Source organism: Hypomesus transpacificus, chromosome 18, assembly GCF_021917145.1.
Source record: "Hypomesus transpacificus isolate Combined female chromosome 18, fHypTra1, whole genome shotgun sequence".
Classification (NCBI taxonomy): Eukaryota; Metazoa; Chordata; class Actinopteri; order Osmeriformes; family Osmeridae; genus Hypomesus; species Hypomesus transpacificus.
Genome location: NC_061077.1, coordinates 1,279,436 through 1,414,976, shown reverse-complemented (window position 1 = coordinate 1,414,976; position 135,541 = coordinate 1,279,436). Strand labels below are relative to the sequence as shown.

Below are 135,541 nucleotides of genomic sequence, written 5' to 3'. Positions count from 1 at the left end.
GTTACATTTTTTCATTTGCAGAAAAAAAACAACATGAAAGAATTTGCACAATCACAAGGCTGATAACTTTCCAAACGTTTCTCAAATCAATTGAAACCCCTTGAATTCGTGAAAGCTATTGCCCTCAGAGTTGCATGGAATTCTATAAAACTATTTGTGCTAACAACGTGTCTAAGATGTCAAGAGACCAGTTAAGAGTTATTGCATCTCAAGTTAGTGCATCCGTCTCAGGAGAATAACCCAAACCTTCCAAACAGTCCGTAATTGTAGGTCTCTCACTCTGAGAGCCAGTCCGACTTTTATTGACCTATACACAAAAAGGATTTATCTGCAACAGGATTTCTCCCTTCATTAGTTCATCCAGGACTCGGTGTAGCAGGGAGAAAGTAAATTCAAGATACTCCGACGTAATGGACCCCAAAGCCATGGAGCTGCAGTGTGCAATAAAAGACATGCTGAGATATTAGTCTCATGTTGAAACTAGTCTGGCTAATGAAGTAAAGCTATTGAGAGAGAAAAAAAGACCCCCCCCCCCCCCACACACACACACACACACACACACACACACACGCAACAAAGAGCTTTTCACATTTTCCACTCGCTTTTCACATTTAGAGTCTAATTGTGTAGAACTTCAAGGCTCGTCATTCCATTCAATTAAGAAGGACGAGAGAAACATAGTTGTGTGTGTGCATGTGCAAGTGTAATCTCCAATTCCTAAAATGATTTCACTGTCTGTAATGTGTCAGAAACCAAAAGTTGCATCTATTTAATGATAAAGAATGAAAAGCCTCACCGTACATACTCTTGAATCTCTAAATGATTGCAATCACACACAATCAACAACCTCTGAATTTTTTCTTTATTTCAGTGTTGACAGAAACTGCAGTGTTTCACTGCTCACAGACAGGGAGCAAATCAAACAAAGTTTTTCTCTCTCAGTGAAACTGGGTTAGACATGAATGTCGCTGCATTCTCCTGCATGATTAACAGCAATCTTGCAACCATTCGCACTTTTCTTTGTGCCTACCAAAATTAAACAAGATACAGGATAATTTACATTCATGCCTCTGAATGGTTGAGGAGTAGAGTCTAATGACTTTTACAGCTTAGCACATAAGAAATACACACACGCACACGCGGGTGTGCGCGAGTAGAGGGTAATACCTTCAGGGGTTGCTATTAAGATGGCTAATCCGTGGGCCTCGAGAGGCAGGATAAAATATTCCTGGAGGCAGCTTTTCACAACAAGCTCCTAGGATCAAGTGTGTGAATAAATTAGCGGGATAATTAAAGGAAATGTCAAATGGCTTCTGTATGCCACATTATTAACGAGGACCTGGCCGCGTGAGGAGATCCTGGGTTGGAGGGAGGAGAGATGATCAATGTATACTTAATGTGGATCTGCTGGGCAGCAGGACCACAGCACTGACGGTAATACAGAGTTTGTTTCATGGGTTTTGGCTCAGGTGTGTATGAGAGTTTGTACAATGTAACCAAGACCATATAAAAACACTGCCATGATATTTCTCAATGATTCACATGGTATTCATGGTGTTCCTCTTTATGAGCCGTTGGCCATCCCTTATTTACGTAAAACAGACAAGTGGGATGTGGTGATGACCTGTAGAACGCAGAGCACTGTCAGCACACTAAGTCTTGACGATGGGAAGTTGACCTTAGAATACAGGTTATAACCTGCACAATTTCACTGTTAGAGTGCCAGTTTCACCACCATTTTTGACAACCGGATCATTTTTACGCAGTGACCAGGGCCTTCTCAGTGCACAACCGTTATTTTCCCCCTCGCGACTCTCATGTCTGGCGAAGGGTGGCGCAATTCTCCAGCAGGTGCATCAGCCTCTTCACATCTTTTCTCTGTGCCTCCATCGTCTTCGATGCGCATAGCATACGTAAATCTCCGCACACAATGCTCTGTTTTTCAAATACAATTCCTCTAATTGTAGCGACTTGAGACACGAAGAAAAGCATTGGTGGCATAATTACCCGGGATTACAGATGCAACTCTTCGGGAAACTGCGTGGGGTTTGTTTTTGGAAAGGGGAAAGGGGTAAGATGTGAGATGCCGATATTGTGCCTTCATTGCCTGCAATTACAAACGATTGGCCAGCGGTTCAGTTTCACCTGTATGAACGAGCCCGTGTCGACTGGAATCGGCATAAAGAAGCTACATGGAGGGCCGCCTATTTGTTCCAGCTGAAAGGACTGAATTTGCTTACTGCTGGTCGGAAGAAAATTCAAGATAAGATAGGGTTTGGCGGCAGCAAGGTAAGGAGCAGTATTTATCCAGCGTGGCCATTCAGGCATTGCTAGAAGCACTAATAGGCAATAATGGTCTAATATGGCTATTAATGAAATAGGAAGCTATGGAACAACTACAGGTGTAGATTGGTAATTGACATGTGTGCTAGTTGTGCGAATGTTAATTCACAAATGAAGTGCAATTGCTCATGACTTGAATGGCATGCACGTTTTCTCCAGCTCAATTAGAATAATCGGTCAGATTGATAGGCTATTGCTTTGCAGAAGGCGACATTTGTTTGATTTGAGGGACGGTAGGACACGAGCAGCCAATTGTAATCCAGCCCACTACTCCCAACTGCAGATAATCGCCCCCACGCTGTATTTTATAGAGAGCCCGATTTTGACATCCTACACACCTGTTTTTTTCCTCCAGCGGGTGCCTATTTTTTGGATGTTGTCTTTAAGCTCCAGCATACAATATTGGTTTGACTTTAGGATAATTCTTTACATCTATTACAATTACTCACCAATCTCATTGTAAAATTTTCATTTGAACATTTAAATTAGGCGGTGTCTCTCACACCCAGCGTTAATACGCATTAGGAAGGGTGGACTGGCTTTAATGTCTTGCAGTGTTTTTCCTGTGTCTCTACAACCAGATAACCCTTTGTAACTTTAAGGTCGTTCTGTTTTGATTGGCAAGGTTATATCAGATATATGAAGTTAAAACAAACCATTACCTATTGCAAACGTTCTCCTCCGCGGGGACAAGGCCAGCACCGCCTAAACTGCCCACATACAGTGAAAGCTGTTGTTGCCACTTGAGTCAGCTGAGTGCATTTGCCCCACTCGTCGTTTCATTTTTGACTGAAATGCTGCTTCGTGGACACCGGCAGATCGCAAGTGGAGGCGGAAGTGAATAAATGGCTCTGGCACAGGATACATTACCTGAGATTCATTGTTGTGTGTCAACATGGCGCTTGGCGTTGGTGTGAATTTCCAACTACAAATGTAGCCTACAATTATTCAATTTGGCTCATCTCCAGTTTCCAAGTCAATATTTGCACCCACTGGAAACTTCAAATTGGAGTTGAGCTTTTATTCAGCGCTGTAATTCAGATTTAATTCTATAACAGACAAGTCCTTGAGACTCCTCGGTGTTGACAGTACCTGCTACCTTGACTAATTATCCCACTCCAAGACTGCGTGCAGTTACACATGCGTGTCGCATTTCACACCCGACTCCACCATCCATCCAGAGTGCCGGTATTGTGCAGGACTGTGAGTCTTACAGAGAGGTTAAGGATACCGTACTCGTTCTGAGAGAGCGTGTAAATCCAATTTAGGAGACTTCGATGAGAAAAAAGGGCCTTGCAAACATGAAAGACCAGCGAAAATCCTGCTTACCTCGCATGTCTTGTTGGACTGTCTTTCAACTGCCAAACAATTAGCCTCTCTAGCTATTCCCCTAAACCAGGGTAACGGCCAGGATTAGCTACTTATGAAGGCTATGTCATGGCTTACAGTATCGTCAACTCTTAAAAAAGAAAAGAAAAGTTTCATTGTATGTGTGCATGTGTGTATATGTGTGTCTGGTCAACGTAGTGCTACATCCTTGAACAGGTACTGTGCTGTCATACCCATTCTGCTAGGTGTTGTATTATGTCGTGTTGACGTTTCATTCAGCAGTGTCGTTACTCACACTGCGCTGAGATCTCTTGTGTTGCCACACATGGTATGATGAGGCACACACTCGCCCTTGATTATGGACCTCTGTGGAATGGATTTTTCATCAGGCTGTCTAGATCCACACAGCATGTGGAGAGACATGCTGGTGTGGGTGAAACTAATTGATTGGATGGCACCCAATTCCCAGGTCCAGGTTCCTTGGGCTGGGAGAGAGATATCCGTCTCAGTGAAGGATGGAGCTGGGTCAACAGTTGGTCCCCTAATAGATTGGCGTGGGCCTTGTCCCATATGCCACTTATACCCCCGCCATGTTTTGTGTTTCATCACATGCTGGCCCCAGAACACCCTGCAGGTGGCACAAGTGCAGCTTCGCCAACGCTTTTTGATCCGTTGAGATTGCAGATTGCCGAGATTGGAAACCCATGCATAAACATAACTGTTTCGTATTCCCGTTGGTGGTATCAGCCTGTTTCCATTTCCTGTTCGGTCCAAGTGATTTTTAAAGCATGAAACTGTGATGTGGTCAAAGATGCAGCAGGGTTTATTTGAAGATTTTTAAATGTCTCCATGGTTGCTGAGTTCAGTCCTTTCCTCCATAATGGTTGTCTCCTGCAGGTCAAGCTCCTCACTTCCAGAGAAGAGTGTCATTTCAGAGCTTATTGGATGAAAGTCTTATTCGCCCTTGGCTGCCAAAGATGACGTTACCATGGAAACAGATTCTACTTTTATCAATCATTGACTGTGTGGCAGGTAAAACGTCTTTTATATGTGCAATAATTCTTTTGTGTGTGGACATTTACGACCCAAGTGTGATATCTAAGGAAGCTGGAAATCATGTCACAATCTGAATTGATGACAAGTCATGACTTTTATCTAGAAGCTTAGTTGCGATCCGAAACACACTTATATCAACACTGGAGTGACTCAGTGCCGGTTATGTTTGCTAAGACAAACCTCTCTGTTTACAAATGCAAAAAACTAACGCATGTCTTCGAACAATCAGCAGATTTTCCAGCAAGTGAATTCTGTCTGTTGGCCAAAAAAAAAAAAAAAAAAAAGGATTTTGTCTGTGTATTTTTGGAAAAGTTGTCTGCTTAGAATTTCTGTAAGTTTCTAAATCGTTACTTTTCTCCATATTCTTGCTTGGAATCTCTGTCTAAGAGCCAAGATGGCTTCCTACATGTGAGTCTTTACTTGTGTCTCTTCCAGACTGCCTGGACAGTGGTTCCTTCCACGGCCCGAGGTGGAGGATGGAGCCTGGAGACTTGTTCATCCCCATCGACTCCCTCGAGGAGGAGGCTACCCTGACGTGCGACGCTAGAGGGGTCCCCCCTCCCCAGTACAGGTACCTTAGAAAGCAGCCGATGATTGAAACGCCTTTCGGACCATTGCTGTTCATAACATGTCTGGGGAGCTACTACGCTGTATTCAGGAACCCTCTATCATCTTTTGTACAGATTAATAACACTGATACTAACACTAATAATAATAATAAATTGAGGAACGTCTTTAAAAACACCCAAGGACATCTTACAGAAAATGAGCCTATATAGGTTATAAGCGGTGGAAAGTACAAAAATAAGTCTAAACTCAGGGGACAGATCAAACAAATGAACTGGGAAAGATAGGAAGGCTGAAAGTTATAGGCAGTACGGAATAAATGTGCAACTGGCTTCCATATCCAGGACAGAAAAAGCTTCAAAACGTTTCAAACTACTTTTTAAAATGTTTTATATGGATGTAGGTTATCAGAATAAGCTTGAAGAAAAATACTTTTGAGTTACATTGACTTTTAGCTTCCGGCACAGACTGACCCAGAGAATATTGGGCTATTTACTCCATCTAAAAGAGACAACTGGAGGACCTTGCTAATCAGTTACTTTTTACAGCCATTATGGTCGGCTTAGGATAAAAGATTCTGCTTGATGAATAAAAATTTAAGGTTATGTCTTTCTCTGTGTCATGATGTCAGGATGTTTACAACTCAGTAATAGTAGCTGCAAATGTAAATCTCTGATTGATGATACTCTTTTCTTCTGTAGATATGTTGGGTTGGATCCCGGTCTGCATGTAATTGCTAGGACGGTATGCGTTTGAGATTTTTGGAACTAACCCATCGTTTCCATTTTGAAGCACATCCAGGTTCTGTCATACACTGCTTAAGCATTTGGAAGCTGTTCAGATATAATTGGATGCGGTTCTGCATTACTGACTTGTAAAAGGGGCATTTCTACCTCACAACCAACCTCTGCAGCAGAATAAACGCTATAAGACTTGTAGCTCACTTGGGCATTGATTATAAGTACCTGAGGCATGTACTTGAAGTTTACTACTGCTACACGTCTCAGATAGCGTTGATGAGAGAGTGGCTTGCAGTGTGGAGAGCACGCCTTCATTACTGGTCGTGCTTGGTATCCCCCCACAGCTGAGGTGAGGTGTTTCCGCGTGCTGATTAAAGGCGAGTGTGTTTAGCGTCGGGTCTTTTTAGGCTCGCTGTGCACCACTCTGCATGCCCTCAGCCCCTCTTCAGTTCTTCTCTTGAAGTGTAAATAGGCTACAGCACTTCCTACGTTCTATGCTTTCACTCTTGGCCCTGCCACTCTCACTCACTCTCTGTCTCTCTCACGCTCTCCTTTTCTCTCTCTCTCTCTCTCTCTCTCTCTCTCTCTCTCTCTCTTTCTCTCTGTCTGAAAATGGCAGACCAAAACCTACAGTATGACATTTTATAAGATTCTTGTTGGAGCAGCATATTGGCTTTACCTTCTGTAGATTTCCTGGTTCTAGAATACTGTACTTGAGTTTGCTTTTGAAAAGAAAAAATGTTCATCAAGAGGTCCTTGTCCTTGTTTAATGCGAGTTTTCCAAGGTTTTTAAAGGTTTGTAGCCTGTTGCTTATTCAGTACATTGTTCAGTCAGAGCTAGAGATTGGAATATGTACTGGCCATAACCTCAAACCTGTCCAATGCTCCTCGATTTTAATAGCTTCTACACAGAGAATCGTAGATGGTATTTTTTTTATTTTATCTCTTTTTTTTCAAACTTGAAGGGAAAAATACCTTTTAATTTACAAGAGCTGTGTACTGGGTTTTCTTTTCAGCACCGGACCCCAATAGACCAGAACATGGCGAGTTTACTTGTTTTCAAATAGTCCATCGAGGTTGTGTGTGAAAGCATTATTAAGTATTCAATTCAGTGACTTGTTTTCTACGTGTCCTTCATTCTTGTAATAATATTGTAACAGTAATATTATTACTATTGTTATCATACGATTAGAACCAGTGTACATTGCAACCACTCTTCCTTGTCAGGGTGAAATGACATGTTCTGTGCGGAGGTGGAAACAAGTATGCACCACGACACACTATACCAGGAATAAGATTGTCTTGTTTCAGACTGGGATCTGTATACTTGAAATCGATTCTCTCGAGTGTTCCCTGTCCTGCCACTGCGGCAGTGCTGCTCTCACTTGAGCCTTTTCACCGCCCAACATTTGGGCCATTTCATCGTCTTCCGTTCGATATTGCCGTGAAATAATTACGATGCGGTCCAATTTGAACGACTAGTGTTCACCTAGCTACTTCACAAATCTGTGTTTGGACCCCCTTCTGTTCTTGAGGGGGACAGGAGAGTGATGCAGGATGTCTTCCGCCAGACACTGAGGTTGTGTTTGCCCTCACAGATGGTCGTTGAACGGGACCCTCATAAATCTGGGACTGGGCGGCCGGCGGCGTCTGTCTGGGGGCAACCTCATTATCCAGAGTCTGGATCGGTACCAGGATGCAGGGATGTATCAGTGTACAGCCTACAACACAGAGGGGTCCATACTCAGCCGGAGAGCCCGTCTGCAGTTTGCCTGTAAGTCATCCTGATGATAGGATTGTTATCTCACTTAAAATGCTTTTTGACACTTGCAACAACCATTCCTAGCCCTCAGTTGGAACAGAGAACAGAGGTTTTCTTTAAACGTCCGCAGTAGGATGATGTATTTGTTTTCTGCAAGGTTTTTATTAAATACATTTTGACCGTCTGGATCGCGGCTTGCTGAATTTGGACAGTTTAGTCAGCGGCTGACACAGACTAAATAAGTTATTGAAAGTAGCCAGTGAGGTCTTAAGGTTGAACAAGACACAGCTGTCTCTCCGAGAGGCAAGTGTTTAGGAAGGCCAAAGCCATCACTTCCTCCTCATAGGACCGTTTAAACTGCTGCCCCCTGGAAGCAGCTTCAGATCCTTACAGCTTCAAAATCACAGAGCTGGGAACTAATTTATCCCTGAAGCAATTAGGATGCTGAACTGCAATAAAAGAGCTAGCCCTTGATCACATGTTGCTTCACAACATGGCAGCTTATTGACGAACTGACACCAGTGACCTTTGTTCTTATTAATTGACTTTCTTCTAGTATAGTGAATACTGGAATGGCTTTTAATTTACATCTTCATTTATGGGTTATGCAGTATCTTTAAACCCTGTCCACAAATCTGTTTTAGGTGACTTAATTGATTGAAATTGGATTAGAATTTAATTAAACTGGCCATTGTTTTGAGAGCCTATACGAAAGGTTTCCCACTCAATCGATAGTGAATGGATTCTGTATTCTGACTTGTGTGTTTCAAGACTTGGATCATTTTAAACCCCACACGAGAAGCGCCGTGTCGGTTCGAGAAGGACAAGGAGTTGTGCTTCTGTGTGGAACGCCCACATCCTCTGGAGGTGAAAGGACACTTTATCACCATCCACAAGCTGTGAATCATTTCGTGGTTCTATTTTCCAAGTGCCAACCTCATTAGTATGTGGAAAATATAGATGTCACGTCTTTCGACTCGCAAACAGTTAAATAAATGTCCTTGAATGATGGCGCTGTCCAAATTATACTGTTTAAACATTTGCCTTTGACTCCCCATCTTCTCCGTTTTAGACCTTAGCTATGCCTGGGTCTTTAACGAGTACCCGTACTTCGTTCAACAAGACAGCCGACGTTTCGTGTCCCAGGAGACCGGGAACCTGTACATCGCGAAGGTGGAGACGTCGGACGTTGGCAACTACACGTGCGTGGTGATGAACAGCGTGACCAAGGGGAAGGTTCACAGCTCGCCCACCTCGCTGGTCCTCAGGACCGACGGTGAGTCACGCCAACTTCCTGTTTCAAGTCTTTAAACAGGCATCCTCCTTTACCCCACGTGTGTGGAAAAGTACATGATTTGATGCGACAGGAATGTTTGAAGTTGTTTGACTCCCCCCACCCCCACCCTCTCCAGTCATGTTTGGAGATTCTCTCAAGGATATTGAGGAAGCACTTAGACGGAACTCTTGTTCAGGCCTACTCATCCTAACACAGCTAAAATATGTATTTCTTCTTTGAGAACCTTTCTGTATTTGCTCTTTATATTAGTCCTCTGTAATCTGGGAGGGCTGTTTTATTGGAACTTTTTTATGTTTTCTCAGAAAGAAAAACATTGCCTTAGGGATGAATGAAACATTAGCCACAGAACTACAAGTCAGACAGACCCTCCAAAAAGTATAGTATATGGTTATCCACCCTGAAGAGCTTAAAATGATTTGTTCTTGTTTTATCATTCCACTCTTGCGACTGCATGTGGTAGTTGTGTCGACTTGCCTTTACCCTTGAGAGAATGGTTATGCGTGTGATTTTTTTTCTATGTTTGTTTTACTATGCTATTGTTTGTCCCATAACACAAAGTCATATGGCTTGTAAGTCATGAATAATGAAAATGTGAACAAGTACTTGTGCTTGCACTTCATAGGAGTGATGGGTGAATACGAGCCCAAAATAGAAGTTCATTTCCCTGACAACGTACCGGCGGCGAAGGGATCAGTGGTTACGCTGGAGTGTTTTGCTCTTGGGAAGTAAGCTGGATTTCTTGGATTCAATCTTGCCTGTCTTTCAATCAGTCAAATAACTACAGGATTTTTACAGAGCAGCAGGCGATCAGCAATTATGTTTGTTAGACTGTGGCAATGCATCGTTATTTTCTGAACGGTTTTTAAATGGGGCGTCTTGAAGTCTTCCGCATGCTTTCAAAAATAAAAACGTGTGATCTTCCGGTTCATTGGGGGAAAATGTGAATTTATATTGAACAAAGCTGTGATAACACGGTCTACTTTACACATTGTATTTTGGCTCTGAAAAGAGAATGCTAATAGCAACGTGAGCTTGGCTTTTAGACTGCTCTTAAATCTTGAGGCGTCTGTTTTCCCCACATCCACCTAGCTGCGTTCTCTCTGTCTTCCAGTCCGGTCCCTGAGATTACCTGGAAGAGAGCCAACGGTATCCCTTTCCCCAGCAAGGTGAAGATGAAGTACTTCAACGCGGTCTTGGAGATACCCAGCTTCCAGCAAGATGACACTGGTGGCTACGAGTGCGTAGCGGAAAACAAGATGGGCAAGAACATCGCTACAGGTCGTCTCGCCTTCCACGGTACTGCCGGACAGCTGAAACGCCTCACGCACACCTCACAAACGTAGACATTTAAGCGCAGGTAGGCTAGATGGGATACATGAATGTTAAAGTTTATGGGGTATTAACCAAAACCTTTATCATATCTACTGTATAAGACAGGCAATTAGGCCTGATGCGATTACATTGCTTTAGCACTGCTTGTTAGGCCTAGAATAGCTATTTTAACTGCAAAATCCGGTTCGTAGGGTTTGAAGATCATTAAACACATTTATTGGTGTGACCCACTGTTGCTATGCATGACGCATTGTAGCCTTGAAACTGTGCAGTTGATTAACAGATTTATATTCTGTCTTCAAACATCACTGGCTCTTGGTGCTCGATCAGCAAAGCTCCGCCATTCACAGACTGCAACGATTCAGAAGTTGCTTGTAATTTAACTGCAATTATTGCATATTTGATGCCTGGCTCACCACTTATTCCTGTTTTTGGCTGTTCCACACTCTTGTGGTTGAGGTAAACAACGCCTCTGTAATTGGAATTGACAGCATGGTGCTGAAAAGTGCACCATGCATGTTAACAAGTGTTAAACGACTCCCCAAGAAAAGCTTCTGTTTTCGGTGCTAGGTGTGTGAGGGGTGGGAATCTGGGGGTCGACGTGTGGTAGGCTGTGAAAACCACCGAGATAAGGATGAGGATAGTTACAAAACAGCAAAGTGACAGTTTCCTGCCTCTGGTACAACAGTGCTCCTGTTGTGCCTCAGGGGAAGATTGCCTTGAGGGAGAAGTTCAAGAGAAATCCGCACAAAAGATCCAACATAATCCTCCACAGCACCAGGAACACGGTGAACCTAGAAATGTCCTTTTAAGAAATGAAGCTTTATCAGCTTTATCCGTCATATAAAAGGAGGTCTTGAATGGATGCCTTGTTCGTTCCCTGCCTGTTACTATCACAGATCAACCACACTGTATACTGTAGGTGAAGGACAGAAGACCTCCCCTTTGAGGCCTGATAATAACACACCCGGTGTGCTGTCACTTGTATAGCAGTGATGTTATGTCTTGCATGTGTCTTCAGCCAAGCCCCAGTGGATCCAGACCATGAAGGACACAGCCATGGCCATTGAGGAGAGGTTGTACTGGGAGTGCAGAGCCAACGCCAAGCCCAAACCATCCTACAGCTGGCTGAAGAACAACAAGATTCTGGTCTCTGAGGTAAGTAAGGACACCCCTCGATGCAGAACTGTGGGCTGACTCTATGATAATATATACTGAACATAATAATATAAATGAATAACATATACAAATATATAAAATATATATATTTTTGGCCTTCTGATGGCTTTATTGGACAGAGACAGTTAGAGGTAGACAGGAAATGTATGGGAGAGAGAGAGAGAGAGAGAGAGGGAGAGAGGGGGGGGGGGGAAGACATGCATAAATGGCCGTCGCCGGAATTGAACCCAGCGCGTGGGCCACAGCCTGTGGGGTTAGGGTTAGGGTTAGGGGTTAGTAACTCACCTACCCAGTGAGTTACCATGGCGCCCTGGGCTGACAATGTTTTTGCCTGTTTTTGCCTTTTCATAAGAACCAATGCTCTGGTGTAGCTCCATAAAGGCCTTTTATACATTCCTATTGTATATAGATTATGGAGATAGATATCACCTATGTGAGATCTAACCTTCTGGAAACGCCGAGGATTTTACCTTTGGGAGCTGCTAACCTTATGTTTTTGACTGTATTTGAGAACACCATTGTTATGAGTTGTGAAACACTGCATATGTGTGTGTGTGCATGTGTGTGCATGTGTGTGTGTGTGTGGGTGCGTGTGTGTGTGTGTGTGTGTATGTGTGGGTGCATGTGTGTGTGTGTGTGTGTGTGTGTGTGTGTGTGTGCGTCCGTCATCTATGTGAACATGCTATGCGTGTGTAGGTGCACATGCTTGTGTACGTGCGTGTTTGTCTCTTGGGTAGATTCTGCATGCTGATTTGAGTGTATCAGTGTGTTCCTGTAGAGATTGCTCCATTTTATCCAAGGAGAGCTAGTATTCGTGTTTCATTATTCATGGCTCATGTTGAACCGTCTCTGCTTCGAGGGTAACCTACTGTGAGAAATACATGACGGCACAGTAAACGCTGGTAAAATACACCAGCTGTTCCCTCAGAATCCACTTTTTTTTTACTGTTTCAACATGAACTGTTGAAACCACACCGCCTGGTACTAATTCCATCAGTATTTTTTGGTGTGTTTTTTTGTTGTTGTTGTTGACTGTTAGATTTTGATTCCAACTGCCTGTTCAGTGTTTCCCACAGATTAGAAAGCTATATGTGGCGGGGGGGGGGGGGGGGGGGGGGGTTGTTTCATGTCAGACCGGGGGGGGGGGGTCGAAATAATTCACAAAATCAATCAACAACAACAAACAAATAATTTCTGCATATGCAGGTAGCGACGCTGCATACAGGGTGCTAAATAACTATTTAACTGGTCGGCTCCATGACGCCGGGTAAGTAGCTAGCTCTTGAAACTTCTCACCAAAACAACGAAGGGGAACCTTCGATTAAGACATGTCCGTCGGTACCTAGCGAAAAGTAGCCTCAACTTTCCTAGACCTTTAGCTACGGCACTAATGCTGAAGGCTCGCTGATGTAGCTGTCGGTCTCACTAGAACGGCGTATGCATCGTTGCTAACGTGTGCTGACGTAGTGACTGTGTGTGTATGTGAGAAAGACGCGTGCGTGAAAGAGACGGAGGGAGAGCAGGGAAAGGAAATGCAGCTGAACGAATACGCTGCGTGTTTTTACCTAAATAGCGATAAAAAAAAATGTTTACGAAACGCAATGTGTGGCGGCCGGTGTTGATTCTGTGGCGCACCGCCACAAATTAGTCTATGTGTGGGAAACACTGCTGTTGTCATGGCTGCTCTTTTCCCCAATGTTTTCTTTTTAAATATCAGTATAGAAGGTTCTAGGTCTTGTAGCTAGCTTGTTGTCTCTAGGAAATCAGATGGCTGAGCGGTTAGGGAATCGGGCTGGTAATCAGAAGGTCGCTGGTTCGATTCCTGGCTGTGCCAAATGACGTTGTGTCCTTGGGCAAGGCACTTCACCCTACTTTCCTCGGGGGGAATGTCCCTGTACTTACTGTAAGTCGCTCTGGATAAGAGCGTCTGCTAAATGACTAAATGTAAAATGTAAATGTCTCTGCTCGTTGTCTCTGCAGGACAGGATTCACGTTGACGATGGCATCTTGTCGGTGTCTGTCCTGACCGTGGCTGATGCTGGGATGTACCAGTGTATGGCGGAGAACAAATACGGTGTCATATATTTCAGCGCTGAGCTCATGGTTTTGGGTAAGGTATCTTTTAATCTATTCCTTCAATCTCCGTGTCAGTGGTTACAAAGAATATTAAAGGTCATATCAGAGGCATTTTAAAGGTTGTAAGGATTAGTGAGTAAGAGGGTCCAAAAGACTGGTGTGGTGGAGAGAACACACGTTCAACTGTCTCTACACTTTGCGTGATAATACTTTGAAGTGGTTGTTTGGAGAAGATGGCTGATGAATAGTGGGATTTGATCTTAACTTGATTGCCCTTACTGTCTTTTGAAGCCAAATCCAATGTTGATAATGATCATTATGTTGATTGCGATTGTCCAATTTACAAAAGGTGACACTTTGTTCATTCTCGTCCATAAAGAAATGTACTCTATTCCCCTCTTATCAAATAATGGCTTTGTATGCCTGTCAATGAATAAATTGGTCTTAAAAGTCTGAATAGTTTCACTAGCGTCTTCTCCATTTAGTTTCACAATTGTATCCCATAGCTGGTTTAAAATCCTGAGAGAATACCAGCAACTTCAAAACAGCCTGTTGACAACAATTTCAATACTTGATTCTAGAGATTCTAGAACTCCTCGTGTCAATGCACAATGCTCTAAACACACTCTAAACACGCCCCCTCCCACTCACCATCCCTCCCCTCCACCACCCCCCTTTCACCATCTACTCCCTTTACCTCCCTCCACTGCCCCTCCCCCCCCACCATCTACCCCCCCCCCCTCCACTGCACCCCCACCATCTATCCCCCCCCTATACTGCCCCCCCCCTCACCATCTATCCCCCCCTCCACTGCCCCCCCCTCACCATCTATCCTCCCCTCCACTGCCCCCCCCTCTACTGCCCCCCCTCACATCTATCCCCTCCCCCCTCAACTGTCCACCCTGTTTACTGCCCCCCCCCCCATCCCCCCCAGCCTCTCCTCCAGACTTCACAGGGAATCTCCTCAGAGCCCTGCTGAAGGCCAAGGCAGGCAGCACCGTGAGCCTGGAGTGTAAGCCCCAGGCCTACCCCACCGCCAGCATCGTGTGGAAGAAGGGAAACCTGCCCATCCACACCAGTGACAGGTAGAACTCAGACACACCGGATACAAAACACAGTTAGATTCTTTGAGCTGTTCCCATTTCGCTCTAAAGGTTAAACGCTCAATCTGCTCATCTCTATTGTAACAGCTCTATTGTCCCTCAAGACTGAGATCTGGAAAGATTGAGCCTGCTTTTAGACTCTTTTATGCGCTTTTATACTCCACTGATGTTGAGATCTTAATCCTTTTTCTTTATAGTGCTGAGGTCGTTGTGACATTCACATTCACAACCAAAAACCCACACTCTCTAATCGGATTAATTGCACAACATAATTCCTTAGGTTCAGTGAGCAGGGGGGAGTGTGACCTGTCCTGTGTTCCTCTCACCTTGTCACAGGGTCACTCTGTCTCCAGACGGAACCCTCAGACTCTCCAACGTCACCAAGTCGGACGCTGGGAGCTACACGTGCTTTGCCAGGAACCGATTTGGAACCTCCAGCACCACCGGCAGACTCCTGGTGACGGGTAAACGACTCGTACCTTGCTTTTACCCGTTTTCCCATCTTGACTTCTCCCTGTTTTCCTTCCCATCTTCCTGTCGTACTCTCTTTCCCTGGAACACAAAGGATTCCCTCCAGAATGAGCCTGTTCCTGTTGAGTCAACAGACTTAAGGACACAACACAAAAGTAGTCCTGGGATTTTTTGTTGTTGTTGTCAGAAACTCTCATTTACATTTACATTTAGTCATTTAGCAGACGCTCTTATCCAGAGCGACTTACAGTAAGTACAGGGACATTCCCCCGAGGCAAGTAGGGTGAAGTGCCTTGCCCAAGGACACAACGTCATTTGGCACGGCGGGGAATCGATCCTGCAACCTTCTGATTACTAGCCCGACTCCCTCACCGCTCAGCCATCTGACTCTCATTTCAACAAGCTGTCTTCCCTTGAGTTAGGAAGGTGCCTGAAGCCTTGTTAGTTTTGCTGAAGCAACCATTAGGCTGTGCCTTATGAAATTCCCCTTAGTTTAAATAATAAAGATGTATGTGATATGATATTATTGTGCTAGCGATGCAACAGCATCGTCACAGTTTCTGCGTTGAGAGATGAATAGCTGTGAAATGGATAGCTTCCAGGTCGTGTATTGAGCTATTTCAAGTGTTGATTCAACAACAGGGGTTTTCATTGTACTTGTTGAGTGGTTACATGTTCATTTTGTATCGGTCCACTCTCAAGAAGTATATCAACACTCCTGGTGCTAAAATAACACTTGCTGTGAAAGTTGCTGTTAATAAAGGGGTGGATGTTATTGTTCAGGGCTGTGATGGCCATCTCTGAGTTTCTTAAGACTTTGAAGTGTTTTTTCTCAGGATTAATGCAGTTAGTGTCCATGGTAGCTTGACCTTTGCATTGATTATCACTGGCTTAAGGCCTCAAAGGACACTATTTGCATGTCACTTCTCTCCTGCTTTGATGTCCACGTAAGGTAAATAAGCAGTCTTTTCCCCCATCTCGTCCACCCCCTCTCTTCTTGTCTTGTGATTTATCTAATTTATTTGATACGATTAATTATCTCAACTTTTGAAGCGCAGCATGCTCAACCAAACAGTGGCTGTATCCGTTTTGAATGAGTGCCCTCCTTTTTTGCTCAGCGTGTACAAACGTAACCCATCGCAATGTGAATTGCTACCTTGCCACCTCCTAAGAATCAATCACCTCCTTGCTTTTTATCTGATTGTGTATTGTAATTGGTCTCCGGATTAGAGGGGCTTACAGGACCTGTGGAGGCTGTGAGTATCAGTCCTTACTGGAACAGACCGTCACTGCTGTGCTCCTCAGCGCTCACGCTGAAAAAAAGAATGATCACATAACAACGTGTATCGATTTTATATTAAACTGACCTCCGTTTTTACAAGGTCCACTTACGAATGAGCAAACAATGTGCGATTGAACGAGAAGTAATTCAGTAAAAGATACAAACAAGTGAGCAGTTTAAATTTTATTTTTATAAAATAAAATAATAGTTAACTAAGTAAACGCTTCTGTTTGGCTGCATATTTCTGGCAATCACGACAGGGGTGTAGCCAGAATAATCTTTTTGGGTCGGCCTAGAAAAATATGGATAGGCATCTTTTTAGTTTTTTTACTTATTTACTTTGCGATGTGCACCCGGTGCAGAATTCTTCGGAGATATTTTAGTTTTAGGGTAGGCCTTACATCAAATTGTGTAGGCCTGTGCCTACCCAGGCCTACCTGTGGCTACGCCTCTGGCTCACGATAACCACAGTGTTTTAATGTGACTTGTCACAGCAATAGGGCCCAGTTGTAGATGTTGGACTACATTATTTACAGATATCACGTGTTCAGTCTCTCAGAATATCAGAACAACCTTGGAGGCTGTTATGTGGAATGGAGTCTGTACTGTACAACCTAGAAGACAGCGTTCTATAGAACCTATAGAACCATGCACACATTCCAGTGTACGGAGTGTTCCATGGGGTTGTGGTTAATGAGCTTGTGAGTTTAGTACCTTGTGACAATGGGGCACAATGAACTTGGATGAGGATAAGAAAAGACTGTAGGATAAAGATGATATTTACTGTAGCATGAAGAGATATGAGAAGACTTGACACTCTTCGGAGAAGGCTTAAGGGTGATTGTTTCTATGCTTTGAGTGTTTTCGCTAGTCAAACCATCAAACCTTCAACAGTGGTTGTATCCATCCATTTTTGATTACGGCACTCATTCACTCAACCCAGAGAACCACCCGACAGTGTCAGCTCCCCTCTTAATAATGTACAAATAATAATGTATTCATTTAGAAGATTTGTATCCATCTTTTATCCAAATGACATAGGGGGGATCAAATTCTATTCCACTGAGCTGTAACCATCTCTACCACTGAGCTGTAACCATCTCTACCACTGAGCTGTAACCATCTCTACCACTGAGCTGTAACCATCTCTACCACTGAGCTGTAACCATCTCTACCACTGAGCTGTAACCATCTCTACCACTGAGCTGTAACCATCTCTACCACTGGGCTGTAACCATCTCTACCACTGGGCTGTAACCATCTCAATCTGAGCCATAACCATCTGAGCCATACCCATCCTAACCCATCTCTACCCCTGAGCTGTACTCACCAGTAATGTGAGTGTGAAACTCCATGGTTAAAGACCAAGTGCGGTTTGTGTATTGGGATTTTATGTTTGTTATATTTGAACTTAATGCCTTTTTTTAAGGTTGTATAGCCTTTTTCACTCTGACAGGGGGACTGCCAACGGAAACTAGCCTTTTGGTTATAATTGGGTGCATTTACATTTTTATGTTCATTAATGTACACTGTCCCTCTTGATAAAATACATTGAATTGAAAGGACACCCCCATGTTGTGTCCAGACCCCACCCGGATCACCCAGGGTCCTGTGGACATGGAGATCATGGTGGGAGAGAGTCTGGTGCTTCCCTGCCAAGTCGCCAGCGACCCCGTCCTTGACGTCACCTTCTCCTGGGCCTTCAACGGGCAGCTGATCGCCAAGGGTGACCGCCACTTTGAGCCGGTGGGAGGGGTGAGTGACTCTCGGTCTGTCTGGGAGGAGAAGCAGGATGTGGTTTCCGGTTCAGAGCAGAGACCTCCCCCCCGTGGAGAGGAACAGTTGCCGTATGTCTCCATCCCACTCTCACCCTGAGCGTCTTTCTTCCTTTTTGACTGGAAAAGATATTCGCTCACGTTCATTACTAGACGAGCTGGAAGCCTGCTAAATTAGTCTGTTCCCAACCCCTTTGAATAATCCTTGTAAAATCAGCGATGGCCAGTGTCACTCATTAATTTCACGAAGTGAGGCAGTTTGTTTTTCATCGATTAGTCTTGTTTCCTGCTCTCCGCTTGCATGTGCAGTTTTTTCAAATGATGGTTTAAATGGATGTTCAGTAATAGGTTAGATGGATGAAACGCGTTCAATCCACATAATTTTGTTTCAAGGGAAAGTGAGCAGATGTTTCAATAAAGGCCAAATCACTCCATCAGTCAGGTAGTCTCCACCTTTTGTATGTTTCCTCCATAGTGAATCCATTAGTGCTCCTTTCAGACACTGCGTCTTTGCCATTTATATAGCTGCTGTTATCATTACTCTCCATCGTCCTTGAACAGGGGGTTTACGTTTTAGAGGTAAAAAATATTGTGTCTTCAACAAAATGACCCCCCCCCCCCAAAAAAAAGACTTGAGACTTGATTGTGAACACCCACAAACCCTGTCCCTCTCCAAGATTAGACATTCTGCTTGTGTTTGTGCGACTGACGATTTCCTTATCTGAAATGAGATTCACTCATCACAAATGCTGTAATGTCCCCAGTCCAAAGAGATTATCAACTTAACTTCACAGCTTCAAGGAATTAATTTCCATAATTAAACCAAATCGGCCTGACTGCTTTCCCTTGCCAATTGCCAAGAGAGAGATTTCACCACTAATTTACCATTTGCTCCTAGCAGTCGTCTTCAGAGATGAAAATCTACGGGGCCCATTTTCACTTTCTCCTTCTCAACATGGAGAAAAGTGGCTACAGAGACTTAAGAAGTGAATGGATTTTTGTCTCTCATATTCTTAAAGGGCTGCGTCCACAGTAATAAGCGAGCACAGACTATCAGGGGGGGAAAAAAACATCCAAATGTTATTAACGGTTCTACAGTGACCTTCGCCTGTCTCTGTACCAACTTTTCTTGATGTATACCCGATGACATCTTAATGAGGCTTCATCAAACCGCTTATAAGGAGGCTCTCTGGTTTCTCACCAGATAAGTGCGTGTACCATGTAGGCTGGGGCTCTGTTGCTGCTCATCTTCCCCACTCTCTCTCCCTGCCTTTCCTGTCGTCACACTACACATAAAACTGTCCAATAAAGCGTGAAAGCCCCCCCCCCAAACCCCCCCCCCCATAAAAACAACATTCAGGAACCTTGCTTAAACTTGTCGACAACCAGTAACCAGGAAGGCATGTTGCTTGAACTTTGTGTCTGCCTCATCAGAGACTGTCTGGAGATCTGATGGTGAGGAACATCCAGCTTATCCATGCTGGCAAGTACATCTGTGTGGTCGACACAGACGTCGAGAGCCTGTCAGCTGTGGCCATATTGATTGTGAAAGGTAAGGAAACCACTTCTCTCTCCACTCACTAAATCACCGCCCCAGTCACAAGCTGTCAGCACACGGGGGAGTGGAGTGGAACGTCATGTTCCGGAGAGCCCAATAGGGGTCAATACTCGTCTCACTGGGAGTGGCATTTAGAAGTAGACCTACTGGAGAGTTTGGCTAAGGACCTTCTGTCTGCAATATGCTTTGTGACTGCCTCAGGAAAGGGCAAAGAAAGCACCAAATGAAATGAACGAATAGATAATCTGATGATGTCTTAATTGTCATTATCTTCTAGCGTGCGTTGCCATAGCCTGCATGTGTTTCTATGGCGCTTGTGGTGAGTGACAGAGGATCTCTCATGTGCTGTGATATGATAGCAGCTTTGGAAGGTGTGAAGGTGTCTTGAAACTAAAATTAGCCAGATGTCCGCCATCCTATCATTTAGCCTTGTGCTGATCCTACGATAAATTCTGTTCCGGTCTGTCCGTGTTAATAATGGCCTGTTTTAACACCGCTGAAGATCTTGACAACATCCTCTTTGCTCTGCCAAGAATATATAATTAAGCAGATAAGGAATTGATCCTTTATTGTGTGTTCCATTAATATGTTTTAATGAGGGCAACGTATCAAAGCTTTTTTATCAAGGGCTTCTAATGAGTTTTATAGAGATCGATATCGTGAAACAAAGCTTGTGTTGACATGCTGATGTATTAAGCACATACCTATTGCATTTAGTGCCTCTGGGAACCAAAACCTCCATAGACATTGAATAATACCTAGCCTTCAAGCTGAATACTCAATCAATACACGTTCAAAATGTGAATGTATACCAAATAAAATGGTATTGACTGAACAACTGAGTTGCATTATCACTGCTTATCCATTGGAAGTGTTTTGTTCCCATGTAACGCTTTTATTTTTATGTTATTTGCTATAGTATTGATATTTTTTATTTTATTTTTTATTAGCCCTATTTGTCTTCAAGCCTAATTCTAATGAAGGCCTTCGTGAGGTATTTGCTGTGCTACGCTAGTGTCGTTGTGAGGTATTAGCGGTGCTACGTCGTTGTAAGGTGTTAGCGGTGCTACGTTAGTGTCATTGTGAGGAATTAGCGGTAAGACGCTAGTGTTGTTGTGAGGAATTAGCGGTGCTCGTAGGTGTTCTTCCTCATTTGTTCTCTGGTGGTCCATTATCTCTGGTGACCGGACAGCTTCAGTACAACAGGAAACAGCCGACGAGGCGGAGCAGAAAGATCCCTCTCTCTAATTGGCCGAATAATGAAAATAAATGGGAAAATCCTGGCCTATGAAAGCCTCTCATTTTTTACCTTATAATTTGCGCCGCATAACGAAGTACTTTCAGACTGTGTTTTATGGATCAATTAAGAAAAGGTTTGGTGAAAAAAGCTGGCTTAATTCCAGAGAATGAGTCTTAAATTGCCTTGTAGTCTTTATAATGGGTGTTATTGTGTGTGTGGGCTCTTGTTTGTGTATATTTGCATATACCTGTCTGCTTAGGCTGTTGAAACACACGCAAGGTAGATTTACATAAGAAAAAAAGGGTTAGCGTATTAAATTGCCTTCCAGACCCTGTAATGTGTGTCACTTTGTGTGTTTGTGTGTATATACGGTTGCTCGCTTGTGTGTATGTATGTATATGAGTTTGTGTGTGTGTGAGAGTGTGTGTACAGCTGCTTGTGTGTGTGTATGTATATATGTGTGTGTGTGTGTGTGTGTGTGGAGGAGGTACCTGACTGTGCTCCCTCCTGCTCCCCTCAGGCCCCCCAGGCCCCCCAGACACAGCGACTGTGGAGGAGGTGACAGACAGCACAGCTCAGCTCTCCTGGAGCCCTGGCCGAGACAATGGCAGCCCCATCACCACCTACCTCATCCAGGCGAGAACACCCTTCACTGTGGGCTGGCAAAGAGTCAACACAGGTAGCTCATTTACACTACTGGCTGTTGTGTTAAAGAAAGGCAGCCCCCTTTGGAATCTAAACCTGGAGATCCAGTATTGTAATAAGACAGAGAATTCGAAGAAAACACATCCAATTTGACACACCTCGAGTGAAAATTATTCCAGACGTTTTCACACACACACACACACACACACACAAGCGATGGTCCAGAGGAATGACGGATGTATCTGATGTGACGTGCACTCCCGCTGTCTCCCCAGTCCCTGAGGTGATAGAAGGGCGCACTCTGACAGCTACGGTGGTGGATCTCAACGCCTGGGTGGAGTATGAGTTTAGGGTGCTGGCCAGGAACAGTGTTGGGGTTGGAGAACCCAGCCCTTCATCTCTGAAGACAAGGACAGAGGATGCAGGTCTAATGCGAAAAAGCTGTTTTTATTTATTTTTTACATTTTATTGTACAGCAGATAACCAAGACTGCACAATTCTAACAGAATATGTGTATTTTAACCAAAAACCGTACAGCTATAACATCACATCAACTAAACAAATAGGCCTACAACCTTCTTAACCACTGGTCTCACTAATAATACCAAGTGTGACTTATATGTAGTTTTTCCCTTTAATATAATGTTTCCCTTCAACATGAGACCAGGTGGAAATTCCAGAAAGCAGGTTATGCCACATAACCGAGTAAGTTAACCCACCAACTGATTCACAATGTTGCAGCAACCTACTGGAAATGTTGCTACAACGCTGGGTGTCAGCTGGGGAGTTAACTTACTCGGGTATGTCACATAACCTGCTTTCTGGAATACCCCCCAGGTTCTTTACTAGGCAGCGTTGAGCACATACAGTGTTCAAGTAGTCCCAAACACACAACCTGACCTGAAAAACTTGAGTTACTTGCTCTTCATCGAAACAACCTTAAATATTCATCCGTGTCAAACTTGAGACACTGCATGCATGATCCAGGTGTTGTCTGCTGAGAAGAAAAACAAACATGACGTCTTGTTGTTGTTGTTGTCACCGACGTGTAGTTCCTGACTCCGCACCTGCCGACGTGGGGGGAGGGGGAGGCAGTAGATCAGAGCTGGTCGTCACCTGGGAGGTAAGTCATCAGTCTTGTGTTTCCAGTTTCCCATCGAAAGGGCAACTGTCGACATTAGTTGCATATCACTGAACTGAGGGCACTCTTTACGTCATCTTAAATCAGATACGGTTCGTTTTGGCCCAGCGGACGTCGTAAATCCCACGCCCGTCTGAAACGTGGCCCCTCTGCCGCAGTTGTAACTCCTTAGTTTAGGCTCTGCAGCGCGGCTCACAAGCAGGACATGACACCAGACAGATAAATTGGATTCCATGAATAAGGCGTGATAAAAAATGAAGGCCAGCGTTCAGTCAAATCCAATCTGCAGTCTATCTCACTCTACTGCAGGGCTTAGACAGCACTGAACTAAAACGTTGAAATCTCAACGGTAAAAAGAAATGCAAGTTTAATGACTTTGGCAAAAAACATTAAAAAAGTTATTATTCAAACAGTTTAATTTCACAAACTAATCGACTAATGTCCTAATAAAAAGCCCGAAGGACTATATATCATTTAGTTTAATCTTCCCAACTATCGCTCTTGGTCATTGTTGAATTCACTTAGTGAGGTGGCAAATGAAAAACAATTTGCAGGTCAGGAACCCATTTCTTCTGCATGTTGTTGTTGGTGGAGGGGGGGGGGGGACTTTTCAGCGCGACGGTTTAGCCGTACGTCAGTGGTTTGTATGTGTTTTAATATCACTATAGTTCTGTGTTTCCCTCCCAGCCTGTCCCCGAAGAATTTCAGAACGGTGAGAGCTTCGGTTACATCATCGCCTTCCGGGCCTTTGGCGAGGTCGTGTGGACGCACGTGGCGACCTCGGCGACGGGAGCATCGCGCTACGTTTACCGCAACGACAGCATCGTGCCGTTCTCCCCGTTCCACGTGAAGGTGGGGGCCTACAACAGCAAGGGCCAGGGACCCTTCAGTCCAGTGGTCACCATCTACTCTGCAGAGGAAGGTGAGGACTCACACACACACTCACACCTCCACACATACACCCCCACACACACACACCTCCACACGCACCCCCACACACACCCACACACACGTCAAAACCCGTTCTACTGTTGTCCAGATGGCTGTTCTCAGCTACCGTATGACATCATGTCGTCTGGCTGTTAATCCCACTGTGATGGGGCTGCTGGGAGTAGGATGGGAGGACTATAACACCAACGCCCTCAGGAACACTGTGATGGGGCTGCTGGGAGTAGGATGGGAGGACTATAACACCAACGCCCTCAGGAACACTGTGATGGGGCTGCTGGGAGTAGGATGGGAGGACTATAACACCAACGCCCTCAGGAACACTGTGATGGGGCTGCTGGGAGTAGGATGGGAGGACTATAACACCAACGCCCTCAGGAACAGCCACACAGATTCAGATAACACCCTATGAGCTTCACACACAATAACTCCCTGTTTGGTACTCCTCTCCCTTTCAGATTCACAAGTCAACTTATTTTATGTGGTCTTGCAATAGTACTGTATGGCCCCTGTTTCAGCTGAACAAGAACAAATGCATGTTAAGTCGATTCACTCTTAATCCATCACAGCATCACAGCCAGTGCCACACAAAGGGTGATGAGAACGAGAAAATGTTCGAATGCCAGACTGGAAATATGTTATTCCAAGTTGTCTTCGCCTGCAGCAACCGGAGCCAACCTCTGCCTCCCTGTTTCCTTTCAGAGCCCAGCGTGGTGCCGGGGGCGGTAGGGGCACAGAGTGTCTCTGCCTCCGAAATAGAAGTGACCTGGCAGAGTCTCTCCTTCACCCCGGAAAGAGTTCTGGGTTACGAGGTGCGTGTCTCTCCGTTTTGTAAACGCCTACCGAAGGCGTTTTGGTAAAAAAAAATTACAATGCTTGCTGTCATCCATGGTGTACCTCGGAATTTTCTTGGTTCCAAACTCTTCGTATCCATGGAAACGGCTGATTTGAATTGGACGACTTGTAACTGAAATTATACAGGCCCTCACTGTGCTACTGCACAAAAAAAAAGAAAAGCTATTTGGTCCTTTTTTTATGTTGTGTTTTAGAATACAAAAGCAATTTACCCATCCACCCGAGTTTTGCAGTTCCTGTCTCTTGTGTCTCGCCACATAAAACTGCTGTGTTATCATAGCCCAGAAGGAAGGTGAAGGGAGATAGTGTTGAAGAGCTGCAGACAAAATCTGAGAAAGTACATTAAAAACCTTTAAACCATGACCAGACAGTTTCACCTAGAGGGAATTACAGCTTTTAAAGTGTTAGTAATGTTTTGTTCTGAAATAAAAAATAATAATTTATAAACAGATTTTTGAACTGATATGGGCAGTATATAAACAGCATATGTATATATATGAGAAAGAAAGAGAGAACAGATGCAATCAAGGGAACGCACTGACTGTAAGCGAAATGGGGAGAAAGAAAGAGAAAAAGATGGATAACACTATAATTTTTCTGCATGTAACTAACACCATAGCCCACAGACGTATGTTCAGGACTGTGCCTTACATGTCCTCCTGCCTCCCAGGTAGTGTACTGGGAAGACGACACCAAACCAGAGACCATGGGCAAAGTGAGGGTGCCTAGCAACCAGACCACAGCGACTGTGAGCGGCCTGACAGGAAACAGTCAGTATTTTCTCACCGTCAGCGCGTTCAACACCGCTGGCACCGGCCCCTTCCTCCCTGCCATCAACGCCACCACAAAGAAACCACGTAAGTATCCTGAGGGCGGACAGTCACACTGCCCTCCATTTTGGGGATTAGGGAGTCGGTGGCACCCACAGTTTCAGTGCAGGGCTCCAATTAGATGTGATGGTTGGACTGTGCCTGGCGAGTGCTTCTGCCTGGCAGCGACAGCGGAGTTCCTGTGGGCTCTTCGCGATCTAATACCAGAGAGGCCATCAATTGTTACACTATTAGGTTTTCGGCGACATGCAGTTTTTTTGGCAACGTCGCCAGGAAACTGTAATAAATTCTGTTCAACAGCACCAGGGCAACCGCCGCTGAACGTGGAATGGACTCTGATTGGCTCTCTGCTCATTCTACACTGGGATGCTGTGGTGACAATGGAAACGGAGTCGGAAGCTACTGGCTACAAAGTGAGTTCATGCTAGGATGTTTCCCATTCACCAAGGCTAATGGCTAATTAGTTAGTTCGCTAATGTGTTGTAGGTTCTATTCATCTTGGCTGGGTGGTCGCTGATCCAACCGAGAGCCCTGGGCCTTCTTTGTTAACACATGTTCTACTTCCACGACATTGTCAAGCTGCTTGACTAATCTTAGAGTTGTCCAGGCACCTAACCTCTTGTCAAATGATGTAACTACGAAAAATATCGATATTGATCCTTTTTATTCGTATCAACTTTTCCACTTTGTTTTCACTATGTTCTCTCTGTCGATTCGAATGAATTGGAAGTCAATCCACGTGAAAATACTTTCATCTAGCCTTCTACAGTTGCTAGATGGGGGTCAGATGGCTTAGCGGTTAGGAAATCGGACTATTAATCAGAATGTTGCCGGTTTGATTCCCGGGCCGTGCTAAATGACGTTGTGTCCTTGGGCAAGGCTTTTCACCCTACTTGCGTCAAGGGAAATGTCCCTGTACTTACTTTAAGTCGTTCTGGATAAGACAGTCTGCTAAAAGGACAACGTTTAAATTTAAATGTAGATGGATGTGCTCAGAGCAGCCATACATGGAACAGAATGTGTGGCTTCAGCGCTAACATCAAATACGGGACCTTCTCCCTGTATGAAAGAACATCTCCCATCCCTCGTTGCCGTGGAGATGACAGCGTGTCTCCCCGTCCCGCCCAGGTTTCCTACAGGCGTCTGAAACACCGGGAGGTGAGCTCCCTCACCACCACCAACTCCACAGCGGAGCTGACCCTCCCAGCGGATGACGACTACATCGTCCACATCCGGGCGCTCAGCGAGGGAGGGCTGGGCCCTGCCACCGACGCCATCCAGATACACAAGCTGAGTAAGCTGGGTGCTCTATGTTGAATTACTTTTACACGAAGAACATTATGTGTGTATGTATATATATATATATACACTGTGTGTGTGTTTGTGTGTGTGTGTGTGTGTGTATGTATGTATATATATAGATCCTCTTATTGTATATAATAAGCATATATATTTATTTGGATATATATATATATATAAATGCCTAATTAACTTTAATGTGGGTTTCGATCCACTGAGACAATAACCGTAGTCAGGATCAATATTTTGTTAGCCTTGTCCTGTAAATGAAGTCATCTAAGAGGAACTTGAAGAAGGTGAGGCGCCTCGTCCAGCTGGAACTCTAAACCGTCCAGACCCTCAGACGACCTCTGGCTCGGACGGCTTATATCCTTCTGCATTATGCAGGGAAATTTGCCTCTGTCAGATAGGTTAACTTCCAACTCCACTCCGCGTTGGCGGGATATCATTTCAGTTCTATGAAACTTCAGTAGCTCTTCCAACTCTTTTGCCTCTTCTAAATGCTAATTTGCCATGTTGACATTCTGCGGTGAGCCGCTGAAAGGGATAGACAGGATGTAATTGTAGACCGGGCCTCTCAAATCAAACTTCTGATGCATTTCAGACATTTTCAATGTTGTCAAAGGTATTGAAAGGAAGGGAGAGAGCAGTCTCTTGGAGAGAGTTTCTATTGGCCACGTGCTGGGTGATGCACAGGATGCAAGTTTGAAAGTGGTCAGAACAGTATGGTAGAACTGCACTTTTTGGCTAAGTGTGGTAGAAAAATGAATTTGATTCGGTCACATTCCACAGCTTTTGTCAGCGAACCCCTCAAAAAAAAACTTTCTTCTAATGTTTTTCTTTTAAAATGAAAACGAAAAGCTCTGCTGAAAGAAAATACCACAGGTCAGACTGAGTCAAACATTGCTTCAGCTACTCACTGGGTTTTGCCTGTGTTGTTATGAAAGCTGATTTGATTGTGTTTGTCTCATCCAGGTATGAGCGCTCGAGGCTCACGAGGCTGGAGTCTGAACAGAGCCCCTCTCTCTCTGCTCCTCGCCATCGCATTGTCAACATGCAGGTCCACGTCATGACGGATTGACTACCGACTTTCTGTTCCTTCAGCTTAGAATGCACTGGCCATCTAATCCAAACCCGGGCCAAAACATCCATGTTTATTTTCCCTCTGCCGTTAGCGGTACAATCCCTCCCATTCTGGAGGCAACACAAGAAAAGCATTTATTTCATATGTCTTAGTGGACTAAGAACTTAGGTTGGGGCACACGGAGCGATACAGCACAAGTAAAACAAGTGTTGTGAAGGTTTATGACGAAACTAAATCTCAAGGCTGCGTCTAAACACTTTAGTATATGACTGTACCAGAAAGTCACAAATGCCTTACTTCCATTCATGTGCCAAACTAGTTTGAGCCCCCTTGTCATTATGTAAATGCTAAGCTAGCTCAACCATACTGTCATAATGCAATGACAGAAATTACATTATGTCACATGATGCCCATTTGTTATGTTATACAAATGATTTGTGCTTGTTTATTTTTAATTTTTTTCATTTCCTCAACTCAGTCAGCTATGGTTGTCCACCCAATGTCAATGTGCCTGTGCCTTTGGGGATGTATATGAGGTTGTTGTGAGGGAAATGACTCAACTGGATGAACAGTTAGAGGAAGGCTGCTTCTTGTAAATGCCGCCCATGCAGGTCATAATTGTTGTATATTTACGAACTGTCAAAAGATTCCAGTGGTGCCCTGTGTAAGAGCCTCACATGAGGCTGGACTTGACAAGAGTGCCAGCCATCTTCCTTTTTGTCATTCTGCTGTTGCGCTACAGAGCTTAATGTACCCCCAAGGCTACAAACCACCTTAGCGAGCCACGCAAATCAGAAAAAACTGGTCTGACACCAGATGGATGGATTTGATTCAGGCTGTATTGAGCATTTCACTACCTACTGTTGTATTCTGCTGTAAGGACACAAGCGAACCGGCTGATTGTTTTGTCTCCCACCAGTGTGTGTGAGGCGCCCATCTGTGTCACACAGGCGTTCTGTGCCAGAGCGCTCAGTGAACATCAACCAGAGCAGGGAGGACGAGAGGTGAAAAGCTTCCAGTCATACCAGTGTTACAACGGCATTTAGCCTGCCAGTTGGGTAGAAAAAATTATGTTTTTCTTATTTTCTTTTCTTCTTCAGCCAGGTCCCTCAACCCACAGTGTAAATTGGTCCCAGATTCAATCATCCTTTTTTACACTATTATTTTGCTTTTTTTCCTTCATCCCATGCCTCACTTGTGTGTTCCAACAAAGCCTCAATGCTCAGGTTTTCAAGTTCTCCTTCGATGATCTCACGATAGAGAGAAGATAAACTAGTCCACGACACAGTGGTCTTGTTCATGCCCCCGAATTGACAAATGGGAAATCTGAAATGTGCCATGATTTAGCAGTCATTACAACATCTTAATAAATGAGAGTGTAGCCTGAGGGAGTCTAGGGGTGAGATACGGTAGTTGTGGTTCTAATGACAGCGACCGAAGACAGATCTATCAGGGTCTAGGCGGAGCTAATTTAGGATATTTCCAAAAGGATGGTAAAAGGGAGATTTGTAGTTTGTGTGTGTGTGTTACTTCCTAATGGTGGCGTATTACCTTACCCTAGTGTGTCAGTTGAATGTCTCTTTGAGAACCATTCATCTATTTTGAAGAAAAAAAAGCAGAAAAACATTTATTGTACCCGTCATGGTTCAAGGCTTCGGATGCCAGAAGCGTTGGGGGTGTTATTGTATTTATTTTGAAATAGAATAATAACAACTTCAGGTCACCTCGCAAGGGCGGGGTCCTGCTCCAACTCAGGCATGGTTCAAAACAGCATTTATTTTCTTTCAAATTCAGTAGGTACACTTAATTTGTATGGCCCTGGGACTATTCATCAATGTGGGGGAAAACGCTTCAGTTGTATACATGAGTTCCAAAAACCCAGCAGTTGCAGAGAGCTTTGTTGGGATAAAGTTTAAGTTACTGCCCAAGTGATGACTGCAGTATTGGTAGAAATGCGCTTTTTGTTGATATGCTTGCTAACGTGGCTTTTTGTGTGATTTCATCTGTACCAATACATCCTCTTAACATAGAATGTCATTGAAAACCAACAAATGTTTACAAAGAGAAATCTCTAGAACTAAGTTTTAAAATTATCTGCTTCTAAAAATACGCAGACAATGGATTTTGTGTTGTTTTTTTATGCAGAAAGTTCATCTCCATCATTGTTTTGTAACGTATTAGTATCAGTACTGTGGAGATGTTCAGTTTTGGATTCTTTAATGTTTAATTATAAGTCATGTATTGGTTGGTTTTGACACTTCTGTACAAAGGCCAAGTGTTGCTTTGGATAAATTGGAGAACAAAAGTCATGTTTTATTCAAAAGATTATTTAAAATTGGTCACTGTTACCTGTGATTTATAATTTACTGGGACACGGACCCAGTGTTTTCAATGCGAGTCCAAACCATGACAGAAGCAGATTTGATTGGATCACAATATGTATTGTTAATGGAATCCTCAGTCAACCATTGAAATCAAAGGATACACTCACAGAATGACTCATAAGCTGCCAGTATGGCTGTCAAAGCAGCATATTTGATATACAGTATCTTTAAACATATATCACAAGTCAACCAATTTTGTTGAGAACTTGGCTAAGTGCATTATTAAACAAACGACTCAAAGGCCGACTGAGATAAAAGACATGCTGTAAATTTGATCCTTTTACAAAACAAGGTTTCAACTGTCAGAACACTTAATGTTTGACTTCAGTATTAAAACTGATCTCCATGAGATTGTATCAAGAGAGTTTTCACGTTGAAAAGACATTGGTGGATCTTGTATACTGAAGCTGTGCATGTACAATATTGTTTGGTGTATTTGTGTTTTCTAAATCTGAAAGGTAATAAAATTATTCACTGAGGATATTTTTTTCTCTTTGATGTTTGGATTTTGTCTTCTTCTTTGATCCTCTTCTCTGCAGCTCTGTTAACACATATCTTACAGCAGAGTGGCTGTCTGCTTTGACCCGATGAGTCACCATTAAAAGGGTATTGATGCCATTGTAAACTTTGAATGGGTTTCATACATTAGTACTGATGACTTTGAACACACAGAGCTCAAACTAACTATACATGCATGTTTACTAAAACATGACCGGAAATGTTACAGTAATAACAGAAACCAGATGAGATTGGTTAAATTAGTGATTGAATCCAAATGGACAAGTGCATTTGTAGTTTACTGCAACTACAACATAGTTTTACTGTTGGTTATAGAGGTGTGGCTTATTTTAGTTTAATGTATAGTCAGAAGCTGAAGGTAATTTATATTTAATAGTGTCATGAAATTGTGTGCATTCAGTAATTCCTTAAACTACCAGCACACATTCATATGCATTTGCTGTTAAATCTTGAACTCTGAGTCAGTTCTAAAAACGGCATAAATGAGAAACTCAATGTAACTTTGAAGCTGCAAATGGTGAAGGACGTATTGGCTTAGTTTGCACTACCTTAACCTAATGGTTGACTGCCTTGGATTATTATGGCCAAGGTCCACTCTTACAAATTCAGCTTCTTCTGCTTTGAAAGGATTTCTGGGTGCTCTATGTTGAAGTATTGATTAAGCCAATGTTGCGGAGACGCTTTTAAGATAATAAGGAGAGAGGACCCTGTGAAAAGATCAATAAGAAGAGGAAGAAACTGTCGAGAAAGAAAGGCTCTTCTTCCAACACCACACATCCACCTAAGGAGTAGTCTGTGTGTCGATACCAGACCAGACCTAAAAGCACTAGACCTAATATTGATCGGTGTATCTGAGGGCAGAGGTGTTGTAACATCCAAAACACTGGAAATTATGACAAATCTGTAGGAGTGGATGTGTGAACTGGCCAAGGGGTGCCAATACTTTATTGCATGTTTCCCCACAGTAGGCTAAATAGGCCTTGTTACGACAGTTGCCATTATACTGATGAAGACTCAAACTTGTATCTCATTATACTGCCTCCTTGAACAGAATATGTAATGAAACGGTGTGAATTTTTGTAAAATGTTAAGATTCTGCTGGTGAACACTGCTCTCTCCTGGTAAGATATTGAAACAATTCCCCCTAAAAAGGTTGCGTTGATTTCATTCCAGTCCAGTTGGTGGAGCTGTTGCTTATTCAGTGTATATTTGTCAAACCCCGGAAACCCTCAGTGCCACAGAAGAAGGGAGACAGGAAGAGGTCGATTGATTCGGCTGCTCACATGTACACAAATCTGGAATGGATTCTTCAGGTTCTGAGTTAAAGGGTAGAAAACAAGACGTCGATATGACATCTAGCGATGATCCACCCGCAGAAGAGGGCGAGTTTTATCCCGGCTTTAAGGATGTCGATGCATTCATGAAGGTAATTGCGCATGTAGCTTGCAGTGTAAAAGCAGCTAAGCTAGCTAGAATGTCTAGCTGCGAATACAACGTGGATCATTGCATCAACTCTGTACAGATTTTTGCTTCCATCGCCAGCCACATACTGTGACAGAATAACTACAATATAGATTGCATGTGGTAATATCCAAACGTGCAGCTAACGTTGTAGCATTTGGTTGTAGCAAGATTTGTCTGTACTTAGTTGCGATGTAGTGTAGACTATCTTTCCTACCAAGCTACAATTGTGGAATCATGACCGGTTATTCTCTACCTTTCACAGTACGGACTGGGCACAGTTGTAGCTGCTACCAAAGCAGCTGCCAGTCTCCCTCAAGTCGGTGATGAATTCGACTTGTACCGTAGCTTTCCGGGGTTCCAGGAGTTCTGTGCGACTCAGGGAGATGGGTTGTTGCACTGGTGAGTGTAAAGGGCAAAATAATTAGGTTTGCGGTCTGTCACGTGAGGACTATTTTATAATGCAGTCTCTCCATCTCGGTGGTAGCATGAGTCAGATTATGCAGCATCACGGCTGCAGAGCGCACATGAGAGACCGCAACAAACTGACCGGGTTGGAGGACAGATTTGACTTGGTGGTGGATTCCAACGACGTCATCTTGGAGAAAGTGGTATGTAGGACATTCATAATATATCACATTCATTTATTTAACCGTGTCCCCTAATGGCAATTAATTCTGCAGCAAGACCAGCATTTAAATAAAACAATCCATGGCACACATTACAAAAAAAACACCATAGAAAACAATGTAAAACAACCCCAGACAACATCACCACCACCTACAACGTCACGCAACCTTATGGAACTATTTGAAAGGGGAAACAAGTATGGTTTGTTTTTGTTTTGTTCAGGGTATTCTGTTGGACGAAGCTGCAGGAGTCAACAGGACTCAGCAACCTGTCATGCCCGCTGGCTATCAGCCCCCTAAGATTGTGGTGTCCAGCTGGAACAGGAAGGTGAGAAGGACATGTCTGTTTGTCGGTCTGAACAACAACACTCGTCCACCAGGTTTCAGGATTCCTTTTAGATGTGATGCTACACATGCTTTCAATTTCTCATCATCAAAATATTTTCTCAGTGCATTCAGGTGAATATTCGTGTCCTAGACTTCAGATAGGCTCTTGCGAATGCCCAGTACTGAAACATGGCTTGTGTTACGATCTCTCATGACTTATGACCGGGTTGTGTGTGTGTCTCTGACCTGGACTGGGTCCGGTGAGTGATGTCTCCCCTCCTCTCCCTGACAGGGAGGAAACTCCAGGGCTAGCGGTGGTTCAGAGACATTCCGACTCCTCCAGGCAAAAAACATTGCCAGGCCTCAGCTGAAATTCCGGGACAAAGTTGACAACAGCAACACCCCGCATGTGCCCAAGATCTTCATCAAGCCCAACGCAATCAAACCTCTCCCTACGTGTAAGTCAGTTTGCACAAGCAGGGCGAGTAGAAACCGTGGAATACATTTAGTCATTTAGCAGATGCTCTTATCCAGAGCGACTTACAGTAAGTACAGGGACATTCCCCCAAGGCAAGTAGGATGAAGTGCCTTGCCCAAGGATACAACATAATTTTGCATGGCCGGGAATCAAACCGGCAACCTTCTTAGCCAGATTCCCTAACCGCTCAGCCACCTGACTCCCTAAACATGCTGATGAGACTTGATGACCGAATGTTCTCTTTTCTCTCTCGATGGTAGATTTCACCAACCATCGCATGCGTGCACAGAGACCAGAGGATCTAGACGTGCCAGCTGCCCTGGCCGACCTCATCCACCAGCAGCGCACTCAGGAGAACGTAGAGGACATGTAAGAACTGCTCTGAGGAACAGAGCCATCATATTCACATTGCTGCATTTAGCAGACGCCTTTATCCAAAGCGACTTCCAAGAGAGAGATTTACAAAAGTGCATAGGTCACTGATCATAACAGCTACAACAGATAGCCCCAAACATTGCGGGTAGCCAAACATGAAGCATACATTGTGAAAACCAAATAAGTTCCAAAGGGAAGTACAATTAGAGCATGTAGTTAGACAAGTTACAATTAAACAGCAAGAGCCTCAAAAGTGCAAGCGTGTACCTGTGGAAAAAGCAAGCAACAATAATATATTTCACGGCGAGTAGACAGTATATGGGAGCTGTTCTCAGGAAAAGAGCAGAGAAGCCCATGAGATGTGTGTAGCTCAGTGGTAGAAGGTTTTGCTGCAGACCTAGAGGTGACTTCAAGAGTGAAATGGGGGATTTTATTCTTGATCCTGTACATCACTTAAATAAAAGCATTAGATAAAAGCGTACAGGATATTATTTTTAAAAGCAACACTTCTTTCTGAAGCAATATACCTCTCTCCAACCCCCTTCTCCTTTGGGGGTTGTGTTCCACAGTTGGAGATTCGCTGCTCTACTTAAGAGCTGGATGACTCATCGTCTCAAATCTCCATCTAAAATGTGTGTTCATGTTGTGGTCCCTGTAGGTTTGCTCACCCATACCAGTATGAGCTGGAGAATCTCACTCAGCCAGAAGCACTGCTGTCTAAATCCGAACCTCAGGTAAACCCCATTAGACCTAACCCTTCCCTCAGTCGCCGTTGTCTGAAACACCGGTCAATGTTGGTTTCAAACATTCCTGAATCCTAATTTTCCCTGATGGTCACAATGGACTAGCAGGGCTTGAAATTGCGTCCTCAAAATATAATTGGTAGGATTTTTGCCAGCACAGATAATCGTTACGGTGCGACCTGTTTTACAAATTCTTAACAAAATGCACTTTTCGGTGGGTACTGCTACATATGTTTTGTAAAAACGGTTAATTTCAAGCCCTGACTAGACTTGAAGATGATTTGTTTGTGTTTTGGTTGTTTCCAGATGTACAAACCTCTAGCAGAGACGAAGTGCTCGTTCATATACTCCCTGGAAGATCTGGCGACCTTGAATGAGAAACTCTGTCAGGAATCTGAGTTTGCTGTTGATCTGGAGGTATGTGCTGGATCACTATGGTTTTAACATGTAGGTTTTCCTGCAATTAAGTCTGTTTTTAGATAAATATGCATAAACGGCTTAGCAGCTAGCATATGAATGTACGGTAAAAAGACCGTAGATAAGGATTTCCACTTGTCCTTGAAATCAAGGCCTTGAAAGTTTATGAATATAGACATAAATAGACACTTGTCATTGAAAGTGCTTTCATTGATATATTCTGTGCAAGAATAGTAATTGAAGTGCCGTGCTAGAGAAGGCCACTGAGTCTGCACAATGAAGGAGTTCACACATTCAAGTCACTCTCTTTCATCTTTTTCATCCATGAGCGTATGTTATATCATTCAGTTAGTGTGATTCATCCTCATGATCTACGCTTTCTGTCTCCCAGCACCACTCCTATCGAAGCTTCCTGGGCATCACCTGCCTGATGCAGATCTCCACCAGAGAAGAAGACTTCATCATAGACACATTGGAGCTGCGCAGTGATCTGTACATTTTGAACGAGGCCTTCACAGACCCAACAATCGTCAAGGTTATCACATCACTTAAGTTTAATGGGCCCTAAAATAACAACCCCCCCCCCCCCCCTAGAATTCCTAGACTAGGAATTCTTTCAGTGTAGAATTCCAAGTCTATCATTGATGTGTTTGGACTCGGAATGTTGACGGCTCGTTCTGCTTTGATCAGGTGTTCCACGGTGCTGACTCAGACATAGAGTGGCTGCAGAAGGACTTTGGGCTGTACGTGGTCAACATGTTTGACACTCACCAGGCTTCCCGCGCCCTCAACCTCGGCCGGAACTCCCTGGACCACCTGCTGAAGCACTTCTGCAACGTGGACTCTGACAAACGCTACCAGCTGGTCGACTGGAGGATACGGTAACAAAGACGTCATGGGACACGTCATGTGACTGACTGAAAAAATACAACGAATAAATTAAATATTACAAATAGTATATACAACGACAACACATTACTCATATTATTGATGATGTTTCTGCCCAGACCCCTGCCTGAGGAGATGTTCCAGTACGCGCGGGCAGACACCCACTACCTGCTGTATGTGTTTGACCGGATGAGGGTGGACCTGTGTGAGCTGGGCCATGGACAACCAGCCCTGCTGAGGACTGTCTGGAACAAAAGCAGAGACATCTGTCTCAAGGTACTGGACCACACCCCGACCACACACATGTTCAATTTTTGTTGTATTTTTTCTTAGTTTCTTCTTAGTTTTTTTCCCCTGTTTGTACGTTTTTTCATTAAGTAGAGTTTTTCTTTTCTTTTTTTAATCCTTTTTTCCACATTGTTTTTCAGTTTTTTCTTTGCTGTTCTACTTAGGAAGTGACTTTTCTTCATAACCGTTTTTTTGTTCGTTTTTGGTGCAGCGATACCTCAAGCCCATCTTCACAGACGACTCCTACATGGACCTGCTGAAGAAACAGAAGAAGACATTCAACACACAGCAGCTCACTGCCTTCAGACTGCTGTACGGCTGGAGGGACAAGCTGTCCAGACAAGAGGACGAGAGTACTGGGTAAGCTAACCTGCTCTGACCTAAGTGCATCTTACCTGACAGGGGTCCTGCTCTCTATCAGGGGGTTTAGATTCTCATATTCCCGGTCTGAAATTGAAGTAGCTCGCTGGCGCTGCATGTTAATGTCGCTGAGCCCTCCTGCTCAGAAGCCCATGCCAGAGTCGTGCAAATGGGAAATTATAAATGAATAAAAGTTTTTAAACTTTTCCTTCAAACTGGGTTTAAGCATACTTCTCCCATTTATTTTATTCTTTTAGTTATGTGCTGCCCAATCACATGATGACCAAGATATCTGAGGAACTCCCAAAGTAAGTCAGACTGATTCCAACCCTCCTTTAACCTATTTGTAATAAGGTGAAACCAAAACCTGAAGTCGTAATCCTTCTTATTAATGTTTCTTTTCACCTAGAGAGCCTCAAGGCATCATTGCTTGCTGTAACCCTGTCCCCCCGATGGTCAGGCAGCAGGTCAATGAGCTTCACCTGCTAATGCAGCAGGCCAGGGAAATGCCCCTGCTCAAGGTGAGATCCCCCACTGGTCCTGTAACTCCTATCCCCATTTTGAACGGTTTCAGGAATGTGTGGAGTGTACCGATCTGAATCAGTTTTAACCTGAAAGATTATTTGTTCTCAGGCGGAAATCATCGCAGAGAAAAAGAAAGGACTCACGCCCCCAAAAAAGGTTTTTAGAACTTGATGGTGTTAGTATTGCAACACAATCTCTTGTTTTAAACGTTTACCAGTGGTCATTTATTAGCAGAAATGGTTGCAGCATTAGGTGATTGTGTGTTGTGTATTTCAGGCAGAGGTTACCATGTTTGGTCCTCATGATAACTCAAGAGTCTCAGAGAGTGATTTCCCCATCTTCTCTCCAAATGGTAAGCGGATGAACAGTACTGTGAAGATGTCTTAGGCATCCAAGATTTATACATGAATATTGTCATATTTCTTCTTTTGTTTTCTGTATTTGTGTGACAATGTAAATGTGCAATTTCTTTCATTATTTCTTAAAGCATTTTTGCTCAACTTTTTTTTTTAAATTGTACCCAAAACTTTTGCACAATCCTGTATATCAGAAGCATTCCCTTTCAGTACATGACTCTCTGTGAGTAATAAGACTTTCACTTCTTTGGCATGTCTTCCCAGAATTGCCAACTAAAAAGGGAACACTCTTCTCTGAAGAGGAACCAGTGGTGAAGATGGATTCGCCAAATATAAGTGGTCTCGTTGCCTCAGCTAAAATCACAGTTTTTGAGGTAAGTGCCAACACTCCCCTGTCATTGGTTTGTGCCCTTTTTGCTCAAAGGAGTTTTTGTTGTTGGTTTTATTAATAAAACCTGTACATTGCTGAACATGTGCCTTTGAGTCTAGCTAAGTGTTTGTTGTTGTGTCTTTGAAGGATGCTGACACAGTGAAAGAGCCTGGACAACTAACCGTAGCCGAACAGAAAGCCTCCAGGATTGTTGAATCTTTCCAAAACCCCTTCCGAATGGTAAAATACCCTGCTTACTGCTCATTGAGTATTTTTTATTGTAGTTGTTGGTACATATTTTTCCCATCCTTTTGATTGTAGTACCTACCTTCAAAGGACATCCACATCAACAAAAACGCCAAGTTTGATCCATCGACAAAAATATACGAGGTGTGTAAAATAATAATTGTAGCAGTAAAAAACATTTGACTTGGGTAACCTTGGCTACAGTGTGTCTGTGAAGCTTCCGAAAAGGTGGCAGACCAAAACTCTGAAACCAAATCTGCAAGTTTTTAGTTTCTGAATCTCCTTTGGTTTGATTGTTCTTGAATTGAATTCCTGTTCCACCGCCTCACAGATCAGTAACAGATGGAAGCTACAGAGTATTGAACAGCAGCAGAAAGAGGTGGAGGACAGACGGAAAGTCAAGGAAGAGGCCAGAAAGGTGTCAGGTATGGTGAATTAGTTGAGGAAAAATAAATAAAATAAAAAATAAACTGTATTTAACAAGACAGATTAATCTAGTTTAAATGTGACTTGTCTGCTTTTTTGATGTATTTATTTTTATGCCATCTATCCTACAATTACACGTCTTGTTCCACAGAGGAAAGGAAAAAGGCCAAACAAAGCTACCAAGAGTCTCTACAGGATGTTCCGACTGTGCGACAGCAAGCTGCAGTATGTCCCTTCTGTTTCCTACCACACTTCCTGTTCCTGCTCGGTCTTGTAAATCTGACTTTTACACCAACACTGTCCTTGACTTAGGGTTGATTGTCTGTAATTCCCTGATGTTACATTGCAGAGGCACAACACCTTAATATCATCCTTGAATGAATTGTCTTTATCCATATCAGGAATGTTCAAAACCTGGAGGAAAGAAGAGAGAGAGGATTGTCAGCGAAGGGGGGGAAGGGACACCGAAACCCAGTAAAAAACAAATGAAATCTGCAGAGAAGACAAAAGTGGTTGACTCCTCTCCAACGCCTGATTTTCAGCCTTTTGACTACAGTCAGTCTGACTTCAAAGTTTTTGCTGGTATGTTGCACTTTACATGACATGCAAATACATTTAAATGTTTCTGTGAATGATCTGTTGTATGCGTATCTAACTACATGTTCTACTAGGAGATAAATCAAAGGATGGTTCACAATTTGATCCGAACAGACAAGGCCACAATCCCAAGAAAAAGGTATACTAATTAGTCTTAGGCGTATATATGTCTAGATCTAGAGAGCCATCAATGTTTGTCTCCACAGATGTACTAAAACAGAGTTTGTTTTGTTTACGTAGAACAATGCCAAAGGGAAAAAGAACAACACATCTGCTGGAAACCGAAGTATGTCCTATATGGCTGGAAAATCTGACAGGTAAAATATTCATGTTTGTTCTGTAGTAGGGACCTGTGAAATACATCTCTACTGTTGGAATTTGACATTTTATGCGCCCGTTTGTTTACTTGATATTTTGGTTTAAAAATATTTATTATGTTTGAGCAACAAGTCTGAGACAGAAAATTGTCACATTTCTGACAAACTATGCTTTTGTGTGTAATGTCGTTATCTGCTAGATATGGTAGTTTTCACAGATTCACGATTTTGTTTTCTTTATTGCAGAGGATCTCGTCAAAACTGGCCCAAAAGATAGGAGTACTGATTTGTTTATTTCGCCCATTGAATGAAAGTTGAAAATGTTTTGTTTTGCTTTTGTGGATCTGGTGCATACCGTTTTTCTGTAACGGGAAGAATTGACGTAACCTGCTTATTAAAATTATTTTTAGAAAATGTGGCTTTTTTGTAATTATTATAAAAAATATATAATAAAAAAGCAAAATGATGACTGATACGTACACACGACCGTGCCACCCAAAAAAAATCAAAGACCGAAGTTGTCAATGAAAGTCGTGAGCACAGATTTCTTGCACACAACCAGAGAACTGACACTTTCACGTGGGCACCAGGACAGGTCTGGAGTCTAACAAACATCTTTTGGACCCACCTTCCATGCAATTACATTGGTCGATGTGGATCGTCTTTTGACGTCAGTGTTATTTCATTCGCTATAATGAGCAGTCGAGTTAGGTTGAAAGAAAGAAGACGCTCAACGTGTCTGTAGTCACCATCAAGCCCTCGCATCAGCTAGCCAGCTGTGTTGCTGCCAGTCAGCTAGCTAGCTAATGCAACTTCTGAAATTATCTGTGTTTTTAATGATATAATACTGTTACATACATTTGTCACTCCTCGGTAATGGACAGCATTAAAGATGGATGGTTCACTGAAACGTGCACGCTATGGCCGGGGCAAGCGATGAGTCTCGAAGTGGAAGAGGTGCTCTACCACAAAAAATCTCAATTTCAAGATGTCATGGTTTTCAAGAGGTCAGTAAACGAGCTAGAGTGCTCTTTAAGTGAGCGATCTGTCTGGCCGGACATAACTTAATCTGTTTCATTAGCTCGCTAATTTAGTTCTTAGAAAGGTGTTTACGTCACTTGGTAGATGGCTTCCTTGCTAACTAGCTTATTAGCTTTGTTGAATTCAGCTTCACTTTTGAAGGCTCCTAGCTAGCTCTAGTAACAGCTGCTTCGTGGCTTCTTACTAGATAACTAATTAGCTCAGTTATATAGTAAACTCAGTTGACTGTCACTACGGAGCTCTCAAGCTCACGCATTCCAGCCATTTCTCACGATCTCACACACCTTGTATTTGTCACGCATTTCAACTATTTCTCACACTGAGAAGTAAAGGGATACTGAGGGAAGATGTCTGCCGAGATGATAGTTATCTCGAGTTGTACAGAGTTAAATGCAAATCAGACCCCCCCTCCACACACACACAGTTTATGTATAACCCACCGCTAGCTTGCTGTATGTGTATGTAATTTTTTATCTTCCAGTAAATCAGTTCTTCAATTCATGTAATATCATAATTAATATATTCCTTAACGCCGCGTGTAATAACAAACTACTTGTTTATTTAATCTTGAAAGCTATGATTAGCTAGTCTACCATTTACAATCTGTCAATTGATTTAATATTGTGTATTTGCAGTAAGACCTATGGCAATGTCCTCGTACTTGATGGGATTATTCAATGTACAGAGAGAGACGAGTTTGCCTACCAGGAAATGATTGCCAACCTACCACTCTGTAGCCACCCATGTCCAAAGAAGGTATCTTCTTAAGTAATCTTATTGGCCGGGTTTCCTAGATTCGTTAAGAAGCTCTTAACGCTAAGAGCGTCTTAAGAACATTCTAAGGGCGCTCTAGAACGCTCTTAGAACGTTCTTAAGAAGATCTTAGCGTTAAGAGCTTCTTAACGAATCTGGGAAACCCGGCTATTATCGTTGATTCTCATGGAATCTAGTCAAAATCCCTTGGGAATGAGGCTTTTCCAGATAATGTGCTGTGTAATCCTAATGTTAAAAATGTTTTGTGTGCGTGTAGGTACTGATTATCGGTGGAGGTGATGGTGGAGTTCTGAGAGAAGTGGTTAAACACACCCAGGTGGAGTCAGTGATTCAATGTGAGATAGATGAGGTAGGTGCCAATATTTCTAAACTGTCAAAATCGTGATCACATTTCAAGAAGACTGGGTTTCTCATGCTCCAACATGTCGGTTGTCAACTGTGTCCTCTAGGATGTCATCAACGTTTCTAAGAAGTACCTTCCAGGCATGGCGAAGGGTTTCTTCAGTCCTAAACTCACGCTGAACGTCGGTGACGGCTTTGAGTTCATGAAGCAGAACCAGGATGCTTTTGATGTCATTATAACTGACTCTTCTGATCCTGTTGGTAAAGCCTTTTTGTTCATCAATTGAAGTCATCTCTGACAAGAAATACATGATTGGTGTCCTTGTCAAGAGGAATTATCTATATTTTCTTGTTGGAAAATACTGTTCTCCTTTACCACTCTGAAATGATCTGCTCACAGAGTTTTGTTTGTCACAGGGCCTGCAGAAAGTTTGTTCAAAGAGTCGTACTATCAACTGATGAAGACAGCCTTGCGGGACGGTGGAATTCTTTGCTGCCAAGGTGATGCAGATTGCATTACATAAACATAATGCGTTTAGACAAAGCTAATCCATACAGTTGTGGGGCATAAATCAATGTCAGAATTTCAATGTGAACTAGTGCTAGTGGGCTTGGAACACATTTTTTTTTTTTTGCATTAATTAGAGCGCAAAATACTGCTTTGTGAGCTTAATGTAATATAAACATTACGTTGGACTCATTGTTATTCTGTGCAGTTCAATATGGGACCAGATAGGGAGTCAGGTGGCTGAGCGGTTAGGGAATCGGGCTAGTAATCTGAAGGTCGCCAGTTCGATTCCCGGCCAAGCCAAATGACGTTGTGTCCTTGGGCAAGGCACTTCACCCTACTTGCCTCGGGGGAATGTCCCTGTACTTACTGTAAGTCGCTCTGGATAAGAGCGTCTGCCAAATGACTAAATGTAAATGCAATATACACAACTTTGTGAGTACAGAAAAATGATTTAATCCATAAATTGTCATCGTCGTCGTCGTCGTCGTCGTCGTCGTCATCTGCCGCTTGTCCGGGGATCGGGTCGCGGGGGCAGCGACCTAAGCAGGGAGGCCCAGACTTCCCTCCCCCCGGCCACTTCCGCCAGCTCTTCCTGGGGGACCCCAAGGCGTTCCCAGGCCAGCTGAGAGACATAGTCCCTCCAGCGTGTCCTGGGTCTTCCCCGGGGCCTCTTCCCAGTGGGACGTGCCCGGAACACCTCACCAGGGAGGCGTCCAGGAGGCATCCTAATCAGATGCCCGAGCCACCTCAGCTGGCTCCTCTCGACGCGGAGGAGCAGCGGTTCTACTCTGAGCCCCTCCCGGATGACCGAGCTTCTCACCCTATCTCTAAGGGAGAGCCCGGACACCCTACGGAGAAAGCTCATTTCGGCCGCTTGTATTCGCGATCTCGTTCTTTCGGTCACTACCCATAGTTCGTGACCATAGGTGAGGGTAGGAACGTAGATCGACTGGTAAATAGAGAGCTTCGCCTTTCGACTCAGCTCCTTCTTCACCACGACGGACCGATGCAGAGCCCGCATCACTGCGGACGCCGCACCGATCCGCCTGTCGACCTCGCGCTCCATTCTTCCCTCACTCGTGAACAAGACCCCGAGATACTTGAACTCCTCCGCTTGGTTCAGGATCTCCTCCCCGACCCGGAGATGGCACTCCACCCTTTTCCGGTCGATTACCATGGCCTCAGATTTGGAGGTGCTGATTCGCATCCCAGCCGCTTCACATTCGGTTGCGAACCGCTCCAGTGAGAGCTGAAGGTCACGGCCCGATGAAGCCAACAGGACCACATCATCCGCAAAAAGCAGCGACCCGATCCTGAGGTCACCAAACCGGACCCCCTCAACACCCTGGCTGCGCCTAGAAATTCTGTCCATATAGGTAATGAACAGAATCGGTGACATAGGGCAGCCCTGGCGGAGTCCAACCCTCACCGGAAACAAGTTCGACTTACTACCGGCAATGCGGACCAAACTCTGGCACCGGTCGTACAGGGACCGGACAGCCCCGATCAGGAAATCCGGTACCCCGTACTCTCGGAGCACCCCCCACATGAGCCCCCGAGGGACACGGTCGAACGCCTTTTCCAAATCCACAAAACATGTGTAGACTGGTTGGGCGAACTCCCATGTACCCTCCAGGACTCCGCGGAGGGTATAAAGCTGGTCCACTGTTCCACGGCCAGGACGAAAACCACATTGCTCCTCCTGAATCCGAGGTTCGACAATCCGACGGACCCTCCTCTCCAGGACCCCTGAATAGACTTTCCCAGGGAGGCTGAGGAGTGTGATCCCCCTAAAGTTGGAGCACACCCTCCGGTCCCCCTTTTTAAAGAGGGGAACCACCACCCCGGTCTGCCAGTCCAGAGGCACTGTCCCCGATGTCCACGCGATGTTGCAGAGTCGTGTCAACCAAGACAGCCCTACAACATCCAGAGCCTTAAGGAACTCCGGGCGGACCTCATCCACCCCAGGGGCCCTGCCACCGCGGAGCTTTTCAACCACCTCGGCGACCTCAGCCCCAGAGATAGAAGGGCCCCCCCCGATGTCCCCAGACTCTGCCTCCACGTCGGAAAGCGTGTTGGTGGAATTAAGGAGGTCTTCGAAGTATTCCTTCCACCGATCCAGGACGTCCCCCGTCGAGGTCAGCAGCGCACCATCCCCACCGTATACAGTGTTGACAGAGCACTGCTTCCCCCTCCTGAGCCGCCGGATGGTGGTCCAGAACCTTTTTGAAGCCGTTCGGAAGTCATTCTCCATGGCCTCGCCGAACTCCTCCCATGCCCGGGTTTTTGCCTCCGCGACCGCCAAAGCCGCGTTCCGCTTGGCCTGCCGGTACACATCAGCTGCCTCTGGAGTCCTACCAGCCAATAAAGTCCGATAGGCCTCCTTCTTCAGCTTGACGGCATCCCTCACCTCCGGAGTCCACCACCGGGTCCGAGGGTTACCGCCGCGACATGCACCGACCGCCCTGCGGCCGCAGCTCCGGTCAGCCGCTTCAACAATGGAGGCCCGGAACATGGCCCATTCGGACTCAATGTCCCCGGCCCCCCCCGAGACATGATCGAAGCTCTCCCGGAGGTGGGAGTTGCCCTAACCCTAACCCTAACCCTAATCCATAAATTGTATGCCCTATTATTATTTGAGAAATTCAACCTTGCTGCAAATCTCAATTCCGACCTTAATGAACCAAACAAAGTCTTGTTTCATTTGAAGCCATCTTGAATGACTAGGATCCCACATCTGTACCCAAGTGTGCATAGTTTGACTTGTCTGCACTTGAGACAACATTCCATGCTAGTATTTTGAAAGTAAAGCACTGGTGCAGTGCTTCTTAACCCTGCCCTGAGGGAACCTGTCCTGCATGTTTTAGATGTTTCTTGGCTCCAACACACCTGATTCAAATGCATGTTCGTTACCAGGCTTCTACAGAGCTAGACAACGACCCATGTATTTGAATCAGGTGTGTTGGAGCAGGCAAACATCTCAAACATTCAGGACAGGGATTTACATTTTACATTTATGCATTTAGCAGACGCTTTTATCCAAAGCGACTTCCAAGAGAGAGCTTTACAAAAGAGCATAGGTCACTGATCATAACAACGAGGTAGTCCCAAACATTGCAAGCAGCCAAAACATGAAGCATACATTGTGAAAAAACTAAACAAGTGCCAAAAGGGAAGACCCATAAGAGCATGCAGTTATACAAGTTACAAATTAAAACAACATGAACCACAAAAAAGTACAGGACTGTACCTGTAGAAGAACAATCAATAGTAAAATATTTCACAGTGAGTACAAGACTTAACTTCGCTATAACTAACCTACAAGAGCAACAAGTCACTCAATAAGAGTCATTGTGATCCTGGAGGAAACTAACAACAGGGGTTCCCTGAGGACAGGGTTAAGACCCACTGCACTGGTGTCTTCTTGACACAGAACGTTGTTTGGCTCTATGTTGCATTGTTTAGTGCTGTGACATTAGAGCATGACTGTACATGTCTACACACTGAGGAAAGGTGCATGAGAACTTTCTCTATTGACATTAAATGGTGTCAAAATGGTCTCAATCTTTTAAAACATTTAAAGCTTTAGAATCAAGGAAAGATGCTCTTCAACAGTAAGAAAATATCAAGATTGAAAGATTTTGACAGATATACTTCCCTACTGAATACTCAATGTTATTTCAGATACCTTTTTAAGATTTTAAAACTTCTTAAACCATGAAGCTATAAAAAAGTTTCAACAGCTTTCAGCAAACACACATTTTCTTCAGAAAAAGCACCTTTTTCTAGTTTTAACCTAAAAGATTCTGGGCTTTTGAGAAAACAATAGGGGCTCCAGGTCCAGAAGCCCTCCCCCCCCCCCCCCCCCCACTCCGCCCATGGGTTGTAATTAATGCTAGCTGGGAGCTAGCTAGTTTACTCATGATGGACAGCCACTGTTAAAGATATTTTTAAGATGACGTCTGACTGGGTTGAGATTAATCATGGCGATGACACGTCGGCATATTAATTCTGAGCTATGCGAGCACTGATGTGTGGAATGTTTTAATGGAGAAGGAAGGGGCCCACCCTTTCCTCTTCACTCTCCTCCTCCAACACTCCCTCCTCCTCCAACACTCCCTCCTCCAACACTCCCTCCTCCTCCTCCAACACTCCCTCCTCTACCACCCCCTCCTCCTCCTCCTCCTCCAACACTCCCTCCTCCTCCTCCACCACTCCCTCCTCCTCCAAAACTCCCTCCTCCTCCTCCACCACTCCCTCCTCCTCCAACACTCCCTCCTCCTCCTCCACCACTCCCTCCTCCAACACTCCCTCCTCCTCCACCACTCCCTCCTCCTCCTCCAACACTCCCTCCTCATCCTCCACCAACACTCCCTCCTCCACCAACACTCCCTCCTCCTCCTCCACCACCCCCTCCTCCTCCTCCTCCTTCACCACCCCCTCCTCCTCCACCAACACTCCCTCCTCCTCCTCCACCACTCCCTTCTCCTCCTCCACCACTCCTCCTCCTCCTCCAACACTCCCTCCTCCTCCTCCTCCACCACTCCCTCCTCCTCCTCCTCCACCACTCCCTCCTCCACCACTCCCTCCTCCTCCTCCTCCACCACTCCCCCCTCCTCCTCCAGCAATCCCTCCTCCTCCACCACTCCCTCCTCCTCCACTCCCTCCTCTCCTCCAGCAGCTCCACCAGCAGCTGACGTGCATTCCTCTTCTCTATCTCTCCTCTCTCGTTTCAAACAGGAGAGTGTCAATGGCTCCATTTGGAGCTGCTAAAAGAGATGAGGACCTTCTGCAGGACCCTATTCCCCATGGTGGACTATGCCTACTGCACCATTCCCACCTACCCCAGCGGGCAGATTGGCTTCATGCTGTGCAGTAAAAACGCTGTGCGTTAGATAGATGACAACTCATTATTTTGTGTTATACTGTTTGGTTTTACATTATCTCCACAGCTTTTAGCCAGTTAGCATACATGTAGAAATGTTCATAATTATATAATGTAGCATTTTTACAAAAATATACACGTTTTATGAGTATACGTTCTAAAAGGCGTGTTTAGAATGATCATGATGTGACAGTTAGTCAATCACTTGATGCCAGTCGTATCGAAGAATAATCTTGCAAGTTATTTATTTCTAAGGTTTTTTTACCTTTTATTAAAGGAAACTAATTTCCGAGAACCTGCCAGAACACTGCCACAGGACGAGGTAGAGAGCATGAGCCTTAGATACTACAACCCAGAGATCCACAAAGCATCCTTCATCCTCCCAGAGTTCGCTAGGAAGGTAATACAATAAATAAATAAAAATACAAATGTACAATAGTATTATAATTTAGATTGTCTTTGTATGTTGCTGTGTGTGCGGTCTGACCATCCTCCTGTTTCTTGTTTCAGGTACTGAGTGACGCGTGAGTCGACTGCGGAAGAACTGCTGCTTCTTGACCCGGCCCTCCCTCTGGCAACAGAAGCAACCAACACCTCACTCCACAGTGGCCTCTCCTGAACACTGACGACACCTTCTGGCTCCGTGGTGAGGGAGGAGGAGGAGGAGGGGACCGTGTGAAGACTAGGGGGTGGTGGGCCCTGGGTGGGGAACACTGGGCCTCCTTAGACACAGTATTATTCCTTCCAGCGCTTCCCTCCAGTCTTATTCACTTTGTGTATTTATTTGTTTTTTTGGGGGGGGTTGGGAGGGATTAACTGTTGTTTTATTACATGTTTCCTCCACTTATCTTGCATCTTGTGGATACCAGCAAGGTGTTGTGGGAGTGGAGGGCCAATCAAATATTATTACATTGGGATATAGGTTTTACTAACACATCATTATTATTAGTAATGATAATATGTTTATTATTAAGGGTAGGACCTGCTCATAATGGTACAAGATTACCTCAACCTAACATGTAAGAATCTTTGCTTTCTGATTAGTTTTCTCTACTCTTCATCCTGGCTCGAGGGGTGAGATCTCATCATCCGTCTCACACCTGTACATCAGAACGAAACATTTGAAAACAAACCCGATAGTGCCTCAGAAAAGGTTATTTTGTCCTTTTCTGAAACATGCGTGGAGGTGTATTCTAGCCTGGCTGGCTGGCAGACTCAAATGTTTTAAAATTGAAATGATTAAGTATTAAGTACAATAACATAAACCCAAAGAGCGCCTCCTTCTTCAACTTTTGGTTTGCTTCCTCTATGTCAGATTACTGACTTGGAATGATTGCGTTATGTAGATTAATGAATTATTAGATATACTGCACATTTAAACTGGTTGGACACGACACATTTATTTCACAATCCGGTAATAGTTTGGTATTGATCCTGTAAACAATTGCTGTTACTTTTTAGAAACGGTTGTAGTATGGGTGTTATGACAAAGGAATTGTCACCAAGTAATTGCTAATGAATTAATTATGCATTAATACTTGTAATAGTAGGGTTGGGAAATAAATGGGTAGGTTGGCACTTTTTTATTAATTTCTGAAAGGCCAACCTTGTATTCGAAAACGGTACTCCAGTTGTTGAGGTAGCATAGAGACCCCCTCCCCTTTCCCTGGTTTTATTATTTTTTAAACAATGCCTTTATTTTCAGGACATTTGTTAAAAATATAGCTGTTGTAAACTACTGCCTGTATGGATTTCCTTTGGGTATGTATCACTTCTTCATGCACATTTAATCTTGTCAAGAGAAATGGTGTTCAACATGGGCAATGAGATCATGTTTTTATAAGAATTATGAGGTATAATAAATCTGTTAACTGAACTGGTTACAAGACTCATTCGTCACTCTCCAAAGGGATGATGCAATACGCTTAATCCACACTTATGGTTTGTGTTGTGATGTGACTAGCTACCAATATGACTTCGCCTACACAACACTTATTCAAACAAATCTGCCTGATTGGAATGATAACAGCGCAACTTGACAGAACGTGATAATCTTACTGCCAACATCGGGAAATGAAATGTAATTGAAAGTCTTGGCACACTGTCAAACCACAGTGGTGGCTCTGTGCTGTTACAGCTCTGAGTCACAAGAGGGCATTCTCTGTTTACAAACACATACAGTTGAATCAAAACAGTGAAACAAGTTTCCTTAGTAGTGTTTACGATGGAACAGTCCAAGATTTGGCTCTTGAATGGGTGGATATGCAAAGTGCACTGAAACTTGAAAATCATCTAACAGGCATGGGTAATTCTAGAACAAATTTAATGTAGAATTTTTAACATAATACATTTGTCTATTTTCTTTCAAACATTCATATACATAATATTCCTCCATGTTCTAATCATAAAAAATAATTTGCACTTTTATATCACTTTTAATGCGCACTGGTGCTAATAAGTTTCACTATATTGACTCATTCTAAATCTATATATTCTTGTACTTTTCCCCAAAACAAGCTTCCCTAAGCCTATACTTTTAAATAAACTTACATAAAATAAAAATAAAACTGCCTGTCCAAGGGATTAGCACATTAAGCCTTTTACTTTGTCCCAATCGAGCCGATGAGAAAATAATTGTTGTGGCTATGAAGGTGTTTGTGGGTGTGTGCACATCTAGGTTCTAGAAAAGGCAGGCAAAGTGGTGCTGGAGGCAGAGCACGGATAAAAGACGTTATGAGGGCACCACGTTTCAACCAAATCTAGGGAGGAACTTCCCAGGGTGCCTTTTGAAGTCTCTTGCGGTGCTCACTGCTTACACTTGATGCAAAGGTCAGTTGATGTAAATTCTTCAAACACACCGCATCATGATTCTACCTCGGGGGACTCTCATTTTAACACAAGTTAATCTTTGGGTGGCTTTGGGCCTTGTGCGCCCCAAAAAGAACGGTCCAAATTCCAGACAGATTGAGCGCAAAGGGAATCCATTTAGGACCTGTTGGCATGCATATCAAAGATGCGCAGTGGAGCGAATGCGAGCCGATGTGTGTGTTTCCCCAGAGGTCCTCTATAGCAAAACGGGGGTATCAAGTCTCGCTTCCAACCTCACAAACTAATTCAATCTGAAAAAAAAACTTGGATAACTTACAATTTATGAGTTTGAGTGAAATCCTTGAAGAAATATCCTTGAAGGACGTGGGCCGTACATACTGGATTCTCCCTTGACAGGTTCCATACACCAATTCAGAGTTTGTGTGTGAACCCATGGTGCCATGAACAGTCAATGAGTCAGAACCACACACAGCTGAAGTGTAAAGATCAAAGAATTTCACAATGAATAATTAACATTGTCATGTTTCAAATAGTTTCACACTGCAACCATCTTTCTAACTTTCTCATTCTAATCCTACTTGTAGTTGTTACAAATGGCAAATTAACTTCAAAATGTACTTAAAACTGAAACTAAAATCGATTTAAAAACAAAAAACATTCAGTTAATAGGCCTCTGTGCTGTGTGTGGTTCCTTGCTGGTCATTTCAGACTGAATGGTCATTGTTTCCCAGTGTGCTAGTGTTGGTGTGAACATTAGATGCTTACCTAAGTGTCAGACAGTTCAATAGTAATCTGTAGCTGTCGGTCGGAGCTGAAGGAGAATGACTGGAGTTAAACTGACGGGTTAACAACTCTGGCCTTGGTTGCTAGGTGGCTAGGGTAGGGTTGCTTTGTTGCGGGGGAAAAAAAATACAAATATTTTGATTTATCCTTTTCGCAAAACGGTTATATTACGGTACGTGATTATAACTTGAATATATTCCAAAGCCATCCTAATGTCTACCTCACCACTGATGATGACAAACCCTGACATGGTGCTGTGAGGTCTCATACTGTGCTTTCTCTGCTTTCTGCAAGTGCTGACCCCAGAAAGAGACACCTTCATGTGGACGTGGGATGATTGGTTGGCAGCAGATGGTGCCCAGGTATGCCAGATGAGTGAAACCTCTCATCATTAGTCAAGGGGTTAACTGAAACCATTTGTTTTCCTCTGACCCTTCGCATCAATCCCCCTCCCCCCCCCCCCCCCCCTTCCACGCACACATACTTCCATCACTGCCCCCATACACCCACTGGTCCCTACGTCAGCGATGGGCAGGGGTGGGGGAAGGCTATATAGGAGGAGGGGACTTCAGGGGTAGAGCTTAAGAATCTACAGCCCTTTAAAATCCAGGAGACAGCAACCTAACCAAGGCAATCATCACCAGTACAGAAACTGTCCATCCACTCTACTCCACTCTCCACTCCTCAAAGGAACTCTGAACGCTCCTCCTGTCTCTCTCTCCGTCTCCTGCTCCAGTGCGTGAGTGCAGTCCGTATCCTGCTTCCTCTCAGCATGCAGCTCCTGGTCGTTTTAGTAGCTCTCATGGGGGTCCTGTACAGTGCGAGAGCAGCCGCCGTGCTTCCTGTAGAGGAGAGGAGCCCCATCCAGGCGAACCGGGTGAGTACAACACAAACACAAACACTAGTCTGACTTTATTCATCACTGTAGGGGAAAACTCCTCAAACTTGATGTGAGGATTTTAGTGTTGTTTTTTCGTTTCAGAGTTTTACTAAATATTGTATTAGAAAATTAAAAATCTTTTTTTGTGTTTGTTAGTTATTTGGATTTCTTAAATTATGTTTTTAAATTTAATTTAAATCAATTTGTTTGACATTGGTGATAACGTACCTTACTTGTGATTCTTGGTTAACATACCAAACATTTAAATTCAACATAAAATGTTGTTCATGTTTAATACAATTTCATTTTCAAGTTTTATTTATAGAAAATAACCTGCAAATAAAGCTTGAAAATGGGACACGTTTAAAATAGAAAAAAAACATGAACATTATTTCTTTCTAAATGGCTGAAGTGAATGTGTTCACATGCATGCTTTGTTATAACTGTCTGCTTGTTGCCCTCAGGAGTTGAGTACAGAGCGTAAGCAGCTGATTCTGAAGCTGGTATCAGGCTTGCTGGACGGTGCATCAGATTCCAACATGCTGCCAGGGGACGGGTCTCCCCTTGACCTGGAGGAGCCCCTGGAGTCTCGCCTGGAGGAGAGGGCTGTCTACAACCGGCTATCACAGCTCCCACAGAGAGACCGCAAAGCCCCTTGTAAAAACTTCTTCTGGAAAACCTTCACCTCTTGCTAACAGTGGCCGTGACGCTCAACTGTCCTACCTACCAACCTACCTACCCACCTACGTTGTCCTCCCAGGTTGATGCTCAGCTCCAAACCCAACTTGTGAAACCCAACGAGAATCCATGAACTGCGGCAGACCCCAACTGTACATATCATGCACTCTTGTCTGAGCGAGCAATCTCAATGGACCTCACTGACACAGTCTGTCTTGTTTGATTATTGACGATTTACCTATGTATCTATCTATTTATGTATGTATCTCTTTATTTAAAGTTCAATCCAAATAAAAGCATGATTATGGTATCTGGTTTGGGTGATGGTCTTTGTGCTGCATGTATGGAGCTGGTCTTTAGTCTCTTGTTTCCTCTGGGTACCAGGGTTTAACAGCCAGTAAGATTCTCAGCACTTTAAGCTGTGAGAGTCTGTTAAAGACCAATTATCTGCAATAATTAAACTTCTCATTATGAAACACTGAGTCTTTAACCACATAATACATTATAAAAATGGTCAACCGGGCCTGGTAAATCCAGTCATTAGCAAATAACTGTGTTTTGGGGGTGATTATTCAAGTCATTAATGACTTCACGTAAGTCAGCAGTTCATGTAAAATAATGTATTGAACCAGGTAACAAGGTTGGTGCATTTCTCACAACACTGGGAATTGTTCAGTTGGGTACACCTCAACAGGTACCTGATGGATACTCAGACGTCTATGGAACTGAAATGGTTGTTGGGGGGAATCAAATTAAATAAGATTAAATATCTCTCTCAGCTAAATGCTCTGTTTTATATGTCCCTTACGTTTACATTAAGTCATTTAGCAAACGCTCTTATCCAGAGCGACTTACAGTAAGTACAGGGACATTCCCCTGAGGCAAGTAGGGTGAAGTGCCTTGCCCAAGGACACAACGTCATGTGGCACAGCCGGGAATCGAACTGGCGACCTTCTGATTACTAGCCCGACTCCCTCACCTTTCAGCCACCTGACTCCCTTGGGGCATCAACACTCATTTATTCCTGGTCACAAGTTGAGACATATGGCTCAGTGAATAATAACAGGTCATAAAACGTCTACAAATATAGGGGCCAGTCACAATACAAGTATCTACCTGTTTTAAAAAGCTGGATTTTGGATCATCAGAATATATACTTCAGAATACCTATTTTCTTATTTATTTATTTATAGATGATTTCTTATTAGTTTGTTTCTACACATGGGTATAATAACGATTTATCGCAATATCGTCTTATATTGAGCCATGTAGGCCTACTGAACATGATGATCATTGGAGAAATGTGACACACTTCAGTTTCCATTGTAGCTTTGTTGATGAAAGTTAAATTTAGCAACATATCACACGGGGTTGTTTCATGCTCAGTTAGGCTATAAGGTGCAAAGGAGCCCTGAAGCTGGCATCAGTACATGTTGTAGATGTTACTTAAATTAGGTTTTCATTCACGTTTGATACAGTGAAAACATCCTGTAAAAAAAAAAAACAGGTTTGAGGTTCCATGGCATCGTGATACTATCGGTTTATTAGTGTTCATACTGCAGTGGTCTAGTCAAGGCGCGAAAATAAATGCAGGTGCAGTAGTCGCCTACCATTGATGCATGACGTAGGTAGGCTACTGCTGTTAGGCTATTTAATACAAATAGAAGTTAAATTAAAAAAAATGTTTCTCTCTGAGTGCTGAGGCATTGTAAGCAATTTTGAAATCTACTTGGACTGAATTTCAGAACATCTATATCTCAATCGCTATATTTACGTGAAGCACAATTGATTACTACGAAGCTTATTTGGAAGACAATACACAGTTTCTATGTATGAGCCTTCCAAACAGGCCCTGCATAGCCATCACTGCTAGCTGCTTCATCACACAACAATTACACTCGCTTTGACACACACTGGCTTTGATGACTGCTCAATTAACTCCAAAGATGGGGAGGGCTGGAATACTGAGCAGAAACATCTACTAGTTAGTTACCGTATACAAACGAAATATCGACCTTTCTCTTGAGCCCAGCGAGCGTGCTGCTACGGGCAAATTGCCGCGCTGGTTTTTCACGAGCCGAATGTTGTTGTAATTACAACCCTGTCATTGATGAATCTTTCCGAACTACTTCTGAAAAATAACTTTCATATACAGTTTTGAAATACTTTTTTGGGGGGTGGGGTGGCATTGTCGCTGGCATTGTCCAGTGGTCAGACAGAATATTGAGACAGTGTAGTTACCAGCTCTGTATAGGGGTTGCAGACATTCTACATTGCGTCCTAGGTCCTACCTCATCTTCCCCATCATCTGTAATTCAACATCAACATCATGTTGCCTGCTCAGGTAAGACTTGGCACTGAGTAATGGTTTGAATAAACCAGGATTGACAGACTAATGTGGAAGACTGAATATGTAGGCCTACCAGCAGATACTCAGGTGACTGGCCAGGAGACAAAAGTACCCACACCTGGTTCGATAACCACCTTTTACTTGGTCCTGCATGTGTGTAACACAGTTTTCGTTACTTATCTGATGGCTGACTGATTGAAATTGGTCAATGGTTGATTACTTGTAAATGCATCTCTCTCTCCCTTTCTCAATTTACTTACGTAGGTATGTTTTTTTTTGCTTGTTAAACAAATGTTGTGTTCTTTTCATCTCACAATTAGATCTGGAGAACAATGCAAAATCACCACAGTGCTCAAAGGTCATTTGAAGAAACTGCTTACAATGTAGAGATACAATCTGAAACCATATAATTATGTTTCAACAACTGTATTAACTGAAGTTAGCCTGTGGTAGACGGCTATAGACAGATGGTACATCCAATCATCTGCCACATATTTTTTTTCATATATTCACATATTTCTTCCTTTTCCAAACAGTTTCGAAGGACAACTTCCCAGATGGATATGTATAACAATCCATAAGGCTAGTCAAGTTACCCGGATACCTTTTGCAGAAGAGATAAGCTTTCTATAAATGATACGAGAGTTACTGACTACTCTGTGTAAAACTGATATTTCTGTCACTGTAGGAAGAAGGAAAATTGATTCTAATAAATGTCTGAGGAACCTGAATGGCAAAACAAAACAAATTCACGTCAAATGAGTCCACTCGCCTCCTTTACCCTTGAGCTGAAATGAAAACGCAGCGAAGTAACATCAAAGCTGATGCCTGCAACCAAAGCCTTTCTCCTGCTTTGCTTTTGATCTGAAAGGGGGGAGACGCCATGAGTTTCATCCTAACTGTGTAATTCAAATTAAATTGTGACTTCATGTTTGCATGTATTTAGAAATAACTAAGTAATTGCCTTTGTTGGTACCTTTTCCTACGTAGAAAGGGAAACAGCTTCAAAGAAATCAGTTCAAATTCTAGATAGTTGTCGTTTTTTCTTGAAAACAGTTTTTGAACCAGTTGAACTTGTTCCTGGACCTACTCAGTCCATTATGTACTATTACTCACGATTGACTCAGACGAAACTATGAAAGATATTTCATAAAAGGTATTTTATTTTCCATTCCAACTGACCTTCATCCTGAATCTAATTTCTTCAACATTTCCCGTGGTTGAGGAGTATTAACTTTTGTAAGTTGTGAGAGAGACACACAGAGAGTGGTACTTCCCTGAGCATCAAGGACTTCTCAGTAAGCAGCCAGCAGCCTGGAACCTACCCAGGATGACATTTGGCGTGTGGACAGAGGGCAATATGGAGGCACATGAGGAGGAAAAGGTGTTACAGCAAGGGATCAGGACATATTTTTAGCCTGGCTGATGTCAAAGTCATGAGGTTTACTAGTACTTTTCAAATGGTCACATTCATTTTTTTTTCGGCATCAAATTTGGGACAAGTTTAACTGTCATAAGTCAAACCAGGAATGATTTTAAACTCATTATCAAAATCTTGGGATTCTTTTGTATATCCGTTCACATCCTGCATGGACCCCCAAACTTTGAAATCACGACGTCCTGAACATCCATCTCAGTGTGCTGCATGTCTGACACATTCTATTTTCACTCAGCGGGATCTAAAAAGGCTATGACAGCAAACGCCAAATCGTTTCTCACTTTGGCCGAAATTAACACCTAATTATGTGGTCTTTGTTCTCCATGGGAAGGTGTGGGAAGACGAGTTCTATAAGGGCTCTTCCTTATCGTCATGGGTATTTCATCAATGCAGAACATGGTCAGAAAGCAAAATCAATCATCCTGTACAAAACTAATTGACAGTGCTGGTGATTGGAAAAAAACAATAAAACAATAGTTCACCCTAGATTGTTTGATGGTTTTGGGGGTAGGTCAATAGAATGACTTGCACAATTAAGGCATTGGTTCAAAGGAGAATACAGGGGTTCCGGTTAGATATTTTTGTCAATATTCAAACTGAAAAACAAAGACTTATCTCTCCTTAAAACTGTGTTTGATGTGTATATTTTGTTGGGCAAAATGCAAGGGTTTGTGTAACTATCATTCACGGGGGTTGAGTATGGGTAAAAACACAAATAAATAAGTCCCTTGGCCAGGACTCTCACTTGATTAACCTGCAGACCGTGGAAGCAACGCCTGCAGCAGTCTTATTCATCTTTGCCCGTCCTGCTCAATTTGTTTAGTTTTGACATTTGAGATGGGCAGACAGAATGGTTGGCTAGTTGAGACATTTCGAAAACAAGAAACCATTAAATGTCATCTAGTAAAGGAAATTATTATGTGTAATAGATATTTTCTGTAAATAATGTGGTAGAACTGAGTACATTTGGATTATGATGACCTCTGCGTAGGAGATTTCAACAAGTTTTCAGCATTGAAGATGCAATGAAGTAATTTCATTACTTAGTTAAATGTAATCCTTAAGCAGAACCTTTTATCCAAAGCAAACTTGTGCACAGAATCTGAAATCAAGTGTGTTCTTTCACTATGGCCTAACTGTCCACAGAGTCATCAGCAGAAAGATGCATTCTGGGAGAAAACTGGTTTCTCTGCTTTGGCAAACAATCCATTACTGGTTCAAAGGTCCTCAGAAACAGACAGTTAATTTTGTGCTCTAAACGTGAGAGGCAGAACAGTAATTGGGACTGTTATTACACACATTGCATCATACCATACATAGGTCAGGACTTATTTGTTGCTAAGCAAGTGCGCTACATACACTCATCATGTTTTGGTCTATCAGGGGGGATTGTGGATGTTTCAGTTGAGTCTCTCTGGCAGAGAGGTGTTGTGAAGCACGACCGTACCTCCAAGGATGAAGAGTCGGACCTTCCTGGTTGAACCAGGGCTTTGGCACAACTGATTGGACTGTAAGTCCATGAGCCCACAGTCTCTTCATTTAAAAGTACATTTAGACTAGCACCTAGCCATTGGTCACTAACTAAACATCAACACAATTGTTGTTCTGTAAATTGTTGTTCTGTAAATGTAGAAAACTGTGGAATTATATTAAAATGAAATGCAGACTAAGTTCTACATCTACATTATTTGTGCTCTTCGCTTCCAAAACTAAAGATTTGTAGTGGATTAATTACCTTAATATTCACATCTGCATGATATATTTTTTCAATGGTCATAGGAGATGAATATAAAATTGGTAGATTTATCCACTATCTACTACATGTTGTCTATCGCACATTATTATATCTTAAAATGTTCTTTGAAGGCATAAAAATCCTCGCTGACCAGCGATTCACATCCACAAGTATAGTTCCTTGACTCCTGGGGGAAATTGAATGCAACTGACCACAGCTGTTATATTGTACCCTGGTGGAATTGATACTGATGCAACTACCCACTTTCTCCCAGAGTGTTCGTCTCTGGTTAACCTGATGGAAAGGGGGGAGGGGGAGCTGCAGTGTGCTGTTATAATGGCTGATGGTGTGTGGTATGATTATTTGGATGGGTAAAAGTAGATCATTATGTCTCTCTCCATAACGCTCAAAGCTGATTCCACAGCTGAGAAAATTAGACGCCACATGCAGGAGGATGGGATGTGGGGGATACTGGTCACCATAGTGACTTCAGGACATTGAAAAGCGATTGATCAATGTTGTATTGTGAACAAAATGAGTTAGAGACCTATAGGACCTACTTCCTATGACCAGCTAGTTTAGATGTAATCTAAAATGAGGAGCATGTGACATTGGTTGACTCGGTTTACTTTTCCTTACTTTTCCTCCAGTTGTGCCCTAGTTCTCCCGAGTGACATCTCAGGAAATAGATACAAGTGAAGAAAAAGCCTCCCTCGGTAATGTGTCTGACCACCGTGTCTCAACACGTCGATGTCTTGTATGTGTGCAATAACAGTCCCAATCACAGTCCTGCCTTTCACGATTAGAGCACGAAATTAGCTCTGCCTCTGGAGACCTTTGAACCAAAAATTGATTTGTTGCCACAGCAGTGGACGAAAACCTCAAGTATTTCTCCCAGAATGCATCTCTCTTCTTACAACTCCATGTGGACAATTGGGCCCTTGTGGAATGACACTCCTGATTGCAGTCGCTCTAACAATGTGGAATCCTCTTGTGTCAAATAGTCTAGGTGCTAGTGTAGATAAGGAGACGCGCCTGGTGATGTAAAGCATTTAGACGTTAAATGTCAACACACTGGAGTGTGCGCTGACAGCATCAATACTTAGCCCCTGAACAACGTGTCAAATCTTCATTGTCTACAGGAGGCAACGGCAAGGGTCCTTTTTCGCAGAAATGTCACACTGTGCCACTCCGCGCATATCATTTTCCACCAGACTCATCTAAAACAATAGAAAACAATCTGTTTCTTCCAATATGAAAGGGGGGGGGGGGGCTGTTGAGGTCACAAGAGATACTTTGCCATTCCAATGAATTCATTGAGACCATTACCTGCAGCATTTCAGTGTCACTTAAACTTGCCTTGGCATGATCGGATAATCTGCCGTTTTCTTTTTTCCCCGTTTTGGTAATAATGAAGACTGGAATGCAGGAACTCGAGTCGCAGCTGTGTGCCATTTCTCATCATTATTTTCCGGCTCCCAATGTCATCTAACCGGCTCACCGCCTTATGGCGGCGTGTTAAATCGTTGATGCTGCGGCCTGGATAGAACAGCCAAGAAATGGACGCACCTCTTTCAAAGAGGGAGAGATGCATGGGAGCAAATTGAAAAACTAATGGCAGACTGATGGCAGACTGACGTCAGACGAGGCTTCGATGTTAAGGGTCTCAACATGTATTCATCAAAAGTCATTTCTTGATCGTTAGCTTCAAGGTTTAAACAGAAAAAGGTGCTGTGGTACAGGTGGAGGAAAGTCGACCTTATTTCCAGTTTGAGCTGACGGACTTCTGCTGTGTGTTTTTTCCTGGTGTCGTTTTCATCATTCTTAGATCCACCACCAGACAACTGTAGAAGATTGTTGAGGTTTTCAAGAGGGTTTACAAACTAGTTTTATGTATATTTAAAGTATGGTTACATTCCAATTTGAGACAAGGTTGGCAGAAGTTAAAAAAAATATCAGCTAACGTTATACTAGAATATCAGAACAAAATAGCCTACTGATCATAAGTTATGTAATATCAATTTAGAAATACTTTTCTTATAAAAAGTAAAAACATTTATTCTGAGGTATCTGTTCTAAACATTGGCATTAATAAATAGCACACCTGAAGTCAGATATTTTAAGAACATTACTGATATAGAAATTCAATAGGTGAAATCCAATCTACTTTTCTCAAGAGGGCCTAAGTTTGCAGTAAAACATCTCAACCACCTTCTTAAGTAATGACCTTCTGGTCCTTTCTACAGCGATGACACAAACCTCACCTTCCATATTCCAACAGAGAAACTGGAATAAGGAAGTGTGGGTGCTTGTCATTTGCCACTCTCCCACCAACCACAGGCTGACCTACAGCGGTAGCTACGGTAATGGAAACCATAAACAGAACATGATTGGCCCCTGAAGTACAAAGAAATGCTAATGTCCCCGGAATATTGAGGGCACCCAATCAATTGTGTTCCATGTGGTGAACATCTAACCCTCGGGCCACAGGCAAGGCAACTGTTCTGATTAAAGAACTGAAGGAGAACCTTTTGTTTAGTTTAGTTTGTTTTCTCTATTTGTTTCATTCTTTTTGTGAGGCTGGGGGGGGGGTCATTATTTCTTGGTTTATTTCTTCATGAGGTTGTCTGTCATACTCACACACATTAAGCATTGGTTTTTGTACATGTAATATATCATATGACAGTTTGAATAGCAATATATATATGCTACATCAAAGGCTTCAGTCCCTGAGACAATATACAGCATAGGCAATGTCTGTGACATCATACGTGTCAATAGTCCTCATAAAGCTGTTTCCTTGGTTTCCTTGGTCCTTACATAGTCACATAGTTATTGTCATTATACTTGCATATGTTATAGAGAGTTTTAATTGCAAAGTATGCAGGCTACCTTACCTCAGACTTCAGTCTCTGAGACAATATGCAGCATGGCCAACGTGTATTACAAATTTCACCAGTCTAATCCAGGCCTATACCCTATAATGTGGCCTAATGGTACACAAGGCCGATTGCCAGGTAGGAACAGCATTACACATTCATAAATACCTAAGTATAAATTATACTGTGAAATTGCAGTGGTGGCTTTTTACTTGTTCTCGGGTATTCAAATCTAGAACACATCCTCCTTATTCATGTCGTTAATTACAATACGCTACGTATGTGGGCGGCCAAGACACTGGCGTGATTACTTGTTTTGAGAGTTAGTAAGAGAGACAAACATTGTGCCACAGTAAGGTTGCTATACCCACTAAGGTATCCCTTGACAACTGTGAGACATTACCATTGTTGGGCGGGTATCATTTGCAGCCGGACGAAGATGTTCACGGAGGTGTCAGAGCGAGACTGTTAGGAGGTTTGTGATGTCGCGTGGGGGCCTGGGGAGCTCTTTCCGCTCGAGCGCGGATCAGAGAAGCAAAGCTTGCTGTATCTTCCTCCCTCCGCCACATCTGGGTTCCGCATTGATCCGATGCTCTCGCCCTGCTCCGCGGCTCCACCCTCCGACATCAGAACATGGCTACTGTCATTGTCGTGTTCTCCTTTCAATTGATCGCATGCGGCCTATTCCCAATTGAATGACTGGCTGACTTCTTATGAGGAAGCACTTCATTATCTATGGTACAGCGGGCTGGAGAAAGAACTCATGGAGAGCAGTGACTGGCGCATGCTGGAATAAAAAGAGCCTGTTTTGAGTATATGTGGAGAACTGTTTATCACTGGATGTGTGCGCATAAATTAAGCATTGAAGTTGCGTATGTTAAATTGGGTGGGTAATTCATGACGCACGTGCCCATCGTTTTCAGTTTTTTTTCTGGTGGCAATGGGTGCGTGCGCAGTGATATTGAATGTCGTCAGTGATGTCAGTGATGCCTTTCAGAGCACCGCCAAAACGTATGAGTGGCCCTGTTGGAAATAAGTCAGACAGTACTTTCACAAACACATGTGAAACGCATTCACATTCACACATGACAGCTGGACACATGAAAAGACAATAATGTTTTCATTAAGGAGACGCTTTTATGAAAAGCACGGTACAGGGAGGACCAACGAGTTGCTTGTCTACCACTGAGCTACAGCCATCCCCTATTAGGACTCTGAAACTTGGTAGCGCTGAACAACTTTCAGAATGTAATCCTTCCTCTGGGCTAATTAACCATTTCTGATTGGCTGGATGGACAATCAGAAACTGGAAAGATTTTGACAAACCTCTTGGTGTTAGATTAGCGAATGAGTCTGATGGTGAAGATTCCAACAATTAGGGAAGCAGGGATTCGTCACTTATTGGAACACAACAACACGATTACACCCCATGCTCAAAGGTCGTTACGATCAATAGATAAACCAGCGTAGGGTGAATGAGTGCGATTGCTCTACAACTGCAATACAAGTCAAAGGTATACTGTGTGCCTAAACAAAGCACTTGGTTTTTGTTTATCAAACTGGTGGAAGACGAATCAGACTGTCATTGACAAGTCGCTTTTTTTTCTTTTTCTGTAGCCTATATCCAATTCATTAAAATAAACAGTTTGACAGTCCCATGCCACAATTATATGAGTATTATCTGGTATCTTTCCATGTTACTGACAAGGCAATTTTGTTTTTGCAATTTGCCATTAAGCTCAGCCTGAAAATCTGTTTCTACTCATTAATCTCCTCTTAAACAGAATTAGTATTTTCCTCCTTGCCCAGACATCTTATTTTCCTATAAATAAGGAGATTAAATTCACAAATAGAGAGCTTAAAGAGTACAAAAAGATTGATAGGCCTACTGGCAGCATGTAATTGCAGTTTTCTTCCGATTTTCTTTCTCACAAAGATAGTAGCATGTAGGCCTAATTATTTCCAAAAACGTTAGCGGCAGGCAGTCATAACACATATCTAAGTGTCTTAAATGCGTCTCAACTACCAGAACGTTTGTTTTCTTTCTCTTCCTCTCTTCATCCGCACCTTCTTTGCATTGTCACCTCTTTTATCTCTCCATGTTCTTCATGAAGGACCGTTACTCTGTGACAGAGATACTGTACCGACGTCTGGTTTATAAAACGTCAGACTCATCAAGAAGGAGATGTATCCTTTTTCTTCACCAGACAGAAACACACACTTGACCATCAAAGGGTGCTTTGCAGCACACCATCGTTACCAGTTATGAGACACACAATATGTCCACCAAGCCCAATCAACCACAGAGGCTCCAGGGCTCCAGACCCAGAAGACAGAGAGAAGAGGAGGCAGAGGTTATGGTACGGTATGAAAAGGGGATAATGAGACGGGTCTTCAGCAAAGGGAAATTACCACTGACGTTTACATAGATAATTATTATAATCCAGCACCAACATAGTCCATTAGAGTTGTGGTGCAATGGAAATTGTGGAGGGGGGGGGGAGTGGGATGGGGGGGCTATTATAAGCTTACTTAGCAAGCATTTGTTACCAGTTGAAAGGCCCCATCACTTATAATAACTGCAAAAATGCGGTGTCGTTTAGACAAGCCATAGTGTGGGAATGAATAGCTTTTCTATCACAAAAACCTTTTGCATCTATTTTGCTCTCGACGTAATTGGAGCCGTACAGGTGCTACTCTTTATTCCCGTCAACGCTCTCCCCCCGCGCCCCAACCCCTCCAAACCGGATGTATTATATTGCCATTCATCGGTGAAACACACAGCTTTAGTTTTTTTCTCCCGTCGCTTTATCACTCCATCCACTGATGATTAGGTGTAAACAAGCATGTTAGAGGACGGTGTATTTATGTTTCCCACCTTTTTATTCAAACATCACGCAACCCAGCAATTATAATAGCGAGGTCAGAAATAATTAGCTGCCCCTATCCTGTCTGATTATCATCACTGTCTGTTGGGACAGGAAAAGCTTTCTCAGTTGTCTGAAGCATGTCCCAGTATTAGCCGTTTGTTTTGTTTTTTTGCATACGCAGTCATCGTCAGGGTAGATTGGCGACACGTCAACATTATTAGGCTATATAAACAAAACATGTCCATACATTGCATTCCAACTCAAAGCTCTTCAGCACTCAACTCAACACTTTATGCTAACTCGTGAATGAGACACGTAGCATGACTAAATACAATCACTCTATAGCTTTTAGCATGTGATCATTTTGACATCTCCCAAGTCTCTCAACTTTTTTGCAGTTAACTTTCCCTTTTGAAATAGGCTGCGACACAAATGTGGAGCAGTTACAACTGAATATCTGTAGGATCATCGCTAACACCATGAGAAATGCAGTGTTGGGAGCAAATAGTCAACACGGATGGAAGAATTGATTTGTCCATCATTCGTTGTTGATTCTAAGCTCTCTAGTACGGTCATTAACCTCAAGGACACAGGGTTCACAGGTAGTCAGTTAGACACACTAAAACAACACAAAAGGCAATCTGTTATACTGCACCTCCTGGCAACCTGCAGCGGCCAAGATGGATGAGTATGTTTTTGTTGTTGTTTATTCACTGACGATGAAGGAAGCTTGTGGAGTTTGTGTGGTGAAGTCTTGGCCTTATTTCCCCCAGTGTGTTTTGTGTGTTTGCCCTGGTCGCCCTGTTGCCCGTGTCCCAGACGGTGAAGATGACCGGCCTGTTTGGCAGTTTCACCTCCCCAGACTTCCCCCGCCCGTACCCTAACAACCATCACGCCGTGTGGAACATCAGCGTTCTGGAAGGCCACCGGGTCAAACTCTACTTCACCCACTTCAGCCTGGAGCCTTCAGAGAACTGCCAATATGACTACATCCAGGTATGCCAAGCTGACAATTACCTCCACCCAGGAACCAACTGTACTTTTTCTTTACTTTGTTGTCTATCCTTTGTATTTCAACTCAGCTTGACGTCTTTGTTGTGATCAAACAAGGTGCTGGCCGAGGCAAACGAGACTTTGCGTTTCTGTGGCGACGGAGAGAAAGGATATGAGGACGCTCCTAGGAACACGGTTGTCCTGTCGGCCGGGAACACTATGTCTGTGGTCTTCAGGAGTGACTACTCTAACGAGGGCCGTTTCACAGGCTTTCACGCATTTTACACCTCCGAAGGTGATGTGGGCGCTTGACACCTTTGCTGCTGTCATCCCGATCCAACAACATGCAGAAAAAAAGTTATTAGTGAAGTTTGTTAATATTGTGATTGTTAGGAGTTAAATTTGCCATTTTATATTATATTTAGGGAATACAGAGGGAACATTTTTGTTTGTTTGTTTCCGTGTCGACTAGGCTCTTGGTAGACTTTTGCTCTGTGAGGTAACCAGCTCTTCTCTCTGTCTTACTGGTTTCGTAGATGTCAACGAGTGTCTGAGCCCGGTGGAGGGAGATGCTGTGTGTGATCATTACTGTCACAATTATGTTGGTGGCTATTACTGCTCATGCAGGTTGGGATACCTTCTCCATGACAACAACAGATCCTGCACTGGTAAGACGATTGGGGGACTCATGATCACAAAATTATTCAACAATAATGACACATGAACCTTTTCACCATCTTTCATACATTGTCAGACAGAGTCAAACACTGATTGATGGTGTGTAGTCACGGAAGTATTTTATTGATTTGACAAATAACATGTTTGAACGCCCTTGTGATATATCCCTAGATAACATTCCAACTGCTCCTTTCTCCATCCAGTCCTGGTGACTGGGGTTGGGGGCGTGAGTCAGAGATCATCATTAGGTTGACTGAATTCCCAGAGTTCAACCGCTGTCCCTTATTCCAGTCCTACGTCAGCAACTCCATGGAATGCATGAATAAATACATCCATATCATCTTGAAGTTTATCACAGTTAGATTGTGGGTACAAAATAAAAAATACAAAAGACGTATAGAAGTAAAGGCGAGCAGCATTGTGCTAAACTGTCAAAGTTTAGCCTTCAATTTAAATACATTGGATTGGCAGTCCCTTCCCCCCCCCCCCCCCTTGTAGCTATTCTGAATAAAAAATAAACCAATGTTTTATTTAAAAGTAAATAGTTATTTTTAAAGGTAATATATTTTTATGTTTGTGGAGAATGTACTCCTCGTTAATATAAGAGGGGCATGCTGTGTATAAGACAGTAGCCCATTATCATGTTGCCTGAGTGATTGCCAACTAATTTGAGACTGGAGAAGCTGACTGATGTAAGAGCCAGTTGATCTGTGGCAGCCGGCACAGGGCCGGGTTAATTACTGTCGACTCCCAAGGGAGACCCACACTGAAAAAGGCTTTCGAAAATGGATACCTGTTTGCAGCCCTAATAGTGTACTGATGCCAGGTAATTAATCACAATTACCGACGGAGACGTGTCTTAAATTGTTATTCTTTGCCTGAGTAAAATGTGACACCAGATAGTGTGGGATGAGTGGGCAAAACTGATTACCCCCTTTAAGGTTTTTTTTATTATACAAAATTACAGCTAGTCAGCCTCCCTCGAAATGTCAGTTTGTTGTCATATTTTCCGGTACTTTCTGACTTTCTTTCAGCTCTTCACTTGGAAATGTGTGATGGTGCATTAGTTAACTCACATTAAATAACAAGGATAATGTTTTAAAATTAAAAGCTGTTTTCTCAGCAATACTTACTCTTTTCAAAATGGCAGACGCATTTTTTCACTCGACCATATCTAACAGAAAATCAAAGGCATCACTAGGGGGCTGGGTCAGAAATTAATGACTGTGCCTTCAATACAAAAATAAATAAATAAACACATAAACAAAACAAATCAACTCCAAAGTAGCAGGCTAAAGCAAACGAGTGTGGATCGATGAACAGTGTGATTGTTTCTGGGCCCGGGTGTGTGTTGTGACTAGTGCCTTGCCAGGTCCAGGTTCTGACAGAGCAGTCAGGGGAGCTGACTAGTCCAGGGTACCCATCTCCCTACCCCAGCATGTGCACGTGTGACTACACCATCCGGCTGCCACAGGGGTCCCGGATCATTCTGGACTTCTCCGAACCCTTTGACGTCGAGGGTCACCCCGATGTCCCTTGTCCCTACGACAACCTGAAGGTCAGTTCTTAGACGTCAACGGGAAAAACGTAATTTGTTTTTACCTCACCACACCCTTGATGACTCTCTTTAACACAACAGGTCGGGAAGTCTGGAGCCAATGAATAAGTAATCGTATTCCTTCTCATGCTTCTGAAGGAAACCTGTCTGAGCCGGCTGTTGCCGTGTGAGATGTATAGCCATGCTGTCCTTTCCTACGTCAGTTAGACATACATCAACAGTCAAACGCAACCACAAATCAAACCCCCTGCAAGCTAACTCGCTGATTTTCCCCAAATCTTCCTTCTGCTCCCCAATCTTAAGATATCGACCGAGGGCCAGGAGTACGGACCCTTCTGTGGATCTTCCTCGCCAGGACAGATCGACACAGGAAGTTACCAGGTCCACATCACGTTCAGGTCTGACGCCTCAGGGAAACACAAAGGGTGGAAGATCAAGTACTCAAGTATCACCACCACCCAGGAGCAAAGTGAGAAATAGATGTCACATATGTTAGTATGACCCAATATGTTATGGATTTTAAGATGCAAGCAGAATAAAGCCTATCATATCCAAATGTATTCAAATTACATATTTGGTTTAGCAAGTCCTGTTGCCATTATTTCCATTCACATTTTCCAATGTTTTTGTATTAGTGGTAAGTAATACATAATGTTGCTAAAGTGATGTTAATGCTGTCAGATGTCCTTGAAAGATTTGAACCAATTTGCCCGTTTCTATTCAAAATAAAGTAAAATGTTTTAGTTTAACTATTATCTGTCAGAAAGTTAACCATACAAAATATATAACAGTGACCCTTTCTTGGGAAACACCACTATTACAACGAAATATAATGATAACCTAAAATCACCCTATGCAAACTTGACTTCAGTCTGATGCAGACTTTACAAGGTTCAGTAATTCGCTTCCGAAAACATTGAATTAATGCAGTGAAGTACTTTGAAAGTCAAATCAACTGCTGGTGTCGTAGAAGCAGTTCATGGTGATTGTGTTAACCTGCATACATTATTCATGCACTTCTCGATCCTCTACAGGTCCTTCTCTATCAAAACAGCCATTAAAGGGTTCTTCACACAGATTAAATCGCCTCTTGTCGGACACTTTAGCATCCGCTCGCTAACATTTTCTCTGTTTCTCTCCCTTTGTTCGTGGAAATAGAGAAGAGATGAGTCCCCAGTAAGGGTTCACAGTAACAGGCAATAACATGTACCCTTTGTTTGAATTCAAATTATAAATTTATCATCAGATTAAAGTCTTCAAGATGTCTTGTGAGAACTCCATTCAGCTCTGTTCCAGACGAGCTACTGATGTAGTTGTTTCCAAGAACTTCCAATCTCTCCTCCAACGGAGGGTGGACTGTACGGGTTTAAGGCCACGGTACTGTCACGTCGGCCTGAATAAACGTGTTCAGTCATGGACACTGACCCATTAGATGACATTACCTTGACATTTAAAAGACAACAGAATCGAATCTGGAGGCATGATCGTTCAGCTCTCTCTCTAAAACAAAACTGAAGTGTATGCTTTGCAGGAACAACAACGATAGCTCACATTGACTTGGGCTGTTGGTGGTGCGCTCCCTTGTATAACAGTATTACCATAGGTACTTTGTCTTCTCTAAGGCTGCTGAGTTGTGTGTAACTGGTTCAGTCGAATCAAAGCCAAAGGCATTACACACACCATGAACTCCATTTACCAACCACTGAAAGATATTAAGTAGCTGTGCAAAACCAAAAGGCAACTCTGGCTCACACACACACACACGCACGCACACACTGTTCAGCTCAATATGCACCAACTCTAAAATTACAGCTGTGTGACACACGGTACTTAGCATCTGAATGGAGCTGCTTACAGGGAGACTGAATAACCATTGGCAGGCGCTGTGATTTCCTCCCAGGGTTTGTGGTCAGGAGCTGGACGCTGATGGAGACGAGCGACGAGTTCATTATGATGGAAGGCGTCACCAATGTTCCTCCAAACGAGTACCTTTTAACAAAGCCTCCACAACCGTCCTTTAGGACTTGTCTGGCGTGCGGCTCACCTACAGCATCCCTCGTTAAAATACCTCAATAAAACCCAAACACGTGCTGCATGTGAACGTACACCGTTTGAGCCATTTAGAGGCGCCTCGCATTTTCTCAACGTAAAAGGAACAATACCGTTGTCACGGTACAGGTCCAAGTTACAGTTTATTGTAGTCAGGAAGACATCATTCTGTGATTGGTCAAAGTAATACTGGAAGCAGTGTTCTGCCTCCTTTCAACAGCAAAGCAAACATGCAAAAACAAAGTGCCTCATTAGGACACTGACTTAAAAAACGTACACACAGAGCTCCCATAAAAACATGTTACTAATACATTACATGACAATAACACCATATATTTCATAGGAACAAAATTAGGTTGGAAAGGGATGAACTTATGCCAGCCTTTAAGGGAGCGTTCAGGTTGAGGACACCATTTTTTAATTGAATCCAAAATAACATAAGCCTGTTTTTAAGGTGAAATATTCTCCTGGTTCTGTCATGTCTGGTAACATGTTCTCAAACACCACCCTGTATTGTGTGATATGTGATAATGGGGCTAGAAGTGCTCATGGTATAGACCAGGGGGTATGATATCACAGAGCTGTCGTATCAACGCACAAACATGACTCACATGGGCGCACATGCATGGTTACATCACAATCACTCATCCCTTCTATAATTAGGGGGTACTGGTGTCCAAAACACAAGCGCAGAAAAAGTGGCTTCTATACGACACAGTTTAAGTACAATGTATAATATAAGCTAAGGAGTATCTGCATATCATAGCACATAGTTTGGTCATTATTTGAAAAGTGAACTTGATTTGTGAGTCAAAAAATAATAACTTCAAGTGTGAGGCTTTGTTGGGTCTAAAGAATGAACAAACAGAGGCAAATATGGACGCAACTTTTTAAGTCAGCGGCAGAGACAAATTGTTCTAAGCCATTACCGCCTTCTTTCCTCAACTTTCTGTCTCTCTCAGATAATTATGATTTATTAAGACTCCCGTCTGTTAAGGTAGAGGATCAATCACTTGCTTGGGGATAAGAGCCATGGCAAACCCTCTAGAACAGACGGTGCACATAACCCCAAATCTGGACATTTCAGGGTTCAATATCCACGTCTTGAGAACTCTATCAACACACACCACAAGTGGTCCTCTCCCAGCTTCTCTCATAAACACGAGTTAAGCAAAAAAAAAAATATATACATGCAAATGTATTTTGGCTCATGACAAATAGGCTTTGCCCCCCCCACCCCCACCCCTCCCTTCACCCCCCATACTCCCAGATGTGTTATCTTGGCTAATTTCATCCATCTGCCTCATCAGCATTCCCTGATGGAGGCATACATCAACATGAACGGCTAGCGCTAACAGCGAGGCTTATCATCCTTCCCCTTCGGCGCAGGCAACATGTGCTCTCATCAGCCCCAGTGTTCAGGGAGCACCGTGTTAGCCTACTTGCTACGCTTGACTGGCGTGTGCTGGTCCGGGCTGTCCGCTGAGGGCAGAGTGCCATCCTGCTGTGAGGGGGAGATGGAGGAGGCGGTGAGAGAGTGCATGGCCTGGACCTTCTGCAGTCTCCTGGTCAGCTCTCCTTCGCAGGCCTGCAGCAGAGCCGAGGTCCTCTCAGGGCCCCAGCCCAGCACCTGTTCCATGGAGGCTGCGCCCTTACTCACCACCATCTGCACATGGAGGAAAGCAGGACAGATTGGGAGCTTTGTTTTCTGCTAGGCTAGAAATAGACACAATCTGCGCCGCAAACCTCGCTAACTCCTTCAAAAAGCGGAAAGGATTTATTTACTCACTACCACTACTCCAAGCAGTGCTTTTTATGATGTTCATGGTTCAAGGTGGACAGATAAGTGGTAAAGAAATGATTCAATTCACTTGGTTAATCCCAAAGGAATTTCAAGATTCATATTCAAGGGGTTCTCTAAATTGAAGTGGTCTGGTATCAATATTACAACTATAATTTTACCTTGAGCTATTAAATAAGAAACATTTTGACAAATTGCTTTAGGAAACGACGAAGTTCTCCTCCCTGAAGCTCATGGGGATTTCAAAAGAGAGGTCTCTGCTCCCGTCACCATGACGCACACGAAATATGCATCGCCTCAGGTCGCAAGCAGTCTTCTTACTTGTTGACAGAGTTTACAGCTTGACCATGTAGCGAGCTTCTCATTGCTGCGTTTTGCCTAGGACCGCATGCAGTACGTGAGGTGAGTGAAGCACAGAGGGATAGTGCCACCTAGTGGAAATATGGGCTCAAGCACTTGACAGTCTGCAGAAGATGATCTGCTTCTGAATCTCCTATTGTATCGCTGGCTTGTTGTCCTTAAGGCTGGGCGATATATATATATAAAATTGATATCTCGATATTGTCAAAATTGTTACAATTCAATATCTATCTTGATATGTTTGCACTTGCATTTAAATAATAAAAAAACATGATTTCCTTTTGCCCCCATTGGAAAACAACAACTATTTAGATAGAACAGCTATTGTTACAAAATGTGTACGCAAATTTAAGCAGTTGCCATAACATGGTACTTGCAACTTGACAAAATGGACCTCACATGGAACAATTCATGCAGAGGTCCTTATGTGACAGGACAATAAGAGAGCAAAAGAGAGTGCCTGTGAAAGTGCAGTTTTCAGTTTGTGCACATGCTCTTTGTGAGGATGTGCACAAACGGTGTCTGTGAACACAGAGGAGCCAGACGGTGATCTTAAAACAAGCAACACAAGGACCAGCAAAAACGATATCGATATTCACGATATTTTCACATTTTACATTGTCGTAAAAATTATTGCGATATTATCGCTAATATTCGATTTATCTCCCAGCCCTAGTTCTCCTCATTCAGTCGTATCTTATTCTGGCTGAAGAGCTAAGTAACTGTGGGGTCATGGGGTCATACTGACTGGAAGCAGGTGTTCTCAGGTGTGGTGTTCACAGGAGAGGTGAGTACCTGGATCTCCTCGTTGGAGAGCCTGGTCTCAGGGCTGGTCTTGCCCTTCATGACCATCAGAGTCCTGGACATGAAACCTGACGATGAGTCTACCTCCATCCCATCTGGCACGTCCATGTCACCTGCCCCTGTCACCACAACAACAAGCGTGTCACAAACTTCTGATATCATCTGACAGTCAGAGAGAATCAGAACAAAATGAGTAAGGGAGTGCATGGTCAGAAACGCTCTTAGAACGTTCTTGAGATGCGTTAAGAGCTTCTTAACGAATCTGGGAAACCCGGCCAATGTGCTTATGATGGGATGGTTGTTCGTAGTCAGAGCAACGGCTCCCCCTAGAGACATGTGACAAGAATGTAACAGACGTGGTCTCGCAAGTTCCGTCAGAGTTTTTCCAGACCGTGTCCATCCTTCACCGAGGATCAAACACGCCCTCTCTGAGACGCTGACTTCCCAAGCGCCAACACTACCAGCTACGCCAAAGAAAAGCTGACTATTCAATGACGCGGATGGCCTATTACATACTTGATGATTAAGTTTCACCGATTCACACCGGCTACACACACTCAACACGTACAGAGACTGTAGGCGGGTGAGAAGTCACAGTACACGTGTGTCTTTCATCAGTGCTTGAAACAAAAATAAATATATTTTACACTCTCATGGCTATGGTGCTAGTCTGAGCAGGAGGCCACACCCTGAAGCAACACCCCACACCTGCTTAGTCAAACAATGTTCATATCTAAAAGGTACGCAAAAGGTGCAAGTGTCTTTCACACACTTTGTACGCTGGATCCCGCTTACACCCATCACTTCCTCTGAGATCCCACAGGATTCAGACCTAGTGGTCCTTCCTGGGCAGGGCTTTAGCTATCTGTACCAGATGTTTCTCATTCCTACCGGTCTGGCTGGGCAGGGCAGGCTGGCTGTCCTCCTTCTCCACAGCTCTGAGGTACAGCTGGAGCAGCTCCTTGGATTGCCTCTCCTCCTCCCTGCGGTCCAACACCCTCTGAAGGGTCTCCTGGAGGTTCTGAGCCTTGTTCTCCTGGAAGCCCAGGGCGGAGGCCAGCTCCAAGCCAGGGACGTCCACCAGGGACTGGGGAGGGAAACCAAAAAACGTGACCCAAAAACGTGGAGGCTCACCGCAGTGACCGTCTGACATGTTCAAAGCCTGCTCCTCCTGACCCAGCCTGAATCTAGTCGTTGATTGTCAGAACTCAACAATGCATCTCCTTTGTCCTTGACAGGGATCCAGTAGAATTAATCGTATTACATTTACATTTAGTCATTTAGCAGACGCTCTTATCCAGAGCGACTTACAGTAAGTACAGGGACATTCCCCCCGAGGCAAGTAGGGTGAAGTGCCTTGCCCAAGGACACAACATCATTTGGCACAGCGGGGAGTCGATCCGGCAACCTTCTGATTACTAGCCCGACTCCCTCACCGCTTAGCCATCTGACTCCCTATTATATACTCCCTATATTACTCCCTAGTATTAGTTTAAATGTAAGACCATGTATTAACTGAATGCAACTCTAGCGGGCGTCAGTGACAAAATCAGTTTGTTGCCTTGTTTTCTATTGGAACATCCAAGCTAGACCTGAGCGAAGCTGCGAGCCGTTTGTGAATAACTTTTTGTGGGTGTTAGCGTGAGGTTACCTGCAGGTCAGCCTCAGACATGAGGATAATGCTGGCCAGGTCCTGTCTCAGCTGCTGAGCCAGGGACTGCCAGGAGTGGGGTACAGCCAATGAGCTGTCCACTGAATCTGCCTCCACTGTCTCCAGGTCCATAGAGTCCCTGGTCAGCCATGCCGTCCCTCCGTCAACTGCAGGGGAAGAGAGACACTATGTCAGTCAGTCTCAGAGACAGGAGGACATAGTGGAGGCTGGGTGACATTCCCAGACTGGGTTAATCCCGAAGCTATAGTTGGTTTGTAGAACAACCCAACTTTTTGGTTTCTGGATTTGACTGAAACTTTGTATTCAAAAACGTTTTACATTTTATACTGTAACTGAATGTTGGCATTGAAGATATGAATTACATTACAATGGAACTTTGATCAACAACAAAAAACACCCACTTTTTTTAAGTGGGGCCCATATCTCTCTTTGGTGCAAAAGCATGAACTTTGTGTTGGGTGGTAAGCACAAGAAGTAGGCCTCGTCTTCTACTATTGTCCCGTCATCTTCTAAAACCACAGAGACGGCGTCTGGATCGAAGCCAAGAGACTCGCATCCTAAAGGAGGAATGGTACAAAAAACAACAACAAAGTATATCAAGACACGTTTCAAGACATTTCAGAAAAAAATTGTTGAACTTGAAAGGTTAATTAAATGAGGTACAGTGACATTTGGAGTCAGATTCAAGGTTATAATTTGAATGAGGGAACATGTTCCCCGACATGAAATGTTTCAGTCCGCGACAATGATGTCCCATACATGTAGCCTATACGTAGACATAGAATGTGGTCGGGCTAGGATGCATTCCGATAGCCAAGTGGAATGTTGCTTCCAGTGTGCCAAGCCGTGTTCTCGTTGAGCAATAAACTAAGGCGTCTTTACTTCTTTATTTAGCAAAACTGTGGTTGCAACTGCTGAGGTTTCTACTTACATTGAAACCACGAGTCCTGAAAGGAGCATTCTAACATTCACGTTTTGCTCAGAAGACGTGGGAGGTTTGCACCCCTCCTTGTGAATAGCACACTAGGAATGGAGCGATGCATAGTGTCAGGCAAGTCCGCGCAAGAAGGAAATGTGGGGCAAAGATCTAAGACAAGAGACTGCCCATGAGTAGGCTATCATATGAGTTGACGCTTTTTTTTGTTGCTAGAGGCTTTCAATAAACCCATGAATTATTGTGGTTGGTTCGTAAGACTTTGTGAAAAACATATTGGACATATTGGCTACACAGTTTTAAACTGATACCACTGACGGACCACTAAATACACAAAGTCGAGTAATTATTTTCTCATTAAGTTAGTGCTACTCCTTTGCAACGTGTGACTCGCTGCTACCAATACATTTGCTAAACTAAATAGCTTACAATACTGAAACAGTGAATGGCCAGCGCGCATCATACTTCACGCCTGTTTACTTGTTTACCTTTAATCTTCAGTTGTGTTAAAGAAGAAACCACCAAGCCGTATGATTTCTGCCGTGAGACATTGCACACCTTACAAGGTTTTAATTCTGTCATCACGTCGCTGTCGTAGACAAAGTGAAATTAAGCTAAAGCCGACAGTAAGTTATTTTACCGCCGATGAACTATACACACTACCGCCCACAAGGAACTACCTCCAGTAGTTACGATCATGTTTTCCTTTAGCGATTAATCGTCCTTATCTATTCAGTCAAGAGCAATCATTCACGAATGAATCGATATGTACCCTCGTTTCGTGTCAAAAGACAAAGCGACCCAATCCGTACGTGGGAAAGCAGTACACCATTCGGATATAGGCAGCATACACACCGCCGTTGGCCGGGACGGGCAAAGTAAACAAATGATCGTATAGTGACTAGCTAGCAAGCACGCTAGTAGAGCCAGGAGAGGGCTGGAAAGATGGCATCGGCTGATCAACCTGATCCCCAAACTCAGGTCTCATTTTTTTCTTTCAGCAACATTTGATTTGAACTGTGCAAACGCATTTATTACGCGAAAAACGCCCGTGACACGAGACTGCCGCTTCCTTTGTTCTTGTTTAGTTGTCCCTGCATCCCCTAGCAAGCTAGCAAGCTAGCGAGCAAGTAGTCGTATGTACTACCATATGCGTAAAGTTTGAACATTGGGTTTGAGTGATTCTCTCGTGGTTTGTTACAGGTGCAGGCCGAACTGTCAGTTTGTCAGATGGCATGCGCTAGCTAGCTATAGTATAAGCTAACATTAATTGTACCTGTCGTATAACTTGCCTGATGTCGATCTATCTTACGTAATAGTTCAATGCTCACGAGAAAAGGTCAATAATGATACTGCTAGCTAGCTAACTGGACTATAAATGCAGAGGAAGTCTAACGCTTTTTCAGCTTGCCTCCAACTTTTCAACTGTACAAATCCACTTAATCAAAGTTAGCCATTTCAGTATTGGTCGAAGTGTGTTACACATTACTATTATCAGTAGTTACACTAAATCACATGGGTACAGTTGAATGCATGCATGATCCACACTTATTTGAGGAGGATGACTAAGATTCTGCAAAAAGCATTTGTCAACAATAGTTTCAGCCGACAACATATCAAGATTAGGTTGTCAAATTTCAAGTTTATTTGCTATATGTTTCAAATACAGGTGCAGATACATTGGAATGATTAGGTGCTGTTCCTCTTGACTGTTTTGAGTGGCATATCTAAATATATTATAAACGCTTTTTCAGCTTGCCTCCAACTTTTCAACTGTACAAATCCACTTAATCAAAGTTAGCCATTTCAGTATTGGTCGAAGTGTGTTACACATTACTATTATCAGTAGTTACACTAAATCACATGGGTACAGTTGAATGCATGCATGATCCACACTTATTTGAGGAGGATGACTAAGATTCTGCAAAAAGCATTTGTCAACAATAGTTTCAGCCGACAACATATCAAGATTAGGTTGTCAAATTTCAAGTTTATTTGCTATATGTTTCAAATACAGGTGCAGATACATTGGAATGATTAGGTGCTGTTCCTCTTGACTGTTTTGAATGGCATATCTAAATATATTATAAATAGGCTATAGCCTTAGTCATTAATGTCCTAAATGAGCAACTTTTTATGTCTATGCTTGTGGGATTTTTTTTTGTGCAATTGCTCCTTCGCTCAACATTTTAGTGACCTATGTGAATCGCTCTCCTCTAAACAAAAAGTTATTGACTGAAGTCCACACTGTCTGTGAATAAGATATCATGTATCTTACCTTTGATGTGTTCCCTAACTTAACTGGATCAATCACCCCAAATCCAAATAGGCCAATGTATCCCACTCGTCATTGCAATTTGAGATAATCTGTCGTTATGTGCATTTTATTTTGCTGACAGAGTTAGATTTGATCAGGAGACGGCTCGCGGGCCCATGGTCATAATGTACCGTTACCGGTGCTGTATTACAGGAGCTTATGGCTCTAATGTGACAAAGGCTCGTATTTCAAGCGATGGCAAAAGGCTCACAATTCTGATTGGAGCTCCCTGATACATACAATGACTCGAATGCCTCTGTGTAATTTTGAAGGTAATCAGGTCAACCAGTAGGCCTTCATTCATAAATTTAAATTGAATGATTTACACCATGTTTTAGTGTTCATAGGCTACATGCACATGTATGCACGCACATTTAATTTATCGGCTGTACAATTGGGTATGTGCTGATGTTACATCGGTTACATGAAAATACTTAGAATCAGCTTTGTTTTAGTTTGAGGAAAAACATTGTCCTGCAACCGGCATGTTCTCTACTTGTCCATTAGATGGCGCCCTAACCTAAGTCTTTTGCCTTTTTCAGCCTGGCGTTCCGTCCGGAGACGATGCAGCGGTCCCCAGAGAAGCGCTGGTGAGACGACACTTCTCTTTGACTTCCACAAAATGTGATGATGGGATATAATAGAGCAGGTTTATTTTTTAGAATGTTAAATTATGTTTTTGAGGTTTCTATAAATCTTACGAAGGTTTATACGTTTCATCCGAACAGAGCTAAGTGCTTATAAGACTGCTTTTGTGTCACCGTTAGAATGTATTTGCCCAAACATCAAGTGACCTTAACAGCATGAAGTCAATTCACCTTTAGGCCTACTTAATACACACGGACTGCAGTGACTAACACTTGTAATCTGGTTATGGGCCCTCTCTCTGGAGAAGAAAGCGTGTTTACTTGAGAGGGCTACCTGAAAATGTTCAAACACATTTATGCTACACAAACAGGCTGAATACACTGGCACATTCTCCTTCAAACCAGCGAACAGAGAGTATCTTTGTCCGATCCACTTGCCCAGGGAGAGCAGACCAGAGGAGTTCTGGTCGAAAGTTATAACTTCAGATCTCTAAGAAAAGTTCTTCCTATATAGTGTCTCACTTAGCCAACATTACGATACCGTTACAGCAGGTTGCGAATTACATATTGACAATCGGGGGGGTCCACCTTTTCTTCAGAGTGAACTGAAGTCTTACAGCAGCGATTCCTAACCTGTGGGCCGCTGCTCACTAGTGATGTGTCGTTCGTGAACGATTCGTTCATTTTGAACGAATCCTTATAAGGACTCGGGAGTAACGAGTCCTCTCAACGAGTGATTCGTTCATTTCCCAACTCGGTCTTTCTACGAGTCTTTGGATCATTTTTCACGTGACCTGCGTAGGCTCTGTAGCTAGAGGAAACGAACGATTCGTTCCTTTCCCGACTCGGTCTTTCTACGAGTCTTTGGATCATTTTTCACGTGACCTGTACAGGCTGTAGCAAGAGGAAACGAACGATTCGTTCCTTTCCCGACTCGGTCTTTCTACGAGTCTTTGGATCATTTTTCACGTGACCTGCATAGGCTCTGTAGCTAGAGGAAACGAATGATTAGTTCCTTCCCCGACTTGGTCTTTCTACGAGTCTTTGGATCCTTTTTTCACGTGACCCGCATTGTATTTTTTAGTAGAGGAAACAGTTTCCTTATTCCCTTTCGCGTGGCCGCTGTTTTAGTAAGACGTGAATGAATGATATTCGCTCAAGTCATCATACTGACTGGTTTTGTTATTTTCACTTTACATTTACACTTACAGTTTAGTGCAGTGTAATTGTTTGACGTGATAATTAAATGCTAGTGTGATAATACATGACCAAATCATACAAACTCATGATACATTATTTTAATGCAGGAATTTATTTTGAAATAGTATTTGCTGGTGCACATGTCATGCACTAACCTACAGTGGACGTATAGGGGCTATACGTCCTTTGCAGTGGACGTATAGCCCCCAACCCCCCCCCCCCCCCCCCCCCCCCCCCCCCTGAAATGAACAAATGACTCGAAAAAAGATTCGTTCATTTTACTGAACGAGATTCAAAGAACCGAATCAGTAAAAAGAACCGAACTTCCCATCACTACTGCTCACTAGTGGTCTGCTAGGGCAATACAGGTGGGCCGCCAAACCAATTCAAATTAAGTATGAAAAATGAATCAATATCAAAATATTTATATTTACTATTGGTAAATTATTATGAAAATTCTTACTAATTTTAAAATGACATTTGACAAAATGCCTTTAATTAATCTAGACCGAAACGCCAACGCTTTCATCAACGCTTTGCACGTTGATGAAAGACCAAGTGATGTTTATGGAAGCAAATCGTGACCAAAATTCAAATGAAAATGCATTTCCAGAAATGCATTTTCATTTTAAGAATGTGGCTGCATTATTTGACTCATAAATCAAATTAGTATTCAATCATCCTATTTGCATTTTCATTTTCTTCTTTAAGACTGCTCATTCTTTCCCTTAATTAAAATGAAAACGAAAAAGACATTTGAAATTTAATTTTCAAAATATGCCCCAGCAAATAGATACCAAAATTCAATTTGAAATGTAAAATTTGAAAATGAAAATGCATTTCCAGAAATGCATTTTCATTTTAAGAACGTGGCTGCAAAATCGTGACCACAATTCAAATTCAAATGCATTACCAGAATTGCATTTTCATTTTCAAGAACGTGGCTGCAAAATCGTGACCACAATTCAAATTCAAATGCATTTCCAGAAATGCATTTTCATTTTAAGAACGTGGCTGCAAAATCGTGACCACAATTCAAATTCAAATGTATTTCCAGAAATGCATTTTCATTTTAAGAATGTGGCTGCATTATTTGACTCATAAATCAAATTAGTACTGATTAGTACTGAGCGGACATTGCATTTTCATTTTCATGTTCTGCCCGCAAAGAACTGCCCATAATTCGAAAACGAAAATGCATTCTGAGCGGCGCAGTAGAGTGACGTCAGTAGCCGCTCTTCTTCAACTCCCTGCTGACCGAGCTACCCATCTTGTTCGGTAGGGGGCGGTGTGCACATACGCATTGCATTACATGACAAATGTGCTCAAATGGGACGGGGACGACCAACCATCCACATCCCGTTCGAGTCCATCGAAAACTATTTATTAAATGGTTTAAAAATAAAGGACATAGCGGAGCTGTTGTCGGCCACCAGACCATCCGTCGGAGGATGCAAAGCAACGGATTTACGGAGCTAGAAAGCTGACAAAAGTATCTGAATTTGAATATGAAAGATCTGAAATATTTGTGTCTCGAATTTCATAAAACTGAAATATATTGCTGTTGAATATATAATATCTGAATTATTTGTATGCCAAATTTAATACAACTGAATTATTTTGATCCAAAAATAAAACATTCTAAAATTCAGATTGCAGGAATTCAGATTCTTGAAATTCAGATTGCGGAAATTCAAATTCAGATTGCGGAAATTCAGATTTTGTCTGAACCAGGCCAAAGGTGAAACAGCTTGCTTTCACAGGAAAAAGTAGACCATTTAATAAATAGTTTTCGATGGACTCGAACGGGATGTGGATGGTTGGTCGTCCCCGTCCCATTTGAGGCTCCACAGCATCCAGCCGTTCCAGGACTGAAGAGAGGTTTACTCAGGGCAACCTCATTAATGTGTACGTCTGTGACGGCAGAGTATGCAGCCAAGCTCTCTGTGACTTGTTCTACTCGGTCACGGGCATCAGACTCAGATATATTATTAGTTTCTACCAGCTCAGCTAATTCTATCAGTGTCTGCACAATTTGAGGGAGCGCCATGATCTGTGATGCGTCCTCTAAAGACCCGGCAATTCAATCAATTTCCCGGCACATTTGTCATGTAATGCAATGCGTATGTGCACACCGCCCCCTACCGAACAAGATGGGTAGCTCGGTCAGCAGGGAGCTGAAGAAGAACGGCTACTGACGTCACTCTACTGCGCCGCTCAGAATGCATTTTCGTTTTCGAATTATGGGCAGTTCTTTGCGGGCAGAACATGAAAATGAAAATGCAATGTCCGCTCAGTACTAATCAGTACTAATTTGATTTATGAGTCAAATAATGCAGCCACATTCTTAAAATGAAAATGCATTTCTGGAAATACATTTGAATTTGAATTGTGGTCACGATTTTGCAGCCACGTTCTTAAAATGAAAATGCATTTCTGGAAATGCATTTGAATTTGAATTGTGGTCACGATTTTGCAGCCACGTTCTTAAAATGAAAATGCATTTCTGGAAATGCATTTTCATTTTCAAATTTTACATTTCAAATTGAATTTTGGTATCTATTTGCTGGGGCATATTTTGAAAATTAAATTTCAAATGTCTTTTTCGTTTTCATTTTAATTAAGGGAAAGAATGAGCAGTCTTAAAGAAGAAAATGAAAATGCAAATAGGATGATTGAATACTAATTTGATTTATGAGTCAAATAATGCAGCCACATTCTTAAAATGAAAATGCATTTCTGGAAATGCATTTTCATTTGAATTTTGGTCACGATTTGCTTCCATAGATGTTTCCGTCTTAACTTGCATACGCCCACTTCAGTCCACTATGCACGCGTACTGCATTAGCTAAGTCAACAACTTCCGGTAGTGAGCAGGTACGTTAGTTTTCAAACACAAAATGCCGGTTTTTATGAGGAGTTCGGGTTGTCTTCCCGAAATGACAATTGACGATGTAGCTAGAATCCTATTTTGCTTCCATCCAAGCAACAGGGGAAAAGGGTTAAAATTGTAAGTTTTGAGCTACATCCACAATTAGAAGGTAAGGTTTATCTAACTTACTCATACAGTAAAAGTAGCTAGTGCTAGCTAAAATATTTGAGCTATTCAAGTGGGCCGCAAAGTGGAAAAGGTTGGGATTGGCTTCCCTACAGTATAGTATCTTGCTTGTTTAAGTAATGTCTGCAGTCTGTTGATGATAATAAATCCAATCCATCCCACAAGTTCACAGGGCACATACCACACAACGTTTGTAGTCAAGGGTCACCAACAAACTATCATACAGCAAAACGGGCAGCAAGTCATATCGACCCTCCCGACCTGCTGTTTTGACCTCTTATTGGGGGGTCCCAGTCTTAATAAAGTGGGTCTTACCTCCCGAATTCAAATCCTGCATTATAGTACAATCGCTCACAACGAATAGAATCTACAAATCTGTGACCCAGCTTGGAGGAAAGAAGTGTGTGCTTTGAACTCGATCATCTTGTGCTCTCCTTGTCCCATGTCATGTGTTCTAACCCAGGCTAATTTTATCTGCTGGATATTGATTGTCGTTGTCTGTTCTTATATTTCTAATTTATTTCAATTTCATCTTCCCCAAATGTGCTTTTAAGACTCCCTGCTTCAAAAGAGAAGAACATGTTTTTATGAGAAGGTCCTTATTTGAAACTGCTTGACAAGTCCCACTTCTCCCACCTCCTCCTCCTGTTCCCTCCTTCCTTCTTTAGATGAGCTGCTCTTTCCCAGTTAAGTGGATTATTACAGTAGGGATAATTCTTGTCACATGGCATTATTTGGATGAAGTGAATAATTGAAATTTGTGTCTGAAAGGATTTTATCTGGATGAGAGGAAGGAGACTGCTGGGTTAGGGTTAGAGGGAGGCTTCTGGGCATGTGTGTGTGTGTGTGTGTGTGTCAGCCAGCCTGCGTGCTCGAGTCCTGTTCTTATACACACGTGTGTGTGTCTTGATTGTGTGTGTGTGTCAGATGCACTGTGCTGTCAGGCGGGAGACACCAGTCATGTTAACAGGTTCTGACTCACCCTGACCCCTGACTCACCCTGACCTCGCCCTGATCAGTGGACCCTGGTTCCTAGCATGGCTCTCCTCTCCCTCCCTCTCCCTCCCTCTCCCTCCCTCTCCCTCCCTCTCCCTCCCTCTCCTTCCCTCTCCCTCCCTCTCCTTCCCTCTCCTTCCCTCTCCCTCCCTCTCCTTCCCTCTCCCTCCCTCTCCCTCCCTCTCCTTCCCTCTCCTTCCCTCTCCCTCCCTCTCCCTCCCTCTCCCTCCCTCTCCTTCCCTCTCCCTCCCTCTCCTTCCCTCTCCCTCCCTCTCCCTCCCTCTCCCTCCCTCTCCTTCCCTCTCCCTCCCTCTCCCTCCTTCCCTCTCCCTCCCTCTCCTTCCCTCTCCTTCCCTCCTTCCCTCCTCTTGGTTTCTTGAGGGGCCTCTGGTTTGGGGGACTCCCATCGTCCCTGCCGTGCCCAGGGTCAGAACCAGGGAGAGGGCTGGGAGCCGGTTGGAACCTGGCGTTAGTCCTCCTTTGTGGCCAGACCGACACGCATGCAAGGGCACATGGGAGAGGGTTTACCAGAGAGGGCACCCTGTCTGTCTCCCTGCCTGACTGCAGTGGGCAGTGCTGCCTGTCTCTCTGCCTGACTGCAGTGGGCAGTGCTGCCTGTCTGTCTGCCTGACTGCAGTGGGCAGTGCTGCCTGTCTGTCTGCCTGACTGCAGTGGGCAGTGCTGCCTGCCTGACTGCAGTGGGCAGTGCTGCCTGTCTCTCCCATCTGTCTTTCAGGCTTCTGCCCTTCTCCTTCTGTCCTCTGCTCATCAGCCTCTCCGACGCGCTCTCTCTCTCTCTCCCCCCATCACTCTCCCCATCACTCTCTCCTACTCTCTATCTCCATCTCTCTGTATTTCTCCCTCTCTCTCTGTTCTCTCCACTCCCACTGGATACCCTGGAACTCCATTTACCCTTGTTTTCTGTCTTTCTCTCTCTCTTCCATCTTTTGCCCTCCAGCCCTTGTTACTGCATTCCAAAAACTGCTGTCAGATAAACACACACACGCTTGTGTTTGTTGAACCTACTGTGACCAGTTCTGGTCATAAATGGAGAGCAGGTAAAAAACAGGCTAAGCTGGAGTTCCTGTTCCTAATATCAATGACTTCTCAATGTGGGGGTGAGGTGGGCGGAGGAGGGGTGAGGAGGGTGGAGGTGGGGGTGAGGTAGGTGGGGGAATGGGTTTAGGGTGGAGGTGGGTGGAGGAAGGGGTAAAGTTGGGGCAGCGTTCTACGTAGAACAATCCCGGTGCCACCACAACTTCAAACGCTCCCCTTCCCCAGGATATTAAGCGACTGATGAAAAATTTAGCGACCGTTAAATAAGGCGCTTTGAAGTGATCTGTTTTGGCTCAGGAGTCTGTGTTCCATAGCCCCTCTGCTCACCAACGTGCTACAGGGAGGAGACAAAAACAACAAGACATGTTAGGCCCAGGATTAGGGCTGGCTGGCTGGCTGGCTGACTGGCTGACTGGCTGGCTGTTTACAAACATTTAACTGTGCAGCTTGTGACACCAGATCTAGCCATGCTGCTGCCCCCTGGTGTCTCTCCTCTCCCCCTCCTCTCCTCTCCCCCTCCTCTCCCCTCCCAGTTGGTCTCATAGGTTCCCAGCTAACAGATGTTGCTCACATGCTAGTCCAAAATGAATAAACATATTTAGTTTAATATTTAGTGAGGGATCTGGGACTGTGATCAGTGTGAGAAGGTTCCCAGGATTCTTCACACGCCCTTTCTGTCAACACACAGCCTCCTGGGGCCACAAGACATCAACCACAAACGTCAAAACGCTTCTATGCATCTACGATTGTCATGCTCGTATATCACTAAAATCTCCAGGCTAGGTGTAAAGTCTATTGACCTTCCCAATTAGCCGATTGACAGCTATATGCGTAGGAACAGAGGGTGGTTTCACTTTGGATTGAAAGGAGAATACCAACGCCACCACTCATAAAGTACTGATGTCAGAATTCATTTTGAAAGCTGGCTCTTGTTTTCATTTTTGTGGACTCTAGGTTTCAACACGCCCCAAAATTAATTATTCCACGGGAGTAAGGAATGGTAGCCATTAACGAGTCCGGCAGGGCAGTCCTTATTCTGGAAGAAACCAGTCTGCAATTTAGTTAGTCAGGGGAACCTGCCCAGAGATTTTTCTTTTTTCCTCTTTGCTCATTACTTTAATTGTAATTGTAATCCTTTATTGGAGCTGTCTGCAGTAAAGGAGAGTTATGGCAGAGGAGGGGGCGAGAGCTGCACAGATATTTCATGATTATTGGAGAAGACGGTCACTAGGTGGCAGCCACTACCCCGGCCCTGGTGATTACTGTGCCGGGAGTGATGGTGAGAGACACTGTGTGTGTGTGTGTGTGTGTGTGTGTAGAGTTGATGTGGGTTTGGGAGAGTGTGTGTGTGTGTGTGGGTGGGATGGGATGGGAGAGCGAGTCGGGTCTCGCTGTTACTAAACGCATCCTGAGAGAGCAAAGTTGTTTCAGAAGCACCTGTCTGGCACCTGATCCTGAAAACCTGTCCTTTCACACAGGCCTGCTGTGTAGCCTACTACAGGCCCTGGAGCGTGCAGGTCCTGGAGCGTGCAGGCCCTGGAGCGTGCAGGCCCTGGAGCGTGCAGGTCCTGGAGCGTGCAGGCCCTGGAGCGTGCAAGCCCACACCCCGTCCCAGGGCCCCCCGGCTCTCTGACCAAGCCAGGGTTAGGGTTAGCAGGATGAACGTCCTTTCAGGCCCCAGTCTGGGCGAGCTGCTCTCTGATCAGCCCCGGTACTGGTTCTGAGTGGCTCTTGTTGTTCACCCTGGGCTGTGTTTGTGTCAGTGCTTAATGATACAGGAAGGGCCCACTGTTTTATTGTTGCTGTGTTGCACTTTTTTTCTCCGTCCACCCCCCCCCCCTCTTACTCCCCTGCACCCCCCCCCCTCTTACTCCCCTGCAGCCCCCCCCCCTTACTCCCCTGCACCCCCCCCCTCTTACTACCCTGCACCCCCCCCCTCCTACTCCCCTGCACCCCCCCCCCTCTTACTCCCCTGCACCCCCCCCCCCTTACTCCCCTGCACCCCCCCCCCTCTTACTCCCCTGCACCCCCCCCCTCTTACTCCCCTGCACCCCCCCCCTGCACCCCCCCCTCTTACTCCCCTGCACCCCCCCCCCTCTTACTCCCCTGCAGCCCCCCCCCCCCCCTCTTACTCCCCTGCACCCCCCCCCCCTCTTACTCCCCTGCACCCTCCCCCTCTTACTCCCCTGCACCCCCCCCCCCTCTTACTCCCCTGCACCCTCCCCCTCTTACTCCCCTGCAGCCCCCCCCCTCTTACTCCCCTGCAGCCCCCCCCCTCTTACTCCCCTGCAGCCCCCCCCCCTCTTACTCCCCTGCACCCCCCCCCCCCCTCTTACTCCCCTGCAGCCCCCCCCCCCCTCTTACTCCCCTGCACCCCCCCCCCTTACTCCCCTGCAGCCCCCCCCCCCCCCCTCTTACTCCCCTGCAGCCCCCCCCCCTCTTACTCCCCTGCAGCCCCCCCCCCCCCCTCTTACTCCCCTGCAGCCCCCCCCCCCTCTTACTCCCCTGCAGCCCCCCCCCCCCTCTTACTCCCCTGCAGCCCCCCCCCCCCCTTACTCCCCTGCAGCCCCCCCCCCCCCCTCTTACTCCCCTGCAGCCCCCCCCCCCCCCCCTCTTACTCCCCTGCAGCCCCCCCCCTCCCTCTTACTCCCCTGCAGCCCCCCCTCTTACTCCCCTGCACCCCCCCCCTCTCGTGCTGGCCTCCTTGGAGGACTCTGTATGAATTCTCACTGTCATGTCCAAGGACGAGTGGCGCAGGGTCAGCTAATTGCTTTTATGATTATGATTTCACGTCAGATTTATCGTGCGTGCTCGAAGCACATCTTCCAGGTCTGCCGACGTTGCTGCTGGCTTCTGGAAAAATGAGTTTACAGCTCCTGGCTTGGACTTGTGGTTTAAGTGCAGGTCACTTTTTTTTTTTGTCATTAGAGCTGAATGTCGTTGGGTGAATCACACAGGATTTTTTCTCTGAAAGCCTCTGGTTTCTCTGGCAGTTGACGCCGTTCCCGTTAGGTTGTTTCTCCAAGGTTTTTTTTTTTTTTACGTGTGAGAAACCCTGAGGTTGTGTCGGGGGATGACGCAGATGTTTGTGAATTTTATTTTCTTTGTTTTTGTTTGAAGTTTTTATTGTATTTTTTAATTTATGACACTTTCATAAATCTCTCATCTTCGTTTTTGTTTGAAGGAAACAAGTTTCTTTTTCACATTACGCCAGAACTGTGAGTCTCTTCTTTTTGATGTTTGAGATTTTTCAGATGGGTCCACCCTTCTCTTTGAAAAGGATGACTAGGGATGAGTCCAACCCTATTTTTTATTATTTTGTGGTTTCTGCTTTCAGAACTTGGCTGGACTGGATGTTTGCTGCCAAGTCCCTTAAGGCAACAGTGGGAAAAATTCCAAGGTTACTTGGAATCTCTCACTTTTTAAAATGTATTATTATTTTTACTGAAGCCAATTGTAAGGCACATTGACCTCGGTTTACCTTAATGTATCTGCCTTAGGGTCAAATTGTAAGATTTATTAGTTTGACCTTAGTTTGACCCTCTTAGTTTGTGGAAGTGTGTAGCCTGTGCCAGGGTTTTGGTTTGGTGTGGATTCTTAGTGTTTACAACGTCTCACCCACTTGTGAAAGTTAATTTCGAAGTCATATTTGAAGACTGTGATTATGTGATTATACATCGAATTCAATTAACTTTTATGTGCCCTCAGGACTTTATAATCCTGGCCAACATATTAACCCAAACAACATGGTAACAGAGTTATAATTTCCAGTCCTCTCATAACTTTAATCTGTCATTATATGTTTACTTAAGAAAAAGATAGAAATACGATACCACTTTAATTACTGCCTGGTTATTTTGCCTCGATATTCTTGGGAAAGAATCCTCGCCGGGTTGCCGTTTTACGAATTACCGTGCCTCTTTCTAATTACCCGCCATTTGATTTACAGTTTTCCCGGTGTTTACGTGAGTAAAAACAGAAAGCGAGGCCAAACCGGGGCTGCCAGCGTCTCTTCTGGACGCGACTGGAAATCTCCTGATGAATCAGATATGTCTCCTGCTGTCAGCACCGTTCACATCCCTCCCACCCTCCAATGTCACTTTCAAGGCATAATTACACAAGTTGTGTTGATTAGTATGAGAAGCAATTACGCCGGCTTTCCGACGCAAATGGGGGGATGTGATGGAGGATGACTGACAGGAAGCTTCCTGTCTTTAATAAGTAAATGACTATGGTAATTCAGGTGCTGAGTCCCTTTGATTTGTCAGCATCTTTTTCGTTTTAGCGATGTCCTCTGGTTTTAATGAACAGGAGTTGTTTTTGATGGAAGGGCCCTCATGCCTCCCTGTCTCTCTGACCTGGAAGTGGAGACGGTTCTGTCTCAGGGGGGGGGAGGGGGTGGGAGGGGGAGGGGGTGTTGCTGGTCGCCGTCGACCCCTCGTCTGGTTCCTCAAAGCTGGGCCAAGGCTCTCTGCTTCCTCTCAGCGCTGGATCAAGTGCGAAGCCTCGTCAGGGCGCACAGCACAAAAGTGTTTTGTAGCAGTCGGTCGTATGGCTCGATTCCACACAGAAATTATTTAGTAATTGACACTGTGGGGATTTTCTTTCTATTTTTTTTCCTCCCTTTTTTCCCCGTCTGTATCTGGCGTCCCAGTCTGGCTGTTAATTTGTCTTGCGCCAGCTCCCCTGCATTTCAGATATTTGTTTAAATGTCGGGATTCCCTCTGTGCATTTGTAACTACAATTCTGAAAATGCTGCTCTCTCTAATTATGTCTCTCTGGATTCTGCCTCATTTGCCTGCTGGTTCAAAGAAGGGCATTCGGCCTGGTTCAGTCCCAGCATCGCGCATCTCTGAGCACCTTCTGCATCAACACCTTTCTTAACCAACATTTAGTTGTTTTCCAGGTGCGTGTGACTGTGTGTGGTGAAGAACAATGGGATTTGAGCGAACTATCCCCAAGGCTATAGGTAAAGCATGTTGATCCCATCTAGTAAGCTGGCTGTGCTCGTAACCCCCTATAGAGCCATACATGTCCTGCATAAATATGATGAAATAATTTTCACTTGCACTCACAGCTCAGATGTAATTTATATGGACTGAATGAGTGCTGCATTGTGGCAAAGCATGAGTGGACCAAATGCTCGTTTGTCACCTCTAATAAATGTTGGAATGTAAATTATGAAGTTATGCTTCAGATGTAAATGCACTTTATTTCAACCCCCTTAATGCAGAGTCCCCACTCCAATACATTAGGACGGGGGGGGGGGGGCGCCTGAAGGGGGGGTTAACTTAGAATTCTGACTGTTTTCACGATCAATAATAAACACAAAAGATGGTAGATGAGGGACATTATAACATATCTCGAGTCGGGTTCATAAATTATTGCTTGGAAGCAGGCTTGTACACCAAAAATGTAAATACATGAATGTTATTAATAATGTAGTGACTAATAGTTCTATCAGGACTGTAATAACAGTTTAATGGAATATGACAGCAAGAATGTATTACACTTCTTACATTTAAATGGAGCCTCACAGGACATTTATCAGGGATTTCTGAAACATGCTTTTTTATTTTATTATTTTGTTCGGCTAATTGCTTATTTTGCCCAAACGTCTTCCAGGGTAGGAAAGGGGGATGAGGATAAAGAAGAATAAAAAAAATAAAAAAAAAACACGTAATGGATATTAATTAATACATGTCAGTTCTCTCGGTTTTATGAAAATGAATGAAAGTGAGCAGCTAGTGGGGTTGGGGAGCTTCCCAGTGTGTGGTGCCCTAAGATGATGCCTTTATCAGGGGGCTCTCTGTGGGGTTAGGGAGCTTCCCAGTGTGTGGTGCCCTAAGATGATGCCTTTATCAGGGGGCTCTCTGTGAAAACAGTACTCTACACATCTACTTAGTAGTAGGTATAGTATAGTATGCACCTTAAAATGTAATCCACTAAATAGAATACTTTCAAGGTGTTCCCCCAGTAACCTGCTTTGTGGAAAAGGCAGTGTTTCTGTGTACATGAGGGTTAGGTCTGTTGGGTTAACAAGCAAACTTAATCTCTCACTTTGGAGTTGAAACAAGCAAACTTACTTTCACTTTTGAAGTGATGTGCAATAGGGCATAGCAAGGTCTCCCACACACCTTCCCCCTCCCCTGCCCTAAACACCCCTCCCCTACCCCGTACTGCCCCTCCCACATACTGACCCCCTCCCGCTACCCAGCACCCCTCCCGCTACCCAGCACCCCAGTCACCCCAGTCACCTCTCACACAGGGCATTCTGCCAGGAGGTTTGTGCACCCTTAGGTGCTGCACAGGGAGGAGGGTGTGTGAAGCTGCCATGTTAAGGGCTGTCATTACGGCCGCGGGCACAAGTGCAGACCAGCCAGTAAAACAAGGGCTGGCGCAGTAAACAGCAGCCATAGCTGAGGTCACAGGCGAGACTGCCAATTATGAAAACACCTGGACTGGCTATGTTCCACGGCACAGTCACTCAGACAGGACTGGGCTGCGGGTGGGATTGACAAGGTGGTTATGTTTCCACACCTGTATTCAGACCTACCCCACACCAGGAGCTAGATGGATGGATGCTATAGTGTCATGTTCAGGTAGTGGGAGGAGCTTCACAAGATAGGGTTAGGGTTAGAACCGACACATTTCTGGAACCCAGAGATCTCCACCAACTCCTGTACTGATTCAGTCGGTGCTCGGTCAGAACAAACCATAATACAGTATTTCCTCACTCTTTCACTTCTGAAGTTGACGTAACATTTCTGTGAAGGTCAGAAGGTCATTTCGAGCTGGCAATAGGAGTTTATGTGTGTGTGTGTGTGTGTGGAGGGGAGGATGACGGGAGTTGATCTCAGTTCATTCACAAACATGTCATTCGCTCACGGATTTATCATCGCTACGTGCTTCTCCTCAAGGTCCGTCCAAACCTATTTCTGTTGGACTCTGTAATGATCAGCCCCTACCCGGACTGGAACATGGTTTTAGGTATCAAGGCGTGTGGAGGGGAGGAGGGAGGGGAAGGGATGGGAAGGGGGGGGGGTGGAAAGACAGACAGGGCCTCATCAAACACTTTTAAAATGCAGAGTGGCATTGTCATGTGTTTTCTGTGTCAAGGTCAACAGAAAATGCCGGAACAGGTGTCCTCTCCCGCATGGCTTGCCAACTCAGCCCCTTCTCCGTAACACGCCGCCCAGCCTGACATTCAAGGAGCGAAGTCGGTGCCGACAACTCCGCTCTCGCTTCCTCCCCCCCCACAAACCCCTTTGCGTGCTGTCACCAGCCACGAGTGTCGCCTTTGACGATCGGTATTGTTTGCTTTCGGTGATTTTCAAAGAATGTGACATTTGCAGATATTAGCCAGCCTTCTGTCTTTAACAGATCTACAGTAAAGCACACCTAGGTGGATTTCATCTAGACAGTTCTACAGTTTGTTGAATTTTTTGTCACTGAATGTGGAATGAGAGGTATTCAGGTCACGTTGATCAAGTGTGTATCTATAGCTTAGCAGTGCCCAAATAATAAGGACAAAAAATGCATTTGGTTTAAAAAATGCCATTTTTCAGATTCACAGAATTTCTACTTCAAAGCGGAGGTAACGTCAGCAGTGAATATTTGGGTGGCCCGAGTGTATAAGGGCAGGTATGACTTCAGTAGCAATGTTGCAAAACCTGTTAGCTATGGCACAATGTGATGGAAAGTTAGTTTTGGGTGGATGGGTACATGGGTTCAGGATGAACTTGTTATGGACTTGATATGAACTGAAATACCTGAACTATCTCTCAAGTCTAACTCGTTTGTTTACACTGGGAGATTACTGAGAATTATTGAGTCATTTGACACGTTTCTTGTTGACGTCAATGTAGCTGTATAGCGATTGAACACATCTTAAATTTCGATTATAGAAGGAGAACTGACGATGACCCTGCTAGTTATTTGTCTCAAGATGCTGTCAACATGGCTACACTTCGCTCTTAATCCAAGACCTGAGGTTAGACTCTGGCAGTTCATGAGCCTTCAGGAAAAAAAAACGAAAACTTTGCCAACATTTTTCCATGTCAGTTAGTTTGATTGGTAACAGACCTAGGATGTCCTCCATGACTCCAAGTGTCAGGCTTGGGAAATGGAAGGAGGAGGAGGGGGGGGGGGGGTTGATCCGACTGCCTTTAGATTCCCCCTGACCGTGTGGCTGGGGCGTGTCAACCCAGAAGCATCTCTCTGTGAGGCCTATTGTCTTGGTGAGTGTCTAACTGCTTCTGACAGGCCTGTTAGAGACTGGGCCCTGGGTGAATAGTCACCTGCGACCGTCCTTGCTGTGTCATACCACTACTCGCCAGTAGATGGTGATGTTAATCTTCTCTGGCTCCACTCTATGATCTGGAGCGTCTGCCAACCCTCTCTATCACCTCTCTCTCTCTCTCTCTCTCTCTCTCTCTCTCTCTCTCTCTCTCTCTCTCTCTCTCTCTCCATCTCTCTCTCTCTCTCTCCGTTTCTCTCCATCTCTCTCTGTCTCTCACTCTATGTCCGCTTGCTAAGAGAGAAGAGATGGAGGGTCATGCTACCAATTCCTAGCCTCCTTTTTGAAGACCGTGAAATTGTTGATCCAGGACGCGTGATTAGTGTGTTTGTGTGTGTGTGTGTGTAGACTAGGGGAGGGTTATTGACTGGAGAGGGAAGATGCGAGATTATAATGCCACTGGAATGTCACAATCTGTCTGGCTTGTCTTTGTGGGCTTGTCACCGTGCAGCGAGGAGGAAGCCTGTGGTCAGTACCGGGCCTCCTGTGCTGTCGGAGGCCTCCTGTGCTATAGGAGGCCTGCTGTGCTGTGCTATAGGAGGCCTCCTGTGCTGTAGGAGGCCTCCTGTGCTATAGGAGGCCTCCTGTGCTGTCGGGGGCCTCCTGTGCTATAGGAGGCCTCCTGTGCTGTGCTATAGGAGGCCTCCTGTGCTGTAGGAGGCCTCCTGTGCTGTAGGAGGCCTCCTGTGCTATAGGAGGCCTCCTGTGCTGTAGGAGGCCTCCTGTGCTATAGGGTGCGTCCTGTGCTACCTTCATTAGCTGTCTGGAAGTTGGCAGGCAGAGACACTGTACTCCGATCTAATGCCAACTTGCAGCATCATGTGGAATATAATGTGTGTATGTGTGTCGTGCTGTGTGTGCCAACCACAGTTCCTCCTTCAAGATGCACCCCTTCTGTCTGTGAGTGAAGGAGTGTGTGTGTGTGTGTATGAGTATGTGAGCGAGTGTATGTGTGTGGGTATGTGTGTTTGTGTGTGTGGGTATGAAAATGTGAGTGTATGAGAGTGTATGTGACAGTATGTGAGAGCGTGTGTATATGTGACAGTGTATATATATGTGTGTGTATGAGAGAGAGAGAGAGAGAGAGAGAGAGAGAGAGAGAGGGGGGGGGGTTTGAGCTAGACGGAGGGGATAGGCTTGTCACCGTTAGTCGTATGTGACAGGGTGGCTCTCCTCATGTCGCCACAACAACACAACTCCCGCGCCGCGTCGCTTGGACACCAGCTCCACTTCTCTTGCCACTGGTGCCGTTTGCATTTGGCCTCGGTCGACTGATCGAATGTGAAGGCCTACAGTAGACTTCCCCCGTAATGTGACGGACCAGATACGGAGTCAGTTTCATGTGTGGTGATTGAACTCTTAAGTGAAGCCTAGTTGCAGCTTAGTTAAAGGGTTATTTTTTTTATTCTTCTTTTTCCCATTGAGTTTTTCCAACCAACAATTGTCTTTTTTTTCTTTAGTACTTTTGTACTTGTTTACTTAGTGAAATGAACAGGGTAAGAATCAGAACATGGTGTTCTTTGTTTTGTGAGTCGTTCCTGTGTTCCTTGGGTGTGCACAGGAAAGCACTTTACCTTCTGAAATGAATGCATGAATCTTTATGCAGCCGTACAAACACATTCCCTTTACTGCGTGAGTTATGTCATTTATTTGCATTTCAGGGTTCCCTGCCCAGTAATGCTCTTTCCTCGTACCAACAGACCCACCATTCTGCTTGTCACAGAATGTCATCATTGACTGTAAATGTCCCGAAAAAAAAAAGAAAAGCTTCGAATTACAGGAAAGAGGCTGTGCGTTAAAGAACAAAGGAGATCGATGGCAGTACATTAAATTTTATGCGATTGAAGAAAAAAAAAAAAAAAAAAAGAAGAAAAAAAAAATCAACTAATTAAAATTGATTACTCCTGCTTTGTAAAAGTGTTTCTGAATTAAATTATTGTATGAAAACATTTTGACCAATCGAGGAGCTGAGGAAGTATCCATTACTGGATTGCTGCTCTGAAGGACCGGAATGTTTGTGGTGGCAGAGTAGTTTGTAGTTACTCCAGCGCTCTCCTCCCCACCTTCCCCCCTCAGCTAAAGTGGCACAGTTTAATCTCCCCTGACCCTTATCTCTCAGAGCGGACCCGACACTCGTGCGTTTAGGCCTTTTACCTGAATTAAAAGGAGTTTGCGAGCTTTGTCTGCCCGTGTTTGGGCCAGAGTGAGTGAAAGTGAGGTGCCATTGGCTGAGCCGCTGGTCCTTTGTCATCCAGGCAGCGGAAACCCTCACTGGGGCTATCCTCAGACAGACAAACCATCTGTCTCAAGGCTTCTTCTGCCAGTGGATTCTCTGACAATAGACTGCAGAACTGTAGACTCTAGGGGAAAGGGCTTACCCCACACCATGAGTCTCTCAGGGGTGGGGGGGGGGTGGGGTGGGGGGAGGTTGAGTACGTACATTTGACAGACTTTCTCAAGGTTTCAGAAACATGGCAGTTTGTCACGTTGAAGGCTGGGCTTGTAAGCTGCCTCGTATGAGAGTTCCTTTTTATGAAATGGGGGTTACACAGGGTAGAGTATGTCTCACTGAGATGGTGATTCCTGCTACTGTATTTATACTAGCTTGTTTGGGATGAAAACACTCTTCCACTCCGCTTCATTTACATGTATGACCAGGGTCACATGACCCAGAAGCTCATCCAGGAATGTACTTGCACACAACGCTGCTAACACACGTGAACGGTGTTTCCTTGAATGTGTGAAATGTGTGTTTTTACTTCCTGCTGGAGAGATAGGGAAACACTCACAAGGGTGTGTCTGCTTTACTTATTCTGCTCTTCGTCAGAGGGGGTTGAGGTAGAACAAGGTGTTTATTGTTGAGAAAATCAGAGAATGCTGCTGAAAGTATCTGTGCGGACAATCTTAACGTTGTGGCGGGTAGCTGGATTGAGTCCCAACTGAACCAGTCCTCACTTGTAGCATTCATAAGAGTTACTGTTCCATAAGCCTGCTCCACTGACACACAATGACGTCACAATGGACAGGCCTGATAGGCAAATGTTCATGTATGGAAAGTTTGGAGTGAAAGTGCACCGGTCGCTAGATTAAACAGATATCCTTCCACATTGCCCTTTGATATTGCGTAATATGTTTGATGTTATGGTTTGTAGCCTTGCCCATGGGGATGAAGTTGTCACACATGCAGCTCTGTGTGTTATTTTTGAAACGTTTGCTAACCAAACGTCAATGAAGTTTTCCATTGGCTTTTTTTTTTTTTTTGTGAGCTGGTAATCCTTCACTATGACCTTTAATTTCAGAATGTAGATCCCGTTCAATAAAAAATAAACCACGTTTGGGGATTCTGTGTCTTGGAAAACCACACCAGTGCACCCCTCTGGAGAGTCTTAACAGATGGAGAATTTGGGACGAAAAAAATCTGTACTTTGTTATAAACAGAGGAAGACGCTAGTCATTGTGTCTGTTGTTTTTCAGATTGAGTCATGTGGCACTTTTTTCGTAGGCGGAAAAACATTCAGAAATGCAACCATTCCGTCATAGCACAAGTCAAGCAGCTGCAAAGGAAATCCCAGAAAAACTAGTGTAGACTTGGTGTGTGTGTGTTAGCGATGCAGGTGAATGCTGTCTGTGCACAGTCAGTGTCAGTGTGCGAGGTTGTTTCATCTCTCATTCTCCATGTCTCTCAGGGTCACTTACTTCACAGCTTCTCCCATGTGGCTATAGTTCCTGAGCTAAAGGTCACATTAGACAAGAAAGCCGTCATGGTTAGCCGGGCATTTAAAGACATTTAATTTTTTTAAAGATTAAAAAGCACTGTTAAGTACATCAGCCAGTTAGGGAAGAAAAGGAAATACTTTAATTGTATTAAAACCTCATTTCTCTTCACAGGCTTCTAGTATCCGAAAGGTATTGGGTTAGCATTTAAGAGGACCATTCCTGTTAGTGAAGCTACCATGAACAGCCCTCATAATTAATATAAAGCTTCATTTTTCTCTCTCAATCTCTTTCCCTCTCTCTCAGTCGTTCAAACTATTGTTTGGGGGGAATTTGAGCTCAGCCTAACACAATCTTTTCCATGTCTATTAGCCTGTTATTATATCAGGGGGTGCCTCTGCACAAATGTGCAGGGCAATTTGAAATGAATTGATTCACACTGAGACCGAATCCTATACTTGCTAATGATTTCCTCTTAGCCCATCCATTGTTTCCCCTCTGCCTGTTCGTCCCCCTATCCTGTCTCAAAGTCTGTTCATTACTGAAGACAAATCATGTACACAGTCACCTTTTGTTGAATAGATGACGTGGATTCAAGTGTTCAAAGTAAGCACGTTAACTTGTATTGAATTGAGAGAAAAAAGTGTTGTGAATGGATTTTTGCATTCTTAATTGACTCATTTATGTATCATTCTTAATTCCCATGTCTTGAGAAGTTTGTTATGGGGTTTTCACTGCATGAGAAAGGTTGAGCAAAGCTACAGTGAACTTCTGAACAAAACCGTTTTGGACCTTTTGAGTAAATATACCTAAAGTATGTCAACAGTGAGCCGGCTTTGGGATCAGTATGGCGTTCATCCCACGAAGCAGAAAGCATGACTGTCACTGTGTGTTATATCATTGTCAGACTTCTAACATCAGGCCGCTATTTAGTGTTTAAGAGTTATCAGTTGGACAGTTGAGTGTGTTTGGTTTTGGTAAAATAACTTGTTCTCTTTAAACACAGAAAGGGGACAGGAAGTCTGTTGAAACCTTAGCCGACCTCGAAACAGTCACTCAGGAAATCATCTTTTTCTGTGTGGTCAAAGCATGGCAGCATTTCTAAGAAAAGTGTCCCTTTTATCTTTTATGATTCAAAATTTGTTTTACAGTTCATGTATTTATACAGTTTCAGATCAAAACCCCACCGGCTAAAGGAAACAACTAAATAAAAACACACAGGACCCCTTCAGAAAGTTGAAGTCTGTTGATGAAATCGATCTGACTTTTCCACTGGTGGATTTCCATGGGTTTTTATACCAATCTTCTGGTTTAGTGCTGTTACTTGTTGATGACATGCTTGGTTACATGGGTACTTTAAGGTGTCTAACCTTGTGGTTTGAACGTAATTGGATTTGCTGGTCATTTCTAACAATTTAAGGTGAACATTCAACATAGACATTTTGAGACAAGAGCATTGTTAAATCTGGGTCCAATTCAAACTCAATAACAATGCTGTAATCTTGTCCGCTCATCAACTTCTCTCTCTTGAAGCGTGTTAGTTAATGTTCATCTCTTACTGTGATTGAGTTTTCACCTCTTTTTCAGCTTTACCTGACACTTTATTGGTTATCTCATTTGTAAAGATTATTGGTCAGTACATGGAGCACTTTGGTGCATTAGCAATTTTAGCTTTACAAGAAGCATTACAAAATAATTGCTAAACTAACCAAGAGGTATTTACCGGTATTGAGAAAGACAAGACACACCCATCATTATAATTTCAGTTGATATTTAGACTGCCAACCCAAATGTGCCTTGTACTAACATGCACCTCACCCCCTTAAAAGCCCAATTGTGTGCTACCCTACACTATAACAGGGATGATCTATAAGTCGATAACAAGACAAGACTGAATTCTCTGCAATGTGGTTATAATTGATTGAGATGTCTGGGTGGAACTAGGACAAAGCAGCTATGTCATCTAAGAACTGCACTTTTCCTACCTCTGGTGCTACATACTTAATGGACATTTGTCTTATTAGTGTTCAAGCTGAGCAAGCAACCATCTCTATTGGGATGTCACACTTAAGTCCACTTACATCCATGAGACATTAGTTTACTCTGTAAACTATTGATACCTCAAGGATTTTTTACATTCAGTATAGGCCTATGTCTTCGTGTTGACATGTTGTTCACTTTGTGTAACATCATATTTTCAGTCAATGGAATACATTTAGATTTTACATTTTGTAACCTTTGTTGATGTTCAAGCGAACAGCATTTGTTTAATGTTATTGGGCGTTCTTCACCTTCTGCATTGCTACATCATATAAAAAAAACATCCGAAATGCATATATTTATCTTCACCTTGTTATCAAACACAATACTTTCCCATTTGTGTCTACAGTGTCAGTCCACCCAGAACATCAGTGGTGCTTTCACCATGCAAATGGTTTAATCTGCTTGTCACAAAACTGGTTCCGGGTGGCTGACTTTAATAAGCCCTCAGCATATCGAGATCCAGGAAATTCCACTCCCCTTGCATAACCCTTATGTACACCAAAGGTTACGGTAATGTCATGCTGACAGTAGAGAATTGCGGCCCCTAAATGTTGAGTTAGGAGTCGTCTGCAGATGAAGATCCTTGAGGGGTTTACAAATACATTTAGATTTGATTTTGAAATTATACTCAACAAATGTCTTACCTTACATATTCAAGTGTACATACATTCAAATGGTTCAAACAGTGCTTTTGTTTAATTGCAGTGAAGATTAATTTTCTAAATGCAAAACTTTGCCTTAATGTCCCTCTTAAGCTGTCTTCTCTGTTCCGCCACTACACCATATTTTGTCACAGAAGAATAATGTGCTTTTTAGACTGCTTCCCCCCTGTTGTACCTGCTCCTGAGATTCGTTTTAAGATGCAATTCTTTTGGATTGAAACAGGTCTTTAGTATATGCAATGCATTACCCAAAACAAATTACCCATGGCAGCGCGTTCAATCACTTTGTATCTTTCAACACTTGGAGAAAAGGAAGAGTAATCAAAACCTTTCAACCTATTAGAGGGATGACTTTTACAATTGAATCACGAGGGACCTCGGGTGTGATAAGAAGTCATCTAAGCTCTTCCGTGAAGTGTGCATTTCCTTTTTCTCCATGTTATTTCATGTTTATCTGTTTTAGGAGGCCTCACTTCACAGCGGCCACTGTGTTTAAATGGCCTGGAAGAGTTGAATCTTTTTTTTTTTCTTTCATTCTTGGAAATGCATACAGGGGTGGAAAATTAAGGTGCATCTCGAAGGAAAAGATAATAGAATCGATGATCACTGTGCACTTAAAACCACCAGTGTTCTGATGCTATTTAACGTTCTAGTGCATTAACGTTTCAAGTCATTACAACTTTCAGGCCCAGTGATTTGATCATGGGGCGATTTTAACTGGAAGAATTACAGAAGTTTTCTGCCTAGGATTCCTAACTTATTAGATACAAATGATCACCTCCGCATTAAGTATAGATTTTCTTCCCACGTGCACTTAAGGCTGGAAGTTTGTCTTTAAGAGGGTAATGGCAAATCAAGCTCCATACTCCATTTGACCAGCCCTCTTTGATGGGCTAAACTGCTGATTTGGTCGTTCCCCAGATTTAGCTGGAAAGTGGTCAGGTGGTCTTCAGACTCACTGCAACTTTCAGATCAAATCCATTTATGTTCTTTGTTTTAATGAATCTAGCCCTTCCGTCCGCCTGGGCTTAATGTCTGTGGTTGTGTGCTTGGCTCTGTCCATTAAACAACACATACAGGATCTGTGAGTTCACCTCTCTGCCTCCTGCTCCCTCTCCAGATATCCACAGCCGTCAAATTCCTCCAGAACCAGAGAGTACGGCAAAGCCCCCTGGACACCAGAAGAGCTTTCCTGGTGAAGAAAGGTAAGAGAACAGGCGTGAATCACTCATTTGTCCTGTGTCTGAACTACCCAAGCTTCAAATATCTCCCTCTCAGTTGCATCGCGAAATACACCCACACTAAAAAAAGTAATTACACGGAACAACCAACTATAGTAAGGTCAACCCGGCTAGATTTTTATATGCAGATGTTAACAAAACATTAAAAATCTCTAATGGGCTTTTGGTGAGAGATGCTCACCCAATGTCATTTTTTATTGGTTTGTTGGTTGGATTGGAAGGGTTAAAGGTCGAGGCCATTGCTCTTTGCCCCAGGGGGTGGGATATAAGTCGATTTTGTTGCAGAGTACATGATTGTAGCTCTGTGGATAAATGACCCAGCAGACAGGACGCTCCTTTGGGTTCAGGAAAATTAATATTGACAAAACCTCGCTGCACTTTCAGTGGAATGGTCAATAATTTTACCGCCCGGCAGTTCAAGACTTTCACTTAATCTAGCTGATTTAATCGTCTGTATTTGAGGCAGCCAACCGGAGTCTTGAAAAATGACATCACTGTCTTAAATCTAGGGGGGGTGGGTATAGCTCAGTGGTTAGATTACTTGGCTACAGATCAAAACATCGCAGGTTCAAATCCCCATGCAAAATGAATACATCTCACGACTGCGTACACTAGATGAAATATTTTCCAACAGATGGTAATCAATGATGCATTTTCACGCTTTACCAAAGTGTCATCTTTTTTCTCTCTCAAAGCAATCGTTGAAATGCAAGATTTAGTCTAACGAGCTGAAACATTTTAACTGTAATTTTCTCCAAAATGATCGCTATTCATCCATAAATGTAATTTCCAAGAAATATCAAATAAAAGTACGTAGGATAATCATAATCGTACAACTCCCGTTGAGTGCCTTTATGAAACATTTTCTCTCAATTCCTCTCGAAAACAGTTACATACTTTGGGGACTAATTCATCGCGGGAGCTCAGGGATTTGGATTCTATCATTAGAGCAGCGAAGCGGTGAAAAGTGAGCCTAAAAGCTTCATGACTGGATGAGGTAACAGGAAACCGAATCCATGGCTACCGGCTGCTGCTACTAAACACACTGACAACCCTTAATGACTCTGATATCTCTCAAAAAGTCTTAGCCTCCCTGTCCCTCATTAACAACAATGAGAGTTTATTCTTAATCCAACACTGCTAATCGCTACCTAAATTTGATTAATAGATCACTTTCTATTCATCAATAGCATGTGCTGAGTGATGGTAAATCTCTTCTTTTTTTGTTAACTCTACTTAAAGGTTTTTCTCATTGCACTTAAAGTACATAAAATATGTATGTGTCTTAATGCTAGTTTATTTCAGATGGTCAATCAGGCCTTAGAAAATAGTTCAGTTTTTTGTAATAGGTCATAAATATCCAAGAGGAAAAACACAATAGGGGAATGCACAGATGGGAGTATCTTTTGAGAGCGACTTCAATGTTCCTTTATGGTAATGTTCTGACCTGGAGAAGTGTCATTCTGATTGAATAATAAGGCTGTGCTAAGCTGACATGGTTCTGACAGGGATCCTTTTTTAACTGTGATCCCAAAGTTTATTGAACCAAGTGCCTTTCTTTTGCTCTGTCGGCCCCAGCATGCGAGGTCACTGTGATATTTGTAAATGTGCATGTTCTAGAAAATTGCCTTGTCAGCAGAAGGACATTCCAACTAAGCTTCACCTTGAACAATGTAATTATGTCACTGTGCTGTATCACTTGGTAAGCGACTTGTCTTTGAAGGATAGGATGGAAACTAATCTTCTTGACAAAGTGCTGACTAATCTTAAGCCAATTTCAGTTTATTAAATTTCACATAAAATGTTACCTCTTTTTCACCGTCCTGCTGAGTTCACCAAATTGAGTTTGTGTTCTACAAATAAAATGTGTCTACAACGAGAGCAGGGATTGTCTTCAAATGCTGATGATGACAACAATTAAGCAGTTTTTTTTTTGGTTTTGGTGAAATATTAATGCTTTTAACGTTGGTTCATGTTATTCGAAGGTCTTAGATATAAAATATGCATCTCTTAGGGATGTTTCACCTTTTTCTTCTCTAGCGTAATTATTTTCTAGAACCGTTTATAGAACCGTATCTAAATTTAATCACACACCACCTATCTAAACAGAAGGACTGGCCACACTTCTATGGGCAACTAAAAGGATGACCGCTGAGCTCTTGTCTGTCTTAATGCTTCTCGTCTTTTATGAGAGAAGACAATCTGATGGACATGTTGATGGACCAATAGACAGGGCCTTCTCATCTCTCCATGTCGACTCAGCCAATCGTGTAGTCCTCTCAACCTTTTGACCCTAAAATGCAATCATCCCTCCCCCTCTGCTACCAGACGAAAATATATGTCAGTCTTAATTTCAAATATAGTTTAATGTCATATTTATGTAAATACCTCCAGATTTTGCTCTATATTAACAGCCAGAAATGTCAAAGCTCACATAAAATGAAACAATACCATCTCCCGCTAGAGTGGAATTTAAATTGGATTCCTCTTGCTGCCTCTCTTATACTGGCCAGCTGATGAAGGGGAAAATAGGCTACACTTTGATTGCGTGTTGCATATTCTTTACACAATAATCTGGTCTCCACATATTATTTTCTTGCACATTTGTGGCCTAATCTGCACTGAGAGATGCCTCTCTAGTTACCTCTCTCCAATTCCAGAGAGATCCTAATAGTCTAGTTTATTTCAATATTCATAGAAAAAAATGTAATTTTGTGCTTTCCCCAACTGTCAATTTCGCAGTATGAATTGGCAATTATGTACTTCCAATATTTCTTGTAGCCCCTGTATGCATCTTTGATGAATAAACTGTCGAAGGTTTTAGAATAATTTTTGGATCTGTTGAAACTTGGCCACAGTCTGGGTTTTGTTCTCAGAGAGCTTGATTGATTTTTACTTGGAGGAAGGACTGCGTTTGAAGGTTTAAACTAACGTCTTCTCACCTCATCTTGTGAATTGTGCCATCCACTGAAGGTCCTCTACAATTAACAAATGGAACATTTGCTACCTCATTTTGGCAGCTGTATTTAGTCTTGCAATTAGCAATCACACACATTTGGGGGTGCTTGTTGCTAGTTAACAACCACTGTTGCTTTCAGTCATGTCAGTGTGACCAATCATCCTTTTAGACACCCTTTTTCCAGAGGTGGTTTGTGGACTTAAAATGACATGACTTTCACATTTAACAAAAGACAAATGAAGGAAGACAAATTGCGTTTAAAAGTTTCTTAAACAGTAGGGTCCACATAAAGAGATCCCAGGGTTGTTCCTCTACTGAATGAGTAATATGACATGCTAATGTCTCACCCAGCGCTCATGACCCCTGCTTGGGGGTCATGGAGAACACAGGTACCCTGGGCCGTGTACTACACTTCTGGGTATGAAGGGAAGGGGAAGGATAAAGTTCATCATATCAAATATTAATAGGATGTTGTTTGCAAGTGGGGTTATGCAACTCACCTCTTGGACAAAAATGGCAGTGACCAAGGCCTGCTTAGAAGGTAAAGGGATTGATGTGGTTATAAATAACTCGACGGCGCCACCTAGCCCAGGCTCTCGGCCCACTTTGTCATCAGTACAAGGCGATAAAGCAGGTAAATGAGAGCAGAGTCTTCTTTTTTAATACATAAATGAATACGCTATGAGAGGTCATTATTTAGGGCATGCCATTTTCAAACAGCGGTATTGCCATTCTCGGGGACACCAAATGACATGTAGAGTCTCTCCCAAGCCAGAGAGTGCAGCCAGAGAACCAGTTTGAAGTTGTTCTCTGGCTCTCAACAACCCATTGACCTCCATCTGTTTATGACCCTTGACATCTATATATATTTTTTTTCTGCTTTCCCTTATTTTAAATTTCATATTCAAAATGTAAGTAATTTTCTGTCAAGGGCACCTTAATAATTCAAACCTTGCAGGATAGTAAAAGAGGTCTTCACCTTTTAGGAGCCAAAATATTTTAGTAAGCAATTTTATAATTGGTTGTCCAGGCCGGGTCTTAACCCATAAAGTTTAGAAGTGCCAGAATTGGAGAAATGCATTTTATGGAAGGGTCCTTGCTGCCTCTTTGCCCTTAAAAAAAAAACTGGAGAATAAAAGCTTCTGAAAATAGAGCCGTAAATAATGTGACGAGCAATGGGTTTTCCTTTAAATAAATACCGATCAGGTTTATGTTGAAAGACAATAGAAAACGTAGCCCAGATATGCAGTTTACAGTATTTATAGCTGTAATATCGAGGTGCCAGCACCGTAATTTCATGCCCCAATGAGAATGGCAAGGTCACAGCAAATGCTTCGCCTGAGCATCTGCTAATATGGTGACTCATAAACAGACAACGCGTGTATCAGGTGCACCAAATAATACAGTATAATGAAATACAGAATAGCTTTCCATTATTGTTCCTTTTTACGGTGTCGTCATTAGATGTAATTTATGTCTTAAAAAAATTCATCTCCTCGCAGGTCGATCCGAAATGGGGGTCCAGGGGTCATTCCACAGGTTTTGGTGCCCCGTAATAAATTTCACAATCCCTTTTTTGTGTGCTTTGCCTTTTATATGTAAAAATCTGTTTCACCTTGTTATCTCTCTTTTTTTCACAGCAGATCTGAAGGGTCTTTCATTTGTTGCAGTTTCTTTTTCTTTTTTTTTAAAACAATAAATGGATCAGAGACCACAAAATAGCTGAGTGGGCTATGATTCGAATAGAAAATCAAGCAGCTTTTATATATTTCCATGCATTTTATTGAGACCTTAAGTAAACAGGGTCCTTTCATACAACAACATTAAAGAACTCCATAATCCATTAAGATGTACATATATTAAGACCTAATTCTCCCTGTTCCAAAACGACCACATTTCAAGGTGAAACCAGAACAGCAACACAGGACCTCCTGAAACATGCCAGTTTTTTTTTTTTACATTATTTTTTTTATTTAGTCTTCCTCTTTGGGGAAATGGAGATCTTGCATGTCTCACTCAATAGTCTGCCACCGTTCTGGCTGCTGTGGTCTGAAGAGTCAGGAGTCCAGGGACACATTATTGCTTATTGGACGGTGCAGCCTGACTGCACCAGCTCAGCACATGGCTCTCTCACCACTTCCTGCCACTCAGGACCTGCCGTAGACGACAGGCGGGCCAATATTTACCTTCAATTATTCAGCAATTTTCATGGCCATTTGAGGCCTCTTGGAGCTTTCGGATAGGTGGCGTGGCTGGTCTCTGGGTGGCGTGGCTGGGTCTCTGGGCTCTGTGGCGTGGCTGGGTCTCTGGGTGGCGTGGCTGGTCTCTGGGTAGCGTGGCTGGTCTCTGGGTGGCGTGGCTGGTCTCTGGGCTTCAGCTGAGACCGGGCTCTCAAAGGAGTTCTACCCTCTTGATAATATCTTACAGATTTATGTAGGGACTGATCAAGCAGTAGTTATGTTTAAAATGAGAGATCACCAGTTTTTATGGTCAGTAATGAACCATAACAATTAGCATCTTTGAGGAAATGGCTGACTTTGCTACTGAGTAGAATAGTAAAAATAAGTAGACTTTATCTCTCCAAACGATCGCAGGAAACCTCAGCCTCCTGGACATTCAGGAACAGTAGTGGAAGTCTAGAGCTAACGGGCTGTAAGGCCCAGGGGAAAGCTCCAAGTAAATGGCCCGCTCAGCAAAGGGGATTTTCTGCCAAAAGCAAGTAGGAAACCCCAGATACTCACTCAAGGAAATTAGCCTAAGCCGTGCTAGCGTTAGCCATGCTAGCGTTAGCCATGCTAGCGTTAGCCGTGCTATCATAAGCAAAGGGTCTTAATGCTACAAAGTGACACACAAGCTTGCAAATTAACACATCAGCTGTAGGCTTCTTATGCTACACAGGCCCAAATCGGAGGCCTGTGTAGCTCTTTTCCCAATAAGCCTTTTCACCGGTCATTTTCTGCACTTCAGTCAAGTCATTTGTCTTAAAGACAGGGCACTTGTTGTCAGGGAACTGACAGTTCGCTCTAAAGAGTTTATTTTATTTTCTCAAAGGTGAAAGTTGTTGTTATACTTCTTAGTTTAGATTATGATGCTTATTAAAGATGATAACTTCACCAGTTGCAGCATATGGTGCAGGGAATAAAATCATTTCTCCCCGCAAAAGAAAATGTTCATATTAGATTTTTTTTCTGCTCTCGCTTTCCCGATTCTCCATCGGGGAGCTCTTTGCAATTTAATCATCACTAAAATCATTAAAAATATCAGAAGATTAAATTATATTGGCATTCGCGAAATTATGTAATACATTTACATCACAATGAAGAAAATAAAATAATGTATTTTCTCTGTCTGGGGTGTACGAGGTCTCCACCTGGGAAATATAACTGGAGCAATGGACAGCAGTGTTATTTTCTTCGCCTTTGGTGGCAGTTAATGGAGAGACAGGTCTCAGCTTTCATCTCTGTCCCAGTTCTCTCCCCACGCTTCAGACTGAGATGCAGAGATCTGAAGTGCTTCTGTCAAAGACTCCGGTCAGAATAAAGGGAATATAAAGAATATCAGGGGATTGTGTGTGTAAGTTCATTAAGCTTATAACAGCCAATTGTGTTTTAAAAGATTATTACAGTGGTAGTCATTGACCTAAAGGGACCTGCTGCGGTCCTTTTATACATGTTTTGGGAAGGCCTGGTTTCATTCCCTTCCTCGAGGGAAATCTTAAACACAAGCCCATAAATGGAAAGAGTCCTCCGTCCTCCATGATGTCTGTGATAGTCAGGTGACTCGACGATCATGTGACCCTTCATCAGTCATGTGACCATGTCTCAGTCATGTGACTGTGTCAGTCATGTGACCATGTCTCAGTCATGTGACCATGTCTCAGTCATATGACTGTGTCAGTCATGTGACCATGTCTCAGTCATGTGACCATGTCAGTCATGTGACCATGTCTCAGTCATGTGACCATGTCAGTCATGTGACCGTCTCAGTCATGTGACCATGTCACAGTCATGTGACCATGTCTCAGTCATGTGACCATGTCTCAGTCATGTGACCATGTCAGTCATGTGACCATGTCTCAGTCATGTGACCATGTCAGTCATGTGACCGTCTCAGTCATATGACTGTGTCAGTCATGTGACCATGTCTCAGTCATATGACTGTGTCAGTCATGTGACCATGTCTCAGTCATATGACTGTGTCAGTCATGTGACCATGTCTCAGTCATGTGAACGTGTCAGTCATGTGACCATGTCTCAGTCATGTGACCATGTCAGTCATGTGACCGTCTCAGTCATGTGACCATGTCTCAGTCATGTGACCGTGTCAGTCATGTGACCATGTCTCAGTCATGTGACCCATGTTCTGTCTCCTCCAGGACTGACCGGTGAGGAGGTGGAGTTGGCCCTGCAGCGTTCGGGCAGCACAGATGACAGCCAGGCCCTCAGCCCTCTGGGGCCTTCATACCCGCTCCACCCCCCCCACCTGGCTCCTGTACCGCACAGTACGTCCGCTCACCACACACACATACACTGACACCTTCAGCACACCGTACACACACACACTGTCCACCACATACACACTCACCGCACACACACAAACACTACACCCTGTGCACATGCACACACACACCACACTACAGTGGACACACACGCAACATATTTTTTACGTTTTTTATCTTCTATATAAAAGTGAATTGAATAAGCTTTTCATGGCCCATGCTAGCTGTGAAACTAAGGTCCAATCGTCAGACCCTGACGGTGACTAATGGAAGACGTTTGCTAATCTAGCTGACCCTAATGAAGCTGATCTGGACTCTGTGTAGGTAACATAGGTAACATGAATAAGAACGTTTCGGCGTTGCAAAGCTTCCAGAGCTGCTCCAATAACAAACCGCCCCGGCAACCATCACCGAGGAACCACGTTTGCCCCGATCAGTAATTACTGAGAGAACATGCAACTGCAATGCAGGTAACACGATCCTGTTACTGACGTGTCACTTCCGCTCTGTTTGAACCCATCTCCAACACGCCGCCTACCCGTACCAAAGGGGTCTCACCTCGGAGGGGGGGGGGGGGGGGGGGGGCTGGGGGGCGGGGGAGGGGGGGCTGGGGGGGGGCAGGGGGGGGGACGACGACCCCCCATCACCTACACCTGTATCAGCACAGCCAGGTTACGGCTGCTGTCCACTGATTTACCAATGCAGAATGAAGTCCGCATAATGCTTAACCCATACAACAACGATTCCAGATGTAGTCCACCCTCATTTACTGCCACACTGTCCTTGACTCCCCCGGAATCTCATATTTGGTAATGAAAGTGATGTTGATGGGATGGCCGTGTAGTTAGGCCAGGGAGCTCTGCTTCCACAGGCGGGCGGGGAAGGGGGGGGGGGGGGGGGGGGGTTTATATCAGAAGGGCTATAAGGGAGCTGCATAATGAGGTGAGAGCTGGGAGTCTTGTGCGGGGGGTCACGCCGAAAAAGAGCGGTCCCACCTCCCTTTGATGTCCTTGTTATGGGGACGGCTGGCAAAGACCTGCATCCATCTCTGTCGCCGTAATGGATACTCTGATCTCTATTTCCAAGCGGCGGAAGGACAGGAAGGCCTCTACTGAACCCAATAAATTTGAGAGGAGATTGGAAAAACGGGGGATGGAGACCGCACCACCACGGCTTAAGTGACCAAATAAAAAAAGGGGTGAGATGGTAGGATTGGAAGTGGTGGAGGGAGAAGAGAGAGAGAGAGGTCTGAGAGGGGGGACGAGGGGTTGACGAAGACCGGCGGTGAAGCGAAGAGCCTCAGTCAGGGTCAAGCGCCCACCCCAAGGACTCATGGGCCTCTCGAAAGAACGGCATGCTGGGATAGGTGACAGTCCTCCGGAGCCATAATGGTGATGAAGACCCAAATTTATGTGGTTACCATACGGACAATAGCGAGTGATTTAGAATTTTTGATGGGAAAGGTTGTGGGCTCGTCACGTAGCGCGATGCTCAGGGGGCAACGCGCGGCCCCGGGGTCAAGGAGAGATGGCGTTGTCTTCACCTTGAGCACAGCGTGGAAGAAATGGACTCCTTCTGTGGATTTGCATGTCAAATCACACAAGTGGACACAGGTCACTCAGTCAGAACGATGCAATCCCAGTTGTATACCGTGTGTTTTGCTACACACAACATTCAAAGGAAATGAAATACCAGTGGCTTTGCGAGGCTTTAATACAGTATTGAGAACAGAATTAACATATATAAACAGTTGCCCTCCTACACACACACACACCTTTATTTATCTCTAGACAATCGTCTAACTAGATACGGGTGGACGGGGATATTTAGAGATTGTTCAAGAAAGTAATGAAACGGGGATGTTTTGAGGTTATTGGAGAATGTCGAGACTACTGTGATGTTTGCCCAGCGATGACGTCAACCTTGTTTGTTGTTTTTGACATTTTCGTCTGAATAGCTCTTCGTGGGAAACTCCTGGCTGAGAGACAGTTGGTCCCCCCCCCACATGACAGCTCGCACAATGTCACACTTTCACACTGTCATTCAGTTACACAGCTGCTCTCTCCAGCTCCTGACAGCGATACACACACACACACACATCCACGTTTACACACCGTTTGGCGTATTTTGGGCTGTCAGTAAACGTCGACACATTCCACTGCACGCATGCATTTATTTACGTGAGACCAAGAAAAAAAACTCCTGAGCTTTTCTGGAGAAACATACGAATTGTGGGGTGTGGTTCCTGTTTGTTTAACGGTGTTCCTCTGATCTGCAACAGGCTGTGACCCTCTACCCTCGGTGTGTCTGCAGGTTCCCTAGGTTACCGATGGAGAGATTACGGAGCCCTGACTGTCTTCATGGTGGGCGTGGCCTTTGGGTTCCATCACCTGTACCGGGTACGCCAACCCCCCCCCTCTACATTCCTCTTCCTGTCCGAACCCAGACGTGTGGGGGGGGGGGGGGGGGGGGTTGTTTTTAACGAAAAGGCTTAAGCGCTGAATACTGATTTTTCATTTCCTATTTTGACACATTTATGTCCAGGTTTTTTTCTTCTTGAATTGAGTTTTTCTTTCTTGGCCCAGTACAGGCCTGTCAGCACGCCCCCCCCCCCCCCCCCCCCCCACTCCTCCCCAACACACACACACACACAGTATGAGATTTATACCAGTGGTTTCTGCGGCCACATCAACCAATCAGCAGTTTGGCTGTGGCGCTGGAGCACAGGGTCATCTCCTGAGCAGAGCCGAACATCACTCTGCCCTGGTCCCCACAACCCGTCTGGTTCATGTCCAAAACCATGAGCTCATCTCCCCCCCCCCCCCCCCCCCCCCCACACACCCACCGTCCTTTTAAACTTCACTTTCGGAAGAAAATAAAGTTGCCTGCACAGCACACGACCATCTTTTGATATCCTGACCCCCAGAAATAATCGCCCTGGTTTTTGTCACGCTCCGCAGCCCCTGGATGCGGGCCTGTGAGGCCCCATAGTGTCTCTAGTGCTGCAAGGGGGGCTGTAAGGGGGGGCTGTGAGGGGGGCTGTGAGGGGGGGCTGTGAGTGGCATGTGGAAGCCATTACCCTTATTTTATTGGTTGAATGGGAGCCGTGGCCTAGCTTTTTCCCTGGCTGACCAGCCCTTTTCCATGTGTGTGTGCGCACACGTGTGTGTGTGTCTGCGCAAATGTGCATATGCTTGCATCTGTATGTGTGTGCATACGTTGCATGAGTTTAGCTAGTTTACAGCTGTGCCATGATGTCATAATGAACTTGCCTGGTGCACGGTTTGAGATCCTACCCTTGTAAATACAGTCTTCACACAGAATAGGGGGATGGTATAGCTTAGTGGTTAGAGTGTTTGACTGCAAAAGAGGTTGCAGGTTCCCCATGCGGTGTGTGCTTTGGATGAAACGCTCTGCTAAATGAACGTTTTATAATATGGCACCCGTTTGTATACAGTTACGAAATATACTGTAAGCTGCTCTGCTCTTATAGTACACAACCACACTTAAAGTAATGATCTTTGAACACAGATTCAGGCTAGCAGTGTTCTGTATCACAGATTCTGTCTTTAAGGAACGCTTCAAGGTCCTGTATACTGCTTTACTGCACTGAGTATGGTTTACTGCACAACTTTGTACAGCACTTTGTACAGCATTGGTTGTTTTTAAACTTGATTTATAAATACGTTGACTTGACCCTCCAGCACATGTTTGTCTGTGGAGTGAGACTCTCAGTAGTGCTCTAACTCCCCCTCGCTCGCTTTTGTTCTCGTCTTGTGTCTCTAGTTATCTCTTTCTCTTTCTTTCTCTTTCACACTCTCTCCCTTGTTTTCACCCTCTTGTCTGTCTTTGTCTCTCGCTATCTCACCCTCAGTCCCTCTCCCTCTCTCAACTCCTCTCCCTCCATCCGTCTCACCCCCCCCCCCCCACCCCAGCTTTCCCTCCCTGCCTGCCACCCCAACCCCCCCCTCTCCCTTTCTCACCCCTCCTTCCCTCCCTCCCTCAGTCACACCCCCGGCCCAGGCCTTACCTGTCCCAGGGTTCTCCCCCTGGTGTTGTCAGCCTCCGGCAGCTCCTAGCTCTGGAGGTGGGGGTCCCTGGCGAGCCGTCGCCGGCTGCTGTCATGTCGGGCGGAGGAGAGCGCCAGCCCCACCATATGCCCCGGCTTCTGCCCATACTTTATTTATGCTATGGAGCGCCTTGTAAACACCAGGCTCCCAGCAGCACGCTTATTAATTACCACGTGTTGACACTCGTTTAATCCTTTTCAACTTAAAAGTGTTTATTGCTAGGACTGGTGTCACCGCGCCCCTGCTCGGGGTTGGAGGGAAAACCAGGGCTGGGGTTTGGTCTGGTCTGGATCCCGGAGGGACTGGGTCTGGACTCTGGGTCTGGACTCTGGGCTTGGACTCTGGGTCTAGACTGGGTCTGGACTCTGGGCCTGGACTCTGGGCCTGGACTCTGGGCCTGGACTCTGGGCTTGGACTCTGAGTCTGGACTCTGGGCTTGGACTCTGGGCTTGGACTCTGAGTCTGGACTCTGGGTCTGGACTCTGGGCTTGGACTCTGGGTCTGGACTCTTGGTCTGGACTCTGGGTCTGGACTCTGGGCCTTGACTCTGAGTCTGGACTCTGGGTCTGGACTCTGGGCTTGGACTCTGGGTCTGGACTCTGGGTCTGGACTCTGGGTCTGGACTCTGGGCTTGGACTCTGGGTCTGGACTCTGAGTCTGGACTCTGGGTCTGGACTCTAGGTCTGGCTTCCACACCGGCAGACGAACCGGCGCGCCGGCAGATGCTACTGATGCAGCTCCCGCAGTTAGCTTGATGAAGGAGGATGTTTGGATGGTTTTAACCTGGACTCGTTTGTCACTGAAGCCTGTAATGGTCACATGTGGTTCTGTTTGCTGAGCTCAGCGCTGAACTTCTACACACACGTCAATGTGATTGAAGTGCTCACACACACACACACACACACACACACACACACACACACACAGCTTATCTGGGAAACAGTCCCTGCTCATCTGGGGCACATTGACACTAAGACGCACTAAACAATGTGCAGTTTTGTCAGTGACAAACAAGACGCATCAAATGTTGGTCGCCATCTTGTTTTTTTTCGGTCAACGTACACCATCTCCTCTCTGTGTGGGATGTCCATATGGAACATGTGGTGTCATTTCTGTCTGGATGCGTTGCGTTGTTTGGATAGATGTATATAGTTAGCCCCTGGTGTCCTTGAACCTGTGTACAGCAGACAGACAGTAATAGGACAGTTCAGGTGATTGTGGGCAGGAAAGGAGGCACACACACATGTGAACACTATGTCCGTCCACTTCCTCTGCTCTCTCTCTCTCTCTCTCTCTCTCTCTCTCTCTCTCTCTCTCTCTCTCTCTCTCTCTCTCTCTCTCTCTCTCCCTCCCCTGCTCGTCCTTCCCACTGGAGTGTAATGGTGTGTCATGTTTTTAATTGCAGAAATACATCCTCCCCCTCATCGTGGGCAGTCGAGAAGACAAGCAACATCTGCAGAGGATGGAGAGCAGCGTTGCGGCCATGAGTGGCACGGTGACACAGACAGGTGAAGATTAATATCTTCATCACTTTCTCACTCCTTAAAATTTTCCTTCATTTATCTGTCTCCAAAATCGCAGGGCCCGGGCGTTTTTTTTTTTTTTTTTTTAACAAATGACGCCGCTGTCATTTCGCTTTAATTTGAAATTGCTTGTTTACTGTCAGGCTCGGGCTCAATTAATTACGTTTCACTGAAAAGCTCTTAACCTCAGAATATTAATGAGGGACTGGGAAATGACAACTTATTTTTTTCATATGCTCCCCTCCTCCTTTCTTTCTCACCCCTCCCCTCCCTCCCTCCCTCCCTCCCTCCCTCCCTCCCTCCCTCCCTCCCTCCCTCCCTCCCTCCCTCCCTCCCTCCCTCCCTCCCTCCCTCCCTCCCTCCCTCCCTCCTCCCTCCTTCCCTCCTCCCCCCTCCCTCCCTCCCTCCCTCCCTCCTTCCTTCCCTCCCTCCTCCTTCCCCCTCCCAACCCCCCCCAACTCACCCCCCTCCCTTTCTTTTGGTGGCGAGAAAGTTCATTTTAATTTTACAGTGCATGTGAGTCTGTGTGTGTGTGTGAGTCTCTGTGTGTGTGTGTGTGTGTGTACTGCGCCTGGTCTCGATGCGGGGCCTGCTGTGATTAACTGTGCAGTGACAGATGTGGCTCCCGTGGTGGACAGGTGACGAATCTCAACCTGGCTGACAGACTGAGAGGGGGGGGAGGAGGGGGGGGAGAACGAAGGAGGGGGGGAGGAGGGGGGAGAGAACGAAGGAGGGGGGACGGGGGATGGGGGGGGGGGGCGAAGGAGGGGGGAGGAGGGGGGGACGAAGGAGGGGGGAGAGAACGAACGAGGGGGGGACGGGGGACGGGGGGGGATGATAGAGGGATACATTCGTATCTATAAGTCAGTGTAATTAAACATGGTGAAAGGCATGAATGAAGATAGAGACTGAGAGAAAGTGGGGTCTCTTTCGCGTTGGACTTTTTGGGGCGACAGCTGAAAGCATGTCGGGGTCAGTGATGGGAACGTTCACCTCCCTGGAACACCCTTCTGTTTCACTACTGTCTGAGTACGTACTGCCTCAATACTGCCTCAGTACTGCCTCCAGTGACCCACCCCACCCCTTAACTCTGAGTACGTACTGCCTCAATACTGCCTCAGTACTGCCTCCAGTGACCCACCCCACCCCTTAACTCTGAGTACGTACTGCCTCAATACTGCCTCAGTACTGCCTCCAGTGACCCACCCCACCCCTTAACTCTGAGTACGTACTGCCTCAATACTGCCTCAGTACTGCCTCCAGTGACCCACCCCACCCCTTAACTCCCCCCACCCCTACCCTTATCCAACCTGCACCATAGAACCAATAGTTTTATCACGTCCCTGTGTGTTAGACTGAGCTGACGTCACATAGCCTGGACCCAGGAACAGGAGTGTGAAAATATGGTGTTATCAGTCTTATCGGATCTCGCCGTCCTATTGTGTTTTGGCTGGGAAAGCAGGTGGTAATGGGTGTGTGTCCATTGTATGCGATTGCGTGCAAGGCGAGCCACTCTGATTAACAAATAAGTTATTTTATGGTCATTTGTACTCTGCTATGCAAAACGTTTCCTCTGCAAATGTTACCACCTTCCCTTTTTTTGAAGCATAATTCCTGTTTTGTTTATTGCCAAGCGAGGAAAGATAAGTCACCTTGTGTTCCTCGGGGATTGGATGTGTTCTACATCTTAAGCCCCTGTGTGGAAAGCCCGTGGTCTTTACCACTGTGACTGTGGTGAGCTAATTTGCTGTGACTGCAGTAGCCAAGCTGCTATTGTAGTTAATGACTGTTGCAGTTAACAGTAGGGAAGAAGGGGTTGCAATTACACTGAGTCCTCTCCCCCTCCTCTCTCTCTTTCTCTCTCTTTCTCTCTTTCTTTCTTTCTTTTTGTCTTTCTTTGTCTCCCACTCTCTTCTACCACTCTTTCTCTCCTTCCACTCTCCTTCTCTCTCTCTCTCTCTCTCTCTCTCTCTCTCTCTCTCTCTCTCTCTCTCTCTCTCTCTCACTCTCTCTCAGTCTCTCTTCTTCCACTCTCAGTCTCTCTCTCTCTCTCTCTCTCTCTCTCTCTCTCTCTCTCTCTCTCTCTCTCCACAACGCTGAGTAATAGCGACCGACTGGCTGGCTGCTGCTGCCAATTGCTTGAACCCCCTTTTGTTAAAGTTCATTTGTTTCTCTAGTGCCGGGCTCAATGAAGTGATGTATCCTTTAGACTCCAGCTGCATTACACTCCCCCAGTCCCAGAGAAGGCCTTGACTCCCATTACGATCCCCCTACAACTTCACACGGACAATTAATGAATGGATCTTGGAAGCACTTCAGCACACGCAGCCTGTAATGGAATTGTGAGGCTGTTTGGCCACTCTTCCACGGTGGAAGCCATATTGGTGACCAGCTGGCCATTAAAGACACAGGCCTGGACATATGTAGTGTACACATTATATGGAAGTTTACTGAATAATTTACTGAATACACAATGTTGCCCCTTCTCACGGCAGCTGGGAGTCTTGCTCGTTCTCAGTCCACGCAGACTGGCCTGAACACACACACACTAGACGGCACACACACACACACACACACTAGACGGCACACACACACATACGCTAGACGGCACACACACACACGCTAGATGGCACACACACACGCTAGACGGCACACACACACGCTAGACGACGCACACATACACACACAGTCCCCACTGCTACAAAGGCTCCCACTGATTCAAGCCTGGCCAAAGTCACTGACCTCATTATTCTTGGCTTGGTATCAGTGATGTCACGGCCCTGTGTTTCAGCACAAGCTGGACAGGACAAAGTAGGGAACTTTCCGGATGGACTGGCAGAGATGGAGAGACTGCAGAAGCGGTTTACTGGTGGTGACGCAGTGCCAACGACCGTTGAGAAAACACAGTGTATTCCTCCTGCCAACTCCCTACACATCTGGAAACGTTGAACTGTGGTGTGGTTGCAACGCTCATTGAAACTAATGAGGCAACTCTATATAGTTTACACACTGTATGTCACTAACACCTTTTTTTAAACATTTTTGGTCTAGGGTGTTAGCTACAATTCTCAGTTGGTTTTACTATGCCCATTTTTTTATATATATTTTTTTAGATGTCAACAGAAGAGATTTGCCACGTTCGGTACCTAAGTTAAGTAACAGGGCAGGTTGTGTTTTGGGACGGAATTTAATAGCAAGTCTGGTCTCATCTGCTGATTAGACTAGTCTGAAGGGATCTGATACTTCAACACCACACCCCTATTGATCCAGACACACCCATCTAAATACGGGAGTCAGATGGCTGAGCGGTGAGGGAGTCGGGCTAGTAATCAGAAGGTTGCCGGATCGATTCCCCGACGGGCACACACCCTACTTGCCTCGGGGGGAATGTCCCTGTACTTACTGTAAGTCGCTCTGGATAAGAGCGTCTGCTAAATGACTAAATGTAAAAACAACTGTCTTATGGACACACGCTCCAAACAAACTGTTATTGAAGTTTCAACCAAATAACACCACTGTCATTTTTTTAAGTATATTTTACTGATAAATTGGCTTAATCACACTTTTTGTCCAGTTTGGTGTGTAAGTACGGCCCTTTGTGTAAGCCCAGAGTGTTGCAGTGCAGGCAAGCTTTTAACCATTCTCTGACACCACCAGTGGGCCGCCACAATATATGTTGATGTTAATCCTGTTAGGCTTGATTTAACACTTACACAGGGTAGATTTATATGAATGTTTATTGGTTTTCTGTAATATAATCAGTTGGGGGGAAACTTAATGCATTGTTTGGTAATACAGGCGTGACTGGAAGCAGGGGGCAACAAACTGTGCCCGCTGTTATTTGAAATCATACACCTTCTTATGACACCAACACTTGAAAATAATTCAATCTTCAAAGTCAACAGAAAAAAAGAGCAATATTTATTAGGATTAGGGAGGGACATTTTGTCTGGCGTACTCCTCCCAAACGAGCGAGTCGTTTTTCCCTTTGTTGATGGTTTGAGGGTTTAAGATGCATTAGAAGCCGGTGTCTCGGTAGATAATGGAGGGGTAGACTGTTATTTGATTTAAGTTCAGACACTCCAGGATAATATCTTCTATTTTAGGCCTTGGAAATATCCCAGTGCCTTCGCAGAGCAGAATGTGAGACTGGAGGGAATGGTTATGAAGGTGTGGTCAGGGACCTGAGAGGGTCAGCTTTGATGACTGTATACCGACTTTTTACGGATACCAAATGGGATTCTAACTGTTTTAGGTTCTCAGCTGTATATTCTAAAATTACTTCAACGAGGAATGGTTAATATATCCGTCTCCTTTTTGTGGAGGAAGCGTACAGGACAGAATGTCGTCTTTTTCTTTCCCTGAAAAACTAAGTCAGGAGTCTCCAGCCTTGTTCCCAGAGAGCTTACCTGCCTGTAGCTTGCTCCAACCACACTTATTTGACCTGATTAAACACTAGTTACCTGATCAACCAGCTAATTATTAGAATCAGGTGTGATAACTTGAGCGTGGGAGCGAAAACCTACAGGAAGGTAGCTCTCCAGGAACAGGGTTGGAGACACTTGGTCTAAGTCATGTCTGTCAAAACAAACAGTTACTAACTGTGGTCCCGTATGCCATGTAAACATAGTTGTTGTTGTGCTTGCAGTGTCCCAGCTCCAACAGACCCTGGCTACGGTTCAAGACCTTCTGGTCCAGCAACAGGAGAAGATCCAGGGCCTGCCCCAGGAACTGGTCTCTTCTGAGGTAAACAACGTCATACATGGTCCTCCTCCACCGTCAGTCTGTCCCTGCTGAGGTCAGAAGATGGGTACGGCTCACTGAATCTGACAGCTCGATGTCGCAGGTTCGAATCCCCCTCCGTGCGTCACTTTTATACGCGCGATTTGTACGTCGCACTTTGGATAAAAGCGTCTGCTGAATGAATAACACGGAAATGAAGAATGTAGAAGAGGGAGTTTACGGGAGACCTGTGCAGGGTCTACAGGGATGAGAGAGTGTGTTGTGATTTACGGATCCCTTCTTGTAGCAACTTAAATACTTCCCTCAAAAAGTATGATGTGCCACATCATTGCTTAGTAATCTTTTCCATAAATCCCATGTTCTTCGTCTTCATTTTATGGTCCACTCCCATAAGCCTTAGTGAGTTGTAATCAGCAAGGCACTGGGGACTGACAAACACATTGTGTCAATATAAAAAAATCAACTATGCAACTTAAGCACTAGTATGAACAGTTTCTGGTTCTTTATCGCACTGGCATAAATCTATTGATGATAATTGGCCCAAAAGAGTGCCTTTGGAAAAGAGACTATCGGAGACAATGTTTTATGTCTGCAGCTTGTTAAGCACATGGCTGTTTGACTACAGCATCTGCGTCCTGCAGGACCGCATCTGCCAACACATCTGTTTCAACACGAACGGGGAGAAAAAAATATGAATCTTCTGGCTGGAGGTTTATCAAAAATCTGCAGACTCATAGCTCATTTTCAAGCGCTCTCTTCCTCCTCTTTTCCTCGCCCACACAGCTTCCTCAACCCGAGTTGAAAGGAACCGTGTGCCTCTTGTGAGCTGTGTGTGTGTGGGAGCTAAGCCCAACACTTGAACCGGAGACACTTGAGAAACATAACTTCGCTTAGGTCCCGTGGCAAGCTGCAGTCCCAACCAACCGTGCGGTACAGCCCACTTAAAACAATGAACTACCTTTCGCGCTGCGCGCACGAGGAGATGTTTTTTTATTTTTTCATTCTTTTCTTTCAACGCCAAAACACAGATTGGATTAAAAAGAGTCTGCTTCATTTGCCATGAGTGCCTTGTTGGACAGCGGCAGTGTATAAAAAGTATATTTCACATCAAAACATCCATTAAACAAATCATAAAGTCTGCTTTATTGCTAAAGTGTTGATCTTAAATTCTCTTTCAGCGACGTTGGACGCTGTTGTTCGGGCCATATGGGAAATCGGGAGATTGTTTTCATGTCCGGAGTGTGTGATTGGGAACACATGTAGGAGCTGCAGAGCTACTTATCATTTGCAGTTAGCGGCTTCCTGGGTTTCTCCTCGTACCGCTTAGAGTGCCATACTCTTGGCAATTATACCTCTCAACGCGGAAATGTGCATTTAACCCGAAACACATGGGGGCTGCTGTTTCGTCAACTGCTAAGTAAACATTTCTTTTAGTTCTGAAACCGCTGAATTGCAACGCATTATTAGGCATGCAGGCCCCAATGTGAACACTGGACGTCGTTATTAAAGTTTATTCAGACAGGCAGGCGCGTACACATTTATGCACACGATACAGCATATAGGCCTAGTAGACTGCATTACAGCTGCTTCTCTCTAACCTCTTAAAGACTTAGGAAAATACTCTCCGTGGGTATTTCCTCTGTAATATTGCCCTTACTGGGAGTATTATCATGTAGTTACATCATACCACTATGTTAAATGCCTCGGTGAGGGATGAAATGGCTTCTGGGTAATTCATCTTACCAATGCTAACAGGACTGTATTTATTTATGTTCAATTATCATTACAAATCTACCAGTTAACTCTGTTTGCTCCGCCGGCTCCATTCACTTATAGTTGTCTGTGTTAGTGGGTGCACATAGAAGATTAGAAACCGCTCTGTTTTCCAGCAGAAGCGTTGTGCTGCCACTGGGAAAGAGAATAAATAGTCTCAAATCAATTGAAGCAATGTTTCCACTTGAAAACCATCCTCTGGGACTGCTTTTGAAGCTAATTCTACCATAAAGACATACACGTATTACGCTGGGAAAAAAAACCCCTGTCGGTGGAGGAGTAGCCTTGGCTAACTGTGAATTAATTTGCCTTTAGACATTCTTAAACAAGGCTTGTTAAGATCGTATCTCTTGGTAATGCTCCACGGGCATTTATCTTCATTTAGCGTGCGTGTTGCCGTTCGTGGTGGTGGAGTCTATGTTTTCTTTTTTTTTTTTTTTTCGCCTCTAATATATTTTTCTTGAACCACTTAGTTAAGCTACAGAGAGGAGGTGACCCCTATCACATCCAGGCACCCACCCGAGACGTTTAGGGGCTATTACACCAGTTAGGAGGAAACTCTATAGTGCGTCTACAGCTAGTGCTCAAACAACGCTGTCAATCCACCCGTCTCAGTCACTGTTGACAAGAATAAGCTTTGAGGGAGTATTGTGAAGTCTGATGTATCTTTGATCAAAGATCCTTCACCAAGCCTCAGACTGGGACAGCACGCGGCAAGCGCTAACCCTTCTTTCAGTGGCCAATGTGCCTTTGATGTCACATTCTCACCACACGGTTAAGCGGTTATCTCACGGGATTGATTCGGTTGAGAGTATCTCCCTATTTCTGAGGAAAGCTCTTAGACAAGAAGCTCAGCCCCCATCTTAATAAAAAAAAATATATTTTAATATATTTATTTTTTTACAAAAGTAAATTCCAGCCTTATTATGTGGGTGCCTTAGGGAGGACAGGGATTAAGAGGGCTATAATGAGGTTAAGGCTGTAATAGGAGTGTCTTCACTCTGGCTCACCTAGCTCTCCTGGAGTCCTCCAAAACCCTAACCCTTATCAGAGCGGTTTAGAAGCAGATAGAAGCAAATACCTCCCAACCCTTTCCTCCTTCTCTCCTTCTCTCCTTCTCTCCTCCTCTCCTTCTCTCCTTCTCTCCTCTCTTTCTCTCCCTCTTCTCCTTCTCTCCTTCTCTCCTTCTTTCCCTCCTCTCCTTCTCTCCTTCTCTCCTCTCTTTCTCTCCCTCTTCTCCTTCTCTCCTTCTCTCCTTCTTTCCCTCCTCTCCTTCTCTCCTTCTCTCCTCTCTTTCTCTCCCTCTTCTCCTTCTCTCCTTCTCTCCTTCTCTCCTCTCTTTCTCTCCCTCTTCTCCTTCTCTCCTCTCTTTCCCTCCTCTCCTTCTCTCCTTCTCTCCTCTCTTTCTCTCCCTCTTCTCCTTCTCTCCTTCTCTCCTTCTTCCCCTCCTCTCCTTCTCTCCTTCTCTCCCTCTCCTTCTCTCCATCCTTCTCTCCTTCACTCCCTCCCTCATTCTCTCCCTCCCCCCTTCGCTTCCTGCCTTCTTCTTTCCATTTCTGTAAGTGAGTGATCCCTTTCAGATGTGATTCAATTAATTTATTTTAGATTTAATTACAAGTGTAAAAAGAGTAAGTTATCCCTCAATGCACGATAGGTGGGCTTTGCGTCCTAACCAGATGCCTCTGGTGAGTCGGAGAGTCTTAATTACAGTTCATACTTTTCTGTTATTCTGAGTTTACGTCTGTTATTTTACAAGATGCTTCCCTTCATCGAGGTGTAGAGGGGGTGAAGTGAAGAGATTATTGATCTCTTGATGTACTTTCAGTCATGCTTTATTTGTATGTTGCTTTTGATAAAAGTGTCCTCTAAATGTAGAAAATACATTTCAAACTTGAATGTAGGCAAGCTTTGCAAACTTGAGGAATTACAGGTCTGTCCCAGATTAACCGAACATTGGCGATTTTCAGCTCTGCAAAGTTGGTGCCAACTAGCTATAAACAAATAGGTTTTATCACAATATTGTAGGTGCTCCTGTCTTCACTTATTTGGTGGTGGAGTATTTCTGCAGATGAATGTTTTGATAAGGTTGCATGGAACAAAAAGAAAAAAAGATATGGATTGATTTTTGGAAGACCATTTGCCATTCAAATATTTTCCCAGCCACTACAATTTACCATCATTCCGTGCAGCAATTCAGCTCGTGACAATGTGAACGATAACATTCACCTCTGATGGCGGAAAAAAAAGAGAGAGAAAAAAACGACCAACATATTGCTTTGGCTATGAGTGACACTATTGTTCTGGATAAGGTACATTATCCCCAACTTTGATCATAGCCAAACCCAACTCGGAAGATATGGAAAATTATGTAAAAACTGTACGATTCACCCTGGTTAACCATTTTGAAAGATCCCGTCTATAAAGATGCCTACTGGGGGATGGTTTGTGTTTGTCTTCCCTTCACATGCAAGGTCGCAGACAGAAAGGGCATTGTCAAGCCAGAATATGACCATGGGTGCCTACCCAGCCACTAGTGGCTTCTGGTATTTGCATATTCTGTATTTGTTTACCTGCTGTCCCTGGGACATTCGTTTTTTTTCTCAAAGTATTCTCCCGTCCGAGAGCACAAACCCACAGCGGCTGACAGAGGGCATCGCTCGCATTTCATATACTGTAACGTGATATGAGTCTGTACCCTCAGTTCTGGGCTGTTCCCTTCACCCATCCATCCCTCTCTTCTCGTATTTTAGGCTTCCATGGCAACCAACCGAATTCTGGACACCCAGACCATCGCGGAGCTGAAGGCAGAGATAGCGTCTCTGAAAGGCTTGCTGCTCAGCAGGTACCGGTCCAATACTCACACTCAGGAGCGCTTGATTAAGCAACCTGGGCTGAAGTCCACTTATCACAATGGGAGGAGAAAAGGCCGTAGACCCGTCCTACGGGGTTAACCTGTGTGCTAAATCAAGTGCAGCTCAAGGGGTTTTGTTCAGGTGAGGTTTTTGTTCACCGTGTTGGTGACTGATGGGTGAACCCTACAACACTGTCATCAATCCGGCTCAGCCCACAGCCCTGTCAAGTTAGCTGAGCACCATGTGTCTGTCACAGATACAAAATGGGGTATGCTGATTTGTATCAGGCATTAGCATGCATGATTATGTATCAGTAGCGCTAATGAAGCCGGGAGTAATGGGTTTACATCTGAAAACTCACCAAGATGAAAATTGCCTCAGAACCGTCAGGTTGCACGGTCTGCTTTCCTCGTTTGTCCTAATCAGGGCTAAGCTTTCCTCGTTTGTTCCTGCGTCTCTCCCCACTCTCTCTCACAATACGTTTTGTGTGAGGGGTTAACCATGAGGAGGACCAAAACACAACAGAAACACCATCTGGCACCAAACCTGTTATTTTTCCTTTTTTTATTTATCTTTATTTAAATGATCCAAATCATCTGTAAAAAAAAATGTTTTTCTTTTTCCTCCTTAACTGCTGCTGTCTTTTGAGATGTGCCTCTGGTTTTGATCTTAAAAGAGCGAGTGAATGAAACTGTAATATCTTAGACGGCCTTTACCAGGTGTGAGGAACATCTGGATGCATGAAAAGAACCATTTTCTCCTTTCTGATCAGTAAACTAAACGCTCTTCTAAGTGTGCATACTGATACACATTCGCTCTCTTACTTTAGTCCGGGAGACACAACTTCTGGATAAGATTCTTGAGACACAACTTTTTATTCATGTTTGTAATGTTGGTGTTTTGTTTTTGTACATGTATATTTGTACAAATATTGTATTTGGTGTACAAATACAATCCATACATTTCAAATATATTACAAGTTTTTGTATAATTATTATGCAGTAGATTTTTGGGTTGTTATGGTGATTTGTACTTCCTGTTCCGCTTCCTACTCAGGAGGCAGTTTCCTGCCTCTCCCTCCGTCCCAAAGATCCCGTCGTGGCAGATCCCCCTGAAGCCCTCCCCCGTGCCCCCCTCCCCATCCCTCAACCAGTCCAACAGCAGCAGCGACATCTCCCCCGTCAGCAACGACTCCGCCTCCTGCTCCCCCATCAAAGATGGCCGCCACAGCCCCCAGAATGCCCTGGGGGGGCCCGACGGGGCCCACGCCGTCAACGGAGACTTGGGCCCCGGGGGTCTAGGGGCCTCCTTGCCTCTGGACCTCAAGGACCAGGTCCGCATGGAGGTCCAGGGAGAGGAGGAGAAGAAAGAAGAGGATGATGAGGAGAAGGAGGATGAGGATGAGGAAGAGGATGCGGGCCACGTGGACGAAGATGAGGTGCTCAGTGTGCAGACTGAGGACAGGCGCGGAGGCGATGGACAGATCAACGAACAAGTGGACAAACTACGCAAGCCAGAGGGGGCGAGCAACGAGAGCGAGGTAGATTAGGGCCCCGGTACCCAAACGACTACTACATCAACCCCCGTCCCTTTACGTGTGGTTTTCATTTCAGCCGAAGGTCCCTCTTCTCCTGCACTGCTTTTTGTCTTTTCTCTCTGTACCTGTGTTGAGTCTCTTTCTCTGTCGCCATCAGCCATGTTCCTAGAGCAGGAAAACAGCACACACACACTTTAGTGACGCAGCAAAACGGAACAGTCGTCGCCTCGCATTCACGATGACACGCACCTCAGTTCCATCATCTTTTCATCGTGCAACCATAGGCTTGCCTAGGCAAGGAAAACCGTGTCAACTTTGAGTGGGATGATGAAAAACAGCAATATTCGATAAAGATCATAGGTATATGTATGTTTAGTAAGTGTTTCCTCACTCTCTCTCTCTCTGGGACTCCTGTTTCTGTCTCGCCCGTACAGTTCATCTTAACGGCAACACAACCTCAAAGGTAGCTTAGATGTCCACGTTATAAAGCGGAGTTTCATCAACTTCCTGGACACCAAAGAAGTAAAAAATGTGTTCCTCTTCCATACTTCATTTCTACGACCATGGCCTGGTGGGCTAGTTTTACCGTCTGACAATCACCAGGAGAGCCCGGGGCGTGTGGAGCACGTGGCAAACAGGCCAGGCCTGGAGATCCTTCCCTCTTTTATGTGTCCCCCCGCGTTGGTGTCAGTCTGTCAATAATTCACCAGGCCAGGAGGGTGGCATTTGGGTGAAATGAAGCCCTTGCAGTTTGAGATTAGAATGCAGCGGGCGCTTTTGTTCCGTCCCAGAGTTCCGACAGCTCTCCTACAGTAGGCCCACATGAGAGGAATAAAGAGAACCGTTTTCTTTGTATATCTTATTTCCCTCCCTTTCCCTTTTGTGGAGGCTGAGTGGTGCACATCTCTATATTCAGCGAGAGAAAGAGAAAGTGACAGATGGGAAGAGACGAGACAGAGAGAGAGACAGAGAGAGAGAGAGGTTTGGGGAGAACGAGAGAGAGAGGGAGAGAAAGAGGTTTGGAGAGAAAGTGAGAGAGGTTTGGAGAGAACGAGAGAAGGAGAGAGAGAGGTTTGGAGAGAGGGAGGGAGAAAACGAGAGAGGGAGAGAGAGAGAGAGGTTTGGAGAAAACGAGAGAGAGAGAGAGAGAGTGAGGTTTGGAGAGAACGAGAGAGGTTTGGAGAAAACGAGAGAGAGAGAGAGAGAGAGAGAGAGAGAGAGAGGTTTGGAGAGAACGAGAGAGGATCCATTCTGTCTGTTGAGCTCCATCCCTCGTCTCCAGCAGGGCGGCTGATTTGGTTTGTGAAGTATGTTAATAATCAAATGATCAACAAATAACAGATGTATTAGTTCATGCAGCTTGAAATGTCAAGGAGGCTAAAAGCGGAAATCTAATACTGAAAGCCCCTGTTGCATTATATTATATTTCACGACAAACCCTCCGGTCCAAATTATATAGGGCCTCCCACAGTGAGTAATCTTCACGCAAAACGGGCACCAATATTTTGTAATTAAACCGCGGGAGCAGCAATGAAGGTTGCCACAGAACTTGTGCACGCATTTTGTGCTGGCCTTTTTCTTCTTCTTTTCAGGGGTCTGGCCCAGGAAGAGGAGGAGGGATGGCGGGAGGGGAGGTTGAAGAAATAAAAAATCCCGCTGATTGAAACTGAAAGTAACAAATGAATACTTACCTTATTAGATTACTCACTCTCCAGCTGAGAAGAAAAGAGAGAGAGAGAAAGAAAGAAGGGTATCGCCTCTCTTATGGCATTTTCCCTTAACGTCAAATAGCCTTGAGCGTAATAGGGTGGAGGCGACCAGTCATACCAGGCATACAGCCAGAGGCCTGAATAGCTGTCATAGACAAGAAGCAATGCGACAGATGATAAAACAAAAAATATAACTGAAGCTAAATACTGTAACTGACACACTTTGTGATTGTGGTTTATTTGATTGAAGAGCAAAATATGACTGTAAATGACGTTCACAGTGACAGATAAGATGGAAAAATTGAATTGAGAGGTTCTAAGTGTCGCCCCTGCCTTTAAACTACTGGAGTTACACTAAATGATCCTCAGAGTAGAAACGTACCCATCTTATAATCATAGCTGCCGTATGAATGAACTTCTGATATCTAACAGAAATGTATATAATTGTAATAAATTTGGTTATTGTATGTGAATTCATGTTGTTGTGTTGTTTTTACTACGATGGAGTATATCAGTATACACTATAGTATATTGGAGTATATTATCAGAACTGTTGATGTTGTGTTAGTGTGCAGGCAGATGTGGTGGCTTGCTCTAAATCACCTCAGGATTGCAGGGTTTTCTGTCTAATACCAGAGCCAAACCAACATACCCTGATGTCATTTAAAAAACTGCTTAAAAAAAAGGGCAATTTGTCTTACACTGAGACCAATAGGAATATTCCAATGCATTATCAAGTATATGAATTTAAATTGTCTGTCAAGGTCCGAATGATCAATAGCGTTTCACATATTGATGAGGTGTATAAACTTCTCAGTGGTTCGATCCGGCATCCCTTTGTAATCCATTAACCTCTCCCTGGAGTTCAGACCAACCTTAGATTTATACGGGCCTACTGTAATAAATGCACTTGTACATCATTTAGTGTCTTAAGGGACTTGCAGTGCATTCCTGCCCAGAAAGCCTCGTCCATCCTAATCTCCGATTCTCATCTCCATCTTGTGAGCGACTCGGCTGCCATCGCCAACCTCGGCCTGCATATCATTTCACATCAACATAGGCTTTAGAATATAACATTTACATCAACAACTCACAGAAGGACTAGAATCCTGTTGCTAACCAGGGGAGTTGTGTTTGTGTGGTAAGGGATGAATCCTGTAGCTAACCAGGGGAGCTGTGTTTGTGTGGTAAGGGATGAATCCTGTTGCTAACCAGGGGAGTTGTGTTTGTGTAAGTCAGGGAGGGGTGTCTCTCTGGTTAGGAACTTTAACCTCATCAATCTTGCTGCAAAACGGAGAGCACTCAATAGGATGGTGTATCGACGGGCGGTGGACTCCATTGTTCTCTGCATCTGAGCACTCAGCAGGTTAGAGGGCTGAGTGTCCTCAGATCAATGAGAGGGTTGTTAGTCCTCACCGGCAGGTCTCAGGACAGGCATGGAGGGGCTCTGGTTGGCCCACACACACACCCGTGCCATCCTATACACACACACACACACACCTTCACACGCACCCACATAACGATACCCAACACACACATTCACATACACACCCCTTCTCAGCCCCTGACACACACCCTTAGTCACTCCCATCTGAGGTGATGTTTACTAGGGACTAACCCAGGAGGACAGCTGTTCTCTAGTCCTAATGACATGAGGTTAGGGCTGGAAACCAGCAGCCTGGAGAGCCACACCCACCACCAGCTCCCAGACATCCCCTCAGAGCCAGGCAAAAGCCCCAGCATGCTTTGCATGTGAGAGGTCATGCATGACGCAGAGTGTGGGGTGTGACGGTGGAACGCTGGCCTTCCTCTGAGATAAGATGAGAAGGCTGTGGTGTTCCACAGCATGAGGGTGGAACTAGAATGCCTTGAGGCTTCTGGAACACCACCGTGTTCCGCTGTCTTCTGGAACAAATCCTTTCCCTTCAGGGGGAATCTGTGTTTGTATTGATGCTATTATAATCTGTAGGACCATGCGGATGCTACTGGTTTCAATGGAAAATGTGAACGAAATTACTTTTTAAGAGTCACGTTTCCCTTTAGATATTTGTGTGCACGTCATAGCCTAATATCTACAGTTCCTTGGCATTTTAGATGTTTTACTGTGGTAATCATGTACATACCCTGTCTCACTTTCTCTGTCACAGACCTTATTATATTGAACCTCATATCTACTGAAATCACTGGAGCAAAACAAAGAGTCGGCCATCAGCGAAGACTGATGCTTTTACAGTAGTCAATAGTATTTCACGGTGAGAGGAGGCGGGTCACCCACAGAAAGCCTTTAGTGGTTCCCGCTTTCTAAAAGCACCTCAGCAATCCTGCTGAACGCCAGCTGAACACAGACTTGCTCCTGGTGGAAGATCAGAGCGTCAGACAAGACAAGGTCATCCGCAGAGATTGAAAGTACTGTTTGAGAAGATTTTTCTGGTATCAGTACTTCACTTCAAAATGTATTTATGTTGACAACTTTTAACTTTCCCTTATATATTTGTTTACAAATATCGGTACTTTATACATCTTACGTTTTCAAACCAGTTTCGTTACTTAAGTTTAAATCTGTATTTGGTCGAATTATCAATATTATTTATTGGCATTGAGCGACTTTTTTCATTTCCTGGTTATCACGTTCAACAAAGGAAAAATTCGGCTCGAATTTTTGGGATCCGAATTTCACCATTCCAATTGGAGCAGCCTGAATTTTATTCTATTCTATTTTGTTTTTTATTTTTCAGTTCATTTACCAACGTGACGACACTGTTAGTAATGGCTACTTTTACCGTTATGTCAGAGCCCATACTTCTACACTTTAACTTGAGTTAAAAAGTGTAGTAAGTAGGCCTTCTTCAACTTACCAGTGTTTTAAACATGAGTATTCTTCTACTTGAGTGAAGGATGTGTGTACTTTTGCCATCTCTGGTCATCAGGCTTCTCTGCCTGTATAAGGCCTCAATCGCGGGGCCGGGAGAACACTGCTGTCATAAAGCACTTTGTCATCACCCGTTATATAAACTCTCAACAATCGGGTGGGATCACATTTCGTATGCTGCCTCCCTTCCACCCTCCCATCACCTTCCCACACAGTGTGGACCGTGTCGCTTGATTTTCTCCTGGCGCTGTTTCAAGTCCAAATGGAAAAAGCGTATACCGGTAAGTTGTCATGTGGGGAAGCTATGAAGGGACCTCCATGAACTAGCCGGAAAGCTTTAGCCGCTTGATTGGCAGGTTAGTGAAGGTGTCCGAAGGGACCGGCGGTGGGAAGGTTTGCGGAAAAAACAATAACGGGCTGTAAAGGAGATAAATAAATCTTGCATGCGCCAAAAAGCCCCTGGAAGTACGAGAGGGAGGGCGATGCTAGCGAGTAAAATGTATGAATGGCCCGGTAATGAGCCGTCAGGAGCGAGAGCGGATATGAAAACATGAGGCGAGAAGCGACAAGGAAAAATCGTCCCTTGTCCTGCACCTTTGTAGAGGAAGCAGTAACCTAGCTGCTGTTGTGTGAAGAATGGATTATCCAGGGGTTGGCTTGTCTGCCCAGGGCTGCTGTTAGGCTAGTGCAGTGGCAACAGGTGCGACGCTCGCCAACGTTTTTGCAAATGAGACTAATCTCTGGGCCTGTCTGTTGAACACCTGAAGCATGCCAGCGGCCAGGGGGGGGGGGGGGGGGGGGGGGGGGGGGGGGGGGGGAATTAACGGAAAAGAGAAAATGGAGCCATGTATACATCTCTCTGAGGTACACAGAACATAACCACAATGAATATAGGAAACATATAGGAGGGTGTAGCTCCCCTTAGTTTAACTGCATTTCTCTGCAGCTTGAAAGGTCAAAGGTCACAAAATCTCCCTGTGCTGAATGTTGTTTAGGATTAAAGATGAACACATTATCATTATTTGCTCAATCACTGGAATAGTGGTTATCCTCTCAGTATTGTCTATGTACAGTTTTTCAGCAGACAAACACACTTTGTGGCGCAGGCTCTAATGTAGTTCTGTAGAATCTCAACTGTATTTGCATTAAAAAAAAGTAGACAAAGCAAAACCCTGCATGGAGTCTACTGCCAAACATGGTACTCCTGGTTCAAATCTCGCTCAAATTATTTCATAATTCATTTAACTGATATCAGTTAAGTAATATAAATGTTATTTCCAAACATATAGAAGGGGGGACACTGTGGTGTAGTGGGTTGAGAACAAGGGCTTAAACCACAACAATCTGGGTTCAAATCCAGCTCAGATCACAGGCCCAAACACATCTGTGCAGCACATGCCTTGACTGGTCATATCCTCTGTCCCACCAGGAAAGGCTCAGCCAAGAGTCGAAAAATAAATGTACCTTTTATCAGTTTTATTTATAATTCAAGTTTTATTTATCAGTCAAAGAGCAAAAATTGAGCTATAAGAAGATCCTTCAGCAAGATTTGAACATAAGACGCCTCACACAGTAGCCCACATCCTTAACCACTGAGCTATCAGGGATCATACGCTTCACTCAAAATTTAAATCTGACATTGAACTATCCAGTTGTAACAACCTGCAGAGTTGGGGTGTCAGAAAACCAGAAGAAAGCAGGTCTCCCGTTAGCTCTCTGGGTTAGTGTGCATGCTCTGAAAGCAGGGGCAGTACCGCAACAGCCAAATCCATCCTTCAACCTTTTCTTATGTTTTCCTCCCTCTCGATTCTTTTCCGGTCACACTTCAATTAATTGTCCAATACAGCATGTCAAACACAACCCACAACTCAATAAACTGAGGGAAATAACCACACAAATACTTGTCTTCAAAAAAAAATTTGTCCGTTTTGTGATTTTCTTCTTTATTAAGGAAAAGCATAACTACTACAAATTACAAATAAAACTAATAGCAAATTACATCAGCCTACAAAGCAGATATTATGAATATTAAATGTTATAATACATCTCATTCAAGTATTTTACATTTTTATACATATTTTTGCTTTTTACTCATGACAAGCCTAGGGTATTATGATTTACATTTAGTCATTTAGCAGACGCGCTTATCCAGGGCGACTTACAGTAAGTACAGGGATATTCCCCCGAGGCAAGTAGGGTGAAGTGCCTTGCCCAAGGTCACAATGTCATTGGCACGGCCAGGAATCGAACCAGCAACCTTCGGATTACTAGCCCATTGGTGGGGACATGTCGGCCCCTAAACCCACGCCTGTGCTTGTGGATACAGGAAGGTGGGCCTTGGGGAAGGGTACAGGATGCAAAACAACCTTGTCTTCTGGAATGGGCATGGATTGTCACGGAGAAATCCAATCCTCGTTTCCCTCAGAGAGAGGGAAGAGTTGGAGAGACAAATAAGCCCCAAATCCCCGTCTAGATGTTTAGTGTGTCAGAGGGACTGCAGTACTCACTAGATTCCTTTGGTAACAGAAACCCAAAGTCAACGATGGACATTGGCTATTCTTAGCCTGGGCAGAATCTCTCCAACCTTTCCCTCTTCCATGGCAACAAATGTCACATTGGTGATGTATTCCATATTAAATTACAGAGTTTTAACTGAGCTGGGTGTGGAGTGTTATCAGCAAACATAATGTGAAAGATTAGCACACACATCATGCCCACCTGTTCCCCTGCTCTGTTTTATGAAGGACACAGCTGTGACACTGAAACCAGGCTTTTTAAAGGCCTCCAACCCCGGCCAATTGGGTGACTGAGGAGGCACATTGGGCAAGGAAAGTTAAAAGGGGTGTTGAGGTTGTTGTTGTTTGGTCTATCACTGTCACATGCTTAAAAATGACCCCAATGAGTCGTCTGCCTAGAATAACTGAGATGGTGAAAGGGTTTTAAGCCAACGTAAGAATGTTTTATGAATATAAAATGTTCAAAAAATGGATTAATCTTTCTATATTTACATATGATGTTGTACCTTAAGGTCAGCTAAGGTCACTTTTTAAAGAGGCAGAGATGGGTTTTTTCTCCACAGTATTCACATCATAGTTAGTTATAGGAGACTGTGCCAGCTCACAATGCTTTTACTGCTCCGACCAGCCCTGTCACGCGTGTTCCTGCCTCCATCACACTGCAGAAACAGCATGTTGAAACATTCCAGCTCATTGTCAGCCAATCTGCCAGGGTTTTCCCTTGAAGGAAAACGATCCCATTCCCCTCGGACTTACGTCAAATTAAGCAAATTTACAGCTTAGCACTTAAGAACTTCTACCTTTGCCAAGAAACCGACGCAAGCTCCCTGTACCCAAGTGAGTGCTTGGTGGCGCCTCAAGCGGAATGAGAATTTCTCCCTGCTCCTTGGCTATGGAGCCTGTGTGCGTGTGTTCGTCTATCTGGGCCCAGCTCCCTGCTTTTGGCCAGATAGTACAAGACGATTCAACACTTGCACTTGTGCAAAAAAAAAGCAAACCACTTGATACATAATGGGTCTTTGGCGAACAGCCGGGGTGGATTTACCGTTGGGTGGTTTTGTTTCTGGTTGCAGCTTCTTGGTGTTTGCTCTGCTGGCAAAGTCCTGTTCAACACTCGGGAAGACTCATTCGCAGCATGAGTGACAAACTTTCAGAGAACTAAAACAAATAGAACACTATGTTTGGTATTTCTTGGTAAACATTTATGTAACAGAGTTGACAGGCGTCTCACTTTTCCTAGTTTGTTTATAGTGCCACAGCACTAATCCTTTCCTTGGACACTGTTAAGGATTGAAAGACAAGGACGGCTCTTTATTTTAGAAATAAACACCCTTGCAACAAAACAAAAGGTACAGAAAGTAAAGGTCAGTGCTGGTCGCAGTTAAGTAGGACTAAAATACTTGGAAGCAACAGGGAAAAAAAAGTCTGCAATTCCAGTCTACGACCCAACGTTAAATACACAATAACTTTTCAGCAAAATTAATTAAACTTTTGGCATTATTAATGTACATGGTGGACAACTTCATCTGACACAAAATAATTATATAGCCAGTGTCAAGTATTTAGTATTCATTATCATCCCCTCCCATACACATACACCCCAGTGGCATTGAGATAATTAACAAAATGGTGTCTCGATATTTTCTTGCGTCTATGTATCCACAAATACAGACAAAATCTTTCTATTTAACAGATGGAATACAATCTACTGTAGTGATAAAATCTACTGTGACAGTACAATAGCCACATTTTTCTGTTTATGGGTTCAATAGAGGGTGTTTCCATATTTCTTTTCTTGCAGCTCCTGACAGATTGTATCCAGTTCTTCTAGTTTTTCCACAGAATGTTCTAGTTGAGCAGAGAACAGAATGTTCATCTCGGTGTTGCAAAAGGAAATGTGTAGAAAGGTACAGATTAACTACTCACATGCTCTCAAAAGAATGATGCTTACTGAAAAGATGAAAACATGTTACCCAACCTGAAGCTAAAGAGGAGCTGACCTTTGAATGAAGGTGTGTCAAAAAAAGAAAAATAAGAAATATTTTAAATTTTACCATATATGCATTTGAACTTCTATTAAGGCAATAAAAATACAAATGAAGAACCCCTTCATGATGGGTCATACATTTGTTAACGGTGGATGAGGTCACATGGGAGACCTAGTCAGGAAGCCTCAGTGGTTGCTATGGTGGAACCTTACAAACAGCATGGATTTTCTTGGTGTGGTTTGATTTAACTGTGGAAAGTCAAATAAGGCATAGAAATCTGTTTTAGCAGATCAGCATAAAACAGTGTTTGATGTTGGAAATTATCTCATCTTTCCATCAGGGATTCTTCCACTGGGGCTCATGGAGTCATTATTTTTGGTCAGTTGGAAGTACTCTGTACAGTACGGTTATGACATAACTGTAAACTTCAAGGATTAAAAAATATTTGATACATATCATAAAATGTCTGTCTGATATTTTCCTTTATCTCTCGTCGTTGCTGACACATCATCCTAAACACTTTATCGTGCCTGTCAGTGCTTTTCAACAACCTTTGCTTTCCGTTAGCATACGATGCCACACCTGGACTACAGATCCTCCCCAGAGGCCGAGCTAGACTCGCTGGTACTGTAGCGAGTCCAGCCTGGCCTGTGCAGGTACATCTGTCCAGGGTTGGTGCTTGTGTGTACACAGAAAGCAAGTGTACTGAGACCCACCATGCCTTGTAAGGCTGCCCTGCATGTCCCCTGACCACGTCTCCAGTGGTCAGTGTGTGAAGTGTTGTTAACGATAAATAGGCTGAATGTGTGTGTTCTTCTCTCGTTTCCCTCTGGGGTCTCTGTAACTGCAGCAGCTGCCACACACACACACACACACACACACACCAGGCAGCCTCCTTCTCCTAGTCCTGTGGCCAGGGGTCCTCTAAATGAAGGCTGTACACGTGCAAAAATAGATAAATGAACATCTATACCAAAGGGCAATGTATTAAAAGAGAAGAGAGGCAGGATAGCGGGGGGCAGTGGTGAGATAGAGGACAGGAGGCAGTCATTCTCACGATGAGAGCTTCATAAATGGTTTGATGAGTCCCAGAATTGATGGTCCGGCCAGCTCTCTGTCAAAACATACATGATATGATCTGTGTCAGCCGCAGTATTTCAGAGGATTTTTTTTCGTTCTTCCTCAGATAAGCATTTGCAGTAGTTCCTTTATAGCCATTACTAGAGGATGCAGGACAAGCAGGCTGAGAGGCCAAGGCAGTCAAACGTCCATCCATCTTCCCATTGTGGCCTCTGTCTTCAGACGCCACTCCACAAAAGATGTATCTTCATCCAGGATGCACAGACAAGGCCACCTGCTTTTCCTCTGCTCCCCCCCCCTCCCCTCCTCCGTCTCCTTCCTCCCTCGCTTTGTGAACTTAATAAAAGCCACCATTAAGCAGCGCTTCATCTGTTTGGGGCCTAATCTTGCTCTTACGCACCATGTGACCACATATGTGCAGCACACCTGTCGTGCTCGCGGCCCTGATCGCTCTCCCTCATCTCTCTCCCTCACCTCTCTCCCTCACCTCTCTCCCTCTCCTCTCTCCCTCACCTCTCTCCCTCACCTCTCTCCCTCTCCTCTCTCCCTCTCCTCACACACGTCCTGTGGGCACACAACCTGCTCCTGGCAGCGTGACAGACGTCAGGTAGGGTCATGTACACACACACACACGCATATGGACTCTCATGCACATGCACATATTTGGATCCTCATGCACACACATACAGACACACAGGAACACATATTAGGATTAGTGAATGCACACACACACACACACACACACACACACACACACACACACACACACTGGGACATTCATCTACTGTGTGTGTTCTCTCACACAGCTGGGACATACACACACATGCACACACACTTTCACACACACATTTACTCGTGTTGGTACTGTACATGCATGTGTAGCATTGTTCCACAAGGGACAAAGTACACAACTTTTCCCTGAAGAAGTAAGTGTCCTTAGTGAACCTTAGAAAAACACCATCATTGAAACAGGCCTAATTTTGTTTCATACATTTTTATTTCATTGAGTGAAAATCTCAACCCTTGCATAAGACATGCAGAAGAAAAGAAATGAACATAAATATAGCACAAAGGACTAAACAATACTAAATCCAAATGGATAATACGCAATTATAAACATCAGTGGTGAGCGCAGCAAATTCAAGTAATTGAGAGACTCTTTTTTTCATCAATTGCTTTGTATTTATACAATATAAAACTTTTGATTTGTCCCCCAGTCAGATTGTGAATCAAACCAAATTAGATGTGAGCACAAGATGGCTTTTAGTCCTAGAGTGCAATATATTTTACAAAGGCTAAAACTCAACTCCATTTGTCCACTACGCTGCTTTTTATTCTACTTCTCCAACAGACAGAATACATCTTCGTTTGTTTTCTTTTTGTTTTCTTTCTTCCAATTTTTAAATCATCGTTTACTCCGTTAATTAAAACAGTAAAGCGATCTGTCCGTGCTGCGGCAGCAGTCTATGCGGGATTTGGAGGTCGCTTCCGTCTGGTTTTTGTGTAATATAATTTTCATGTTTATTTTTTTTTTCTTCGTAGATTATATACAGGATGCCAGCTGGCTGACAGATGGTGATGCCTTTACCCATTTTTTTTTTTTTATATTTAAAGAAACATCACAAGGAAGGAAGGGGGCGTCAGCTGTGGGGGGCTGGTGGACCACTCTAGCAGCTCTCTGGGCGCCGAGGAGCGCTGGATGAGACGACAGAGTAAAAAAAAAAAAAAAAAAGATACAAAACCTCTAAGAACTTATGCCTCCCATTTCACTGTCATTGTAAAAGACACA

The 135,541-nt window shown here is 44.2% G+C and overlaps 8 protein-coding genes across 10 annotated transcripts in view; 6 read left to right on the top strand and 2 right to left on the bottom strand.

Moving 5' to 3' along the window:
• The first annotated feature begins 1,835 nt into the window (after nt 1-1,835).
• On the top strand, nt 1,836-30,764 carry cntn3a.2 (contactin 3a, tandem duplicate 2). The gene is made up of 23 exons (XM_047040625.1): nt 1,836-2,289; nt 4,570-4,704; nt 5,164-5,299; nt 7,634-7,809; nt 8,569-8,664; nt 8,870-9,073; nt 9,717-9,819; nt 10,206-10,390; nt 11,448-11,584; nt 13,586-13,715; nt 14,616-14,766; nt 15,121-15,248; nt 18,123-18,292; nt 19,747-19,864; nt 21,631-21,789; nt 22,031-22,180; nt 22,808-22,878; nt 23,584-23,818; nt 24,547-24,656; nt 25,370-25,556; nt 25,830-25,942; nt 26,658-26,823; nt 27,804-30,764. Exons 2-23 carry the CDS (start codon nt 4,650-4,652, stop codon nt 27,899-27,901), a joined length of 3,078 nt encoding a protein of 1,025 aa, XP_046896581.1. The 5' UTR covers nt 1,836-2,289; nt 4,570-4,649; the 3' UTR covers nt 27,902-30,764.
• Nucleotides 30,765-32,056: 1,292 nt separating this feature from the next.
• Nucleotides 32,057-40,027, top strand: exosc10 (exosome component 10). Its single transcript, XM_047040881.1, has 25 exons — nt 32,057-32,241; nt 32,542-32,678; nt 32,764-32,887; nt 33,129-33,233; nt 33,525-33,690; nt 33,971-34,079; nt 34,744-34,819; nt 35,135-35,245; nt 35,637-35,780; nt 35,936-36,126; nt 36,253-36,409; nt 36,633-36,781; nt 37,039-37,089; nt 37,191-37,302; nt 37,415-37,462; nt 37,583-37,658; nt 37,927-38,036; nt 38,180-38,272; nt 38,354-38,422; nt 38,610-38,703; nt 38,856-38,929; nt 39,106-39,286; nt 39,376-39,440; nt 39,542-39,618; nt 39,865-40,027. Exons 1-25 carry the CDS (start codon nt 32,116-32,118, stop codon nt 39,893-39,895), a joined length of 2,676 nt encoding a protein of 891 aa, XP_046896837.1. The 5' UTR covers nt 32,057-32,115; the 3' UTR covers nt 39,896-40,027.
• A 290-nt stretch (nt 40,028-40,317) lies between these two features.
• On the top strand, nt 40,318-49,047 carry srm (spermidine synthase). The gene is made up of 8 exons (XM_047040616.1): nt 40,318-40,625; nt 41,295-41,415; nt 41,690-41,782; nt 41,883-42,036; nt 42,193-42,276; nt 47,027-47,172; nt 47,449-47,571; nt 47,682-49,047. The coding sequence occupies exons 1-8, from the start codon at nt 40,495-40,497 to the stop codon at nt 47,697-47,699; spliced, it is 870 nt and encodes a 289-aa protein (XP_046896572.1). The 5' UTR covers nt 40,318-40,494; the 3' UTR covers nt 47,700-49,047.
• A 1,656-nt stretch (nt 49,048-50,703) lies between these two features.
• sst7 (somatostatin family member 7) lies at nt 50,704-52,650 on the top strand. Its single transcript, XM_047040511.1, has 3 exons — nt 50,704-51,145; nt 51,520-51,660; nt 52,128-52,650. The coding sequence occupies exons 1-3, from the start codon at nt 51,104-51,106 to the stop codon at nt 52,356-52,358; spliced, it is 414 nt and encodes a 137-aa protein (XP_046896467.1). The 5' UTR covers nt 50,704-51,103; the 3' UTR covers nt 52,359-52,650.
• Nucleotides 52,651-64,211: 11,561 nt separating this feature from the next.
• Nucleotides 64,212-68,927, top strand: masp2 (MBL associated serine protease 2). 2 transcript variants are annotated; one of them, XM_047039516.1, is made up of 6 exons: nt 64,212-64,301; nt 64,387-64,609; nt 64,724-64,901; nt 65,143-65,274; nt 66,646-66,842; nt 67,146-68,927. In XM_047039516.1, exons 1-6 carry the CDS (start codon nt 64,294-64,296, stop codon nt 67,320-67,322), a joined length of 915 nt encoding a protein of 304 aa, XP_046895472.1. In that variant the 5' UTR covers nt 64,212-64,293; the 3' UTR covers nt 67,323-68,927. The 2 variants fall into 2 exon arrangements, with proteins under 2 accessions (XP_046895472.1, XP_046895473.1); XM_047039517.1 differs by having other exon boundaries at nt 64,226-64,301; nt 64,433-64,609.
• An 88-nt stretch (nt 68,928-69,015) lies between these two features.
• dffa (DNA fragmentation factor, alpha polypeptide) lies at nt 69,016-75,167 on the bottom strand. The gene is made up of 6 exons (XM_047039515.1): nt 74,951-75,167; nt 73,930-74,085; nt 73,508-73,674; nt 72,748-72,943; nt 71,848-71,975; nt 69,016-70,557 (listed from the first exon to the last, which is right to left on the bottom strand). Exons 1-6 carry the CDS (start codon nt 75,042-75,044, stop codon nt 70,330-70,332), a joined length of 969 nt encoding a protein of 322 aa, XP_046895471.1. The 5' UTR covers nt 75,045-75,167; the 3' UTR covers nt 69,016-70,329.
• Nucleotides 75,168-75,249: 82 nt separating this feature from the next.
• Nucleotides 75,250-125,772, top strand: pex14 (peroxisomal biogenesis factor 14). 2 transcript variants are annotated; one of them, XR_006957542.1, is made up of 10 exons: nt 75,250-75,443; nt 77,322-77,369; nt 99,515-99,599; nt 106,970-107,095; nt 109,406-109,491; nt 112,568-112,670; nt 117,334-117,431; nt 121,952-122,043; nt 123,110-124,571; nt 124,782-125,772. XR_006957542.1 is itself a non-coding variant. In XM_047039514.1 (9 exons), the coding sequence occupies exons 1-9, from the start codon at nt 75,408-75,410 to the stop codon at nt 123,600-123,602; spliced, it is 1,167 nt and encodes a 388-aa protein (XP_046895470.1). In that variant the 5' UTR covers nt 75,250-75,407; the 3' UTR covers nt 123,603-124,581. The 2 variants fall into 2 exon arrangements, 1 of the variants encoding a protein (XP_046895470.1); XM_047039514.1 differs by lacking the exon at nt 124,782-125,772 and having other exon boundaries at nt 123,110-124,581.
• Nucleotides 125,773-134,730: 8,958 nt separating this feature from the next.
• The window catches only part of casz1 (castor zinc finger 1), a 15,315-nt gene continuing 14,504 nt past the window's right edge, over nt 134,731-135,541 (bottom strand). Inside the window, exon 9 of the mRNA XM_047039288.1 lies at nt 134,731-135,541. This exon is cut by the window's right edge and continues 4,317 nt beyond it. The gene's annotated coding sequence lies outside the window, so the exon portion shown is untranslated.

What these genes read in the sequence shown, in the direction of transcription:
- exosc10 (XM_047040881.1), top strand. Translation starts at nt 32,116, where the DNA reads ATGGATTCTTCAGGTTCTGAGTTAAAGGGTAGAAAACAAGACGTCGAT. An exon ending in ACGTCATCTTGGAGAAAGTG is followed by an intron (nt 32,888 to 33,128) that starts GTATGTAGGACA and finishes TGTTTTGTTCAG; the next exon opens with GGTATTCTGTTGGACGAAGC. An exon ending in CAGGAGAACGTAGAGGACAT is followed by an intron (nt 34,080 to 34,743) that starts GTAAGAACTGCT and finishes TGGTCCCTGTAG; the next exon opens with GTTTGCTCACCCATACCAGT.
- cntn3a.2 (XM_047040625.1), top strand. Translation starts at nt 4,650, where the DNA reads ATGACGTTACCATGGAAACAGATTCTACTTTTATCAATCATTGACTGT. An exon ending in AGCCCGTCTGCAGTTTGCCT is followed by an intron (nt 7,810 to 8,568) that starts GTAAGTCATCCT and finishes GTGTGTTTCAAG; the next exon opens with ACTTGGATCATTTTAAACCC. An exon ending in CGCCACCACAAAGAAACCAC is followed by an intron (nt 25,557 to 25,829) that starts GTAAGTATCCTG and finishes TCTGTTCAACAG; the next exon opens with CACCAGGGCAACCGCCGCTG.
- sst7 (XM_047040511.1), top strand. Translation starts at nt 51,104, where the DNA reads ATGTGGACGTGGGATGATTGGTTGGCAGCAGATGGTGCCCAG. An exon ending in TGGCAGCAGATGGTGCCCAG is followed by an intron (nt 51,146 to 51,519) that starts GTATGCCAGATG and finishes CTCCTGCTCCAG; the next exon opens with TGCGTGAGTGCAGTCCGTAT. An exon ending in GCCCCATCCAGGCGAACCGG is followed by an intron (nt 51,661 to 52,127) that starts GTGAGTACAACA and finishes TGTTGCCCTCAG; the next exon opens with GAGTTGAGTACAGAGCGTAA.
- dffa (XM_047039515.1), bottom strand. Translation starts at nt 75,044, where the DNA reads ATGACAGAATTAAAACCTTGTAAGGTGTGCAATGTCTCACGGCAGAAA. An exon ending in TGTCTGAGGCTGACCTGCAG is followed by an intron (nt 72,944 to 73,507) that starts GTAACCTCACGC and finishes TTCCCTCCCCAG; the next exon opens with TCCCTGGTGGACGTCCCTGG. An exon ending in TGCCCTGCCCAGCCAGACCG is followed by an intron (nt 71,976 to 72,747) that starts GTAGGAATGAGA and finishes TTGTGGTGACAG; the next exon opens with GGGCAGGTGACATGGACGTG.
- masp2 (XM_047039516.1), top strand. An exon ending in GCCAATATGACTACATCCAG is followed by an intron (nt 64,610 to 64,723) that starts GTATGCCAAGCT and finishes TGATCAAACAAG; the next exon opens with GTGCTGGCCGAGGCAAACGA. An exon ending in GTCCCTACGACAACCTGAAG is followed by an intron (nt 66,843 to 67,145) that starts GTCAGTTCTTAG and finishes CCCAATCTTAAG; the next exon opens with ATATCGACCGAGGGCCAGGA.
- pex14 (XM_047039514.1), top strand. Translation starts at nt 75,408, where the DNA reads ATGGCATCGGCTGATCAACCTGATCCCCAAACTCAG. An exon ending in AACCTGATCCCCAAACTCAG is followed by an intron (nt 75,444 to 77,321) that starts GTCTCATTTTTT and finishes TGCCTTTTTCAG; the next exon opens with CCTGGCGTTCCGTCCGGAGA. An exon ending in AGGAACTGGTCTCTTCTGAG is followed by an intron (nt 117,432 to 121,951) that starts GTAAACAACGTC and finishes CTCGTATTTTAG; the next exon opens with GCTTCCATGGCAACCAACCG.
- srm (XM_047040616.1), top strand. Translation starts at nt 40,495, where the DNA reads ATGGACAGCATTAAAGATGGATGGTTCACTGAAACGTGCACGCTATGG. An exon ending in GATGTCATGGTTTTCAAGAG is followed by an intron (nt 40,626 to 41,294) that starts GTCAGTAAACGA and finishes GTGTATTTGCAG; the next exon opens with TAAGACCTATGGCAATGTCC. An exon ending in TGACTCTTCTGATCCTGTTG is followed by an intron (nt 42,037 to 42,192) that starts GTAAAGCCTTTT and finishes TGTTTGTCACAG; the next exon opens with GGCCTGCAGAAAGTTTGTTC.